This window comes from Grampus griseus, assembly GCF_964374135.1.
Source record: "Grampus griseus genome assembly, chromosome: 16".
Lineage (NCBI taxonomy): Eukaryota > Metazoa > Chordata > Mammalia > Artiodactyla > Delphinidae > Grampus > Grampus griseus.
In genome coordinates, this window is record NC_139010.1 from 58300747 (window position 1) to 58423279 (window position 122533).

The 122533-nt window shown below is 41.0% G+C and overlaps 2 protein-coding genes across 3 annotated transcripts; one reads left to right on the forward strand and one right to left on the reverse strand.

Moving 5' to 3' along the window:
* Positions 1-12462: 12462 nt before the first annotated feature.
* On the reverse strand, positions 12463-88723 carry DNMBP (dynamin binding protein; the record flags this gene model as incomplete). Of its 2 annotated transcripts, XM_082673605.1 has the most annotated exons (16): positions 12463-14121; positions 15401-15942; positions 18009-18207; positions 19698-19877; positions 20243-20575; positions 24815-24943; positions 27513-27617; positions 28533-28663; positions 30247-30446; positions 30813-30830; positions 31425-31572; positions 37923-38022; positions 38870-39063; positions 77012-79015; positions 86584-86706; positions 88579-88723. In XM_082673605.1, the coding sequence occupies 16 exons, from the start codon at positions 88721-88723 to the stop codon at positions 13936-13938; spliced, it is 4737 nt and encodes a 1578-aa protein (XP_082529731.1). In that variant the 3' UTR covers positions 12463-13935. The 2 variants fall into 2 exon arrangements, with proteins under 2 accessions (XP_082529731.1, XP_082529732.1); XM_082673606.1 differs by lacking the exons at positions 77012-79015; positions 86584-86706; positions 88579-88723 and adding an exon at positions 60227-61394.
* Positions 21834-22409, forward strand: LOC309834644 (ORM1-like protein 1). The gene has a single exon (XM_082673633.1). It carries the CDS (start codon positions 21849-21851, stop codon positions 22311-22313), a length of 465 nt encoding a protein of 154 aa, XP_082529759.1. The 5' UTR covers positions 21834-21848; the 3' UTR covers positions 22314-22409.
* Positions 88724-122533: the final 33810 nt, after the last annotated feature.

Sequence of the window (122533 nt, forward strand, 5' to 3'; positions counted from 1 at the left end):
TGACATAAATCACAGCAAGATCCTTTTGAGCCACCTCCTAGAGAAATGGAAATAAAAACAAGAATAAACAAATGGGACCTAATGAAACTTCAAAGCTTTTTCACAGCAAAGGAAACCATAAAGAAGACCAAAGACAACCCTCAGAATGGGAAAAAATATTTGCTAATGAAGCAACTGACAAAGGATTAATCTCCAAAATTTATAAGCAGCTCATGCAGCTCAATAACAAAAAAACAAACAACCCCATCCAAAAATGGGCAGAAGACCTAAATAGACATTTTTCCAAAGAAGATATACAGACTGCCAACAAACACATGAAAGAATGCTCAACATCATTAATAATTAGAGAAATGCAAATGAAAACTACAATGAGGTATCATCTCACACCAGTCAGAATGGCCATCATCAAAAAATTTAGAAACAATAAATGCTCGAGAGGGTGTGGCAACAGGGAACACTCTTGCACTGCTGGTGGGAATGTGAATTGGTACAGCGACTATGGAGAACACTATGGAGGTTCCTTTAAAAACTACAAATAGAACTACCATAGGACCCAGCAATCCCACTACTGGGCATATACCCTGAGAAAACCATAATTCAAAAAGAGTCATGTACCAAAATGTTCATTGCAGCTCTATTTACAATAGCCAGGAGATGGAAGCAACCTAAGTGTCCATCATTGGATGAATGGATAAAGAAGATGTGGCCCATATATACAATGGAACATTACTGAGCCATAAAAAGAAACGAAATTGAGCTATTTGTAATGAGGTGGATAGACCTAGAGTCTGTCATACAGAGTGAAGTAAGTCAGAAAGAGAAAGACAAATACCGTGTGCTAACACATATATATGGAATTTAAGAAAAAAAAAGTCATGAAGAACCTAGGGGTAAGACAGGAATAAAGACACAGACCTACTAGAGAATGGACTTGAGGATATGGGGAGGGGGAAGGGTAAGCTGTGACAAAGCAAGAGAGGGGCATGGATATATATACACTACCAAATGTAAGGTAGACAGCTAGAGGGAAGCAGCCACGTAGCACAGGGAGATTAGCTCGGTGCTTTGTGACTGCCTGGAGGGGTGGGATAGGGAGGGTGGGAGGGAGGGAGACGCAAGAGGGAAGAGATATGGGAACATATGTATATGTATAACTGATTCACTTTGTTATAAAGCAGAAACTAACATACCATTGTAAAGCAATTATACTCTAATAAAGATGTAAAAAAAAAAAAGTCAAGGCCCTGGTTAACACACTGGTAATCTCTTGATTTGTCACCTTGGTCCTCATCATGATAGCCATCTGGCTATTCTGCCTCAGATAACCACTGTCACTGATTTCAGATCCACTTGTCCTGTGGATGACGGGCTCTGTCGGAGCAGCAGGCTTTGGAATGTTTATTTGCTGCTCAAGCCCATAGTCACTTGTTCTCACTGGGAAACAACCCTGTTGGTATCCATCTGTAAAGACTATCGAGTTGAGAGGGGAGAGAGCAGAAGTAAGAACTACAATTCTGCAGCCTGTGGAACAAAAACCACATTCACAGAAAGACAAAATGAAAAGGCAGAGGACTATGTACCAGATGAAGGAACAAGATAAAACCCCAGCAAAACAACTAAATGAAGTGGAGATAGGCAACCTTCTAGAAAAAGAATTCAGAATAATGATAGTGAAGATGATCCAGGACCTCAGAAAAAGAACGGAGGCAAAGATTGGGAAGATGCAAGAAATGCTTTAACAAAGACCTAGAAGAATTAAAGAACAAACAGAGATGAACAATACAATAACTGAAATGAAAAATACACTACAAGGAATCAATAGCAGAGTAGCTGAGGCAGAAGAACGGATAAGTGACCTGGAAGAATGGTGGAACTCACTGCCATGGAACACAATAAAGAAAAAAGAATGAAAAGAAATGAAAACAGCCTAAGAGACCTCTGAGACAACATCAAAGGCAACAACATTCGCATTATAGGGGCCCCAGAAGGAGATGAGAGAGGGAAAGGACCTGAGAAAATATTTGAAGAGATTATAATTGAAAACTTTGCTAACATGGGAAAGGAAATAGCCACCTAAGTCCAGGAAGCAGAGAGTCCCAGCAGGATAAACCCAAGGAGAAACAGGCCGAGACATATACTAATAAAATTGCAAAAATTAAAGACAAAGAAGAATTATTAAAAGCAACAAGGGAAAAATGACAACATACAAGGGAACTCCTGTAAGGTTAACAGCTGATTTCTCAGCAGAAACTCTACAAGCCAGAAGGGAGTGGCATGATATACTTAAAGTGATAAAAGGGAAGACCTGGCAAGGATCTCATTCAGATTCAACAGAGAAATCAAAAGCTTTACAGACAAGCAAAAACTAAGAGAATTCAGCACCACCAAACCAGCTGTACAACAAATGCCAAAGGAACTTCTCTAAGTGGGAAACACAAGAGAAGAAAAGGACCTACAAAAACAAACCCATAACAATTAAGAAAATGGTAATAGGAACATACATATCGATAATACCTTAAATGTGAATGGATTAAATGCTCTAACCAAAAGACACAGGTTTGCTGAATGGATACAAAAACAAGACCCATATATATTCTGTCTACAAGAGACCCACTTCAGACCTAGGAACACATACAGACTGAAAGTGAGGGGATAGAAAAAGATAGTCTATGCAAATGGAAATCAGAAGAAAGCTGGAGTAGCAATACTCGTATCAGACAAAATAGACTTTACAATAATATTACAAAACATAAGGAAGGACACTACATAATGATCAGGAGATCAATCCAAGAAGATATAACAATTATAAATATATATGCACCGAACATAGGAGTACCTCAATACATAAGGCAAGTAGTAACATCTATAAAAAAGGAAATCAAGAGTAACACAGTAATAGTGGGGGACTTTAACATCTCACTTACACCAATGGACAGGTCATCCAGACAGAAAATTAATAAGGAAACACAAGCTTTCAATGACACATTAGACCAGAAAGATTTAATTGATATTTATAGAACATTGCACCCGGAAGTGGCAGAATACACTTTCTTCTCAAGTGGACATGAAACATTCTCCAGGATAGATCACATCTTGGGTCACAAATCAAGCCTCAGAAAATTTAAGTAAATTGCAGTCGTATCAAGCATCTCTTCTGACCACAACACTATGAGATTGTAAATCAATTACAGGGAAACAACTGTAAAACAAAACAAAACAAAACACATAAATGGAGGCTAAACAGTGAGCTACTAAATAACCAAGAGATAACTGAAGAAGTGAAAGGAAATCAAAAAATACCTACAGACAGGGCTTCCCTGGTGGCACAGTGGTTGAGAGTCCACCTGCTGATACAGGGGACATGGGTTCGTGCCCCGGTCTGGGAAGATTCCACATGCCGCAGAGCGGCTAGGCCCGTGAGCCATGGCTGCTGAGCCTGTGCTCCATAACGGGAGAGGCCACACAGTGAGAGGCCTGCGTACCGCAAAAAAACAAACAAAAAAAACCCTACAGACAAAGGGCAACAAACCATGATGCTCCAAAACCTATGGGATGCAGCAAAAGCAGCTCTAAGAGGGAAGTTTAGAGCAATACAATCCTACCTCAAGATATAAGAAAAATCTCAAATAAACAATCTAAACTTACACCTAAAGGAAGTACAGAAACAAGAACAAACAAAACCCAAAGTTAGTAGAAGGAAAGAAAAAGATCAGAGCAGAAATAAATGAAATAGAAACAAAACAATAACAAGATCAATAAAACTAAAAGCTGGTTGTCTGAGAAGGTAAAGAAAATTGATAAACCCTTAGCCAGACTCATCAAGAAAAAGAGGGAGAGGACTCAAATCAATAAAATTAGAAATGAAAAAGAAGTTACAATGACAGCACAGAAATACAAAGCATCATAAGAGACTACTACAAGCAACTCTATGCCAATAAAATGAGCAACCTGGAAGAAAGGGACAAGTTCTTAGAAAGGTATAACCTTCCAAGACTGAACCTGGAAGAAACAGAAAATATGAACAGACCAATCACAAGTAATGAAATTGAAACTGTGATTAAAAATCTTCCAACAAAAGTCCAGGACCAGATGGCTTCACAGGTGAATTCTATCAAACATTTAGAGAAGAGCTAACACCCATCCTTCTCAAACTCTTCCAAAATACTGTGGAGAAAGGAACACTCCGAAACTCATTCTACGAGGCCACTATCACCCTGATACCAAAACCAGACAAAGATACTCTAAAAAAAGAAAATTACAGACCAATATCACTGATGAATATAGATGCAAAAATCCTCAACAAAATACTAGCAAACAGAATCCAACAACACATTAAAAGGATCATATACCATGACCAAGTAGGATTTATCCCAGGGATGCAAGGATTCTTCAATATACATAAATCAATCAATGTGATAAACCATATTAACAAATTGAAGAATAAAAACCATATGATCATGTCAACAGATGCAGAAAAAGCTTTTGACAAAATTCAACACCCATTTATGATAAAAACTCTCCAGAAAGTGGGCATAGAGGGAACCTACCTCAACATAATAAAGGCCTCATACGACAAAACCACAGCAAACATCATTCTCCATGGTGAAAAATCAAAAGCATTTCCTCCAAGATCAGGAACAAGACGAGGATGTCCACACTCACCACTATTGTTCAACATAGTTTTGGAAGTCCTAGCCACAGCAATCAGAGAAGACAAAGAAATAAAAGGAATACAAATTGGAAAAGAAGAAGTAAAACTGTCACTGTTTGCAGGTGACATGGTACTATACACAGAGAATCCTAAAGATGCCAGCAGAAAACTACTAGAGCTAATCAATGAATTTGGTAAAGTTGCAGGATACAAAATTAATGCACAGAAATCTCTTGCATTCATATACACTAATGATGAAAGATCAGAAAGAGAAATTAAGGAAATAATCCCATACACTATTGCAACAAAAATAATAAAATACCTAGGAATAAACCTACCTAAGGAGGAAAAAGACCTGTACTCAGAAAACTATAAGACACTGATGAAAGAAATCAAAGATGACACAAACAGATGGAGAGATATACCATGTTCTTGGATGGGAAGAATCAATATTGTGAAAATGACTATACTACCCAAAGGAATCTACAGATTCAATGCAATCCCTATCAAATTACCAATGGCATTTTTTACAGAACTAGAACAAAAAAATCTTAAAATTTGTATGGAGACACGAAAGACCCCAAATAGCCAAAGCAATCTTTTTCTTTTTAACATCTTTATTGGAGTATAATTGCTTTACATTGTTGTGTTAGTTTCTGCCGTATATCAAAGTGAATCAGCTATATGTATACATATATCCCCATATCCCCTCCCTCTTGCGTCTCCCTCCCACCTTCCCTATCCCACCCCTCTAGGTGGTCACAAAGCACTGAGCTGGTCTCTGTGTGCTATGCTAGCCAAGCAATCTTGAGGGGAAAAAAATGGAGCTGGAGGAATCAGACTCTCTGACTTCAGACTATACTACAAAGCTACAGTAATCAAGACAATATGGGACTGGCAGAAAAACAGAAATATAGATCAGTGGAACAGGATAGAAAGCCCAGAGATAAACCCATGCACATATGGTCACCTTATTTCTGATAAAGGAGGCAAGAATATACAATGGAGAAGAGACATCCTCTTCAATAAGTGGTGCTCGGAAAACTGGACAGCTACATGTAAAAGAATGAAATTAGAACACTCCCTAACACCATACACAAAAATAAACTCAAAATGGATTAAAGACCTAAATGTTAAGACTGGACACTATAAAACTCGTAGAGGAAAACATAGGAAGAACACTCTTTGACATAAATCACAGCAAGATCTTTTTGGACCCACCTCCTAGCATAATGGAAATAAAAACAAAAATAAAGGGGACCTAATGAAACTTAAAAGCTTTTGCACAGCAAAGGAAACTATAAACAACACGAAATACCAACCCTCAGAATGGGAGAAAATATTTGCAAACAAATCAACAAAGGATTAATCTCCAAATATATAAACAGCTCATGCAGCTCAATATTAAATAAAACAAACAACCCAATCCAAAAATGGGCAGAAGACCTAAATAGACATTTCTCCAAAGAAGACATACAGACGGCCAAGAGGCACATGAAAAGCTGCTCAACATCACTAATTATTAGAGAAATGCAAATCAAAACTACAATGAGGTATCACCTCACACCAGTTAGAATGGGCATCATCAGAAAATCTACAAACAACAAATGCTAGAGAGGGTGTGGAGAAGAGGGAAGCCTCTTGCACTGTTGGTGGGAATATAAATTGATAAGAGCCACTATGGAGAATAGTATGGAGGTTCCTTAAAAAACTAAAAATAGAATACCATATGACCCAGCAATCCCACTACTGGGCAGACACCCAGAGAAAACCATAATTCAAAAAGATACACGCACCCCAATGTTCATTGCAGCACTGTTTACAATAGCTAGGTCATGGAAGCAACCTAAATGCCCATCGACAGACGAATGGATAAAGAAGATGTGGTACATATGTACAATGGAATATTCCTTGGCCATAAAAAGGAACAAAGTTGGGTCATTTGTAGAGACGTGGATGGACCTAGAGACTGATAGTGAAGTTAAGTCAGAAAGAGAAAAACAAATATCATATATTAACACATGTATGTGGTATCTAGAAAAATGGTACAGATTAACCGGTTTGCAAGGCACAGATGTAGAGAGCAAACATATGGACACCAAGGGGGGAAGTAGAGGGTGGGTGGTGGTGGGATGAATTGGGAGATTGGGATTGGCATACATACACTAATATAGATGTATAAAATATATATTTTTATACCTAATATGTATAAAATAGATAACTAATATAAGAACCTGCTGTATAAAAAAATAAAAGGGGCTTCCCTGGTGGCTCAGTGGTTGAGAGTCTGCCTGCCAATGCGGGGGACATGGGTTCGTGCCCTGGTCCGGGAAGATCCCACATGCCGTGGAGCGGCTGGGCCCGTGAGCCATGGCCACTGAGCCTGCGCGTCCAAGGCCTGTGCTCCGCAACGGGAGAGGCCACAGCAGTGAGACGCCCGTGTACCACAAGGAAATAAAAAAAATTCAAAGATAAAATTTAAAAAAGGCCTGTTGAGTTGTCCTCTGGTTGTACCTCTGAGCACAGATATCTCCCCTGGTACTTGGTGCTAACATTCTTGCCTGCTGGCTCCTCTGTTAGTCTGCAGGTACACTGTGATCTGGTTTGTTAGGGTTTACATTCTGGCATCATAAAGATCTCTCATAGTTCCATAAATATCTGCTAGACTGATACATTAGTTCAAATCTGTAAACCAATTCCACTTTGGCTAGCTTTTCATTTTCTTTCATCAAAGCATCTAATTTTTCACATACGTGGCTTCAATGTTAATGGTGGCACAGAGCCCTTTTGTTTTAGCGGGACGTAGTTAGGGTTATAGCATAAGAGCAAAATATGGCCTGCTGTTTATAAATAAAGTTTTTTTGAAACACAACCATGCTCACTTATTTCTGTATTATCTATACCTGCTTTCATGTCACAATGGCAGAGTTGAGTTGTGACAGAGTGTATGGCCTAAAAAGCCTGAAGCAGGGGTCCCTAAGCCCCAGGCCGTGGACCCATACCAGTCCTCGGCCTGTTAGGAACCAGGCCGCCCAGGAGGAGGTGAGCAGCAGGCAAGCTTGCAAAGCTTCAACTGCTGCTCTCAATTGCTCGCGTTACTGCCTGAACTATCCCCGCCCCGTCCGTGGAAAAACTGTCTTCCATGAAACCAGTCCCTGGTGCCAAAAAGGTTGGGGACCGCTGGCCTAAGGTATTTATTATCTGGCCTTTTATGGAAAAGGTTTGCCAATTCCTGCTCCAGAATCAACAGTGTAGTCTGGACTGGATCATGTTTCCATTCTCAGAAAGACAATTTGCCTCAAAAATGTCATGTGGCTCCATACCTGCAGTAGATAGAATAATGGTCCCCAAAGATGTCCATGTCTGAATCCCCAAAACCCTGGGGATTTACCTTACATGGCCAAAGGGACTTCGCAGATGTGATTAAGGATATTGAGATGGGAGATTATGCAAAGTGGGCCCAGTGTAATTACAAGGATCCTTAATAAGAGTCAGGAGGGTCAGAGTTAAAATGAAGATGATGTGATGACAGAAACAGAGACATCTGAAGATGCTATGCTGCTGGCTTTGAAGATGGAGGAAGGGAACACAAGCCAAGAAACACAGGCAGCTTCCAGAAGTTGGAAAAGGCAAGGAGACAGATTCTCCCCTGAAGTCTCTGTAAATAACCAGCCCTACCAACCTTGACTTTAGCCCAGTGAGACTGATTTCAAACTGCTGACCTCCAGAACCGTAAGACAATAAATTTCTGTTGTTTTAGGCTACTAAATTAGCAGTAATTTGTTAAAGCAGCAATAGCCAGCTAATACAATACCATAAGCCCAAGCAGCTCTGATTAAAATTGCCAACATTCTCCAACTGAAGTCAGTTTAGCAATTCATTGATCTTCACTGAATCCCACTGCAGTGTGAATTTGTAGAGGATTATGTTATCTTTAAAGCCCAGCTAGAAATGGTCTCAGTGCTCAAGGCTATCACCCCTTCTATCAAATTGCAAAGATCTTATTCAGCTTAATCCTACTTGGAGGCAATCTTTTGATCTCACCTGAGAGGCTGCAGGAAGGTCCTTTGTTCAAATTAGTCACAGTGATTCTGACGACAGGAGGCGGCCATGACAGATCGGTAATCTTTCACTCTCAGCTTCCCTGATTCTGGAGCTGGGGAAGGGCTGCCACGGGGAAGGATTAGAGCTTGACTCCTCTTGAAGTTCCAGGGGACACCCAGGCGGGTGGTGCACAGGCAGTGCCTTGTGACATGGTCCTGCTGAGTCTGCAGACCCCCACGGCCTGCTGCTGAGTCCCACGCACCTGCCCGCTACCAATAGATCTTCCCGAATGAACACATTGCCCGCTCCTACCACCACATCACAACTTACCTCTGGGAAAGCACTACCTGCTCCTTCAGGGTCACCTCTGAGTGGTACTAAGGAATAGATATTCCCATGCAGCTTGCAAAGCCTGCAATTTGTTGTAGAAAACTCCCTTATTGATACTCACAAAACACTACTATTGATCTTCACTAACAATCACAGTGGGCTGGATGAAACAAAGCAGCGCCAACTGGAGATTGGAGATGATCATCCCTGCTCTGTGGCACTGAATGTCTGCCACACCCAGCCCAGGTGAAACAGTACAAACTTCATCAATATGATGTACTAACAGATGGGAGAGTTTAAAATCCTGAGTTGTGTGTAGCGACCAGAGAGAGGATTTAGAATTAAGTATATGATGCTCAAGGTTTCTCGGTCCTCAGGCCTAAGGTTCTGCAAATGAAACACAACTCAGAGCACACTACTCCTGACCCTGAAACAAAATGCACAGAGTTCCAGCTTCACAACTAAGTAAAAGGCTGACATAAAATTCAATCGTTACTAAAACCATGTATTTCTAGAACTCACAGTTCACAAAAAGTTGCAGAATCATCTTATTTGTTCTCACAACAATCTTGAGAGAGAGGTCAGAAATCTACATGTTTCAGATGATGATAGACTCCCACCACCACTCCCTATTCTCCGAGGACACTTGGGAGAAAGCATAATTGAAGAGCTACTTCCAGGCAGGAAAGGGAGCAAATTCATGACAGGAAGTAAGCAGGCAAACCGGATTTGGAAATTTTCTTCAACATTTCCTTCTGTTGTGCAGGAAACATCTGACACCCTTTCCTTCCTTGGTTTTTGTAATTCCTACTTTTCCAACAGTAGAAAGTTCTACTAAAAATAACTGCCTACACAGGTGCTTCTCAAATTTAACATGCACACAAATCACCTGGTAACTTGATGCCGTAGGCCTGGGGTGGGGCCTGCATTTCCAGTGAGCTCCCAGGGTACACGGATGGTGATGCTGCTGGTCTGAAGACCACACTTAAAAAATCACCTAGGGACTTCCCTGGTGGTCCAGTGGGTAAGACTCCATGCTCCCAATGCAGGGGGCCTGGGTTTGATCCCTGATCGGGGAACTAGATCCCACATGCATGCCACAACTAGGGAGTCCGCATGCCGCAACTAAGGAGTCCATATGCCACAACTAAGAGCCCACATGCCACAACTAAACATGTCACAACAAAGATCCCATGTGCTGCAACTAAGAGCTGGTGCAGCCTAAATAAACAAATATTAAAAAAAAAAAAAAGCATCTAGCAACCACTGTGGAGAACGGTATGGAGAGTTCCTTAAAAAAACTAAAAATAAAGCTACCATATGATCCAGCAATCCCACTCCTGGGCACATATCTGGAAAAGACAAAAACTCTAATTAGAAAAGATACAGGCACCCCAATGTTCACAGCTGCACTATTTACAATAGCCAAGACATGGAAGCAACCTAAGTGTCCACCAACAGATGAATGCATAAAGAAGATGTGGTAAATATATACAATGGAATACTACTCAGCCATAATAAAAGGAATGAAATAATGCCATTTGCAGCAACATGGATGCAACTAGAGATTATCATACTAAGTGAAGTCAAAGACAAATATTGTATGATATCACTTATGTGTGGAATCTAAAAAAATGATACAAATGAACTTATTTACAAAACAGAAATAGACTCAAAGACATAGAAAACAACTTATGGTATACCAAAGGGGAAAATGTAGGAGGGATAAATTGGGAATTTGGAATTAACAAATACACATCACTATATATAAAATAAACAACAGGGACCTACTGTATAGCACAGGGAACTAGAGTCCATATCTTGTAATAACCTATAATGGAAAAGAATCTGAAAAAGAATATATATGTATAACTGAATCACTTTTCTGTATAACCTGAAACTGTAAATTAACTATGCTTCAATAAAAAATAAATTAAAAATAAAGAAAAAGCAAGACCTAGCAGACATCTAGTGTTTATAACAATACTCATCTTTTCATAAACTTGCTACCATCCCAATGACCTCCCCTTTGTTACGGATTCATCATTTCTTCAATTTCATATTCTTTATAGGATGTTGCTGCTTTTTTCCATTCTCAAGCAATCTTAAGCCCCATCAGTTAACTCTTAATTAGATTTTTCTGGCCTTCGATCTGTCCTCCCTCCAAATCATCCTGCTATCATTTAGCTTTCCTACAACAAGGAATCCACCTAGGTAAGGAGTTTCTCTTGAAATCTAAATTCCTTGACTTGGACCTCGGGGCTCTCCAGTTTATTGTTCACTATGTGCCAGCGTTCTAGCACTCTCCATGTATTAACTCATTCCATCCGTACCACAACCCTGTAAGGCGGACAGTAGTATTTTCTCTACTTTAGATGAGGAAGCTGAAGCACAGGTTAGGTAAGTTGCCAAGGTCACAAAGCTCTTAAGTGTCTGAAGTCAGTCTGGCTCCAGAACAAGGTGGAAAGGCTCAGCCTGAGGCATAAGTTTAAATTCAGGATCCATCAAACATTGATGTGAGACTTGGGCAAGTCACAATGTCACTGGACCCCATCTTCCTACCTCATAAAATGAAAGAGTTGGCCTCACTGGCCTGTTTCTTTCCCACGGAGTCTGTCTATTCACCTACGTTTCCTATTCCTTAACAGTATCAGGTGATACTTCCGTCACCCACTGTCCTCAGTGCCACCTCCGCTAGTGCTCCTGCCACTTCTCCCCCTCCCACCCCCTATCTGGCTTGAACTGCTGTGTGGACTTGTTAGTTCATCACTAGTGCATCAGTTTCCACATCTGTCATGGCTGGGAAATACTTACCTCTTCAAGATCCCAGCTTTTGTGTTTTGCTAGGATTTTATCATAGGAAATGGCTTAATGAAGAGGCCTGCAACATAAACATATTTTGAATATACAGTGATTCTGCTGAAATTATATTTGACAAAATGAATTTTTAAAAAATAATTATTTTATTTATTTATCTCTGGCTGCGTCTTCATTGCTGCACGCAGGCTCTCTCTAGTTGCGGCGAGCGGGGGCTACTCTTTGTTGCGGTGTGCAGGCTTCTCATTGTGGTGGCTTCTCGTTGCAGAGCACAGGCTCTAGGCGTGCAGGCTTCAGTAGTTGTGGCATACGTGCTCAGTAGTTGTGGCTTGCGGGCTCTAGAGTTCGGGCTCAGTAGTTGTGGCACACGGGCTTAACTGTTCCGCTGCATGTGGAATCTCCTGGACCAGGGCTCGAACCTGTATTCTCTGCATTGGCAGGTGGATTCTTAACGCGCCACCTGGGAAGTCCCGACAAAATGAGTTTTTGACCTGAGTTTCTTCAGTTAGTCTCTCCCATCTCTTGGGATCTGAGCATCACTGGATTGTCAAGAAGTTACCCCCAGAAACGTGAGAAGGTTCAGGCTAAACATGGAGGGAAATCAAGAAAACATACTCATGGCCCTTAGAAATGCTTTTATTTATAAAATAACTACTCAAATATAAACATCTCTAGATACAAACACTATTCACAAGAGACTCTTGCCTTGCTTCCTTCTGACCAACCAGCAGACTCAGGGGGGCCAAGGAGTTCACAGGTGTCTCCCAATTCATCATACCTTTAAGGCAAAGGTGCATTTGGAGGAGCAAGGGCTGTAAGGCTGTTCTTAATTCCCTTTCTTAAAAGACAAAATTCACGGTTTCCTGTTCCAAGGTAGGCTTTCTTGTCTGGGGCAGACCTTAAGAATCAGAGCCCTGCTCAAATAGAAACTTCAGGGGGAGATTCTTAGTGTTAGGATTAGTAAATATCTTCCTGAGGTGGAGGGAGGCACAATCAGGCACTTTAGATTCTGTTTGGCTTAGACCATGGTCTCTGAAGCACGGGGGCTGATGAAACAGGAAATGCTTATTTCCAAGTCTAGGATAAGCTACTTCTGGGACTGCTTATCCGAATTCAAATAAGACACACGCGTTATGTTTTCTGCATCTGTGGACAGTAGTGTGCTTGGATGAAGAGGAGAGGCATCCAGTCTCCCAGCAGGCTAGACTGGCTTCAGCCCATCGCAGAATGAGTCCCTCTAATGAAATGGCGGGAGCTCTGATCCTGTTCTCCTAGGAGAGTCTATCAGATATTGAGCTTCAGGAGAGAGACCAGGAGACATTATCACGCACAGACCATATAAAGTAGGATCACTGTCAGCAAGGTGTGGAGGATAGCACCTAATGGGAAGAGAACCTTTCAGATGAAGGTTCAAGGAAAAGAAAGACCCTAAGCATTTTTTAAAAGGAGAAAGAAAGTCGCTGAATTTTGCCCAAGCAATCTGGAAGTGCAGTGAAATAAATAAGAAAAAGATTACAGGTGGTAGCGTTTTAGGGACTTTTAGAAATAAGGGGTGTGTGTGTGAATGTGTGCCAGACACTGAGGTTTTAAAACACCAGATTTGGTACAAGGTCGACAAACTCCTTGCCACATGCAGAGGCGCAGCCTGAAAGGGCTCCCAGAGAATTCTTTTCATCCAAGTCGGTTTCCGGTCAGTCGATCATGGCGCGTGGGGCCACCCCAAACTCAGTATGGCACAACCAACGCCAACTTCTTCTAATGCTATAGCACAGCTTCCAGCATATATTGGATACTGGTCTTCTGACTGGAAATTTCTCGTTTCCAAAAGCTGACCCCAGGATTGGCCTCTCTTCTCACGGTCACTGAATCACTTGCAAGCCCCAGGGTCCATTTCAAATTCTAGAAATTCTAGCAAGCATCAAGGTTGACAACCCAATCAAAGAGAGCAAGACTTATCTTGTGCCCCACTGTGCCATGGTTAAGCCATGCAGGCAGGGCCAGTGTCTCAAGAGCAGGCGCCCTCTCAGTGGACACCAGGACCCTTCAGCAGAAGGAAGCAAAGGCAGCAAGGTTGAATGGGAGGCAGAACAGGTTCAGGTGTACTCAGTTTTGCAGATATAATTGGATGGAACATAGCCCTTCTTCCCATTAACTTCGGCTAACCACCATTCTGTATTTCCTGTAACATCTTTAAACTCCAGGATCTTGAGTCTCTGATTGGCTGACACACTCAGCTCATTTGGGTTCCGTGCCTTGAAGGTATAGACAGCAAAATAGACCTGTGTGAGGAAGAGAAAGTGAGTTAGGAAATGGGAAACAGCTTAGAGCAAAGCTGCCCAACAGAACTTCCTGTGGTGATGGGGACCATCTGTATCTGCACCATGCAATATGGCAGCCCTTAGCCACATGGCCATTGAACACTTGAAATATGCCTAGTGAAATGAAAGAACTTAATTTTAAATTTTGTTTAATTTTACCTAACTTAAATAGCTACATACGGCTTGTGGCTACCCTAATGAACAGGTCAGATTTAAAGAAAACCAAAATTCACATATTTTTACTTTCAGAGTTGCCTTAAAGAGTGAAAGAAGCTGCAGTCAGCATGGAAGATGGATGAGACACGAGGATGCCCTTCCATACCCCTAACACAGAAATTCTGAATTTAAAAAACTTAAAAAAAAACCCAAAACACAACTAACCTCAAAGTAAGAAAGGATGCTCTCTAGATGCCCATAACAAAGCTATCATGCAAAGCAAGGGTGGTATTCAGTGATCAGAAGGAGAAGTCAGGAGGCCCGCAGGGGCACAGGGATGAATACACACCCGAAGGCTGGGGTTTAGGACCTGCTCAGGAACTGGAGTTTATGAGGCTAGAAGTGAGCTCCTTGCACAAAGTCAGAATCTAAGAAAGGGCCATTTCCTCTCTTATCACGTCTAGAAAAACTGCCTGCTGGTGGGTCCAGAGCTGGCTGTGGTTTGTAACAGAACCACAGAGAGCTCACAGACGAAGGTAAGACACACACAGAGACTCACTGCTGCAAGTGAGCAAAGGCAAGAGGCAGGTGGCCAGGGATTCCTCAGCTGTGGATGTGAAAGTGGCTTTAAAATATGTAGGTTTAAAATGTTTAAGATACAAAGACAAGAGCAGGCCATTATGAAAAGAACAGGAAAAACTGAAACAGAGCCAGACTTTTATTTCTGAATTCTAGAAATAAACATATAGTTATTTGAATAAAAAACTAAGTGGACGAGTTAAACAGCAGACTTTATACAATGGAAAAATCAGCACACTGGAAGAGTGGGAAAAGCTTCATGGTAAAACCCTGTAAATGCTCCAAGACACAACAGCCTGTGAAGTCAGCCAGGGAAGGGCCCAGAAGGGGTGGAGCTGCCCACTCCTACAGCAGCGAGTTTCCACAAATGCTTTAAGCATTTGTCTGCGAGCCCATCTCCAGGTCACCCCCAGGCCCTGGGTAAGCCTCTGACTCACCCACTCCTGGGAGGGCATCACCTGCATCTGCTCAGGCGCAGTAACCACAGTACCCAGCCCGCACTCACCTGGTTGCCTTCCGCCTTGCTGTTTTCCAGCTGTCCGTTTCTGTCATCCAGAGACAGGGCTGTTCTTGCACATCCTTTTACGAGGTCTCTACCCTGCCCGTTTCGCCCTGGCACCGAGTAACCAGCCATTTCTGGATGCCTGGGGTTTCGGGAGCTCCTCAGAGTGGGAGCAGGCTGCTGAAGGTCTCTGGCAGCGTCTACCGAATCCCAGGGCCCATGCTGGGAGGGGGAGTCTGGGTCCGAGGGGCATCTGGAAGGGCTGCTCTCTGAGTTCAAAGATGCGCTGAGAGTTCCTTGGTCAAATTCCGTCAGTGAAGATGTGTCTGGAGGCTGTTTCTGGGTAGGCCCTGAGCTAAAGGACACGGCCACACTGCTGGGGTTGAAGGTCAAGGTGCCGCCGCTGTTCTGCCGCCGGGGGAACCTGGGGGAGGAGCTGCCGTGCTCCGACTCGGTGGAGGAGTGGCTGCCCACGGAGGCGTCAGAGTGGCTGCGGCGTGCATTGTAGGGCTTCAGGAAGGAGCTGTACACAAAGCCTTTGGTGACTGCGGGCAGGAAAAACAAACACGAAGAGCTTTTCGTGGGAGGAGGAGGGTGGAGGAAATCAGGAGAGAAGAAACTATGGTTTAAGGTCAATAGTGAGACAAAATAAGATTCCTAGAGACAAACAGAACAGACACCATCCCAGGGCATAACGTGGGTGGTAGAGACAAGATGCTGTGGCCTCCTGCCAGTTCACGCCTATTACAACCGCACAACAGGTGAGTGACAAGGGGCTTTGCTGAGAATTAAGAAACAGTAACAGAAACAACCACAGACCACATGTCTGAGTGAGCATGAGTAGATGAAGAAAACAGAAGGGCCAGACCATGGGAACAAAGGCTAATGGGAAGACAACTAAGGATGTGTTCAATTGTCCATTGAGTGTGGTAAAAAGGGATTTTAAAAACCATCCTCAGCATGACAGAGCCCCTCGGATACACCTCCCTGCCCTCTCCAACCACACACTTGAATCTCTGTCCCTGGTTTAGGAATGAGGTGGGAATACTGTGAGAACTAGCTGCTTATATTAGTTAGAATACACATCTAACACATATCATATCAATATCATATCAATTCATATCAATAAATTGCCTAAGATGAGGACAGAGAGGGCCCTCAGCTAAAACTTTTAAGCATAGATTAGGGATTGAGATCCCTAATCCATAGGAAAAATTGTTATATTTATTAGGAAAGAATTATCTGTTAAGGCAGGGACCCAGAGTATGTAACCTCGACTTGAGCAAGGGCCATCTCTGTCTTGATCTTTAGAGTGTTTCCTGGACCTAAAAAAAAGGCCGGCTTGCACTTGTTCTATCTGCTGGGCAATAGGGAGGAGTCCCCTGAGCAGATGCCAAGGGGTGGAGGGTCTAAGAGCTGATGCTATGAGCTTCTGGCTACCACTTTACTCACCAGGATTTAGTAGATAAGGAAGAACCCCAAGGACAGGGGGGGCTCAAACAGCCTGGATCTTCACTAGGAGTTCATCTGTCTATCAGTGGCTCTCACCTGTCATCACCCTGGGGGCCCCATCCTTCGTCCTTCCTTTCCCACTTCAATCTTTATTATTTTGGGTAAGCAGAGCAGGGGGCTGGGGGAGGAGAAAAAAATCCACACAACACTTTTAAAGAAACTGAGAAATGTTAAAATTTTCAGTTCTTGTGGTATGAACACAGATGTTTATTATAGAGGCCCACAATCCTTTTCTAAAACACTCGGGACCAGATGTGTTTTGGAATTCAGATTTGGGGATTTAGGAAAGGTAATCAAGTATACTATAGATTTCATGATATACCCAGCAGGGTCTGGGTCAACACCCCATAGTCAAACCCATTCATGTTTCTGTAGCAAAACGTATGCGACTAGTCCCACCAAAAGGGAAGAGTAATGATCATAAACAGCCTCACATCATTTGTTCAGGTTTTGTCACCAAATGAGTTCAGATCAGGGCAGGTTTTGGCAAATTAGTTCTGAAAAAAAAAGCTCTGATATTTCAAAGCTTTTCAGATTTTGGAATTGTTATTCTTTATTATTCTTTGTACGTTGAAAAAAAAATTCTGTATGCCTTCCCCACCCCCACTCCCAACAGAAAAAAAAGCTGTAAGCTGTTTTTAAAGTCATTCCCTAAATAGTCATGAAGTAAAATTGTTTGTTGGTTGGGAGCAGGGGTAACTCAAAAAGCAAACAACCCCTTCTTAAAGGTTTTAAACTCATATGCTCACAAAACACACCTACAGAACTTGTGTTTCACTCAGGTTAGGATCGAGAGGGCAAAGGACCCTTCAGGCAGGATTCACTGCCTGTAAAGGTAAAGCAAGGCAAGATCTTGCAAGGTAAGTAATGGAGTCTCCTCTGGAATTTTTAAAAGAACAAAAACAAAATCAAAGACTGGTTTTGTTTCAGTAATGACTTGAGCATTACACTCTCTAGAGACGGAGAGAACTTTTAAGGTTGCTTTTCCCTTTAACCGAACACTCTCATATTTTTCTCTGGCCTACCCAGGATTCAGGCACAGTCCAAATCACTCTTTCCTCATTTAGAGTTACAGTAATCTGTCGCCTACTGTTCTTACCTCCATTGTCAATCAGCCAGCGGTTCTGGCTGCCCATGGGGTCCTTTTTCTTAATCACGCCCACCAGGTCACCTTCCAGAAGTGAGACGTCCAGGTCCTGGGCAGCATTGAAGTTCCGTTCTGCTTGGAAGAGCTTTTCAGGGGGATACCTTACCAAGAGGGAGGCCCGGAGTTCTTCTGACTGAAGCATGTAACTTGGCTGAAAGGCAATATAAGAAATACAATCATCAGGCTTCCCTGGTGGCGCAGTGGTTGAGAGTCCGCCTGCCGATGCAGGGGACACGGGTTCGTGCCCCGGTCCGGGAAGATCCCACATGCCGCGGAGCAGCTAGGCCCGTTAGCCATGGCCGCTGAGCCTGCGCGTCCGGAGCCTGTGCTCCACAACGGGAGAGGCCACAACAGTGAGAGGCCCGCATAACGCAAAAAAAAAAAAAAAAAAAAGAAATATAATCATCAAAACCCCTTCCGGGCCGTTATCCCAGCAGCTCTATTTAATCCCATATGCTGTCAGTCTCAGAAGTGGAGGCAATGACAGCCAGCTCCCTACTCCCATCAGACGCCTTTGCGCCTGAGTCAGTCCATGTGGCTACAGGTAAAAATTGTAATCTCTTGGGTCACGTTTTGGTGCCTTTGTAGTAAGAAAATTTAACACACCCTTAGTTTTATATCTGTTATCCTGTGACAAAAATATGTGATTAAAGTGCCACCTAAAGAATCAAAATATCTAAGTAACATGAGTAGGTCTGCTTTTATTTTACTGTATGAATCTAAACAACTGAGACTTTCCTTATCTAGACTTCATATCTATAAAAACAATATTCATAAAAATAAGAAAAAGTAAACGTGATTAAAAAAATCTGATTCCCTCTTTTAGATCATATAAATTAATGTCTATGGGATTACATGGGGCAAAAATATTGTAAGCACAGATAAATCAGCAGTCTTTTAGGTTTTTACCCCATATAATCTGGTATATCTTACCGTACTTTTCAGAATATGCAAGAATCGAGTTCAAAAAGAAAATAACTCCAGGTTAAAAAGTGGTCAGCCATTAACTGTTCGGCAGTGTATCAGATAACCACCTTTTCCAATACATGATCAAAAATAGGGAGCCTGGCAGAATTAACATACCCTTAAGCCAGTTCCTTTCACTGATCAAAGGACTAATATTAATCCTTTACTAACTCCTTTCATTGTATAGGATAGGATCCAAGAATGCTTTTCAGAGGGCATTTTGAAGTCTATACCAGGAGGCACACTAGTGGTGCCTAGTGATAGTGAGTGAAGGAATGAATGAGAGCATGATAGATTTGAACTCAATAACCTTTATTCTCCAATTATTATAAAATATTTAAACTCCTATTAAATTGCTCATCTGTAGAGACAGAGCTGAGTCCATCAATATTAATAATAATAATGATGATGATAATAGCTTACTTGAATAATGCTAATAATGGTGTCAGGCAACGTCCAAGTGTTTTACATATTTTAACTCATTTGAATCTCAAAACAACTCTATGATGTAGGTATAACTATTATCTGTGTTTTAGACATGAGGAAACCGATGAAGCACTTGCTCAAGGACACAGAGTGAGTCATTGTCAGAATTGGGATCTGAACCCAGGCGGTCTTACTCAGGAGTTCACACCTTAACCACCAGGCCATATGAGCCTCTCCAGTTCCACTCACCAGGCCCAGGAGTGGCTTTCGGGTGGACTGGCGGTCCATAGTTTTCCTGTCAAATGACCTCTTGGTGGCAGGAAGAGACTCTGGGAAGAAGGTGAAAACCTGGAGTTGCTGCAGGACCCTGCTGTGCTCCTCATGGAAGACGGCAATCAAGTTCCCTTCCCTGCCGGTGACTTTGAGTAACTGGAGTCCATGCACAGGGAGAGCAGAGACAGAGGAAAGAAGAGAACACACGTGAACGATCCCAGGACTGGCACAGTCTCCTTAAAACTCCTCAAGTGTAAGCCACCAACACCGCAGCCCAGTGCCCGCAGCCCGAGCTGGCTGGCTCCTCCGGGATCTCTCAGGGTGGAAAGAGAGCCATTTAAAGGCCACAGGTTCCCCGGCTCCATCAAGGGATCAAGAATTCTGATTCCTGACAGGCCTGACCCAGTGACATACTTAATCTACCTAGTTTAATAATGTCTCTGACAACCTGGCTGTGTATTCCCAGAAAAACTCCAGGAGAACTTGGGATTCTACCTCTCCATGGGGAGGGCGGGCCTCACCGAGAGCAACGGCTTCAGCTGCTCCAGCGCCTGGCGCACGAAGTCACAGTGGGCCTCGGCGTAGCCATGCACACAGTTGCTGAAGAGGCCCTGCGCGTACTGATGGAACTTGGGCAGCTCGTCCAGCAGCTGGGCGTTCAGGGCCTCGTAGTTGTTCCGGGCCGACTGCAGCTCCTCCAGGGTCTTCTTGTCCTTCAGCTTCTCTGCCCGTTCTGTACAGTTATAGAAGTCCAGAAGCTTGTCAAAGCGTTTCTGCACTAGCTTGTGGGGCCCCGTGAACATGTTCAGTAACTGATTCAGGGGAGAGATGACCAGCCGCTCTGTCCTCTCTTTCTGTGGGGAGAGAAAGGCACGGTGTTCAGTGTCCCGAATTTGTTATTCTCAAAACTATCTTCAGGTGGATTTTGTTATGTCCTGTACCACCTGCTTTGCTCCTAGTGCACGAGCTAAACCCATGCAGATCCGACACCAGATGTACGCACATATTCTACAAAGCTTCTCAGCTTATAACTCTTCACCCAACTATTTGCTCATGCCAAAGAGTGTGCAAAATAGCTGCATAGTTGATAACAAATGCTAAACTACATACATGAACATGATGTTTGCATTACAACCCATTTGTGACCATCTGTCTGGTATCACTTACGTGTACGTGTCTATATATAACTTGAATTTAACTTAATGTTTAGTTGTTAAAAATAGAATTACCATATGACCCAACAATCCCACTCCTGGGCATATACCCAAACAAAGATACATGCACCTCTATGTTCACAGCAGCACTATTCACCATAGCCAAGACATGGAAACAACCTAAATGTCTGTTGACAGGTGAATTGATAAAGAAGATGAGGTACATATATACAATGGAATACTACTCAGCCATAAAAAAGAACAAAATAATACCATCTGCAACAACATGGATGCAACCAGAGATTATCATACTAAGTGAAGTAAGTCAGAAAGAAAAAGCAAATAACACATGATACCACTTACACGTGGAATCTAAAATATGACACAGGACTTCCCTGGTGGCGTAGTGGTTAACAATCTGCCTGCCAATGCAGGGGACACGGGTTCGAGCCCTGGTCCGGGAAGATCCCACATGCCGCGGAGCTACTAAGCCTGCGTGCCACAACTACTGAAGCCCATGCACCTAGAGGCTGTGCTCCACAACAAGAGAAGCCACCCAATGAGAAGCCCATGAACTGCAACAAAGGGTAGCCCCCGCTCTCTGCAACTACAGAAAGCACGCGTGCAGCAACAAAGACCCAATGCAGCCAAAAATAAATAAATAAATAAAATATGACACAGATGAACCTATCTATGAAACAGAAACAAAATCAGTGACATAGAGAATACACTGGTGGCTGCCATGGGGGAAGGAGGTGGGAGAGGCTTGGATTGGGATTGGGGATTAGCAGATGCAAACTGGTATACAGAGAATGGACAAACAATAAGGTCCCACTGTGTAGCACAGGGAACTATATTCAATATCCTGCAATAAACCATAATAGAGGAGATGCCGCCATTAGCCCTGCAGCCACCGCGGAGCTGATACTGCTCTGAGCCAGCCAGCCGCCGGGAGTGGGGTGGCAGTGCAAACATGAATGTTGGAGCTGCCCACAGTGAGGTGAATCCAAATACCCATGTAACGAACAGCCGGGGTATGTGGCTGACATATGCTTTGGGAGTTGGCTTGCTTCATATCGTTTTACTCAGTGTTTTACCCTTCTTCAGTGTTCCTGTTGCTTGGACCTTAACAAATGTTATACATAATCTGGGCATGTATGTATTTCTGCATGCAGTAAAAGGAACACCATTTGAAACTCCTGACCAGGGTAAAGCGAGGCTCCTAACTCATTGGGAACAACTGGACTATGGAGTACAGTTTACATCTTCAAGGAAGTTTTTCACAATTTCTCCAATAATTCTATATTTTCTGGCAAGTTTCTATATGAAGTATGATCCAACTCACTTCATCTTAAACACAGCTTGTCTCCTGAGCGTGCTAATTCCCAAAATGCCACAGCTACATGGTGTTCGGATCTTTGGAATTAATAAGTATTGAAATGTGTTCTGAAATGAACAAAAATTTTTTACAGCTACTGAGTTTTCTGTAAGGAAGGAGTGGTTAGTAAACTGCACTGTTTCTGTGATAATGTGAAATGAGAGGTAGCTACATTGGAGAGCCAACTGCTGGTTCTTCATATGCTGTTTTGAAGCGCAGATTCTTACGAGAAGATGCCTCTCTTTAATGAATCTGGTATCCTTCTGACGAGGGGCTTTAGTTAAATGGCTATAAAGTAAGGGTGTAGTAGATAAATCCAAGGAAATAAGAGATTTATAAGAAACTAAGTCCAGCTTAGCTTATAATGAATGGGCATTATGTTAGGAGAAGAAAATGTTTAATCATTCAGTCATGGTCAGTTTAAGCAGAGTTACATGTAAACCAGAATCATTTCTTTACAAGTTTATTATAGATTGTTTTTATTACCATGCATGTTCCTCTTGTGTTATATAAGAGGATATATACCCTCTTGTTTTATACAAACCAATTCCTACCTTATGAATGTACTTTTTTGGTTTTGCAGTCTCAACATTGTGTTGATAGATGAGTTCATTTTTACATTTATTAAGTTACTGAGTTCATGAAGGTCCACCTTCATGACTGATTGATGATAGAAGATAGTTAGGCATCTTAGAAGCAGCCTCTGAGTCAGCCTTCTAATTTTGGAACAAAGTGGGTTTTGCTGCCTTTCCAGGTACAAGGCTGCTAAACCAATTAAGAAAATAATTTATTTCTTGTAATTAAAGTATATGGTAACTTAAAGTTCTGCTTATTTGGTTGAGCAATCTAATTGTTGAAGTCTGCCATTCTTTAGCGTTGGAAATTTAAAATGGACAACTACATAGCCAACCTGCGATCTGGCAGAAACTGCTTCTCTAGCAATACTATCAGAGTGAATAATGGAGTCTTTTTTTAGCAGGTCTGCAGTAAAAGGTATATTTCCTTAGTCCTCCTGCTCTCAGTCTCCATACTTTGCCCATTAATATTTTGCCTGTCGATGCACGAGTCTTAGTATAGATAACTCAGAATGGTTAACTATTTCCAAAGCAGCAACCATATTGAATCCTTGTGACTTAAGAGAAGCTTTCTATAGTTGCTGACATTAATTGCAAGAAATAACTATATTCTACTTTGAGAAGTAAACATGTCAAAAGAAAGTTCTGATATGTGACGAAACTGAAAAACCTAGAACATTTGTAAGCAAAACTGAGTGAAAAGAATTATAATACTAACTTAAAAGTCAATTTGTTTCAAACTGACTTTTGGAGGTAATGATCATTGTTTTGTATTTCAAAAGTATTGAGTTTAGAAATCAGTTGTATGATAATGCCTTTGTATGTTTGTCTTTTCTCATGTATTTTTAAATAACCAGTAATCTATACTTTAATAAATTTTTCTTTGGTGTAAAAAAAAAAACATAATGGAAAAGAATATAAAAAAGAATGCATATATATGTGTAACTGAGTCACTCTGCTGTACAGAAGTAATTAACATAACATCGTAATTTATACATCAATAAGAAATAAATTTTAAAAAGATTTAGTTGTTACATAATCTGGGGTAGAGAAACTTTCACACACCCATCATACCTCTTCTACTCATAACTACTTAGTAATACTCTGTTTTCACTTTTCAAAAGTTTTTGTCTAATTCTTTCTAGAGGGATAGACATAGAGGGCACAATATTGACACAAAAGAACATAAATAGGTGCTTAGTAAATTACTTTTAATAAGATGCTACTGTTAGAATAACCGTATGTTCCCCCAATGTTTTCTAAAGATGCTTCAAGCATCCAGAGATCTCCAAGAAGCTATCAAAGCCCACCCATTTCTACTCAGGAGATATATATAGAACATATATTTAGAATTTCCCAAGCAATTTGGCATTTTATAGTCTTTACAAAACAGTTTTTGCCATTTCAAAAATCTATTTGTTAATCTCTTAACTATGCAAAAATATTCCGTTTTAAGTTATTAGTTCTTTAGTTGTTTTCTTTTGATCAGTTATCCAGTAGTGATACCAGATTAAATTTCCTGGTTTTCCTTTATCCCCTGAAACTGGGCTGATCACAATTATAAAAAAATCTATTTGCAGGGCTTCCCTCGTGGCGCAGTGGTTGAGAGTCCGCCTGCCGATGCAGGGGACATGGGTTCGTGCGCCGCTCCGGGAAGATCCCACATGCTGTGGAGCAGCTCGGCCCGTGAGCCATGGCCGCTGAGCCTGCGCTCCGCAGCAGGAGAGGCCACAACAGTGAAAGTCCCGCGTACCGCAAAAAAAAAAAAAAATCTGTTTGCATACATGCAGGTCCTATCTGTCCTTTCAGCTGATTGAAAGTCAGGTTCTGAATATAAAATTCTGATATGAACTTAGCTAAAGAACACTAGGATTCCTGGTCCATGGAAGCGTGTCTCTATGGAATTAACTTTTCCATGAGCTGGATGTTACAGAGAACCCTGGGAAGAGGCCCAGCCTGAAAAAAGTGGGCTGAAGAGTCACTTACAAAATTTGTGAAGAGCTGGTCACTGATGTAGCGATGCACCTTCTCGAACTGTTCCAAGTCTCTGTGTCCCTTCTCCATGCACACATCCCACATGCTCACGGCGGCCACCACCTTCACACATGCGGATTCCTGCAGCCAGTTACAAACACAGGTAAGACCAGACAGAACTTCTAGCCTCCATCATTCATCCTAGATAGCAGTTAGCAGTCAGAACCAAAGCGACCTGCCCGTCCAAGGGCTGTCACCCATTGCTAGGGAGACAAGGCTTTTTAAGAGTTGGGTGCTCAGGTGTATACTTGCTACACATTTAGATAACATGGGGAGAAAATAGCCAATAGGGAGATATCAAAATTAGAGGAATTGTAGGCTAAAGTCCTGAGGCAAGGGAACCATACTTGGTCAAATCTCTCACTTTAAGCCAATGTGTTCCTGGAAAGTCTTATAAGCCCTCAATTTTACTTATCACATTTTCAAAACATGAATGGAGAGAGTTTGCTATTTAAAAGAAGTGTCGGAAGCACTTCAAATCAGTGGGTATTACTCAATAAATGATAATGACAGATAACTAGATAAAAAACAAAAAGTTGGATTCCTATATACTAATATAAATTCCAGCTAGATTGACTAATATAAAAAAATAAAATGATAAAAGTACTGGAACATAGGACATCTTTTTAAAATTATCTTGGAATGGGAAAGACCTTTTAAAGTATGACACAGAACTAAGAAACCATAAAAGTTGAGTTAGACTACACAAAAATAAAACTCTTCTACACAGAGAAAACATTTTAAGCAAATTCAAAAGTCAACAAACTGGGGCAGGGGGTATTTGTAAGCCAGCATCTCAGAAGAAGGGCTCTTTTCTCCAACATATACAAAGGTACTACCAGTCAATAAGAAAAAGAACAATAAATCAATAAATAAGTGCCCCCAAATACAGACAAATCACAGAAAAAGAAATATAATGATTTAAACATACAAAACTATCCTCAACTTCATTCATAATATAAGAAATGTAAATTCAAACTATATTAAAATAGCAATTTTTACCTTTCTTGCCGGCAAAGATAAGACATTTTGATTTTGATAACACTGTATGTTAGCAAGGGATGGGGAAACTGTTTCATACATTGCTGGTGGGGAGTTTTCACGGGTATGATATCTATGAAATTTGCATTGCTTTATGATTTGGCTCAGAAAATCTAGTACTCTGGCCTTCAGATATACTCACATAGATCAGAAAAATGATCTACATGCAAAGATATTTCTCGTGCCAATGTTTCTAACTTTTTGCAACAACTTAAACATCCATCGATGGGGACTAGTCAAATTTATTATGGCATGTCCATAACAATTAAATACTATACAGTTGTAAAAAAGAACAAGGCAGCTCTGTGTGTGCAAATATGGAACGATTTCCAAAATGCAAAACCCAAGGTGCTCAACAGTGCGTGTGTGTCTCTCTCTCTCTCCCTCACACACGTTATCTCTGACAGAAGAATCTGATAGATGTGTCCGCCTCTATAGATGACTAGGAGACAGGGGAGGGGGAGGAGTTATTTTTACTTTATACTTATCCCTTTGGTAGTTTTTGAATTTTGTACCATTTTACTTAAAAAAAAAAATAATAACAATAATGATTTTTAAAAAGCAAAGGATCTCTTTTAAAGGAAATTATTTGTTTCATGGGATGAGATTTTCCTGTGTGAGGGACAGGGGTACATGGTATACTTATATAAACACTATTCTATTAAATCAACAGAGAAATTACAGGTTTTAAGAGAAAGGATTCTAGTCCTGGTTCTGATTTCATGAAGGAAGCACTGCCTGAGGGAAGGAAGACCAGGGCCCGCCTGATCTCCCAAGTTCTTGCAACTCTCTAGACCTATTCGTGGCTCTAACAACCTTAGAGGCCTATGTACAGTTGTAAATAAATATTATTATTAGGAAGCACACCCCACAGGAACCATTCTCTTACTATTTGATCTTCAAAATGACTTTGACAAAATGAACTGTCACAAGTGCTTCTTCTATAACTGGGTACAGGAGACAGGGGGAAAAAAGGGTGATGAAGCTCGAAAGAGAGGGAGGAAAGAGCTAGGTCCCTTTACTATGAATACAACAGTGCTGATCTTCTGACATTGTTTAACTTTTAAATAACCTGTAAGAGGGCCTTCCCTGGTGGCACAGTGGGGTTAAGACTCCACGCTCCCAACGCACGGGGCCCAGGTTTGATCCCTGGTCAGGGAGCTAGATCCCACACTCATGCAACAACTAAGAGTTCGTGAGCCACAACTAAGGAGCCCACGTGTCGCAACTAAGGAGCTGACGAACCAAAACTTGCTCACCTGCTGCACCTAAGACCTGCTGCAACCAAATAAATAAACAAAACAATAACAGGAGGATATTCGTTCAGTAGTTATATCTGTAAGAATCCCAATAAAAAGTCTGTCATGGCATACTGGTCATTTGAGTCCAGGTTATTCCACATTCATTAAGCAATATGCTGGATGAACAGGAGAGCGGATGGAATTATACCATATGTGATTCCTTATTTTTTTTTTTGGCTGGGATCTTAGTTCCCTGACCAGGGATTGAACCCAGCCCCATAGCAGTGAAAGCACCGAGTCCTAACCACTGAACCACCAGGGAATTCCCCACTGTACATGATTCTAATGAGAGTGATGTCTTTACTCACCCGGATATGCTGGAGGTAGAGAGACAGGTCTCGGATAAAAGATTTGATCAATCTTTCTTGCATTCGGAAGTTTTTCTCTGTTTCTTCAAATACTTCATCTTTAATCTGTTCAAAATAAAAAAGTGCTGTTAGCAAATTGGGACTTTCCCTCAATAGATCTTATTGGCAAAAGCATCTTTCTTAAAGCATCTTTTGTTTAAATTTTAAGCCTTTGATGTTTCCCTCAATCATACTGAATTGGATTTGACAGAGCTCCTAAGTACACACAGGCCCTCCTGGCTCTAACTGACCCCGTCTGTTCCTGATGGAAACCCTTTGCTGGTCAGGCTGTTTGCTTCACCAGTATTGTTGCCTTGCCTGGTTTGCCCTCCTCTCTCCCTATGCCAAACCTGCCCCTCTCCTTTAAGACTCAGATTAAATCTCTTGCCAACATGAAGCACACTCTCACGGAGCTCTAGTTTTTTTAAGTACCACAGCGTGTAGAGAACAAACTACAAAGCTTAGCAACTGATTCTTTAGCTGGTATTTTCCACTGACTGTATCACATACACATGGTTCAGTGCATGAAGTCTGGAGACTGGATCTACTCTGTTGATAACTGTTTTACAAATCACTCAAACCTTAGACTTTACATTTCCTCATGTGTGACATATGGTGTTGAACAAGGTGATCTCTGAAATCCCTTCTAGCTTAACATGTCTACAATTTTCATTTTGTCTCCCCAAATAGCTTATAAGCTCCTTATGGGTGTCTAAAACCATGATAACTATTACATGGTGACCGATTTGGCCTCCTGATTTGCCTTCATACACACTGTAAGCAGCTCACCAAGGCTCGGATGGAGGGTTGGGTGGATGGATTTAAATGAACAGTAGCTGCAGGGTCCTGTATCCACCAGCTAGCAAACACCAGGGGAGGTACTAAGAGGGGAATCTTGCCAATTCACACCATGCAGGCTGCCCCGTGGAGCCCTGAAAAGCAGCCAAAGACAGGCTGAACCTTCAAGCGCAGGAACCTCACCTGTGGGGCAAAGCCAGTGAGGTGCTTCAGGTGACTGCTAACCCGGTTGGATTTCTTGATGATGGAGTGGATGTTCAGTTTAGAAATTTTCTCCATGAGGCTATCTTCATCACCCTTTCGGTACTTGAGGACTGGGGAGTGAGTCAAATTGGTGAGTGAAGAAAGCCCTCTTCTGAGCATGGACAGACTACAAATGAGACTAACAGCCCAAACTAGAGCTAGTGCTTGTTTTCAATGAGCTTATAACTGAGTACACAAAACGTTAATCCAAATCACCATTTATGGACAGATCGGATACCTGGAGAACAGCAGAGACTGTGAGCAGACTGGAGAAGGTTAGAGATGAGGAAGGAAGGTCGCAGAGGTGTAAGGGACAGAGCCTAAGATTTGGAGTCAAGGAAACCTGAGTTCAGTGCCTGGGTCTGTCATTTCATCAAGGTGTGGCCTTAGGGAATTCCCTGGTGGTACAGTGGTTAGGACTCTGCACTTGCACTGCCAGGGCCTGGGTTCAATTCCTGGTCAGGGAACTAAGGTCCTGCAAGCCATGGGGTACGGCCAAAAAAAAAAAAAAAAAAAAAAGGTGGGGCCTTAAATAAGCCACTTAACTTCTCTGAGCCCCATTTTCCTTTCCAATAAGATGTAGAAAGTAATAGTACCTGACTTATAAGACCACCTTAAATGGTCTCATATACAAACGAGATATTTATATACAATCGTCTCATAGTGAAATGCTATGCAGGAGTTTTTGATTAATCTATGTGTCATGCATCAGGCACAGTCTGCAGAAAAGCCTGGAAATAAGAGTAAAAGGGTAGCAAGGGAAGGCTGGGTGGTAGCAAAAAGGCACACTTTACTGTTGTAGGAGATGAAGATGACATTACATGAGGAGATATGAACCAGGACAAAGGGCCAGATGGCCAGAGAGCTTTAACATCCACAGTCAACATTAAACACGGGTGTCATGGCTGAAGCAGAAGGGGAAAATGATTTTAGATAAATATGGAGAATAGTCGAGAGACAGGCAAAGAGGCTATATTATAGATTCTTTGAGGATATGAATAATAAATCAGTTTAGCATGGTCACCATGCTATACTCATTGAGTGTTCAAAATCAAAGCCTCAACAAGAGATTTGATAAGACAAAAGAAATGGTTCAGTTTGTTCTATATTATAAAGAAAGAGAGGGTGTTTGGCAACTGACTGCACAGTTCTGTGGGGGAGGGGAGGGGCACAGACCAGAGGCAGGACTGATGGGACCAGGGAGGTGGGCAAACCCGGGTCTTCTGAAAGAACACAAAAAAGTTCTAGCTTCAGTGGAAACACTGAAATATCCAACCAGACGTGCGGAGCAAACACATATAAGCATGGACTGGAGAGGACTGCCTTCAATGAGTTGAGAAGGCAATCACTCATGCTTGAAGGAACTCTCCTGATCAGCCATTCTCTAATAGGTCTTTTTATCTCTTAGGAAAGACTCATTGCTATAAGCTTTATCACAGGTGCCTTATTTCCAACATGCATGGTTGTGCTTTTATTATGATCACTGTCTTTTTTCTTTCATTATCTCATTTTCCCCAAATTCTATTACCATTTCTTCATCACAGCCCTATTACCTACCATCTGCTTATCCACCTCTGGTGAAGTAATTAATTCTTTTGAGAAGGAGAACATTCTCATGGGTATACCTCCTTTTCAGCAAGTATGCTTTTCTTACCCAGGTCCTTTCGACGTTTATATTCATTAATGTTAACGTTGATTTCCTTGACTGCAAGGACTGCACTGGTTAAAGGCACTTTATCTGGGTGGGACTCGGGGGTGGAATTCAGCAACTCCATCAGCAGCAGTGGGTAGCGCATTACTCTCTGCACTGGTTTGATGAGGAAGGAGCCCAGGTTAATATAATTTGTGCATCCCCTTCAAGAAAAGGAAAAACAGAGACGTCAGTCAACTGTCAGTAACACAGGGCCTACAGGTAGTATTTGTTATTCCTAACATAGCTCCGTTCTTTCACCCTACTTCCCAACTTAATTCATTCACATTTACTGGGCACCTAATAAACACCAGGCAGTGTTCTAGGTGCTGCGGATTTAGTAGTGACCCAAAAAAGTCCCTGCCCTAGTGGAAAGAGGCAGACAATAATCAAACAAACATTATATGAAGTGTCATTAGGTGGTAAGTGCTACGGAGGAAAGTACAGCAAGGCAGGTCTACTTCTAGGTTTCTGTCTATAAAGGAAGAAAATAATGAAATGAGCTTCTGCATCAAGTGGCAAGAACTTACCATTCATTGTACAGGCTCCTACAGGGCAGCGAGCATGAAAAGAAGAAACAACTGATTAAAGAAAATACTGATGCTGATTTTCACATTCCTCTCAGAACATATTAGTCCAACTAATGCCTATTAGCTGGGCAGACAAAAACCACATGGGACAGAAGGGGAATTGTGAATGTCTATGGTGGCATATCTAGTCTATTAAAAAAAGTCAATAAGCCCTTAACTTCACTTTGACCTACTTAGACATATATTATATCCTTATAGCCTGCCTCCCTAAGACAGGAGACTCTCACCTGATGGTCAAGAATAACTGACTTTATCTTCTTACCTTTTCTCTCATTTGGACCAAACTATCTTCCTGGCAGCTTCTTACCTGAAAATGCTAACTTAATACTTTGTGTGTATAGATAAAAGTGATTTTAATGGATAAAACTACAAGCAGGAAGCTACTTAAGATTTCCATGATATAGAATGGGAAACGGCAAGTTACATAATAGGACCTACGATAATGTATCACTTATGTTTAAAATATGATAGATCCATAACATAGACATGGGAGTGACTTCCAAAAGGCAGAACTGAAGAGCTATGATGGAATGAAGTGCTCAAAACTCCTACTTAAGATCTGCCAAGGAGTCCTGAAGATGCTTCTGGATCTTCTCATCCTTCTCATATATTTCCAGCAATGAGATGGCCTCATCATGATTCTGGCAATAAACCTTGTATGTTCCTTCAAGCTCATCTCGGTGATCAAGAAACACCGGTCCTTTGGAATATACACAAACATACAGTGTTTTTTAGTAACTTTCTTCTCAGCGTACTAAATGGAAGGTATATAACCAAACTTTAATACCAGATAATCCTATCACAAGAAATGAGAATAAGACTATCCTTCAAATTAATATGATATTTCCATGTAACAGCTTAAAATTCTACTTATTTAAAGCAAAATTTAAGAGAACTATCTCATCCATGTATTTATTTTTCAGAACGCATACACATGCACACGTGCATGCACACACACACAGCTGGTCCCTGAAACAGAGTCCAGTCCCTTTTCCGTCAGGCAGAGTAAGGCATTTGCAAGTACTCTCCATATAGGCATGTGATCAGAACCTGTAAAGACCCCTCAGCTCTCTAAGCCCCAAATCTCCACAGGGGTGAAGAGATCCTTCTACGGCAGCAGCTTCCAACCTTTTCTTTGCACGTAAATACACAAGACTATGAAGTTTATCATATTAATAAATATATTAATTTATAATATAAATTATATATAAATATATTAATACTATATTATATAAATATAAACCCTCTGAATCTATAATAATATATGTACTTCTTTATAAAGCACTGAATAGCAAAACACAGCAATGAATCTAATAATCACCATAATTTCAAAGTATGATGAGTGACACAAGAAACTGGTGTAACGTGTTGTTTCTGGTCATTGATGGAATTTCAAGATACTGCATGCAACAACTTAAATGTGATACGAGCAGGTGACTTCAGTTGGTGACAAAGTCACTGTTCCCTACAGTCATACCTTAAATCAATGCTAAATTTCTGTTATAAATAAAGAAACTTCTATACAAGTTGGTGGAGTACTTGAAATCTACTCATGGACCCCTGGTCTACACCATTTGGGCATAGGAATAATTCCTAAGCAAACTTCCCCGGAGCAATTTCATTTAGATCAGCTGCCTGAATGTGCCGATTCCCTGAATTGTTAAAACTGCTCTTCCTCTTGCCCCTCTTCCCTCTGTGTACCTGGTCCTTCCTTCTTCAGCTTGCACTGCTCCCCAAAAGACAACGTCCTCTCATCCTTGAGCTCCTCCCTCAAAATATGACCCTACTTACTGCTTCCCCTATAACTATTTCTCCCAGCCGCTGTGGGCATAAACCCCTTCCCTCAGGGAACCCCATCCCTTTCTCTACAAGGTCACCTCTGTTCCCTCCATGTTGTGTCCTATGGAATTCCCTATTCTCGTGCAGAGCACTTTCTATTTAAATGAAATGTATTTCCTTGATTATAGCTCCTTCCAAAAGAGAGCCGTGACTGTGTCCATACAAACCACACTCGTGCTGCCGTCCAACTGGCAGCCTTTCTTTGTCTAATCCTGTGACTCAACAGGCACAGGAGTTAAGAGTGGGGCTGCTTCCTTTTGACGTTCAGGGCCCCTTTGGAATCCCTGAGCCACCAACGTCTTTATCCAGTTTCACCAGCCGGTATTTGCCTGTCTTCTCCCCTACGTCTCCATTCCCCACCAGCACTCCCAGAACCTTCACTCTCACACCGGTTACACTGTACGTCCTCCATTCATGGGTTTTACCCTCCCTAATGGTGACTCTTCTACATCAACTACAAACTAACAAAGCTACAACTTAATTTACAGTGTCTTTCAAATTTGGGTCAAAACCCATGAATGGGTCATGGAATCTACTTTATGGGTATGATCAACACATTTTTGAGGAAATAAAATGGAATAGAAAAGAACAGAAAACATTGAACACAGTAAAAGTAAGCACAGACACACACACAAACATGTATCCTGGTCATTAGGTAAAATGTATTTCTTTCTGTGGGACATGTTTAAAATAATAAAAAAGCCAGTTCCTTAGATACTACTACATATCCAGAGTCTCCTGGTACTTCTTCCTCATCTCAACCTCCTCGTCTTCTAAATCATCCAAGCCCTGAACACCTACCATTCTCTCCTTCCCTGTGGACCCTGTTCTGGCTGTAACTAGAATCCTTCTCCAATCAGGCTTATAAGTTAATTCAATGATGCTTTTTCCAGCATCCTGGTTTACCCTGGATTTTCACCAAGTTATCCGCTCACTGTATACTTTTCCATTTTTATTCCTGGATCATAAAAACTGCTTGGAAGGCATACTTTTATTAAAAGGGGAGTTAAGGCGTAGTGCAGAACAGTTTGAATAGTATGCTACTGTTTATATAAATTTTTAAAGTGGGGATGGGGGACCAGGGTAGAGAAATACATATGTAATTGCTGTTATGATAAACTATCTCTGGAAGGAGATGTAAGAAAACTGGTAACATTAGTCGCTTCTGGTTGAGAAGAGCTGGGTGGCAGGGGACAGATAGAAGAGTTTTCATTAAGCAGTTCTTGGTACCTTTCAAATTTTGTGCCATGTGAATGTATTAAAAATAAGTTACATTTAAAATATACTCAGGGTTTCCTGGTGACGCAGTGGTTGAGAGTCCGCCTGCCGATGCAGGGGACATGGGTTCGTGCCCTGGTCCGGGAAGATCCCACATGCCGCGGAGCAGCTGGGCCCGTGAGCCATGGCCGCTGAGCCTGCGCGTCCGGAGCCTGTGCTCCGCAACGGGAGAGGTCACAACAGTGAGAGGCCCGCGTACCGCAAAAAAAAAAAAAAAAAAAAAAAAATATATATATATATATATATATAAAATATGTATCATATATTAAAATAAACTTAAGCAAAATAAAACATTGCTTATGCAATTCATGTCAATCTGCCCTTTGCTAGTGGCTCAGCGAAGCTTTAATTTGCCTTCCCTGACTTCTCAGAACCTTCCCTTATCAGACATTCAAAACCTTGTCCTTTATTAATTCTCCACTGAATGCACTGCTTGGCCTCCTGGTGGACCAAGACTGGAGCTCCCAGGCTGGTGCTCTCATCCAACCTCGGCTTCGCCTATTGCATACCACGGTCACTGCACACTGTCCCTCCTTGTAAAGCTCTGAGCCAGGCGGTTCCTAGGCCCTCTCCTCCCCCATCCCCCGCACGCCTTCAGCTCATCTCAGTCGGCTACCTAAATCCTCGGTTGTCTTGGGACAAGAAGGGGAAGGGAAAAACAAAAATAAACAGCTGATATTGTATTGGGGTGAGATTATGGATATTCTGTTTTCATTTCCTCTTTTATTGTTGTCATAATACACAGGTAATAAAATAAATTGAAAAAATGTTTGATTAATAATTAATTCCTTTCAGATACCAGTTTCTCTCATTTCTTTCATAATTCAAATTAATAACCTACAGATACTTATTTCAAGTGCCTTATGAAATCTTATAAATTGGCTTTTATGCTTTATAGGGTGACCTCTATAAAAATGGGGTCACCATGGCTACCTCTAATCAATGTGTGCTTCTTCTTCCTCAACCCCCCTGACCTCTGACCTCTCCAATTAAACTGAGAGCAGGACCCCAGGCTTCAGTTTCTCTTGCAGCTGTTCTGTACAGAATTTAACAGCCTATGCAGAGATGACAGAAAAGACCTGAGTCTGAATGTCAGTCCCATCAAGTACTAGCCATGTGACCCTGAGCAAATTACTTCCTGCTGTAAGTCTCAGTTTCCAATCTGTAAAGTAAGATTAATAGCAGCTAAACCTCATAGGGTTGTTGTAGGCAACAAGTGTGATAAAGCTTGACATACCTTGAAAGGGTGTGTGGAGTACAATAAATACCAGAGAAATGTAAGTTGCACTATCACCTAACATCCCACAGCCATTCCTGCAGGAGGGCAGAGCCGTGACTGTTCTTATGTCCATTTCTCTCCCAGGTAAGTCAGGTCAATACCACCTAGCCTAAGTCAACATCATGAGCCTACTCCCCTCTCTAGTGATCTGTGTAGGCATATGCATGTGACCCAGCTCTGGCCAATGAGAAACAAAGAGGATTCTGGTGAGGGGGCTCTGGAAAGGCTGCTTACTATTAAATGACACAGGGTCAATTTTTCCTTCTGCTAGACGTTGTGATGTGTGTAGTGGAATGGCTAGAACTGTGGTAGCAACTTGTCACTATGATTCCAATAATATAGCAAAGTGATAAGATGACCCCTCCCACAAGGCACCAGAGCTGGTCTGTATGACCAACAGAATATGGCAGAAGTGATGGTATGTAGTATCTGAGATCAGGTTATAGAAGACACTGGGGGGACTTCCCTGGTGGCACAGTGGTTAAAAATCCTCCTGCCAATGCAGGGGACACGGGTTCAAGCCCTGGTCCAGGAAGATCCCACATGCTGGGGAGCAACTAAGCCTGTGCACCACAACTACTGAGCCTGCGCTCTAGAGCCCGCGAGCCACAACTACTGAAGCCCGTAAGCCTAGAGCCCATGCTCTGCAACAAAAGACACTGCAATGAGAAGCACCCCAACTAAGAGTAGCCCCCGCTCGCCACAACTAGAGAAAGCCCGCGCACAGCAATGAAGACCCAACGCAGCCAAAAATAAAGATAAATTAAAAAAAAAAAAGAAGACGCTGGCTCCCATCTTGAGCTTCCTCTTCCTCCTGGATCACTCACTTTGAGGAAAGCCTGAGGTCATGAAGATGGTGAAGAGGCTCACATGACAAGGAACCGAGGCTTGATGAGCTGAGTGAGCTTTTGGAACTGGATCACTGATGGAGCCCCAGATGACAGCAGCCCAGGTAACAGTTCGACTCCAACCTCATGAGAGACCCTGAGCCAGAATCACCTAGCTAAGCCACTCCCAGATTGCTGAACCACAGGAAAGTGATCTAACGTGTTTCTAGTTTTAAGGCACTAAATTTTAGTATAATTTATTACACAGCAATAGATAACTAACACAATTCCCTTGTTTATAAGAAATAATTGTTTTTCAAACATTTTGACAATGACCCACATGAATAAATACATTTAAAATCATGACTCAGGGCTTCCCTGGTGGCACAGTGGTTGAGAATCTGCCTGCCAATGCGGGGGACACGGGTTCGAGCCCTGGTCCGGGAAGATCCCACATGTCGCGGAGCAACTAAGCCTGTGCGCCACAACTGCTGAGCTCTAGACCCGTGCACTCTAGAGCCCACAAGCCACAACTGCTGAGCCCACATGCCACAGCTACTGAAGCTCACGAGCCTAGAGCCTGTGCTCCACAAGAGAAGCCACCGCAATGAGAAGCTTCCGCACCGCAACGAAGAGTAGCCCCTGCTCGCAGCAACTAGAGAAAGCCCGTGTGCAGCAATGAAGACTCAACGCAGCCAAAAATAAAGTAAATTAATAAAAAAAAAAATCGTGACTCAGTATACATATACAAAGAATTGGAAAAAAGTTTCAAAAAACTATAGTTATTATTTACAGTACATTCTGATATCTTCTATTTTATTGGAAAAATATATATTGGGTGCTAATTTTTTTTAGAGACCATTCAGTAGTTTTTTTTTTTATTAATAAGACTATAAATAAAGAAAGGCATCCTTTTTTTTTTTTGGCCACATGGCTTGCGGGATTCTTAGTTCCCTGACCAGAGATCGAACCCAGGTGCCCTGAAGTGGAAGCTCAGAGTCCTAACCACTGGACTGCTAGGGAATTCCCAAGAAAGGCAACTTTTCTTTTTTTTTTTTTTTTTTTTGCAGTACGCGGGCCTCTCACTGTTGTGGCCTCTCCCGTTGCGGAGCACAGGCTCCGGACGCACAGGCTCAGTGGCCATGGCTCACGGGCCTAGCCGCTCCGCGGCATGTGGGATCTTCCCGGACTGGGGCACGAACCCGTGTCCCCTGCATCGGCAGGCGGACTCTCAACAACTGCGCCACCAGGGAAGCCTGAAAGGCAACTTTTTGAAGATCAATTCTCCACGGCATTTCTACATGACTTGGGACAGCTCTTGTCCCAGATTATATTTCCAAGCGTGTTAATATAAACAGAAAGCCTTGGAAAATAGAGATAGATTCTCCTTCCTGGACAGACGGCAGGTTTGTTCCTGACCAGAATAACAATGTCTTCTTCCTGTACAAAGTTGGACGAATCTGCCAGCAGCCTGCTATAATACTGCGGTTTATCTAAGTGTGATTGGTTCCTTAGCTGTAAGATAAACCCACTGTGTTACTGGGTTCTAAACTGATCTCATGACCCACTAACAGGCTGCAACTGTTGGTCTGAAAAACATCATATCATGTGACAACAAAAATTTCTTCTATTGCAAGCATCCTCTATCACCTCAAGGTATATAAAAGGAGAAGCAGGGGCCAAATAACCTTCGAACTAAGTAATTAACACTTAATTTTCCTAACAAAACTACCAGCTGGGCCCTTCTTCCCCTGCCTCCTACCTATGAAATTAAACAAACAAACAAACAAAAAAACCTGCCTCTGAAACAATGGCAGGGGCTCATACCTACGGCATCGCTGATTTCCAGATCAGCCAATAATTGCTTTGAGACCTTAATCACCATCTGCATATTTCCAAAAAGTCCCTCAAAATCAATGTTTGGTATCTGAGAAAGGAAAACAAAACAAAGATGCAGAGAAATAAAATTAACGGCATATCATTCACATTAGGAACATCTCTTCAAAGGATGATACAAAAGCTGCTCAAGGTTATCTTCACTCACTCTCACGAAGTTTCCAGAGTGGGAACATCTAACATCGCCTTTAGTGTCACCATCTGTCCTTGATCCAACTACTTTCTGCTCCCCCCTCCCCCACTACCATAGTAAAATGACCGTAGAACCAATTTCTATAATTGTACTGGGACACAAATTCCACCCAGTACCCAAAATCGGATGGCACCGTCCACATCCTAGAGAAGTTCTGTGAGTGACTGCTCCAGGAGTCCACACTCAAGCTGAGCCCAGTGGTCAAGTAACAAGCAATAGGATTGTAAATCCCTGGGATACCAATAACGTTTTTTCCCTGTCTTCGGCATCTAAGAGAGTGTCTAGCATACACATATTAGTAAGACTTTCTGGAATAAACCTTATACAATCAGGTGCTACAGCCAGGTAACCCACCATCCCCAGACTTCATTATATTATTGCACAACCTCCCAGTAAAGTGACAATCCCAGACTCACTGGAACTGTTTTCAGGAGCCACAGAAACAGGAAATGTCCTAGGAATTATTGCAGTAACTTAAGTTAATAATGGACTTGATAAGTGACAGGATGGTGAACGCTTAAGTTGATGACAAATGTAAACTGGGGCCCTTGAATTAAGAGCAGCAAACCCAATAAATTTTATTTCAAACCCAATAAATCTTTGTGGTGAAAGCTTCCATACCCTAATGCATCAGGCTTGGAGAACCACGTTCAAGGCAAAGCTAACTTTCTCCCACAGTTCCCACCTGTGCCTGCTGCAGGGGTACCATGATCCGCTCCAGACACATTTCCAGATCCCGAATGTAGTCTCTCTCCGTCTGAAGAAGTTCCTCTATCACCTTGGCTCTCTTCTCCAGCATCCTCTGCTCTGGGCTTTCAGTGGACACAGACCCAGAAGGGGCCACTAGTGCTGAAGACTGGGAGGAGAGGAGTGTCATTTCTAGAAAGGAAAAGAGAACTGGTCAGTAGCTCTGGGTGTAAAAGCAGACCTCTGCAATAGTTTCAGTTGAAAAGAACACATTCTTTGAGAACCAAAGGTCTCGCAATTGTCAATCATCAGGAAATCTGATCCTCAAGTCAGTTCTAATCACGAAGATGAAGAGCTTAGAAAGCCATCCCTGCAGAAAGAACTTCTCCCATCTGCGATACCATTTCTAGAATCTGTCCTAAAAACAAGTAGCTGGCCCATTTTATGAGGACAAATCAGCGTCTACAACCTCCTTGGGAAAGAGGTGGAAAGAGGTGCTGTTCTTAAAAAGAACTGCTTGGTTAAGAATCTGCCAGCCAATGCAGAGGACACAGGTTTGAGCCCTGGTCCAGGAAGATCCCACATGCTGTGGAGCAACTAAGCCCGTGCACCACAACTACTGAGCCTGTGCTCTAAAGCCTGCAAGCCACAACTACCGAGCCCGCGCACCACAACTACTGAAGCCTGTGTACCGCAACAAGAGAAGCCACCACAGTGAGAAGCCCGCACACTGCAATGAAGAGTAGCCCCTTGCCACAACTAGAGAAAGCCCGCGTGCAGCAACGAAGACCCAATGCAGCCATAAATAAATAAATAAATAAAAAGAACTGCTTTCACTTAGTTAGGTATAAAACCCGTTTCATGAACTTAGCAGCAGAAATACCAAGCTGGAAGTTACAAATACTGATACAGCACATTAAAAATAATATTATGGGGAACATAATAATGCCAACTAAGGGAAAGACAAAAATTAGGTAGGAATTATCTGTCTGAGATCTGGGTGACTGTAGGGCCCACCTTATTCCAGTTACTGTGATGGTGGATTAATATTAGCATGTAATAAAATATGTAAAAACTGTTTAGATTCTCCCTATCAAAACATTAATGAAGGGGACTTCCTTGGTGGCTCAGTGGTTAAGAATCCGCCTGCCAATGCAGGGAACACAGGTTTGAGCCCTGGTCCGAGAAGATCCCATATGCCACGGAGCAACTAAGCCTATGGGTCACAACTACTGAGCCTGCACTCTAGAGCCCACAAGCCACAACTACTGAGCCCACCTGCCTAGAGCCTGTGCTCCCTAACAAGAGAAGCCACCGCAATGAGAAGCCCGCGCACCGCAACAAATACCCAACGCAGCCAAAAATAAAAAAATAAAATAAATTTATAAAACAACAACAACAACAACCAAAAAAACATTAATGAAGACTCACAAGCAAGTTTTGCTACTTCAAATGTCCTGGAAGATATAAATGTCCTATAAGTAGGAAGTTCTTTAATAGTATTTTCAATGAAAAAAACCTCTATAAAACCACACCACATGATCTAAGAATGAAAACAAATATGTATTTTGTCATTAGCTTTTACAAATACCTGTTACTTAGATACATATGAGGAGAGAACTATTATGCATGAGATGGCATTTGTTCATTTAAAATGAAAGTTAAATGCTAAAATAAACAACTGAGAAAATTTCAACAGTGAAGCAATCTCTGCTGTTTACTTCAAATTCCTTAAGATCCACTTTAAAAAATGACAAATTTGGTAAGTAAACATACTAGCAAGTCTGAGTATGATTACAAGAATGTTTTTACCCAGATCTAAGAAGCAAAAACACAAGTGTTCAAACTACTTACGGAAAACTAGGCTTTCACAGCAGATTATAGTCTCCAAAAACCTTCCCCACTGCTCCTTCTCTAAGAATTTAGGAATTCCAATGTTTAAAAAGTGTAACCCAGATTCTGGTTTCTAAAAACCACTCTTCAGTAAAAGGAACCAGAATTCTTCATGTGGAAAGGGCATGGAGCCAACTTGAAGTAGCTCCCACTGGCCAAATCTGTACAATTTGAGTATCAAAATAACTAAGCACAGCAAAGCATTGTAATCCATTGACTAAAATAAGAATCCACGAGCTCTTATTGATAGTATATAAGTATATAAATAAATGGAGGAGAAGAGAAAGCTCTTTCTTATGGTAGAATGTCAGCTAATAAATACAGAACAATGGAATTAGAAAAATCAGTATTTTGCAATCATCGGAATAAAATTTGGTTCAGGAACAAACCATCAGTGAATGATTCTGGTGTTGGTGGTAGGGTTTTGATGATGATCGGGATATCTACATAGTTTTGAACTAGTTATTAAAAATTATTTATTACAAAAATGAAAAAGTGACTCTAGAGTGGAGAAGTGGGTTACACCATAACCTAGTAATCAAAATTAACACGACCAATTAGGGACAAATAGACATCATGTGCTACCAAATGTCAGGTCTAGAAATAACACAATATCCCTATATAGAAAGACAGTCAAAGATGCATAATCTGAAATGAATCTTGAGGAAACATCAGACAAACCTAGGGGTTTGCATCCTTCAAAATGTCATGTCATAAAAGACAGAGGAAGCCTGAGGAGCAATTCCCAATTAAAGGTAACTGAAGGACTTCCCTGGTAGTCCAGTGGTTAAGACTCCAAGCTTTCACTGCAGGGGGTGTGGATTCCATCCCTGGTTGGGGAACTAAGATCCCACATGCACATGGTGCAGCCAGGAAAAAAAAAAAAGGAAGAAAGAAAGAAGGAAGAAAAGATAACTGAAGAGATGACAAATAAATGCAATGTGTGATCCTGAACTGAATCCTGATCTGGGGAAAAAATTGCTACAAAGGACATTAATAGGACAAGCTGATGAAACTGGAATATAGACTATAGATTGGGTGTATGATTAAACCAATTAAAAATTTCCTGAAATGGACAGCTACATGTAGAAGGATGAAATTCGAACATTCTCTAACACCATATACAAAAATAACTCAAAATGGATTAAAGACCTAAATGTAAGACCAGATATTATAAAACTCTTAGAGGAAAACACAGGCAGAACACTCTTTGACATAAATTGCAGCAAAATATTTTGGATCCATCTCCTAAAGTAAAGGAAATAAAAGCAAAAATAAACGGGACCTAATTAAACTTAAAAGCTTTCTCACAGCAAAGGAAATCACTGATAAAATGAAAAGACAACCTACTGAAAGGAGAAAATATTTGCAAATGATATGACCGATAAGGGATTAATATCCAATATATATAAACAGTTCATACAACTATACATCAAAAAAACAAACAACGCAGGACTTCCCCGGTGACGCAGTGGAGAAGACTCTGCGCTCCCAATGCAGGGGGCCCGGGTTCGATCCCTGGTCAGGGAACTAGATCCCACATGCATGCCACAACAAAGAGTTTGCATGCCACAGCTAAGGAGCCCGCTGGTGCAACCAAATAAATTAATAAATATTAAAAAAAAAAACAAAACGCTATTTCAAAATGGGCAGAAGAACTGAATAGACATTTTTCCAAAGAGGAAATGCAGACGGCATATGAAAAGATGCTTAACATCACTAATCACAGGGAAATGCAAATCAAAACCACAATGAGATATTAACTCACACCTGTCAGAATCGTTATGATCAAAAAGAACACAAATAACAAACGTTGGCAAAGATGTGGAGAAAAGGGAACCCTCCTACACTGTTGGTGGGAATGTAAACTGGTGTACCCACTGTATAAAACGGTATGGAGGTTTCTCAAAAAACTAAAAACAGAACTACCATATGACCCACCAATTCCACTCCTGGGTATATATCTGAAAAAAACAAAAACACTAATTCAAAAAGATATATGCACCCCAGTGCTCATAGCAGCATTATTTACAATAGCCAAGACATGGAAGCAACCTAAGTGTCCATCAACAGATGAATGGATAAAGAAGATGTGGTGTGTATACATATACACACACACAATGGAATACTACTCAGCCATAAAAAAAGAACAAACCGTTGCTACTTGCAGTAACACTGATAGACTTGGAGGGCATCATGCAAAGTGAAATAAATCAGACAAAGACAAATACTGTATAATATCATTTATATGTGGAATCTTTTTCTTTGGCTGCTCCAGGCAGCACATGGGAGCTTAGCTCCCTGACAAGGGATTGAACCTGCGCTCCCTGCACTGGAATCTCCGAGTCTTAACCACTGGACTGCCAGGGAAGTCCCTTATATGTGGAATCTAAACAATACAACAAACTAGTGAATATAACAAAAAAGAAGCAGACTCACAGATACAGAGAACAAACTAGTGGTTACCAGTGTGGGCGGGGAGGGGCAATAAAAGGGTGCGGGAGTGGGAGGCACAAACTACTGGGTATAGGATAGGCTCAAGGATGTACTGTACAACACGGAGAATACAGCCAATATTTTCGAATTACTGTAAATAGAAAGTAACCTTTAAAAATTGTATTAAAAATTTTTTTAATAAAAAAATTCCTGACATGGCACATCTATGGTGGTCATGTATGAAAATATCCATATTACACACTGACACTTACTAAGGGGCATAATATATGCAACCTAGTCTCAAACAGTAAAGAAAAAAAAGTGTGTGTGTGTGTGTGTGTGTGTAGAGAGAGAGGGAGAAAGTGAGCGAGAGAGAAAATGAAAACAAAAATATGGCATAATGTTAAATACTGGCAAATGTGAATAAAGGAGGATCTGTGTACCACTGCAATTTTCTATAAATTTGATATTATTCAAAATAAAACTTAAAAAGACATAATTAGAAAATTTCTCTTTTTTGGTAGAATGACAAAATTTCAAGCATAACTCTTATTTCATCAGAAATTAAGTAAATCATGATTAAATTAATTGTAGTGTACAAAAAATTGATTTTCAATGGCCTTATTTTAAATTTTCTTCGTGATTTCAAAGCTACAGAATTTCAGACCCAAATATGGTTTCAGAAGCTGTAAGTTGAGAAGAGAAATTCACCTTAAACACAGGACTAAAAAGCTCTGGAAAGGGAGAACACTCACTGAATTCCTACCACGTGCTAGGTGCTTTACGAGTTATGTCCCTGAACTCATTTAATATTCACATCAAAACTCTAAAGTAGTATTACTATTCCCATTTAACAGATAAGAAAACCTAGCCTTTGAGAGACTGACCAACTTGTCCCAGCCTATGTGATGAGTAAATGGCAGTTCTGGAATTTGAATCTAAATATATTTAAATCCAAATCCTGTATTTAAATCCACTTAATCCTGCACCATTCTGCCTCTCTAGCCTGGAATCTCAATTTAAAAAGGTCAGGGCCGGGGCTTCCCTCGTGGCTCAGTGGTTGAGAGTCCGCCTGCCGATGCAGGGGACACGGGTTCGTGCCCCGGTCCGGGAAGATCCCACATGCCGTGGAGTGGCTGGGCCCGTGAGCCATGGCCGCTGAGCCTGCGCGTCCGGAGCCTGTGCTCCACAGCGGGAGAGGCCACAACAGTGAGAGGCCCGTGTACCGAAAAAAAAAAAAAAAGGTCAGGGCCTATTTGCTTCAAATCTTAAAAATTCCCTGGAAACTATTATCTCTCAGGAATCAAAGTTCTATTAATTATAATACTTGAAAGCATAAAATACCAGCAAGCACTCATCAATTAGAAGTCAGCAACTTACAACCTAAGAGACACAATTAGATTTTCATTTATATTTAAAAAGAGAAAAAGAAATGGTAACAATTCTTCTAAAATATCAGCATGCTATTTTTTCCCTGCAGGTAGATTTATAAATTCTGGAACAGATTTTAAAAAACAAAAAGGAAAACAGTTTAGCTCGATCAAAAATCCCTGTGGGGTGTTTTTGGTAAATTGTGTTTCCTGGGCATCACCCCTGAGATTGATTCAGCAAATCTGGGTGGATCTGCAGTTTTAACAAAATGCTAGGTGCTTCTGAAGATGCAGGTGACCTCCAGGCTCCACACACACATGAATTAATACTAAAGGATTAAATCAAACTAGGAATACCTAGCTTGAAATAGCTGCAAATGTAAAATTGTTTTTCCATTATTCCAAATATACCCTAGGGGGGAAAAATGATCAACAATTTTACTATCTGGGACACCAAAGTGAGAGAGGGGGCCCCTCACCCTGAAAGCCTTTGAATCGCGCACTCCCCCACTCTTTAACTGGGGGAACCCTGAGAAAGTCCATTTTCACCTCTGGGCCTCAACGTCCTCATACGTACAATGAGGATAATAATACCTGTTTTGCAGAACTGTTGAGCAAATTAAACAAGGTAATTACTCAACACAAGTTAGTTCTCCCACAACGGGCCAGAAAGTGCTACCTGTACCAGGTTAAGGTAAAATGCACCGAGGAGAAATGGTTCAGATACCATAAAGTTCCACTTTTCTATAAGAACAATAAAATCTGGGGATGCGGAAGCACATGGAGGAAACTGAGGCCCAGTACCAGCCTAACAATAAAAGTTGCAGACTAGCCCCACTTTCTTCCTAGGGCGGCCCGGGAGGCGTTAGGAGCTGGGGCTGACTGCACAAACTTACTACTGTGATAAAGCAATTAGGGATGGGTTGTTTTTTTTCTTTTGTCCCACCCCATCCCCTCCCCCGCAAAGTCCCCATTCCATTCCTTCTCAAGATATCCTCACCCCCTCAGGTTAGTGCATGGTCCCAGGCTCATACCTCAGTGTTCCTAGGAAGCGATTCAGTTAACCTGCAGCTTCCCACAACTCTACCAACCACATTCCAAAGCAGAGTTAAAGAGAAAAGCCGCTCACTCTTCCCTTGCCTCTGAAAGCTGGCTCCGTCTTTGCTGGGGAGAATCTTTGAACCCCGGCGAGGTCCCAAGCGGCACTTGAATGAGGCGGCTAACTGTTCTACCTGCTTTTGTGAGGCTCCAGCAACCCCGGAACGTACCTGCAGCGCCAAAATTCTGGTGCAAATGTTCCCACGGGTGGAAGGGCTGGCAGCCAGAGCAGAATCTTCCCAGAGCTCTGGAATGCTCCACAACCCCCTAAAATCCTTTGAATAGGGTAGGCATTTCCCCCAGGCTTTCCCATATTTACATATGAATCGTCCCGAGTCCTCCAGGCTATCACAACAGGGCCTGTTCTAAAGGACGGAGCTGGAATTCTCCAATTCCTGGACTGAGATGCAGAAGAGCGGGCCCAGCTCTGCTCAGACTCAATGCCTTTTCCCTATTAGCTTTCCTTTCCTAGTCCTAAAACAGCCAAAACTCCACTTCAGGAGTTGTTTTTTTTTAGGTTTGTTTTTTTTTAATGTATTTATTTTTGGCTGCGTTGGGTCTTTGTTGCTGCGTGCGGGCTTTCTCTAGTGGCAGTGAGCAGGGGCTCACTCTTCCTTGCAGTGCATGGGCTTCCACTTCCACTGCTCTTGTTGCAGAGCACGGGCTCTAGGCACATGGGCTTCAGTAGTTGTGGCACGTGGGCTCAGTATTTGTGGCTCATGGGCTGTCGAGCGCAGGCAGGCTCAGTAGTTGTGGCACACGGGCTTAGTTGCTCCGCTGCACGTGGGATCTTCCCAGACCAGGGCTCGAACCCGTGTCCCCTGCATTGGCAGGTGGATTCTTAACCACTGCGCCACCATGGAAGCCCACTTCAGGAGCTTTTAATCACGAGTTTTATCTCTTTTTCCTACCCCTTGCTACATATTGTGTTTTTTTGGATACTCTTTTCAGGGAAGCAGTCTTATGATAAGAGGCAAGGATGTAAAGGGGGCAGCATTTGTCTACTTTTCTGCCCTTAGGACCTCTCATTCGGCAGGCAGTCCCTCTCCCTGGCCAGGCACAGGTCTCACTTCCCCCCCCCCCAGGTCTTGGTACTCTAGGTACCTTACCCTAAAGCCATCAGAATGCAGATCTTACCAGGCTGGTCCCAGGACAGCAAGAACAGCACAGAGTAATTCACTGGAATTGGGAGCCATGCTCACAGCTCACATTTACATTTTAAAAGAAAGTGAGGAAAAGAAAGTTGCCGAACAACATGTCATTTTTGTTTAAAAAAAGAAGGTGGAAGAAGAGGAGGAGAGAGAAAAAAAAGAGAGAGAAAACATGCAAAAACCTCTACATATTTCCATATACACACATATAATATGTAAGTGCACAGAGAAAGGTCTGGGAAGAGAATACACTAGACTTCTCAGCGAGTTTTGCCTCAGAGAGGGAACTGGGATTTGGGATAGAAGGATCAATGGGGACTTGAGCTGAATCAGTACTTTTTAATCTCACAAGAATCTATTAATGTATTGCCAGTAATTTAAGACAAACTGTCATGCTAGCCAAGATTCATCTCTACTAGTGAAATTTTAAGCAATCTGAGAGAAGAACTTTTGGTAAAGAGCCATCCCACTGCTACTAGGATGGCACCATTGACTCCTGAGGCGTTACTGGATGGTGCCTAACTCCCGGGTTGTTGCTTCCCTCCACCATTGAATGGAGCTCTTTTTAACTTTAAATTTTACCACATATTTATATGGCACTTACTCTATGTGTCAAGCATTGTTCAGGCACTTTACAAATACTGGCTTATTTAACCCTCATCACAATCCTACTATCGTCCCCATCTCACTACTGATGAATGAAGAGAAATTCAGTAACTGGCCAAGTATGTGGAAGATGTGAGCCCACACTGGCTCCAGAGCCTGCAATTGCTACTCTGCCTCTAGTGCTTTTTCCAGGCAGGCAAATCTTGAGAACTGTGACCTGGAAATCTACTTGTGGGTTTTGGTGACCACCTGGTAGCTAATGATAAAATGATGTGATTTTAAAGCACACTTAACCTCTGTGTAGCCACAGGTCACCCACCATTAAGACTGTGAACAATTATGTATCTAATCACATATACATATGTTCACATCATTATAGCTGTAAAACCCTACTCAGTATAACGTAAATAATTCCCCAGACAGAATCAAATCTAGCAGTGTCATACACAGTAAATATTCAATAGTATTCCAGACAATTTATGGCAGAAATTATGTGCAAGTGAAGGGATGTTTACCAGCACATAAAGAAAATTTAGAAACCACCAAAATTTCTCCCAAAATGGGCCTGTTAAATAAATTGCTGTGTATCTGCATAACAGAATGCTATTACAGCCACTGAGATACAGATTTATATTCATTAATACAGAACATTGTCTCATGTGTGTCGTTAAATGGAAAAAGATTACAAAAGAGCTTGTGAAAGAACTGCAATTTTGTTAAAAAGGGAAAAATATTTTCAATGCACATATCTGAAAATGAAAAAGTCTTGGTGACAAAATTCTGATTTTTTTCTTTTCTTTTCAACTTACTGTATTTTCTAGTTTTCCTCTAGTGAACATATAATATTGACATGACAAATAATAAGGTGGAAAAAAACATTTGCTATACAACAAGAATACTCAGTCCTCTCTCAATTACCCTGTTAAATCCCTTTCAAATTCTTTCCTCACTTTTTTATAATCTGAGACTTCTTTCCTGACCTAATCCCTTCAAATTGCTGAAGAAAATGGGTAATAAAACACTTGAAATAACAATTTGCTAGTCTAATAAGAAAAGCAAAAAAAAAACCCCACCTGCTTAGCAATCTGTCTAGAAAACTCTGAGAGGAAGCGATCTTTGTAAATTTGTTCATATTCCCACCAGGCCAAGTAGGGGATCATTAAGTCCTGGTTTTCCATGTGACCACATCACTCCAGCCGGCCCACCTAGCCCCACCACTTCTTTTCCTTCAGCACCTATGTTACTTGTATTTGGAGAAAGTTTATCCTGCTCAATGTTAAACTTTCAGCACTGTGGTCCCTGGCTTTTCTGTAGGACTCATAGCAGACTCTTCCCGGATCACCAGACTTCAGGGAAGAATCTATTATATTTTGGTCCTAAATCTCAACAGTAACTGAAAAAACTTTCCCTGTGCCTTTTGCTCAGTGACTGCCTTGCCTATTTTGGCAAGTAGCCTCCATCCAGCACAATCCCTGCTGGGAGGGTTTCCACCTCGGGAAACCCATTTCCCCCTTCTTCTACCAGGGCCTACCCTGGCCTCTAAAAGAAGAGCAAACAAGAGTCAAGTGCCCAGAGTACAAGAGTCTGCAACTTCTTATGCTGCCAGGATAGCGAAATTAACACTAGATCCTCTGAAACACCATTTTTGAACACTCACCAAATCCTAGAAAGGTGTGCTGTTAGGGTGCTTAAAACTATGAGGTTATTATTATTGTTGAATCTTTAGGCAGCAGAAGTGAAATAACCAAGAAGGCAAAGATAGTTTTTGTAAAATAATAATTAGAAATAAACCATCACTGTTTAATAAGCAAATTTTGATTACAATCAGCCAATAAAACTTTACATGAAAACTTTATTTTCAGACACACATCTGATGTTTTATTTACCAGGTCTCTTGAAGGAAGGTATTATTGCTCTCATTTTTCAAATGAGAGCAAAAAGCAATGAAATGACTTGCCTGAGACCACGCAGCTAATAACTATTCAAAACTAGCATCTCAAGCCGGTGCTTTCCATCAAATGTCAAGGCCTGTTCTGGGTTGCATGGCTTTTTGATATGAGTGTGGCTGTTTCCTGCACTGTATTTCCATTTTTGATAATAACATTACAGTGATGTCTCAAATTTTGCTCATTAACAGGACCCTCTGGTTATTTTTCTATCCTACTCTAGAAAACCAGATTTTCTTCAGCTTCTATTAGTTTACTTTTATTCCTTCCACTTGTTCTCACATTTTATGTATCTTTTAGAACTGTGTACAAAACAAAACAAAAACCAGTTGATCTGAGTTATAATCCCGTTCAAAGTTTTAATTACAAAAATATATGAAAATATTGAATAGAGAGCTACCAAGCAGACTGCTAGGAGATGGGGCAAAGTACAGAAAGCTGAAAAGTCCTTTAAAGTTTTCTTCCGTCTCAGGCAAGTCATTTCATCTGTCTGGTCCTCAGGAACAGCAAACCAAGTGGCGTGAAACTAGGTGGTGTTAGACATAAATTCATGAAACAAAACAATAATACAAAATAGAATGAACTTAAGCATTACGTATTTTGGTTACATTAATTTAAAAGGGTGAACCCAGTCTTTCAAAATAAGGATTCTTTCCAAGTGTGATCCAATATTTTTATGGTAAAACCTGATTAAGCCTAGGATATCAGTTAGTACTATCTTATTTTCTAGCTGAAACCTGGGGAAAAAAACAAAACCTCAATATGAGGGAACATAAATTGGGTTTTCCCCGGAACCCCAGTCATTCATGCTGTACAGGCTTCAATGAGCTCTCGGCATTCCAATAGTCACTCTGTTCCCTTATATCTCCCCAGGCTTCCACTTCTAGGGACACATGTGGAGCTGCTTCTAGATCTTGAGAGGGCAGCAGGCTCAGTGAATTAAGGTACTCAGACTACAAGTCAGAAGATCTGGGGTCTAGCCCTGCCCCCACCTTACCTGAAATGTTACACAGCCTCTCTGGGCTGTTGTTCCCAGGTGTGTATAACAGAGCAGTTGAGCCTCTTTGATTACTTCCAGGCTCTAAAATCTTATGTACTTTCCTACTCTGTTACTTCACTTACTCCTCTTGGTTTGGTATAACTACACTAGTCTCTAACTAGCTCCACAAGGAGTGTCACTTAGCGTGTCACTTAGTGACTAACCTGGGCAGTTAGTCGCTTCCCCTCCCCGAGGTCTGTGCTATTACGGAACATAGCACAACATATTTTAAGTATTTGTTTCCTTATTATTCCTTGAACATAGCAAGCTCAGCTTGTCTCTGTGCTTTTCTGCTTACCTACTGTCCTTTTAGCCCAGTTAGATGAAGGCTTCTCTAGTCCTTGGATTACTCTTTTCTCTAAACTTTACTTCTTGAGTAACAACACAAAATAATACTTACTATTTATCTTTTGATGTACATGTTCTGTGCCCTCAAATAGAATATTTCACTGGATAACAAATATTCATTGAGTACCTACTGTATGCTATGTAAGGGTCTGGAAACACCACCTTCACTGCCATCATGGAGATTAGAGTCTACTGAACTTTTCTGCATACCTAATCTGTACCTAATTTACAGCAGGTAGCACAGCAACCAGCACTTAAGAGAAGGCACCAATTATTATTATTATTTAGAGTGCCCTACACATTGTTCTGCATGATTGTAATGAAAAACACTATGCAAAGATTTTAAAAAATCATTAAATATCCTAATTTTTGTTTGTCTTAAGTACTTAGCTGCCATACCTATGACACTGGGGTAAATAAGGTTTCAATCTTCCCCTGAGGGGCAGAGGGTGGAGAGCAGAGGAAACTGAATTCCATATCTCCAAATCACTGAGGAAAGGACTAGAGGAATTCTACAATAATTTTTATCTAAGTATTGCTGTGAGGTCAATGGTAAGTGGAAGCATCTCCATATTTCAGTAGATGCTAAGATGCGCACTTTTTCATATTTTAACATTTCAGAAATGGAAGTGTCTTTTCCAATCAATAGCATGTTAATTAAAGTCTTCTAGGGACTTCCCTGGTGGTCGAGTGGATAAGACTCCACGCTCCCAATGCAGCGGGCCAGGGTTCGATCCCTGTTTGGGGAACTAGATCCTGCATGCATGCCGCAACTAAGAGCCCACATGACGCAACTAAGGGCCCACATGCTGCAAGTAAAAATCCTGCATGCCACAACGAAGATCCCGTGTGCCACAACTAAGAAGCCCACGTGCTGCAACTAAGACCTGGGGCAGCCAAAAATAAAAATTAATTAATTAATTAATTTTTAAAAGGAACTAGTTTAAAAAAAAAAGGCTTCTAATTAGAAGTCTTTCTTTTTAAAAATTTATTTATTTTTATTAAAAAAAATTTTTTTTTTCATTTTTGGCCATGCCACTCTGCTTGTGGGATCTTAGTTCCCCAACCACGGACCAGGGATTGAACCCGGGCCCTTGGCAGTGAGAGCACTGAGTCCTAACCACTGGACCACTGGGGAATTTCCTCTTCTTTCTTTCTAATGCTACATAAATTATTCAGTGTCTTACAATAGATGGTGTTTTAGAGTCAACGAAATGCAATATATTTCATCTGTTTGCCTCCTCTCAGCTTATGATTTGAAGGGGTTTCTTGATACCATAGAATGAGGTCCGTGATCTAGAATCTAGCCCAGCTCCCTGCTGTGTGGCCATGTACACAAATGTGTATCTTCCCACCAGAAATGACTTGCATTGCACTGTCACACCCCTGTGACTTGACAGCCTGATGTTTACACAGTTCGGGCACTTTCTGGTTTCTCAGGAAATATCAAATTGGACAACTCTGTGTTAGGGTGGGAGTGTCAAGTTTCTGAGCTCCCAGCCCAACACTCCTTTGAAGGCTGGGCCTGCCGTGGCACTGCAAGTTAGCTGCTTGAATTCACCCCCCTCCCACTGCCCCCGCTTCAACATCCTCAGGTCCACAGGAATGACAATGCCCTAGAATACTGCCTCTTCCTATCCTACCTCAATTTCTTGCCTTTCCTGGTTATCTTTTTGCTTTTACAGAGACCTGGGATCTTCCCAGAGCAATATTCCTTTATCGATGATGAAACATTACATAAAAATAATGTAGGTAACAGCTTGTGGAGAAAGCAGACAGTCTAGCTTACTGAGACTACCACACATGATCCCAGTAGGCAGGACCGCCTTACTTTCTCTAAAGCTTCGATTATCTCCCAACTCTTGACAAAATAGGGCCCTTCATTTATTCCCTTTTGCCTCCACATATTTTCTCATTCCCTCTCCTTTGCTTCCTACCTACTCATCTATCTTCAAACAAGCACTGACATCTGATTTTAAAAAGTAAATACACGAAAACTTTGTTCAACTCTGTGCCCCCCTCAGCCACAGTCACACCTCTTTGATGCTTTCTATGCAAGGCCTTGAAAGAGTGGTCTTCATGCCCTCCCTCTATGACCTCCCTCCCCCATCTAAATCCTTTGCAATTAATTGTGTCATCACTATATTCCAATAATATTGCCTTTTTAGTCAACCGATAACCTCAACAAACCCACGGCATCATCCTTGACTTCCCTGCAGCATCTGAAAGTGTTGGCCATTCTCTCCTACTCTATGTCCTCTGGTTTTCTTCTGCCCTCCCCTAGTGTTCCTGCCATCTCTCCTCCTCCTGTCCCACGCTGTGGGCGTCCCCTAAGCCCAGTTCTCAGACGCTTGTGCTTTCCCCAGCCATTCCCATCCTCAGAGAAGTCATCCACTCACAGTGTCAGTGATCACGTCTCAGAGGGTGAATCACCACGTGCAGGTCCAGCTCTGACTCCTTCCTCAGGTTCTGGTCCAAACTCCCATCTGGTTTGTAAGATTTCAATACGCTAGTTCTTCCCCACACCGTGTTCCTCTTTGTCACCACAACTCTGCATCTTTGCTCATAGGCTTTCCCCAGCTGGGAATTTTCTCCTTGCTTCTCTCTTCCTATCTCAACCCCACTACTCCTTTAAGCTTTAGCTCAAATTCAAACATCTTCCTAAAATCTTTTCCATTAACCCAAGTAAAAACTGAGCTATTCCTCTTCTGATTGTCCATAGCATTAACTGTCTATGCTAGATACTTCTCTACTTTATTTAATTATTCATATTTTTACATTTTGTCTCTTCAACTGATCTATAAACTCCCGTGATGGGGAGGGGTCAGGGGGAGGTATCCTTCCCTGGATACCCCAATGCTTGGTACAGTGCTAAGTACAAACACTAGTTAATAAACACCTGTTGAACTGCATTCAAAGGGGATATGGGATCTATGTGCTGGTATAGTATGATTCATGATGATGATAGCAGCTCATGTTTATTTAGCATTTACTATGTGCCAGGCTCTGTTGCACTATTCTGAATATTTGCACATCTATAAACTCACCTATTCCTCATAATACTATCATGTACGTACATTATCTGGTTTTGTTGATGAGGAAACTGCAGCATAGAGACAATAAATAATTTATACAAAGTTACACAGGTAGCAGGGCCAAGGTGGGGGAAGGTAACTAATAGTTCTTCTTATTGCAGTTATAAAATTGTATTTGAATCATTTGCTTATATGCTGCTTTCTGTTTAAAACTGTGAGTTCCTGAAGGCAGGCACAAGTCTTATTCATCTTACCCAATGTCTCATTAGAGACACGGCTTGCATTTGGGGCAGAACAATTCTTCCCTGTGTAGGATGGTCCTACACCCTGAAGACATTTAGTGTCCCTGGTCCTTGCCTCATAAGTGCAAGTAGTCCCCTGCACCCTGCCATTGTGACAACCAAAAGATATCTCCACCCATTTCCAAATGCTGGGGCTGAGCTCGCCAAGCCTCAGAAAGCCTGCCGCCTCCAGAGCCCTCTACATACCAAATCGACACCTCAACAGTCCCTAGAGCTCTGATTTAAGCTAGGTGATTCCCCATCCCAGCCTTCACTACTGCCATTGGACCACGGCTGGATACCTAATCAATGAACGGTTAATTCATATGATGAGGCCTAACTAAAAAACTCAAGCTGAGTCAATTATACTCTCTCCTGGGAATTTGAATTAAGAACCACCAGGCAGGGCTTCCCTGGTGGCGTAGTGGTTGAGAGTCCGCCTGCCAATGCAGGGGACACGGGTTCGCGCCCCAGTCCGGGAAGATCCCATATACCACGGAGCGGCTAGGCCCGTGAGCCATGGCCGCTGAGCCTGCACGTCCGGAGTCTGTGCTCCGCAACGGGAGAGGCCACAACAGTGAGAGGCCCACGTACCGCAAAAAAAAAAAAGAACTACCAGGCAGATTAGATAGAACAGAGGCAGAAGCTGCAAGAATGCCCCAGAGAGTGTTGGGACAACTATGGTTATGTGCAATCTAGTGAAGGAGTAGAAAATATAAGTGGAAGGTGTTGGTCTGTGGTTAGAGAAGACCAAGGCAGAGGCTCAGAGAACAGCAAAAACATCTTGAGGAAAGATGGCCTGTGAGAGAGGGATACAGAGAAAGCGAACAGCTGGTCCACGGGGTACCTGGCGTCAGTCCACTTGTACTACAACAGCAGCCTTAGCCCTCCTCAGGGTCTTAAGGTCGTTTCTGTCTAACCAGAACATAGTACAGTGTTTGGTACTCAGTAAATTTGTTAGATAAAGATACATGAATGGCTCATGTTTGTTAAAACAGAACCAAATTAGAATAAAAGCTGCAAAAAGGGCTCTGAAAACTGTAAAGCATGTAAAATTAAAGTGGTACCACTATTACTACTGCTGATGATGAAATGCCACAGTTCATTCTGCTGAACTTTTGTTACTGCCCAGTTAATTCCTAGAAGCAGGCCCCTGGTCTCTGGAGGGGCAGAGACCTCTTGGCACCTGCTGTACTCATGGCTTGTAAGCAGCCTATGAAATTAAGAAGGATACAAAGCTAATGCCTTGGGGACTTCCCTTGTGGCCCAGTGGTTAAGAATCTGCCTTCCAATGCAGGGGATGTGGTTCAATCCCTGGTCAGGGAACTAAGATCCCACATGCTGTGAGGCAACTAAGCCCCCATGCTCTGGAGCCCACATGCCACAACTAGAGAGAAGCCTGCGTGCCACAATGAAAGATCCCGCATGCCACAATGAAGACCCCGTGTGCCACATGTAAGACCCAATGCAACCAAATAAATAGTAAATAAATATTAAAAGAAAAAAAGTTAATGTCTTGGATTGACTGGCAGATATTTTATTCCAATAGTCTGAATACAGACTGTAGCTATAGAGATATATTCACATACTCGCAATGAAAAGAAACCTTGACTCTGAGAGTCTTAAAAACTTTGAACTATCTGTGTAACACTGGGAAAAGTGCCTTCAAATCTGCGCAGGTTTTTATCTTGGGAGAAAAACAAAACAAGATTTTCTTGCTCCACTGCAATTACTGTCCAAACTTTTAAGGAACCGCTTTTACAGTAGGCCCTCTGTATCCACAGGCTCTGCCTCTGCCAATTCAACCAACTGCAGAGAGAAAATATTTTTAAAATCCAGAAAGTTCCAAAGCAAAACTTGAATTTGCTACACTGGCAACTGTTTAAACAGCATTTACACTGCATTTACAACCATTTATAGAGTATTAGGTATTATAAGTAACTGAGATGATTTAAAGTATATGGGAGGATGTGCATTAGGTTACCTGTAAATACTATGCCATTTTATCGAAGGGACTTGAGCATCTGTGGATTTTGGTATCTGCAAGGCTGTGAAGGTGGGGGTAGGGTGTTGGTCTTGGAACCAACCCCTCGCAGATACAGATACCAAGAGATGACTATATATCCCTCATCACCACTTCCCTCCTAAACTCCCTGTAATATGCCTTGTGTCTCTGTTGCTCCTATTCCTCACCTCATGTCCCAATGGTCTTTACTTAGAACACATCCTCTCATAGCTTTGCCGCATGTAACACAGTTGAACCCACCCCATTCGAAGCCCTTCTCTGGCTCCCATAACACAATACTTTTCTGCTCTTCTATGTTCATTTATTTGAAATGAACCTAAACCTGCACTTCTGGCTTTAACTGTGGTGCTGTAGTAAAAGCACTGGTCTGGGCATCAAGAGACCCAGTTTCTATTCCTGGTCTAAGGATCGACCAGTTACCTTGGCCACACGGTTCAACTTCTCTGAGCTCTGTCTCTTCATTTATAAACTGAGTGAGTTGGATTTAAGTATTTTTTCACAGTGTGACTCACATTTTACATTGTGCTTCAGTAGATACATACATACATTTATCTAATCCATGTATGTATGTCATATACACACACTCAGAAGTATTACATGCTTACTTTTACTACATGAGATGTACTTGAAACTTTCTATTCATTTCTATTTTATTTTTCAAAAAATGCTAGTTGTAACCCACTAAATAGACTTCAAAACCCAATCACGGGTGGTTACCCACAAGTATAAAATACTAGACTTGTTGAAATGTCAGGTTCCTTCTAGTAATAATATAAGAGGATTTTGTGTTGTAGCCTTCCAACCTTGAACCATTAGCCTTAACTCACATCTGGATTCCAGCTTTCTATTTCTCTCTGTAAGAGTTCTTCATTTAGATATCATAATATCACTTAAATTAACCTAGTTAACATGGAATTTGAAGCACCAGGTCCCCTTCCCATCAAAACTATTTATGTTATTAGCAAGTGTAAAATCCTAGTGTTGACTTTTGGTCTAGTAATGGTAGAGTAACCTACATTGTACTAACCTCCCTACTGAAAATTATTAGCAACTCTGGACAAGATTTTTTTTTTTTTTTTTTTTTTTGCCATACGCGGGCCTCTCACTGTTGTGGCCTCTCCCGTTGCGGAGCACAGGCTCCGGACGCGCAGGCTCAGCGGCCATGGCTCACAGGCCCAGCCGCTCCGCGGCATGTGGGATCTTCCTGGACCGGGGCATGAACCTGTGTCCCCTGCATCGGCAGGCAGACTCTCAACCACTGCGCCACCAGGGAAGCCCCCCGGACAAGATTTTTTTTAAAAAAATAACTGTGTGAAGACACTAGAAAGCCACCAAAAGCAGCCAGACACTGGAGGGGATACGACTCGAAACATGGCTGGAAAACTAGGTAAGATCCCTATTTACCTGATACCTCCTCCCCCTACCCCAAGGCAATCCCTAGTCTTTCAGCATGCTGGAGAATAAAGCAAAAACTGAGAGCCAGCAAGTGGTAATCTTACTGGGCTGCCGAGTCAAAAAGGTTCTGGGGCTCTGAAGTGGCTTGATGTTAAGGGAGAAATCCTGCAAAAGAGTACGCTGCAGAGAGGACAGCCCCAAAATCTATGCAGAAATTCCCTTCAAATCCTTGAACTGTGCATGCAGTGATGAGACTCCAGGGAACCCAGCAGAAAGCAATAACAGCTGGAGGCTAAAGAGCCCGGCAGATATTCAGAACTCTCTGCAGCTGGGAAGACAGTTTGAAATCTGAGTCCCTTCAAATCAGGAAGTTCAATAAATATGTCCAGTGTTCCACTTAGAAACCTCTGCAGAGCCGCACCTTAGGAGTAAGGCCCACCTCCCAGGAGCCATACCCTAGGACTAAGGGCAAAACCGTAACAAACCTGCCCTAACAAAAATCTAAGCTTGAGGCCTTCACAGGAGAAACTGATAAGAAAGGTGAGGAGAAGGAAAAACCCTGGCAGACCAACTTGGTTTCTAGCCTGGAAGATGGTCCAGGAGCAGGCACTGAACAGTGCTTTGTCTCTCAGATGCAGCAGGTGGAGGGTGGGGAAGAGTGGGGGAGAGGAAGGCACGGGCATTCCACTTGGGTAATTACACCTGCAAACACAGGGTGCGAGGGCAGATGTCTGTCCAGTTGGGGGAGGGGGGTCAGTCTGGATCTCAGCAGGGCGGGGACCATGCAGTGACAATTGGGGTAGCGGAAGGATTTGTAAGGGGGATGAGAGGTGGGTAGATAAAAGATGAAGAAATCATAACTTATGAGCACCTACTATGTCCCAGATATGTGATTGTTTTATTTATATTATCTTACTATGAGACAGGTATGATCATCTTCATTTTACAAATAAGAAATCCAAAGCTCAGAGAAGCTAAGTAATTCCTCTAAAGTTACACTATTAGTAAATGGTGGAGCTGAGATGTGCATTCAAGGCAGAAGACCAGCTCCAAAGCTTGTTTCCTTTCTGTAATTAACTGTTGTAACTGTGTAACTTTCAGGAAGGGCAGTGGCACATGTGCTGTAAAACAGCTAGCAAAGAACATTAGAAAACAAAAAGATCTCTGGGACAGACTAAGATTTTGTTACAAGTCAAGGAGGATATTAGTGGTATAAAAAGGGGTGTCAATATGAATATACTATCAAAAGTTAGTTAAGTCCTCAAGTAGAGAGAGAGTTGTAGAAATGGAAATGGTATAAAGTGGAACTGAGCTGATTTCAGAGAGCTCATAGGGCATATTACAACACTCCAGAGAGAAGGGTTTGACTGCTAAGTCAAACAGAATAAACACAATTAGGAGGCTTAATACAATAAGGAACTAAAGATAGGAAACAAAGTTCATCTAAGGAACGGCTGTGGGGGAAGGGAAAAAGAACGATGTAAAAACTAACCTAAGGAATCACAGAATCAGATTTTTTTTTGAGCTGGAAGGAATTTAGAAGTCATCCAATCCCTATCATTTCAGAGCAAAAATGCACCTAGGAAAAAACACCTAGCTGCTAAATATCTCAGCCTCCCAACTAAAGCCGGGTTTCATTTTTATCTTTATAAATACAGGTAGAAAGCCTGCTTTGTCCAAAATGGTGCCCTGGAAATTCAAGTTAAGTCAAGCCTGTGTTGAAAGACCACTGGATAAACCACTGGCAGTTCCAGGATCACACCAGGGACTTATGTTTTCAGTGGCCCCCACCACAAATCTAACCGGTGGGCCTATTCTGAAGGAGACCTGGATGAGAAAGCTTCACTTGGGAGGAAGGTGTGACATGGATTTTCCAGATTGTTCACATTTTCTGACTCTAATCCTTCTCCTCTCATCATATGCTGGACTCCCCCCAAACTGGCCAAAACCAGAAAGTCTGTTTGGCATGAGTATAACACATATTAAAAAAAAAAAAAAATTCAAGACTTAACAGGAACAACAAAATAAAATAAACATAGTTCATTTGAGACCTGGAGAAGAGAAGACAAACTGGCAAGAAAGAAAGAACCTCTAATGATAAAAGACTCTTAATATCCCCATTTTACAGATACCTTAGTTAAAGCTCAGTGAGATGAAGCCATCTGAATACCTAACATGTACAAAGCACCATGAAGAATATAAATAATCTTCTCATTTCCACAAGGGTTTTAGTGCTCACCATTCACTTAAGATTCCTGAATGTCAAGGAATGAACAAACTATAAAACAAGTTAAGTCTTCTAACCCCCTAATGTCTAAAGTGCAGGGATTGAGAGAAAGAACACACCAGGAAAATAAATTTTCACTTGGTGCCCTGGTAAAGGACTTGCCGTCTCCATAAGACAAACAAAAGATATTAAAGTAAAAAGGGAAAGATACCTGGGATTAGAGACCCTGACAAAAACCAAGAAAGGTAAAGGAGAGTTCCCATGACAACAGTCTGATTTTCAAAGCCATGTCACAAATTTACAGTACTATGCACACTCTCGCTCTGTGATGTCCCACCCAGAAGAATTAAATCTCTAAGGCTGTTCTCACTCAAGATACACTTAATAAGAATTTTGGGGGCCAGGTTCCTTAAGTATACAAATGTACCCGGTGCCTGGTAGAACCATCACCCCTTTTATCTATGTCCAGGTCTTATCCTCTAAGAAGGCTGGCTGAGTTCATACCTTGGGCTCTCTTCCTGTTTTGCACAAATTCTGAGCATCTCAGGGTGCTGGGTGCTGTGCTGCGGAAGCGGCTATTCCTTTTCCAAGTCTCCGGGCCATTTAATTTTCTCTCTTCCTCTAAATGCCAGCTATTCTTCTCTAATGAATTGCCCCAAGGAATGCCACAATGATGTTCTCCTTGGTTGCCCCCGGTCCACTGATTCCGCAGACCCTCCGGGATGACCCCTCTGCTCCCAGGTGCCATCATTCCTTGTCTGTCAATGCCATTACACTCCAAAGTCTTCATTTGGTGGAGAGAATCTGTTCCTCTGTAATTCTGAAATTTATACTCACAGTTTGCAAATAGAGTATCAGAGCCTCTATTCTCCATATCAAAATTACTCTGATCCCCGGCATGAGTCTTCACTTTGAGATCGATTTTATCATTTTGATAAACATTCCTGTCCCTGTCACAGTATTTGACAAATTCATTACCTTCATTGACACCATTCAAGTCTGGGAAGTCCACAGACTGACCATTAGTATAATTCCCAGGAACATGATATAAATCATTGAGGTCTCTATAATAAAAAATAGTTTCTTTACAATCCTCAAGATTGTAATTAAAATTCCTGCGGTCTATATGCCGGTTTTGAGGTTGACCAAAATTCTCCACAGAATCATCCAGACCCCTGTAGCCAGTCCACTGTCCAGTTTCTTTAGAGTCCTCAGGATTATGATTCCGATTCTTACGATTTACACAGCCATTCGTCTCCCCACATCCTCCAGCTTTCCAGGTTACATCTGGGCTTCCTGCAAACCAATCATCCTTAGTCGCAGGGTTCAGATTCCCATAATCTACGTTTTCTGAATTCTTATAATCATTACAGCCTGGAGTCACACTTCCGTGGCGCATACAGTCCTTTCTACTTTCCTTTGATTCCTCATTGTCCATATAGCTTGGTTCACTCTGCTCAAAATCCCAGTATCCACAATGCCTTTTTCTGTAAGGTCGATTCTGCCCTGTGGCCTGGTATCTGGAATCCAAGTCATCTTCTCTGTAAAGTCCATCCAGCGCTGTAAGGTTCCTTTTCTGTAGACTTCTGCAATCTTCATACTCCCAGCTGGAGCTCCAGTGCCCTTTCTCCTCCAGTTCTCTTTCTTTCCTCATCTCATGGGTTTCACACATATTCACTGTGCTCAAAGACACACGCTTTATCACTCTCTTCCATGGACCTGGGTTGAACGGAGATGTGGACAGGTGCAGTGTAGCCTAAGCCTGAATCTGTCCTTCTTAAAGTGTCTTAAAATGTCTCCCAAAGCCCTTTAAACGTTCTTCTTCCTACTTCAGTTGGAGCACGGGGAGATGTGAGGTTATTTCAACCTCAGGATCCAATCAGTGGGCTGCTCTATCTTTCCCCAGGGAGCCCAGAAGGTAATTAGTAACTAGCGTTCATGTGATTGGAGTTGGCAGCTTTGTTTGGTGTTTCCCTCAAGCTGGTCAAACTGGCTTGGCTGCTTTATGAGCTGAAGGTAAGAAGCATTTTTTTTTTGCAGAAAACGCAGAGTGAAAGAGAAAGAGCCCCCTTTAAAAGCCCGAGGTAAGATCATGTAACAGTCTCATCTGCCTCTTTAATCCTTTAGTAATCAATCAGGGGTACGAATAAATGTTTTCATGTGCAGCTCAAACGGGACCTCCACTACCTGTCCTCCCAGTCTGGCTTTCTACTCTCCTTGGACATCTGAAACTCTTCGGGATTCCCCTTCCCTTTAGTCAGCGGCAGGACTCTTCCGCCTTTGAGAGCTTTGCTTTTATGGGATTCAGGTTACCCATTAGTGTATACTCAAATCACAAGCTGTTCCAGCTCCTGTCTGCAGACACACTGGCTTATCCCACTCAGGAAAGAAAAAGTACGTCTTTTATTCTGATCTGGTGTATGGAATTTTATAGTGTAAAGACTCTTTCCCAGAGGAATACAGTTATATATGCTTTCACACTTTCCTTGATACTTGTCATGCCAGAGAAGCATCAAAACCATTCATCTCCTAAATCTCTTTCCTATCTAATTCATATAGCATATTTAGGAACTGGAGAATGAGGTTGGAAATCAGAAAGGTGGGTATAAAAATACCATTATGAATTCATCAAACATTAGATTATTTTATGTGAAGCACTGTGGAAGAGAAAAGGATGAAGTTGGTCTCTGTCTCTTACCATGCAGGAGCAACACACTATAAAGTAAGATTGCATGTGAAAAGTGCTTTGACAAACACAAATGGCAATGGCAACAAAGCAGAAGTCCCTGGTAGGACAACTGGAGGTTTCATGGAAGTGGTAGCATTTGAGCTGTGCCTTCAAGCATAAGCAGGGTTTCCAAAGACTTTCCACATATGGAGAACTAGGTAATGGGGAACACTCTGAAGAATAAGTAACAGGGATCATGCTGGAGGGGTAGGTTGCAGCAGATCCCAAGGGACTCGAATGCCACTTATTTTATTCAATGGATAATAAAGAGTCACTGAAGGTTTCTGAATAGGGGAGTGACATGCTAAGAGAGTCTTTAGTAAGATTACTCTTTTAGCTATCTGGTCATCTATCAAGTATCCTTGAACTTTTATCTAATCCTTATTTGTGAAACAATGTAAGTACCCTAAGGAGACCAGGGTTATATGCTTTATCAATAATGAGATGTTGGTCTTCCCTGGTGGCGCAGTGGTTGGGAGTCTGCCTGCCAATGCAGGGGACGCGGGTTCGAGCCCTGGTCCGGGAGGTTTCCACATGCCGCCGAATGACTAGCCCGTGTGCCACAACTGCTGAGCCTGCGTGCCACAACTAATGAAGCCCGCGCAGCTGGAGCCCGTGCTCCGCAACGGGAGAGGCCACCATAGTGAGAGGCCCGCACGCTGCAGCGAGGAGTAGCCCCTGCTCGCTGCAACTAGAGGAAGCCCGTGCACAGCAACGAAGACCCAATGCAGCCAAAAATAATAATAATAATAATAATGAGATGTTTACTCTTGGGTAAACCACTTATTCTCTCTGGGACTCAACCAACCCATCTATAAAATGAGGCAGCTGGCCTCAATGACATCATTGATTCCTCCAGTTTTAAAAATCCATGCTTCTATTTTCCTCGCAACTCCTTTTTCCTTTCCTCAAATACCTAATGTGCTGTTACACACCTTTTAGGTTCTACACTAATAGTTACTGAATGAACCTCTAGATTGTTAAATCTGATTTTCATGCAAAGGTTTTTGTTCCATAGTTCTGTTGCAGTAGTAGCAACAGCCCTGGCAGCTGCCGTGTTGTCAAGTGTGTATTAAGTGCCAGGATCAGGATGAGGGGCTAGGAAGTTGATATAAATGCTTTTTGATCTTCACTAACTGTAAGGAGGATATTATGTTATCTTTATTTTACCACAGATAAAGAATCTCTGAGACTTTGAAAAACCTGTCCAAGATCACATAAACTAGTACAAGGAGGGGCCATAATTTGAACCCAGATCTGTCTGACTTCACAGCACTAGGCTCAGAGGAGTATCTCAAAAACATAGGAAAGCCTTAATTTCCCTCAAACCAAGTAAACAAACAAGTACACACTATCATGGTCTAATTCAGGGGTGGACCACTGCCGAGGCAAGTGTGCACACACCTCGCCCCACACTGCCATTCCCTCTTTGTCTCCAGTCCTGGCCTACTTCCACCCTGCCCCAGTGCTGAACCTCACCACCCAACCGCGATGAGCACTTGTACCAGCACATTACAGAAAGACTGTCCAGTATCGGCCAGCTCAATAATCTAAAACCTACTGCCTAAACCCAATAAAGACTGTGGTCTGGTTCACAAACCAACAGGATGACAACATAATTTGGGAGGACAGCTTTGACTATGAGTTATACAGAGGAACAGCGTAAAAGAGGGCACATAGGAGGGGGAATTAGGACAGCTAGCTTCTAGAAGTTCAATTTCTGCTAATAACCAGTTTGTAGCTATGCTTAACCTCTGGCTGTCAGTTTTCTTAGTGTAAAATGAAGAAGTTAATAGTTTCTCTGCCACTTTAAATCTAAAATTCTATGATCTTACTTATTTCTAAGTTAAAAATAAAGATTTATCTTTCCCTAACTGTTATGGAAAACAGAGTTTCCTTTGGCAACTTAAAGTCTTTGATAAAGCTAGCATGATAAGAAACACACCTAGTAAATCGACCAAGAGAACAGATAAAAAGAGGATAAATTACAGGTAAGAAGGATACTAGTTATAAAAATAATCCAGTAGTAAAAGTTACACAAAGGTAAAAAGAAATGATCTTTGGATGAGTGGAGAGTGAAGAGCTGGTTATAATATGGAGCTCCCCTCTCCCCACCTCACCCCCTCTTCTCTTTTTCTAAGCCCTACTGCCTGTGGGACTTTAAAGATATAGTCTGTATAAAAATGTAAACTGCCTCAGGTTTGCCTCATTACTGAGACCCAGAACTAATCAAAAGCTGTGAATGGGTTGCACTTTTCATGTGATAAATCTGTGTGCAAAGAAATGTGGCCCAAGGGAATGAGGAGATAACAGAGAAATAACTTTCTTATTTTTCTCAGTCCTAGTCCTACTGGTGAAATACAACTTTGTAGATAGTTATCTTCCCTTTCACTTGAAACAACAGTCACATTCCACAGGCCCTCTTCAAAAGCCCTGAGCAGTACTCTGCCATGATGTTTGTTACTGGTTACTATAGGGTGGGTGATCAGCTACAATGACCATCCCTGGATAGAAATTCTCCGAACATAATGCTAGAAGCGAAGGTGGGGCAGCAGGATTTGAAGGATGAGAGAAAAGAGGCAGAAAGTAGAGGAAAGGTAAAGGAACAAAAGGGAGGAGACAGTAAAAATAAATAAATCAATCTAGTAAGAACAGGTAATTACCTAAACTTTTCACAGTATCTCTGTAACTGCCCACGTGGTTCCTCCAGCCTGATGATCAATTCCTCCTCACTTTCTAAGACTCTGCCCCAGTGACGCTCTCTGATTCCCATAGTTCTTGCTATTTTCCAGAGCACCATGCAAATATCCCTCTCACCTGTTACTTTATTATACTTGTTTACCTCCTTTTATTACACTGAAAGCTTGAGGGCAAGGACCAAGTCCAATCTCCAGCACAGCTCTGTACGTGGGGCACAAGAGGTACTCCCATGTTTAATGAGTTGATGGTGGTCATATTTATTGGGCACATGCTAGATGCGAGGCAGAGGGCAGGAGAGCTTACAAGTTAAAAGCACAGGCTGTGCTTTTTTTTTGAATCCTGACTCTGCCACTAACTAGCTGTATAATCTTGGGAAAGTTCTTAAGCTCTCTAAGCCTGTTTCTTCATCTTTTCACCATCAAATCTACCATCCTACCTACATCTGTACCCATCTGCTCTGCTTTCCCTCTTGTTAGAATGGAAGAACTGTCTCTGCTCTGATAACAGGCCAATCTCTCTCTCTGTTGGTTCACTGATCCACTCCCTCCTGACCCCTCAAAGACTTTGTTTCGGCAATTAGGCCCTCCCTCTCCTGCACTTCAGTGTGCCCCCTCTAACCATCAGTCTCATGAGCCTATGAATGTTTCCTATCTTTTTAAAAATTTTATTATTTATGGCTGCATTGGGTCTTCGTTGCTACACACAGGCTTTCTCTAGTTGCAGTGAGCGGGGGCTACTCTTTGTTGCGGTGCGCGGGCTTCTCATTGTGGTGGCTTCTCTTGCTGTGGAGCACGGGCTCTAGGAACGCGGGCTTCAGTAGTTGTGGCACGCGGGCTCAGTAGTTGTGGCTTGCGGGCTCTAGAGCACAGGCTCAGTAGTTGTGGCGCACGGGTTTAGTTGTTCCGCGGCACGTGGGATCTTCCCAGACCAGGGCTCAAACCCGTGTCCCCAGCACTGGCAGGCGGATTCTTAACCACTGTGCCACCAGGGAAGTCCTGTTTCCCATCTTACAAAGAACTTCTGCTTTGAAAGACTTGAGCAAGCCAAATACTCAATGCCTCTATTTCCTTACCTCTCACTCTATCTTTAATCCATTCCAATAAGGCTTTTACCCCTTTGTTATCACTTTACTGAAACTGCCCTTGACAAGGTCATCCAATCCAATGGTCACTTCTGAGACTTCATCTTACTTGGCTTCTCAGTAGCTTTTGGACAGAGTCACTTCCTCTTTCCTGAAGCTCTTCCTTCACTTAACTGGCTGCTCCTTTTCCTTTGCTAGTTCATCTCCCTTGTCTTCCACATTCCCAACATTGGCTGCCCCAGGTCTTTTCCTTTGTACCCAGTTACCTAGCACACAGAAGGAATTCAAGAAATTCCTTGACTAGGAATGTGGTTTCCACTCTTAGTGCAGCTGCCTCTCAGCCTAAGGGTTAATTAGGAGGAGCTGTAAAGAAGACCCTATCATTAAGGTTAAAGTAACTTGAGGGATCTCAATACAGCAACAGCCTCCAGCTAAGTGGGAAGAGGGTCTGGAAATGAGGGAGAAGACAGATACTTAAGATCAAAAAGTAAGTTCCCCAGTAAAGGAAGAGACTGTGGACTAATGAAAAGACAACTGACTGGGACAGGGGAAGGCAGAAACAGAGGAAAGAGTCTGAGAGCACTGTAAAAAGAAAAATAAAGACTGCAATACAGGAAAATAAGAGGTGTTGGGGGGATCTGATATACTTTGAAGGATGTTCTAAATGGACAGGGCTGTGAGAAGCATTCAAGATGTTTTAGAGTTTAAACCTTATGATGCACTTAAAGGTGAGTTAGGTGAGGGTTCAAATAGAGAAACTGGAAACCGTGAGCAGCTTGGGGATGTTACTAGTATGAATGAGTAAACACTTTGGAAACTTAAGTAACTTCATGATAAGCCAACAGTCAGAAGTATATCTGGGGCTTCCCTGGTGGCGCAGCGGTTGAGAGTCCACCTGCCGATGCAGGGGACACGAGTTCGTGCCCCGGTCCGGGAAGATCCCACATGCCACGGAGCGGCTGGGCCTGTGAGCCATGCCTGCTGAGCCTGCGTGTCCGGAGCCTGTGCTCGGCAACGGGAGAGGCCACAACAGTGAGAGGGGCCCACGTACCACAAAAAAAGTATATCTGTGAGGAAGGATTAAATATTTTAAAAATATATATGTCAATACATACATATATGCTCTTAAATCCACAGATATATGTAATTTAGCAAATAGTTTTCAACCAATCAGAGTACTAAAAATGTTACTGTTGGCATAAATTATTTTGGAAGTAAGTTGGCAAGAGTCAGTTGGGATCCTTCCACCTTGAGCACTTGTAGATCTGAGTTTTCCAACTGTTGCTTCCTACCACCCACTCTCAGAGGTCAAGCAATCCCTCCTTACGTCAAAACACGCTGCCACTTCGCTGTGGCACAGTGAGAATGTACATAAAGCTGTACAGTGAAACCCACCTGAATCTGAATCTGGCTCTCCCACTTACCAACTGTGAGACTTTCGGCAAACCTCAGTTTTCTCATCTGTCAGCTGTGGACAATTTGGGGAACTGGAAAAAGTGTATAAAAGCACCTAGCACATTGTTTGACAAAGTATAAGCACTCAATTATTTATAATTGCTGTCATCATCCTACTCTTTCCGTTCCTATCTTCCAGACAGCTCACTCCCTGGGCCTCTTCTCTTTTTCTCTATCTATACTTTTTTTGTTTTTTTAAGTAATCTCATTAAATGTCATGACTTTAAATAATGTCTATGTGCTGAAAGAATTTGTCTATGTGCTGTCAAAATTCATTTGTCCCAAATTTATGTCTCCAGGCCTAACTCCTCTGAACTCTGGCCTGTGTATCAAATTGTTCGGTTGACCTCTGCCTTGTCCCACCTCCCCCACCAACCAGCGTCTCCTGCACTCTTCACTATTAATTGAGAAATTACTGGCAACTCCAGTCCTTCCAGTTGCTCAATCTCAGGGTCATCCTCATCTCTTTCACCTCACATCCAATCCACCAGCAAGTCCTACTGGCTCCAACTCAAATATACCTTATATATGATGCTCAAAATAACTGAGCACTTCTCCTCAACCCCACTCTGCCATCCTGGTGCAAGCTACCATCACCTCTTGCCTGGATCATTACAGTAGCCTCCTAACTGGTCTCTCTGCCTCTGCACTTCTGTATTTTCTCAACGCCACAGACAGAGTGACTCTGTAAAGTTCTAAGATCATGTTGCTCCCCTGCTCAGAACCTTCCTGGGGCTTCTCGTCTTACTCCGAATGATGGGCTACAAAGCCCATGCCTTTGCTCTAGTTGAACTGGCCTCCTTGCTATTCCTCAAACAACAGGCACACTCTTATACTTGCTGTTCTAGCTGCCTGAAATAATCTCCCCCACCCCCAAAATGGTTTGGCTGGCTTCCTACAATCATTCAGATCTTCACTCAAAAGTCACTTTCCTGATTCCATAGGTTCTTTTGCCTCCTAATAATACGCATATTTTTACTTATTGTTTGTCTCTCCCCATGGGGGCAGAGATCGCGGCTATAACTCTAGAACGCTGCCTGGAATACAGCAGGAGCTCAACAGTATTTATTGAATAAATGACTGCCCCAGAGTTTTTCATCTTTGGGGTCTTGCTACATCTGGTAAAGTGAACAGTAGTAGTCAACACGCTCAGGTAGCCAGTGGCAGCAGGAATGCCTGTGGCTGAGGCAGGAGGCTAGCACTAAGTGCTGCAAAGCCTGGGTGAAATCTGAAACCCATACTTGAAGTCCCTGGAGCTATTCCAGTTTCTCCACCCCTCTGCCTGGAGCTGAGGTGAAGAAATGTTCACAAAGCCACACTACAAACTGCAAAGACTAGTGCATCACGGGCTAATTATAAGTTAACCATTCCTAGCTACGGTTCTTGACATACATTAAACCCTGTCTGCTAAAAGGAAAACTAGCTTCTGTCCTGAATCATCATGGACTCTGAATGGCTTCTGACTATGGTTGCTGTTTTATGGATTTATATACCAAGATAAAATCCATTACAAGTAACTGAGCTAATTTTTACTGAGCCAACACCCTGAACTAGATGTTACAAAAGCCGAGGATATTGGGTTTTTTCTTATGTACTGAGAAACTAGAAAGAAAAATCATTATTTCTTTTACATGAACTTTTATATCTTAAAAGACCACGAAACGTTTTACCTTTTAAACTCTATTACCTTTTACTAGTTTGGGAAAGAATTCTTATACCTGAGGCATTCCAAGGAGTCTTCAGAATAATAAATTGCTTCTGTATGTAGAAAAACCATACCTTCAATTTTAAAAAATCTGTCTGGAATATTATGTATCACTTCAGTGTAAAGATGTTATTATTCCATATCAGTCATTCTCCAACTGGTTAACCTAATGGCTCTCTTTAGTGGACCTTAGATCTCACCCAATATCTTGGTTACTTTCATTTCATTACTAACATTTCAGGAAAATGTTACTTTCCTGAAAAACATTCTGATTTGATGTGCAACAGTCATTTAAAATTCAAATTAAAAATTACCCCGAGTGTCTCTGGCCAAACTTCTTCCTGGCATTACCTTAAGGGGAGACGTTTAGGAGCAAGGTTCCTGATGCGGAAGAGGCTGACTCTACAATTTACCAACCACTGCACTGATTTAGAACAACAGGGTCTTGGCCCACACAGAAATTAACTATGGCCATAATTCAAAGGCAGCAAGACAGAGAGACAGTGTGATTAAATACAGAGGTCAATATCAGTATGATCACTAGAGTTTCAAAGATACACAAATATGAATGATACTATGACTATATCCTTTTTATTCATCAGTGTATAGCCAGTGCCTGGGTCATACTATATGCTGAAGAAATGTTTGCTGAGTAAAGAAATGAATGTACAACCCTGACTGTCCAATTCAGGCATGTGAACCTCTCCTCGAGGTAGAAAAGGACTATGATATGCTAAAATGAGATTCTCTCAGGGCCACAGGATGTAGTTCTAATAAGGGCTTCTAAAAGTAACTTGTACTGGTAAATCTGAAAAGTCTGTGGACTAACGCTGAATGTTTCTACTGCTTCAGAAGCCAAACTATTTATCAGATTTGAAGGTATCATTTTTGGTTTTGTTTTTGTTTTGTCCATGCCCCGCAGCTTGCGGGATCTCAGTTCCCCGACCAGGGATTAAACCCAGGCCATGGCGGTGAAAGCCCGGAATCCTAACCGCTAGGCCACCAGGGAACTCAATTATTATTATATGCTTAAATTATTAAGCAATTTATTATTCTGAAGACTCCTTGGAATGCCTCAGGTATAAGAATTCTTTCCCAAACTAGTAAGGTACTGTGTTTTAGATATGGACTTCTACTTGTTAATTAGCAACTCATCTGACCAGAAGCTCCTGGAAGGCAGACAACACATCTATGTTTATTACTATATACGCTGCCCTTAACACAGTGCCTGGCACATGGTAAAAACTTAACCAACATTTGCTGGATGAATGAGTGACTGACTCGATAGCATCCTGAAGCCTACAATGACATATCATCCCCAACACACTATATTCACAAATGCCTCCTAGCATTCTACCCTGACTCTACATGATAATTCCAGACTTAAAACTCCTAATTCTCAGACACAGCCAAACACTAGCTTATCTAAAACTACTAATAAAGGACTTTCTATTTCCAATAATTGACGTTTAGGCCAACCATCTCACAGAAAGAAAGCTTAAAAAGTTAGACGAACTATTTAAAAATCTTAAAACTATCATCAATGACAAGACGGCAGAGTACAGGCCAAAACCAAAAGGAAAACTAGAATCCAGAGGGGTAAATAACCACAGAAACTACAATGCCCTGGGGCATCTACCAGTCCCAGAAAACTCAGCTTTTGTTCCAATGGCCCTCTGAGGAGAAGAGGTTGATAACCCAAAGCCCAAGGCAAGGTAAGGAGTCTAAAAGGAGACCTTTTCTATAAATAAGCTAAGATTCCAGAGGCTCCTGAGAGAGAATCAGAACTGGACCAGCCCTCCTGCAAAATTACATCTCGGGCTCTAATACCTTCACTCTAATACCTTCACCGTCCAAGGTACTTTAAGCCTTGAAATTAGTTTAAGGTGGAGGTGGACTCAGAATGATATCGTTTCCACGTGGGAATTCCTCCTCAGCATTGCTTAGGGAATTTATATTACGATAATATTTATATAATTTATATTACGATCTTACGATTTCTGAATCGTAAGAAAAAATCAGCGGAGAAATCTGGAAAAAAAGGAGAAAATACTATAACTCTCTGTGAGAATAAAGCTTAACAATAAATGTAGAGACATTACTGGTCTCATTACTGGTAGAAAGAATCTACCAGTGTCAAGTTGAAAGCAAGAGCAGAAAATACTGACCCACAGAGTAAAGATTAAGGTTGACCGGGACAAAAGTACATAGGAGAAAAGTGACTAGGACCTAATCAGTTAGTATTGCTTGTAACTGTTGCTATGTTATGAATGTGTTTATAAAGCACGTGTGTTCATGGCCCTGTGCGCTAACAGTGAGTCACTCTTGCAAATAAAATAAATACTAATAAGGGGCTTCCCTGGTGGCGCAGTGGTTGAGAGTCCGCCTGCCGATGCAGGGGACAAGGGTTCATGGCCCGGTCCGGGAAGATCCCACATGCCGTGGAGCGGCTGGGCCCGTGAGCTACGGCCGCTAAGCCTGCGCGTCCGGAGCAACGGGAGAGGCCACACAGTGCGAGGCCCGCGTACAGCAAAAATAAATAAAAATAAAAAATAAATAAATACTAATAAGCGTATTTGCACAGTATATTTTATATAAACCTTGGAAGTGATGGTCCAAGAAATATCAAATTTTAGAAGTAAAATAAGTCCTTAAATTGGCAATTCTGACACATGATTCTGTGTAGCACTGAATCTTGCTCAGAGGCAAATGTTCCATTATTTTAATACTACTCAAAAATGTTTGCTCAGTGTTTTCCAGTGTTTGTATTTGCTATAGGCTATAGTTCTTTGTAAGTATTTTAACAAGAGAAATGCAGAGAAGATGTGAATATTAAATATTGAATCATTATGTTGTATTACCTGAAATTAACATCATATTGTATGTTAATTATTTCAATTAAAAAAATTTTCAAAGATGTGAATGTTGTCATAAATTTATTGTCTAAAATTTGAATTAGCAAAACAATATTGATTCCAATGGCAAAGTCAAAATCAGGGCAAGTAGACAAAATATTTTCACTGTTAAAAAAGAATATAAGCACACATATGTATAACTGAATCACTTTGCTGTACGGCAGAAATTAACACAACACTGTAAATCACCTACACTTCATTAAAATTTTAAAAAAAGAAATATTCAATGCAAATAGTTGCTAGAAAATAAAAAAAGAAAACCTGTCTGTAAAAAAAAAAAAAAGAAAGATTATGAGCTTATGCAAAGCAACATGTACCCTAATGGCCCCACCTGAAGATGTTTTTGGATATATTCTTAACACTCAACCAACATCAAAGGAAACTTTTTTCTATGTCTGGAATATTAGTCACAAAACAAAGATCAATCCCATCAGACAGGGCAACTAATACTTTGTGTATTTAAAATTTTGTTTTAAAAATCACTTTAAATACTAAATATTTGTGGTATGATTTTACAGTTTTTAAATTATTTTTATTTAACATTTATTTTGTGTTAATATTCCCTTATTTTAATGTTTTATATTATCAGATGTCTAGTATCATGTTAATTTTCTAATTTTGATAAATATTTTTGAGTTATGTAAGATATTAGGGTTAAGGGAACTCTACTATTTCTGCAACTTCTCTATAAATCCAAAATTATTTTAAAGTAAAAAGTAAAAAATAGGGACTTCCCTGGTGGTGCAGTGGTTAAGAATTCGCCTGCCAATGCAGGGGACACGGGTTCGAGCCCTGGGCAGGGAAGATCCCATGTGCCACAGAGCAACTAAGCCTGTGCGCCACAACTACTGAGCCTGCGCTCTGGAGCCCACGAGCCACAACTACTGAAGCCTGCGGCGCCTAGAGCCCATGCTCTGCAACAAGAGAAGCCACTGCAATGAGAAGCCCGCGCACCGCAACGAAGAGTAGCCCCCGCTCGCTGAAACTATAGAAAGCCCTCGCGCAGCAACGAAGACCCAACGCAGCCAAAAATAAATAAATAAAATTTTTTTAAAAAAGTAAAAAAGATTTCAAAGTTAATTATCAGGTAGAGAATAATTTTACATGTCATTAAAATATATAATCTCATAATATTTTGGTTCATAATAATAAAAAATTATGCATTTATTTCATATATATGTGTATATATACACAAAATCTCTGAAACTTTTAGTATAATCCTAACACAGGAAAATTGCTCACTGTTGATTATTACATACATTACTGTTATTACTTAAGAACACGTAAATAACAGTTTTTTTAAAAATACAGAATAATTTATAATTTCAGGAATTACAATTTCTTGTTCCTGAATCTCAAAGATTACTATCCTTCAGGAATTGGGAAACATTAGCTGACCAGAAGCAGCTGACAGAAAGAAGTGCAAATCCTCTCTGGAGACAGGTGCCTTCATCTCCGGTCTTAATGTTTTCTAAATACTATGACTAGCACACAGTAAAAGGTAACCAGACACACAAGGAGTCTAGACCACATGAATGAGAACCATGTGACACCAAAAACAGTCCCACTAAGACTTAATATCTTGGAATTATCATATGCAGACTATAAAATAACTATTCTTACCATAGGTAAAGAAAATAAAAAACAAGCTGAAAGACACCTACAGGAAACAGAAAACTATAAAAGGTAACATATCAGATTTGAAAAAAAATACAGCTTCTAGGAAATGAGTCCTCATGACGTAATAATTCCAGAGTTTTAAGGAGCAATATGAAGAACAGTATAAAGGCTACATATATTTACGTGTGAGCTATATGTAAATCTATATACCATCCTATACTTAAATTGAATCCATTCAATGTATTCCCTGTTGATCTAACTAGATTCACACTTATATGCATAAGGTGGAGCTGAATGTAAACCAAACCGTCAAGTGTATCCTGCTCTAAAACCACCAAGCACAAACCAGAGCCCTCAGTTGACTACAGTTCAAATAAATAAAGCCATACCCTTTCTTCTTATACTTAAGTCTTGCAATTAGAAGTGCTTCTTAATTATATTTCTTCTAATTTCTCAAACCCCTATTAAATGCCTATCACATGATAAGCATAGCTAGGCATTTGTCCATACATTTTCTTATTTAAAAAAAGAAGAAGAAAAAAAAGAAGAGGAAGGAGGAGCAATAGCTACAATAAAGAACCTAATTTTGGGTCTGGCACAGGACTGGACTATTTTGCTACCATTGACTGTGTCTGACAAGGGGACCAGCATCTCAGCACTGACAGTCCTTAGCTCTCCAGTAGTCCAAGTTCAAAGTAACAATGGAGGAAGGAGATCTTTGAAAGTTCTGGAAGGTAGAGCAGAAACTTCAACTTCATTCAGTTAAACTAAATTCACCAAGTATTTACTGAGTCTACTACCTGTTGGACACTATACCAGGTGTGTGGGAAATGACAAACCAACTAATGTACAGTATCTGTCTTTTCATTAGGCTTAAAATTTTCATCGAGAGGCATATAAACAACTAAATATAATATCAATCAGGATTAGATAAATACTGTATCAAAAGTTCTTTAAATCTTATGCCTTAAATTTCAAGGTTAGAGATTGTATGGGACTGGATTGGAGGGGTAAAGCCTGGTGCTCAAACTGATTAATTCTGCCTCTTTCAAGGGACTTCTTGTATTGCTGGATACACTTTTTATGAAGACAGAAAAAGATGACCTTAAGAGGAACTGTCAGTGATTGCAAGAAGTAAGTAATTTCATCATACTAGCAATTGATACAAATAATACACCTATTGAAAAGCAATCAAGTCAATATTAATACAGCCAATGCTGTATTTGGTGAATGCAAATAAAGAACAGTTTCCTGATTAAGACTATACCCACCTACTGCAGGTCTTTCACAGCATTAAACTTTTAGAACTTAAAAAAAAAACAAAAACATAGTAAGAACACCAGCTGAATTATTAGTCCTGAAGAAGAAGGTCAATTGAATAAAAAAGAATACCAATTTCATCCCTCAGTACCAGTCCATTACTCCATATAGTCCTTTAAAAACACTGCACACTGTTTTTATGCATAGAAGACATAATATTTCTCTGGAACACTACTAATTCTAATAAGTATCATTATTGAGAAATTTTTGCTACCTGGAATTTGGGAGAGTTTTGTTCTGTCACCTGTATGTCTAATGCAAGAACAGTTTACAAGTATATCTCAAAACTTGTATGTATGGAAGGTGATGGAGAATCTGGGGCTTGCTATGTCTTTGAGGATGTAGCGCTGAGCCAAAGTTCCCTCAGGATTCCTTTTCAGGCACTCTGAAATCGTCAAGGCATCTGGCATTCCCCAAGAGTTCAGATACTCATATTAAATGAACACCCTCTTGAGGACATGTCTAGGTGCTCACCCTCGTGCTTTACCTTGAGAGCAAATGTCACCACTGTCCTGTTGAGCACAAATGACCCAGGGGCCCAGTGATCTGGCTGGTCCCTAATTCATCACCCTGCATGTGCTCCAGGACATCCTCCCAGGCCATGCCTCTGAGTTTGGAGTTCCCGCAGAACTGTGTCCACTTGCACAGCAATTCTTGCCTGAGCATATTTTAGACAGAGGTTTCCTCTCTTTCTGTAATCCGTCTGCTTTCCATCTTTCAGAAAGTTACTCGACTTCTGGCCTTCTGATAATACTCTTTCTTCTTGGAATTTATTATTTTTTTTTTCATTCACTTTTAGAGATCTAAAGGACAAGGGGAAGTTGGTATGTGTACGTGGTCTGCCATCTTGATTTAGTCTCTCTGGGCCACCATTATCTTGTTTTTATTTATTAGGATCCTGCAACTCCTAGATCCACAGAGTGCTTTTTATTATTGACTTTCCTAAGGACATGTAGGTTCAGAGCTCTCTGGCACGCATGCCAAAGGGCATGCAGTCATGCTCTCCTCAGGCTCTAGACCAGTTGCTATTATCTCACTCTTTTCTTCTTCCTACTTTATAAATTATTTCTCTTGATAGGCTGGTGAATACAAATGAAGTCTCCAGAGCCTGGTCACCCCCAAGTTAAGAGACAGCATTTCAATTTTTGAATATGCAAGGTGGGAAACAGTAAACCATAGTAGTTAAAGACATGGGCTCGATTCCCGGTTCCCTTAGCAAGCTACTTAATCTCTGCAAGTCTTGGTTTCCTCATCTATAAAGTAGCCAAATGAATTAACCCAGTACCTTCAAGGTAGCTGTGAAGATTCTTTGTGACAAATGCTTATTAATGCATTAATAAATGTTTGTTATTATTATTGAAACTTAGTCCCTGGACCACAAAGATACAACATACTGTTTTCTCATGAGTCTTAGCCTGGAAGTCTTCAGTCCTGAGCAGAGTCTGGTTAAAGAAAGTTATATCTGGGGACTTCCATCTGCACAACTGCTATGGATGTCACAGAGGTATAGGAGGTATAAATGTCACTGAGGTCTGAGCTTTTTTACCTGAGCAGCAAATGGAGTTAGGAGGCTATAGTGGTCATAGGATACATTCAGACAGAGCCATCTAATTGTGGTGACAGAGTGAGAAATTAGGTAATAAAAAGCAAACCATTCCTTAATTGTCCATCATAGATGATAACACATCGCTAAAAGCCTGGGTAGGCTGTTACTTGGACTTGTGGGTGTCAAGAAACAAGTATATACTATCTCCTCATCACTTACCTCTAAGTTGCTGGAGTTCCATGTCCAAACTCTCAATGTTACTCTCGTAGAACTCAAGATTCTCAGGGGTCTCTGCCCTTAGTGATTCCTCTTGCTTCTCCTCCAGCGGTAAGTTCAGCTCTTCTTGAGCCCTGCAGCACACATCCAAGTCCTGTTCCATCTCCTGAATCCTCACCAAGACTAAGGGACACTGGGAAGTCTGGTCCAAAGTTTTCTCCATGTTCTCAGGGCCCTCCTTTTCTAGGCTCTCCCAGCCAGGACGGTTACAGGTTAGGAGCTTGGGGGGTACTGCATTCGTTCTTTGCTGGGCCGAGGGAGGCAGGGGAGCGGGGCGAGAAGGTCGCATTGCCAAGGGTGGTTCCGGTCTCAGGCTCTGGTCCACTGGCAAATGGGGAGGAGTGGATGCTGGAGTACAGGGACGGGGTGGCGGTGGCCTTAGAGCCTTTCTCCTCTCAGGCAGCTCCTGCTGGATGATCAGCTTCGAGGAACCTCGGAAAATATCCTTTTCGGAGTTAAAGTCCATGATTGAAAAGTGGCGCAAAATTTTATCTGGTTCTGTGCCGGGCCCTGACAAGCTCTTCTCAAACTCTATCAGTTGTTGTGTCAACTTAGAATCCAGGTCCGTGTTGCCGTCTCCCTGTGAAAGTGCCACTGCTTCCACAGCAGGTGTCTCGTCTTGCAGACCAGGCTTCATCTCTGATTTCTCTGACGTAGAGCAAAAGCTGGAAGCATTTTCTTTGGGTGTGAGGTGCTTTTTCACACACCTCGCCATGCCCTGGAGCTGAGGGCTCAACTGGCTGGGTCTGACTGCCCTGGAGGCTAAACGGGAAAAGGTGCTATGAAGAGGTGTCACTGGCTTCTGAAGGGTTTTCGGCTGGGAGTATGTTCTTCTGGGAGGTAGGCTGGAGTAGTCTCTAGTCCTTGCTTCTAGAGGAAGAGGGTCAGAGTACTGGTGGGGGCGGGGGTTGCTTCCTCCTCCTATAGAATAATACTGGTTTTTCTGCAATTCGGGATGAAAAGGTACTGGAGTTTGGGACGTAACACCATTTACCACCTCTGAAGGATCCTTTGTGGAAGAGTATTTGGTAAGAAGCTGTTCGTGCCCTGAACCTGTGCTTCTTGGGGGCCCTTCTGAGGTGCCCACGTCCCAGTGAGAGTTTTTGTCTTCTTCATACTCAGAAGTCAGATGCTCCAGTGGGGAAGTGGATGTTTCAGAAATAACTGAGTTGGACTTCTCTGCTTTATACTCATGAGATTCATGTCCTTTTCCTTCCACTTCTAAGAAGTCCTCTGAACAATCCAAAGATGTGTCAGGGATGTTGGTGAGGCTGCTTTCCTGTGGCAGATCCACGGTTTCCTCCACCCTTGTTTGAGGACATAACTTTACAAAGCGGTAAGGAAAGATGCCTGTCCTGCCCTTCAGTGATCCTTCTAGCCAGCCATCTTCCAGGGTCCCCAGGATTCGGATTTTATCGCCTACTTCGAAATCCAGCTCATTTGGCTCCAGGGCTTGGAATCTGTAGAGGGCAATCCCGTAGGTGCCTGGCTGCTCGCCTTCCTCTTCTGGCTGTCTCTCTTCTCCTGTGTTGGTATCTACTTCACCATTAGTAATGCAGTCATCGCAATTTCCAGAACTTACTGACTCATCCACAGTCCTCAGGGGCCCCAAAAGCTCTACAAAACCTTCCGGAAAAATGCCTCTTCGACCCTCTAACTCCCCTTCAAACCAGCCTGGTTCAGGAACTCCAATAATGGTAATCACATCCCCTTCTCTGAAGTCCAGCTCCTCATCCAGCTGCGCAGAGAGCCCCATCAGTGCCCGGGCCTGTCCCATTGAATACTCGGGAATCTGGAGAAGGGCACTCTGTGAGTGCCACTGCCGACTCTGTGAGGAGAGGCAGAGCTCCCTAACACATGAGGATGGGAAGAAGCCCCGGGCACCCCAGCAGCTCCGGCCCTGCAGCCAGCCGGCAGTGGGAGTGCCATCGAGAACCACTAGGTCACCTGAAGAAAGAGAAGAGAAGCAAAGATAATGACCTCGGTTATCACCTCAGCAGGATACTGGTATAACTAATAGTGCAACTCATCATCTTAAATAGCTACCAAATTCAAGGGAATATAAACCTAGAGTTTTAAGTGCATGAACACTTTTTGACACTTAGGGTGGATCCCTAAGATCCTTTCAGAGGGTCTGTGAGGTCAAAACTATCATATTTTCTTCATACACTTCATATACTTCAGTCAAAACAATGTAACGTGGCAAACTGAATATAGATTCAAGAATCTAGATTTCTTCTATTAAACCAAGTATTAAAGACATCTGCAAAAAATGCAAACCAATGTTACTCTTCTCACTAAATTTTTTTTGTTTAGGAAACTAGTTATTTTTCATAAACTGTTATTTATGTTATTAATGCTAATATGAGTTTTTAAAAATAAATTGATAATTTAAAAAATTTCTCAGCTTTAACAGCTAATATGGTAAATATCAATAGACTCACACAAGCAAGTGCTCTTTAGGGTCTCAAAAACTTCTAAGAATGTAAAGGCATCCTAAGATCAAAAAGTTAGAGAAATGCTACTACCAGCAATAGTCTGTACCACTGGATTCATTTATAAATGATGAAGAATATAGTCATGGCCACTACAGTCCTTTGAATAGATGGATCTAATTTCTCACACTAAATTATATTCAATATCAAAAATCGAACAAAGAAAGAATCTTCAGGAATGGGTTGGAAGTGTAGGGTGTGGACAACAAACTGTTCATTTATTTTCTCCAGAGCCCTTCTTTTTTTCTTTTTTTAAACACCTTTATTGGAGTATAATTGCTTTACAATGGTGTGTTAGTTTCTGCTTTATAACAAAGTGAATTAGTTATACATATACATATATCCCCATATCTCTTCCCTCTTGCCTCTCCCTCCCTCCCACCCTCCCTATCCCACCCCTCTAGGTGGTCACAAAGCACCAAGCTGATCTCCCTGTGCTATGTGGCTGCTTCCCACTAGCTCAGTTTTACATTTGGTAGTGTATATATGTCCATGCCACTCTCTCACTTGGTTAGAGCCCTTCTTGAACTATCCTTATCCTGAAAATACATCATAATGAAATCTTAGAAGAATGTTCTAGTAATCAGCAGTTTGTTTTTGAAAATAACCAGTAGCTCCAATATTGTTGTTTCAGGCTATCTTCACAAAATATAAGCTAAACAGTTAGCATCTGCCTTATTATTGAAGAAGGTGAGGAAAGGATTTGTCCCAGTTAAAAAATTACCCTATAGTTTTGCAGCAAATTGTTTTGCAGCAAATTGTTTTGCAGCAAACTTTTAATTACCTGATTATGAACTATTCATTTTGTAGATCATCAGTTTTAACTTTTTTAACTAGCTCCATGCTTCTAACTTCCTTTTGTCCTCTAATTTCTTCTCTCAAAATATTTATTCCATTCGTCACTTACTCTTTGCTACCTTATCCAACTCCCATCATATCTCACTCTTTTAAACCTCGCCCCAGACACTGTCTCTTCCAGTCTACCAAATGATTCATGCCAAACTAAGATTACAAATGTACCCATTTTATCATATCCCTCCCCTGCTCAAACGTTTACCATGAGGCATGAAGGCTTCTTCCTACCGCCTAAGGCTTCTACCCTAATTATCCTATTCTTACTACGGGAAATATATTTAAAAAAATAAGTTTGCTGTGGACACTCTCCAAAGAGGTTTAGTTAACTAAGCTACCAAAAGGCTACTCTTATGTTTTCACCTCAGTGCAAACTGGTATTCACATCCAGTCACAACCTCCCCTTGCCCCATCCCCAGCTATCCAATATTATCTCACCTCTGAGACCCTATTCCACACAAGGGGACTTTTCATTGTCTCCTACAGAAGCCTCTCCTCTCCATCTGAAACCTTAGCATGCTTCCCTGAGAAACCTTAGAAGCCTACACACATCTTGGCCATCTGTAGCCTACTAAAGAAATTATCACTTATATCAACAATTTTGACACTTGTATTTTTATATACTACACAGCTTCTAATGTAAGATTTTGCATTTACTGGTAGGCACCCAATACATTTTCACTGATTTCATGCTGTTTTGCTTAGATGTCCCTGAAAATAGGGTCTTGGTCCTGTATTTCTATTTTCCTTTAATTCCTGATTCAATATCCATTGGTCAGAGTTTGGGGTCCTGAGAATTACAAGTGACTTTTTCCCCCACTAGTTCTAAGGCCATTCCATCAGGACCACAGAGGGAATTCACTGGAGACATGGCTACTGTTCAGACACAGTAGGTCTTTTGGTGATTAAGAATAAAAGCGTGGGTTTCCCTGGTGGCACAGTGGTTAAGAATCTGCCTGCCAGTGCAGGAGACGCGGGTTTGAGCCCTGGTCCAGGAAGATCCCACATGCCGCAGAGCAACTAAGTCCATGTGCCACAACTACTGAGCCTACGCTCTAAAGCCCACGTGACACAACTACTGAGCCCGCGTGACACAACTACTGAAGCCCACGCGCCTAGAGCCCATGCTCCGCAAGAAGAGAAGCCACCGCAATGAGAAGCCCGCGTACCACAACAAAGAGTAGTCCCCACTCGCCAAAACTAGAGGAAGCCAGCGTGCAGCAACGAAGACCCAACGCAGCCAAAAAAAAAAAAAAAAAAAAGAATAAAAGCGTGCCAAAACTCCCACTCTCCTGGCTTTGAAATGAACTGGCTTTCTTTCCTTCCTTCTGTCCTTCTTTCCTTCCTTCCTTCCCTCCTCCCTCCCTCCCTTCCTTCCTTTCGGCTGTATTGGGTCTTTGTTGCTGCGTGCGGGCTTTCTCTAGTTGTGGCGAGCAGGGGCTACTCTTCATTGAGGTGTGTGGGCTTCTCATTGCGGTGGCTTCTCTCGTTGTGGAGCACGGGCTCTAGGCATGCAGGCTCGGTAGCTGTGGCTCGCGGGCTCCAGAGTGCAGGCTCAGCAGTTGTGGCGCACGGGCTTAGTTGCTCCACAGCATGTGGGATCTTCCCAGACCAGAGATCGAACTCTTGTCCCCTGCATTGGCAGGCGGGGTCTTAACCACTGTGCCACCAGGGAGGTCCCTGAACTGGCTTTTTGCTTGTTTGTTTGTTTTGTTTTGTTTTTGGTTTTTTTTTGCGGTACGTGGGCCTCTTACTGCCGTGGCCTCTCCCGTTGCGGAGCACAGGCTCCGGATGCGCAGGCTCAGTGGCCATGGCCCATTGGCCCAGCCACTCCGTGGCATGGGGGATCTTCCCCGACCGGGGCACGAACCCGCGTCCCCTGCATCGGCAGGTGGACTGCCAACCACTGCGCCACCAGGGAAGCCCTGAACTGGCTTTTTTAAACCTGCAGAATTAGAATATTTTCTTGTTTTACCAAATCTTCATGAAACCCTTATAATAGGGTTTGTTTTCCTATTTTCAGTTGTTTTTTTCAGACTGTTTTTTCCCTTTCCTTCTTTCTTTTTTTTTCTTTTGGCCATGCGGCACGACTTAGTTCCCTGACCAGGAATCAAACCCATGTCCCCTGCAGTGGAAGCACAGAGTCTTAACCACTGGACTGCCAGGGAAGTCCGAAAACAATTTTGTTTGTTTTTATTTTGGCCATGCCATGCGGCTTGCAGGATCTCAGTTCCTCAACCAGGGATCGAACCCGATCCATGGCAATGAAAGGCTGGAATCCTAACCACTAGGCCACCAGGGAACTCCCTGGGTGACTGTTTTGATAAGCTTTGTTACCTGGCAGATTGTCATTCTGTTGATTATTTCTATATAATAAAGGTTTTGTTTGTTTGTTTTAAGTCACAATTTAGGCCCTGAAAAGCACTTTAGAGATAATTTTGGTGAACACTTTTATTTTACAGCCCTGTTACTGAGTTTTTTGCATTCCTATGCCTTAGGAATAGAGGCTGCTTAGTGATCATTTCTAAACTTCAAAAACAACAATATGAGGAACTCCTGGAATAGAGTGAACAAAAAAATAGGAAGTGGGGTGACTCTTAGGGTCAGCCTGAGCCTTTTGCTTATGCACGATTAATCCCAGCCACCACACTGCTTGTTTCTTCTGGTTAGATTTTTTTATTCAAACAAGAAATGCATTAAGAATAAGATGATAAGAAAGAATGAACGTCCTAGAATCTGAATATAAGTAGTTTGACCCTGCAGGATAAAGTCCCTCACTGAAATCTACTGCCCAGGGACTCTGTACTCTATGCAGACCTACCACTCTTTACCTGGGTTTCCACACGAGCCATATCAGAACCTAAATCCTGATATCTCACACACATGGCACCACAGACTTATGACACAAGTGCTTTAACTGATAATTATCATTTATCTATTTATTTGTAAATAAGTTTATCAATTTTCATTGGTCTTTTCTGGGGGTTGAGAGGTGGCCTAGAAGCATGAGCTTATAGGCAAGGGATAAGCATTCTGTGTTGTGTCAGGCAATTAAATATTTCATCGCTCTCACTAATTTTTTTTCTCTCCTCTTTCTCTGTCTTTTCCTTGTTGTTTTGTTTTTGTCTTTTGTTTTTTCTCTCTTTTTTCCCCTCTTTATTTTCTAGGACAGCACCTACATTGATCTAAGAGACAAACTTGTTTCTGAATTTAAATATAACTCAAAATACAGGGAACAGACCAAAACAAATAGAAAGCTTCGGGAAAAGGAGAAAGGGTGACACCTGCTGGAAGAACTACTGGTGGTCTGGATTCGAAATAGAATCTCCCAGGGAAAATGTACATACACACAAAACTTCACATAATCATCAGAAAATAAGGTCCCCCGAAGCACATCCATGAACCCCAAGAATCCTAGGTTGAGAATAATAAAATAGCTAATCTTTATTGAGTGCTTACCCTCTGCCAGATGTGTTACATGTATAACCTCATTTAATCCTCACAACTACCCTGATGTAGGTATTATTATTTGTAGACAAGGAAACTGAGGCCAAAAGAACTTAAGTAATTAGTACAGAATCACAGTTATTGAGTTGTGAAGTTGGATTTAAATCTAGGGCCATCAGAATTCTTATCCCCTAAACTATACTGCCTGCCCTAAATACATATATATTTTTAATAATATAATTTTATAGTTAAAATATATAATTTTTTCTCTTATAACTCTCGATACTTCTGAAAGGTAAGTAAATAACAACTAAAGGCAGCATGGTAAAACAAAACAGATCTCAAACATTATCCCACATGCTCTTAAAGGTTTCCAAATCCCTCCTGACATATATTAAATCACAGAAGAGGAGAAGCTTCACTGCTACACTGAAGGACCAAAGGAAAGGCAAAGAAACAACAGGGAACTGGATTAATAGTACTAGAGGACAGGGATAAAGGAATGTATATACTCATGAGCGGAGACGCTGATCTAATGGAAAAAGCAGAAGGGCCATTTTCAGTCTAAGAAGTAGAAGGGCCATTCCAAGCAGTAGACTTAGATTCAAGTCATAAACTATATATAGTATAAAACAATATTTTCATTTTTTTTAGTGATTTTGTTTCTAACTAGTAAAATATCTGTTATATATATAGAAAACAAGAGGAATTAAAATCATTTCTGTGTCTCAAGCTAAACTTCCCAGAAAAAGACAAATTGTATAGATACACCTACTATCCCCATCCTCAAAGGCTATTATTATGTTCAAATCGGAAGACATACAGAGCTAAAATACGTGAACAGCATAGAAGGAAAGAGAGCTGAATAGTCAGTGTGTTTACTGGCAGCACAATATCACAGAAGATAAAACCACTAATAATTAGTACATCTCTTTCTATTCTCTCTTTTCCTATGTATTCCCCCTGCCCTGCATCCTCTTCTTTTGAGCTCTGCTTATGTTTTTCAGCTCCACAGCCTTAACTTGTTAAAAGATAGTCAAGATAAGATCTACAGACTCCAGGACCCAGCCTGACCTTGAGTCAGTCTTGGTAGAGGTGACTTGTGGCTGAAAGGTCCACACCAGGGTTTTCCTGAGAATCTCAGGTGGCTCTGGGATTCCTGAGGTGGATTTTAACTTCAAATCAAGTTCAGAACACATCAGTCCAGTCTTCCCAGGAGAGGCATTCAGCAGAAAATCTGTTTAGTACCTAAGACTTGACTATGCAAGATATATTATGAAGCAAAAAAACTAATTCCAGAAGCCACTTCCTCAAATTCCTCAAATGTTGTAGACATACTGTATATTCCCACATAGTACATTGTTATACACAGTATTTGCTCCAGGAACCAGGTGTAGGAAAAAACAATGCCAGGCCACCCACATCCTCTGCACAGCTCTGGTGGAAGCCACTGTGCCTTGGCTTCCACCAGACCCTCTGACTGGTCTGACATGGACTCAGCCCCCCTATGGGAGAGATGTGAGTAGGGACATATGAGGCTCCCTCCTATAACATCTTCATCTATTTCTGTCTGTCTTCCCAACGTGGATTAGCAAAAAAGCACACAGAACAGAGGTAGAGGCTTAGTGTAAAGTGAAGGCAAGAAACTCTGAAAGCTGATTTTGAGGATTAAGGTCAAAGCCCAATATTCCTTTCTTCTCACTGACTAAGGGTTAGGGACTTTGCTAGGTCTCTCTCCCCACCTCTGCACTCTCTCTCCCATATGTGTACACAGTTTAAGAAATTAAGCCTATCCCTTTAGTGCCATACTCAAAAGAGTAAGTAACAACAGTAATAACATACCTAATAAATTATACAATTTTGATGACTGTTGTGAGTCATCATAAAATTGCACTGATCATAAGCTTCAGTTTGTGGAACACTACTGGCTTCTGTGCTTATGCAGAAATGTATGGACTTAATCAAGTACATGTGCCGAAACTGTTAGTCACTCTTTAGACGTTCATATGTCTATCAGAGTGTAAGAAGTGAGAAATACTTGGAATATCACTGAGACATGGCTATGACCATCCGTTTTAAACCACTTCCCTTTAAACTGGTTCTGATGAGAACTTTAATAACATTACCTAACAGTTGAATAGCAATGGGGCTGTTTTGCATCTCTCTCTTAATTTGCATACTGTAATTCCTGCTCTACTATTATGCATTAATAAATAGTATGTTGTTAGCAAAGTCATATCAATTTTTACGGGAAAAAAGATAACTGTAGTCTGAAGTGTAGCTACAACCTGGGGCAGTAGAAAGAGAATACCGGGCTTACAAATAATCAGGTGATGTAACTTCACATTCTGAGGCCAAAACTTCTCAACTGCAGGGAACATTCTTTGAATCTCATTCTCATTATTATTATCATTTTTTTTTTATGGTAAGTGGAGGAAGTCATTTTCATTATTTTTTAAATGCAGTTAATAATACCCACTTTGCTACCTGCCAGGTCTGTGCTGAGAATGAAATGAGAATGTATTTGTGAGAGAAAATGCTGTGGAAATTATGAAATGCTACTCAAATATAAGGCATTATTATTGTCAGCACTATCTTGGTATTATTGAAGACTCTCTAGAGGTTAGTCACATAAAAATTCAAAAAAAAGATCTAGTTGTCAAAATGGACTGACTCCACCAATCTTATTTTGAACAGTCTACTCTTGGATGATCAACTTACCTCGATGGAGGGAAAGGCTGTTCAATTCTAGGGATGTAAATTCACAGATACAGACAAACAGTCTCTCGCCCTCTTTTAGACTGGGAATGGTAACAACTTCCACAAAACTGCTGGGGAACTGTCCTGAAAATAAAAGCAAACATTTCCAATATTAAAATTCCTTTTTTCTGTCTGTGTACCAGGACAAAAACCTTTTTTGTGATCCCATTTATAAACCCTGAATTGAAAACTCACTGAGTACTCATCACTGGAGAATATAGTGTAGAAAACATGCAGTGCACAAAATTAGGTGCATGCAGAACACAGAGAGTGCAATTCAATTCAATGAGCATTTACTGGGTGTCACTCTGTCAAAGGCACACTGCAGAGGGGAAAATGAGTAAGACAGTCTTGGCCCTGAAAAATCTTAAAATTTGATTCAGACATAAAATCTAATTCAGACATAAACAATAATTCAGTTTGAAATCCAGTGTCACATCCTAGGTACACAAATTGCTATGGAAGTTCAGAGAAGGTAGGAAATGGGTCAGGAAGAAAATGAAAAATTTTATGAAAAAGACTACAGTTGAATCTGAAGATTGGCAGGGTTTTAACAAGTAATAATAGACAAACAGGGCCTGTCAGTTGGAACACATCGGAAAGTTTAGTTGATTCCACCTTCTAACTATCTCTTGCATATGTCCACTTATCTCCAGATTCACCACCTCGGTCCAAGCCATCAGCACCTCTCACCTGGATTACTGCAACCACTTCCCATCCCACCTCCCTGCCTTTGGCTTTGCCCTTTCCTATCATTCTTCAATCTGCAGCATCGAGCTTTCTAAAAGACAAATCTGATTGTGCTTAAAGCACGTTTACAGTATCCTGTTTCCACAACTCCTTTCCATGGCATGCGCTGTCCTCCATGATCTAGCTTCTGCTCATCTCCCCATGCCATCTCCCCCCGCTCCACCATTCACACTCCATATGCCAGAATGAACTTTCTCAGTCCTTCCATGTTCTTTCTCTCTCATTCCAGGGCCTCTGAATAATTCTCTCTGCCTATCCTCTTTGCCTTGCTAACTCCTACTCACCATTTTTATCTCAGCTGAGATGTCACTTCTACTGGGAAATAATCTATCATCTCCCAAATGTGGCTTAAGTAACAATAAGAGTCTGTTCTAAGGACTGTATGATATACTCCAGCCCAGACTTCCATAAATATATATAAGTTAAAGATTGGATTTAACATAGATGCATAGTGTGGGGGAAAAACTTCCAGCCTTCCCTTGGCAAATTCATAAAAGAAACTGGTGCTAACATTTTTCAAGAATAGAAAAAAGGAAACCAGGTGCATGGAAAGTGGGAGTTAAGTGCATCTAGGGTAGAGGGCAGATTTAATAAATTTAGGACACCCACGAATCTAGGAGGGCACCTGGTACCTAACCATGTCAACCTTTTAAAGGAACCAGTAAGGAGAGAGGCAGTGATAACAGACATTCTCTCCTTGCTGGCAGAAACCACAGTAAACACACACAGAAAACACAAAAGGATCTGAAGTGTATTTATTGGGCTTCCCCTTAAACCTTTATTTTTTATTTTTTTATTATTATACGGGCCTCTTATTTTTATTTTTATTATTATTATTTTTAATATAATTATTTTATTATTATTATTATTATTTTATTATTTTATTATTATTATTTTATTATTATTATTTATTTTTATTTTTATTATTACACGGGCCTCTCACTGTTGTGGCCTCTCCCATTGCGGAGCACACGCTCCAGACGCGCAGGCTCCAGACGCGCAGGCTCAGGGGCCATGGCTCACGGGCCCAGCCGCTCCGTGGCATGTGGGATCTTCCCGAACCGGGGCACGAACCCGTGTCCTCTGCATCGGCAGGCGGACTCTTAACCACTGCGCCACCAGGGAAGCCCAAACCTTTATTTTTAATATGGAAAGAAGGGAGGGTCTGTGGTCTATTTTGTATGTGAGGAATTATGAACCTCTTACCTGTCACATCCTCTTTCTTTCCTAGAAGCCAAAATTCATCCACCACTGCCAACACCTCAATAACATCTCCCACAAAGAGCGGCAGTTCTTCTGATACGCTAGGGCAGAAGTCAAAGATGGCTCGAACCACTGAGCCAGCCTCCATCTTTCATAACCTGGAAAGAAAGGTCAAAAGAAATGGGAAAGCATAAGTATTTAAGACACTGTAATATAGATTGGTATCTTGAGAATTATCATTAAGATATAAAGTATCTTATTAATAATAAATTATTACTAAGATATAAAGTATATATAAGACTACTTATAATGAAGTCAAAGCTAAGCAAATAAGAAGTTTGTACTTTCAAAATACTGTCTCATTTCTTTAAAAACAATAATTTCCTCATATGTTTTCATTTAATTCTCCAAGTCATTCTGGAATTGAAAAAAAAAAGTGACTTATAGCTATGTGGAATAGAAAACATGCAACTTGGAAATGCAGACTTTCCAATATGCTTGAAGAAGGCAACATGGGAATTAACATTTTTAAGGTACCAGGCAAGAGGGTGCTCTTAAAATATGGTATTTAAAAAGCAGGGATTTTAAATATGGCATTTCATCTATTCCCCATAACTATCTTTTTTGCTTATCTTTTTCCCTTTGTATTTCCACATGTATTTTATTTTATTTTTTCTTCAAGTTTTATTGCGATATAATTGGCATATAGCTCTGCATAAGTTTAAGGTACAAAGCATAATGATTTGACTTACATACAACATGAAGTGATGATCACAATAAGTGTAGTGAATGTCCATCACCCCATACAGATACAAAATGAAAAAGAAAAAAATGTATTTTTCCTTATGAGGATGGCTCTTAGGATTTACTCTCTTAACAACTTTCATACATAACATATAGCTGTGTTAATTATATTGATCGTGCTGTACATGACATCTCTAGTACTTATTTACCTTATAACTGGGAGTTTATACCTTTTGACTGTCTTTGACCAATTCCCGCCCCTCCGCCCGCCCAGCCTCTGGTCCCCACAAATCTGATCTTTTTTTCCATGAGTTTGTTTGTTTACTTTTGAAGTATAGTTGACCTACAACACTGTCAGTTCCTGTTACACAACTTAGCGATTCAATATTTCTATGCATTTCAAAATGATCACCACGATAAGTCTAGTCATATGTCACCATACAAAGATACTAGTTATTAACTATATTCCCCACACTATACCATGACTCATTTATTTTACAACTGGAGGTTACTTCTTAAACTCTCTTACCTGTTTCTTTCCTCCCCTCACCCCCCTCCCTTCTGGCAACCACCTGTTTGTTCTTCGTATCTATGACTTTTTTTGTTTTATGTTTGTTCATTTGTTTTTTAGATTCCACATATAAGTGAAATCATACAGTATTTGTCTTTCTCTGACTTATTCATTTAGCAGAACACCCTCTAGGTCCATCCATGTTATTGAAAATGACAAGATTCCATTCTTTTTTTATGAATAATATTCCACTGTCATGGAATATTCCATTCTATCTTCTTCATCCATTCATCTGTTAATGGGCACTAAGCTTGCTTCCATAGCTTTTGTAAATAATGCTGCAATGAACACAGGCGTACATATATCTTTCTGAATTAGCTTTCTTCAGATAAATACCCAGGAGTGGAATTGCTGGATCATACGGTAGTCCTATTTTTAATTTTTTGAGGAAACTCCATACTGTTTTCCATAGTGTTTGTACCCATTTACATTCCCACCAACACTGCATAAGGTTTGCCTTTTCTCCACATCCTCGCCCACACTTGTTATTTATTATCTTTAACAGCCAATCTGACAGGTGTGAGATGACATCTCATTGTAGTTTTTCTTTGCATTTCCTTCATGTGCCTGTTGGCCACCTGTATGCCTTCTCTGGAAAAATGTCTAGATCCTCTGCCTGTTTTTTAATTGGGTTGCTTGTTTTTTTGATGTTGAGTTGGATGTATCATTTGCAAATATCTTCTCCCATTCAGTACGTGGCGTTTTCGTTTTGCTGATAGTTAGTTTCCTTTGCTGTACAAAAGCTTTTTTTTAATATAAATTTATTTATTTTTGGCTGCCATGGGTCTTGTTACTGTGCGTGGGCTTTCTCTAGTTGCGGCGAGTGGAGGCTGCTCTTTGCTGCAGTGCACGGGCTTCTCATTGCGGTGGCTTCTCTTGTTGCAGAGCATGGGCTCTAGGCGTGCGGGCTTCAGTAGCTGTGGCACACAGGCTCAGTAGTTGTGACTCGTGGGCTCTAGAGCGCAGGCTCAGTCCTTGTGGCGCACAGGCTTAGTTGCTCCACGGCATGTAGGAGCCTCCTGGACCAGGGCTCGAACCCGTGTCCCCTGCATTGGCAGATGGACTCTCAACCACTGGGGGAAGTGACTGAGAGCTTTTTAATTTGGTGTAGTCCCTCCCCACAGCTATCTTAAAGATGAGGGTACTGAGGCTCAGCAAGTTAGAAAATTTGTTCAAGATCACAGAGCTTACAGCAGCAGGGCCAGGATTCAGACTGAGTGCATTCCGGCCTCTACCTACTGAGACCGTGCCTGTAAAAAAAACCGATTTGACCTGAAGAACAGCAGCAGGACCATACCTCAGTGGCCCAGATTTAAAATGCATTGAAAAAGACAAATCCATAAGAAGAATAAGAAAGGGCTATGTAGATGGCGCCTCCAGACAAGCTTTAGTACACTATACCAGATCAAGAATGTGTTTTCGGTTCAAGGACGCCTACGGCCCAAACTTGCATACTATCTTATGGTGTCTGTGCTGTAATAAGACAATGCGTCTGTTACTTTGTGTCAAGGGAGCCTAAGGACATGTTAAGCAATAGAAAGGGAGGCAATAAATAGAGGGCATATGCCATCAGCCATGATTACCTTCAGCCATGATTACCTTACACTTCTCCAAGGTCTTTTGCAAGGAGCGGCAGAAGATCTCCAGAGTGTCCAGGCCCCAAGCCTATTTTTCTTTATTTGCCTCAAGTATCATTTGGTGTTGGCAGAGATGAGGATTCTAACTTTCATCTCACATATAACAATAAACAACATCAAAAAGCACTAAGTGCCTAATTACAAAAAAGGATAGTTATAGCTCTAAGTTTACAGTCTACAAATGATGTGGACAAACATTTAGGCACATAAGAAACTGTTCAGTCCGTTAATGTGAAGGGCCTATAAGATTTTAATGGCACATGCAACACACATATTACATATTTAATTTGAACTGTTGAGTAAAAAGAGCTTATCTTTGAGTTACTGAAACTTTTTTTCCTATAATGAGATGACTTGGGTACACAATGGAGAAGAGAAGTAGCTAGTACCATTCCCCACATCCTCTCCCACCACATATTTTCTTTAAGTATTAAAAATATATAGAATTAAAATCACACACTGAGGAGGCAGCATAATGTGAATGCAAAGTACGAGGCTCCTTGAGTCAGAGAAATCAAGGTTCAAATCCCAGCTCCATTAGTTATTAGCTTTTTCACCTTGGATATATTACTTAAACTCTTTGGGCTTCAGCTTCCTTTTTCAGAAAAATGGAGATAATCATACTTTCATAATAATCATCAAGAGGATGATCATAATGATAAAAATAATTATACTAATGCCTAACATTTATTGAGCACTTACTATGTGCCATGCATTGTACTATGAATTCCCTCATTGAGTTCTCACAACAACCTTATTGTATATAATTGATTCCCATTTTGCTAGTGAGGATACGAGGTCAGAGAGCTTATATAACCTGTCCAGGTCACAAAGTCAGTCAGACATGGAATAGGAACCCAGATCTGCCTGTCTCCAAAGCCTTAACCAGTATGCTAATAGTATGAAAGGACCTAAGCCAGCACCTAGGTGCTCAATAAATGTTAGCAGTTATTACTAAACATCATTCCCATAATCAGCTACAAGATCAAATGTGTGCCACCAATACAGCATCGCCAGAATGTGATATTTCAAGTATATAAACTACAGAATTTACCATTTCAACACGTCAAAACGTGGTTAACTTTGACCATGTTTTAAAATAGGCACATTATATACACCCTTGCCTTCTTCAGTAGAAGAAAAGACACTGAACATGAACTTAGTAAGTTCATTATTAAGACCATACCTTACTGTACTCTGCTGTAATACAAAATACCAGTACTATGTAACTTTTAGGTCTTTCTCTTTTAATGTCAGCTTTCCCTTTGCTATCACTTTATTTCCTCTGTCAACTTTTCTACCTCTTTCTAGATTGTTGTTTATAATCTGTTAGGGGGTGGGAGGACCACACACACCCCACCAAAATTATTTAAAGTTTCCAGATAAATAAAAAGTAAACATGCGTCAAATGAGAGGCTAACAAACTCTTCTGCAGTGGTAAAGTACATGTGGTAGTGCTAGAGTCCTTCAACAGTTATTTTTTATGTGCTCTGAGGCCCCTTTCTTACTTTCTGGCTGTCTTCCAGATGTCAAATTTCCACATAAGGGTGGTGCCATAAATAGTTTTTCCCTAAAACAAACAATACTTTTCAAAACCCTTAGCCATCTATAAGTTATTAAAACAATTCCTCAAGGCTGAGCCAGGTAGATATTATTTTCCTTCTACTACTGTATTTTCTCAAATTCCATCTCACTATCAGACTAAATATATACCTCATTATCTAAAGTATCAAGTAAAGAATTAGCATAAGCCCCACAGGATAACTTAGAGACCTACCCTGTTACACGGAGGAGTAACTTTTGTTATTTGAAAGAGTTAAAGCTTCTCCCTGAGAACCTTCCTTCCAGAATATGACTCAGAAGCAGAGGAGGGTCTGGCTCAATAAATACTTTTACTGACTGACCTCCCACCCTATTGGAAGGAGTGTGTAATCGCTGAGGAATACACACCCTGGAAGGGTGATGAAATCAGAGCCTGGCTAAACTACATGATTTGTGGGTGAGACCAGAGAGGAGATCTTTATGTCCTCTGTTTTATGTGGAATATCATGAATTTCATCTGTCTTCCCTGTATACACTATAAAAAGCAACAATTATTGTTTTTGTCTGGGCCATTTTAGAAACCGGGACTGGGAATTCCCTGGCAGTCCAGTGGTTAGGAGTCAGTGCTTTCACTGCCGTGACCCGGGTTCAATCCCTGGTCAGGGAACTAAGATCCTGCAAGCCACACAGTGCAGCCAAAACAAAAAACAAAAAGGAAGAAAAAACAAAACAAAAAACCACCCCAGAACATATGTTTTGAAACTCAATCATAACTAGCTTATATATGAACTGTTCCACCAACTTCAGATGGAAGTAAAAAGAACTACATTGGAAATCAGAAAGCAGATGGGCTTGAGAGAAAGCAGAGGAAATAAATGCCTGTATGGCATAAAGTCTGGGATATCAGAAAGTTTGCTATGAAAACAACACTTCTTCTCTTGCTGGTGAATGCCAGCCCTTCCACCTTTGCAGAGTCACTGCATTTGAGGTGTAAAGATTCTTCATTCTTCAAACACTTACAGGATGTAAAACTCTGTGAGGGAGGAGATTTTTGTCTGTTTTGTTCACTGGTCTGGAGTAATGCTCAATGAGTAATTTTTGGTGAGCAAATGATTTATTGAACTTTAGGAAAACACATGGAACTGTTCATATCAAAATCTCTTCTTCCACTTACCTGAAACTAAAGTAACCATCTCTTCTCCACAGTTTTACCTTCCAGCTTCAGTAACAGTGTCATATAAATCTTTCAGATCAAACATTAAAATCTTGCACTTCATCTTCTACAGCCCACAGACAGTAGGCTCAGCTCTCTGGCAAAGAGCTAAACCAGAACCAGAGTTCAGGTCTGTTTGACTCCAATGCCCATGTTCTTTTTACTATAAATGTTACTTCTCTTAAATCTCACTGGTTCTTCCTCCAAAATCTCTAGATTTCCTTTTTCCTCTCCTTAGTACTCTGATATTGTATTACAAAAATCTTCAAACAGCCAAGTTGAAAGAATTTTACACCCACCACCTAAAGTCTACCATTAAGAGGTTACTGCAGCCACTTTATCACATACCATCTCTCTCTTTATCCATTTATCAGCCCATGTTATTTTTTGATGCATTTCAAATATATTTTATTTTATCTTTGATGCATTTCAAAATAAAGCACAGACATTTCCCCCAGTACTTCAGCATATGTCTTAACTAGAGTTTATTATTTGTTTACAGTTTGTCTGTTTTCTTTTTGGGAAGTACCATTTTCCTCTCTTCTTGGCTAAAGATACAATTCTTTTCTCCCCACTCATCTGTCAGTGAACCTGGTTAATCTTTTAAACTGTCAATCTTTACATATTACACAGTTGCTAAGAATTTACAAGGTTTTCCTACTCCCTATAATTCATTCACATATTCAACAAATATTAATCAAGCCAAACAGAGTCAATCAAATTCCCACGCAGGCTAAAAATTTGGCTCTGCTGGGTAGACTAATCATTTGATGACTCTTTAACCCCATATTCTTTAAATATTTATTCTCTAATTCTGTTGGTGACTGACAGGAGCATTTAAACCCTCCTCTATTGTCCTAAGCAACTCAACTCCTATCCCAAGGTATCCACCCTACACAGGACAAAATAAGACCCTGCAGATAACCTGACCACTCTCTTAGAAGGAGATACTCAGGCTTATCTTTCAATGAGGGAGAGATCTAAAGAGCAGAAACTGTTTGGGTTTTTTTGTTTGTTTGTTTGTTTTTGCTGTGTTTGGTCTTTATTGCTGCTTGCGGGCTTTCTCTAGTTGCAGCAAGCAGGGGCTACTCTTCATTGCGGTGTGTGGGCTTCTCATTGCAGTGGCTTCTCTTGCTGCAGAGCATGTGCTCTAGGCGCACAGGCTTCAGTAGTTGTGGCTCACGGGCTCTAGAGCGCAGGCTCAGTAGTTGTGGCGCGTGGACTTAGTTGCTCGGCAGCATGTGGGGTCTTCCCGGACCAGGAATCGAATCCGTGTCCCCTGCATTGGCAGGCGGATTCTTTTTTTTTTTTTTAACACCTTTATTGGAGTATAACTGCTTTACAATGGTGTATTAGTTTCTGCTTTATAACAAAGTGAATCAGCTATACATATACATATATCCCCATATCTCTTCTCCCTTGCCTCTCCCTCCCTCCCACCCTCCCTATCCCACTCCTCTAGGTCGTCACAAAGCACCAAGCTAATCTCCCTGTGCTATGCGGCTGCTTCCCACTAGCTATAGGTTTTACATTTGGTAGTGTATATATGTCCATGCCACTCTCTCACTTTGTCCCAGCTTTCCTTTCCCCCTCCCCGTGTCCTCAAGTCCATTCTCTACGTCTGCGTCTTTATTCCTGTCCTGCCCCTAGGTTCTTCATGACCATTTGTTTTTTCTTAGATTCCATAATATGTGTTAGCATACGGTATTTGTTTTTCTCTCTCTGACTTACTTCACTCTGTATGACAGACTCTAGGTCCAACCACCTCACTACAAATAACTCAATTTCATTTCTTTTTATGGCTGAGTAATATTCCATTGTATATATGTGCCACATCTTCTTTATCCATTCATCTGCTGATGGACAGTTAGGTTGCTTCCATGTCCTAGCTATTGTAAATAGAGCTGCAGTGAACACTGTGGTACATGACTCTTTTTGAATTATGGTGTTCTCAGGGTATATGCCCAGTAGTGGGATCGCTGGGTCGTATGGTAGTTCTATTTTTAGTTTTTTAAGGAACCTCCATACTGTTCTCCATAGTGGCTGTATCAATTTACATTCCCACCATCAGTGCAAGAGGGTTCCGTTTTCTCCACACCCTCTCCAGCATTTACTGTTTCTAGATTTTTTGATGATGGCCATTCTGACCGGTGTGAGATGATATCTCATTGTAGTTTTGATTTGCATTTCTCTAATGATTAATGATGTTGAGCATTCTTTCATGTGTTTGTTAGCAATCTGTATATCTTCTTTGAAGAAATGTCTATTTAGGTCTTTTGCCCATTTCTGGATTGGGCTGTTTGTTTTTTTGATATTGAGCTGCATGAGCTGCTTGTAAGTTTTGGAGATTAATCTTTTGTCAGTTGCTTCATTTGCAAATATTTTCTCCCATTCTGAGGGTTGTCTTTTCGTCTTGTTTATGGTTTCCTTTGCTATGCAAAAACTTTTAAGTTTCATTAGGTCCCATTTGTTTATTTTTGTTTTTATTTCCATTTCTCTAGGAGGTGGGTCAAAAAGGATCTTGCTGTGATTTATGTCATAGAGTGTTCAGCAGGCAGATTCTTAATCACTGCACCACCAGGGAAGTTCCCTGATTCTTAAATCTGCAGTGATTTTTTTTTTAGTGCCGCAAGGATACTTTAACACTTTCTATGGACTGAAGACCTTGGCAGCTACCTCTTAATCCATTTTTGCTCCCCTGATGTACCAAGGAATACTCAAGATGATATAAGCTGTAGTTCCTGCCCCCAAGAAGCTTAGCTTAGTCTCCACCACTTCCCCAAAATATGTTCTGAGGACACTAATCATATTGCACCCAAATACAAGAGCTCTATGGTCATTATAAACCTGGGAAAGGCTATAAGCCATATTTCTCTCTTGGAGGGGCATAAAAAATAAATACTGAGTCAATCCAGGCAAGAATCACTTTTTAATCCAGCTTTCCTAAATTTATCTGGCAAAGCACACTTTTTTCAAGTCAAACTTTAAATTTTTTAAATTGTTTCTCACCCCACTTATTCATAAATAGTCCTTGTGCAGTTCTAGCCAATCGAAATGCTCTCTGCTCCCATAAAGCACTTTCTGTCCAGAACTTGTTCTTTGTTTACATGCTGTTTCTTTTTTCCATGGGGGGTTCCACTGTCTGTCCACACATTTAAACTCTCCCCACTCTCTACTGCTTCCAGATGATGCCCTTCTCTCTTGCTCAAGCCCACCTCCACCTTTCATGTCTCAGCTCCCTTGCTCTTATTCACCTTGTAGATTTGTGAGACATCAGACTGGACATGTAAAAGTTACAGCCATGAGACAGAATGTATTAATGAAAACAATCTCAGAAATTGGGCTTCCCTGGTGGCGCAGTGGTTGAGAATCTGCCTGCTGGTGCAGGGGACACGGCTTCGAGCCCTGGTCTGGGAGGATCCCACATGCCGCGGAGCAACTGGGCCTGTGAGCCACAACTGCTGAGCCTGCGCATCTGGAGCCCGTGCTCCGCAACAAGAGAGCCTGTGATAGTGAGAGGCCCGTGCACTGCGATGAAGAGTGGCCCCCGCTTGCCACAACTAGAGAAAGCCCTCGCACAGAAACGAAGACCCAACACATCAAAAATAAATAATAAATTAATAAACTCCTACCCCCAACATCTTAAAAAAAAATACTCAGAAATAAAAATAACACTTAAAAAAGTATATCATGCAACCCAAGTGTCCATCAAAAGATTAATAGGTAAACAAAATGTGGCATATACATACAATGGAATATTATTCAGCCTTAAAAAGGAAGAGCATTCTGACACATTCCACAACATAGATGAACCTTGAGCATATTATGCTAAGTCACAAAAAGACAAAAACTGTGTGATTTCACTTATATGATGTATCAAGAGTAGTAAAACCCATAGAAACAGAAAGTAGAAAGGTGGTTACCAGGGGATGATGGGGAGGAAAATGGGTACAGTGTTTCAGTTTGTGACAATGGAAAAGTTCTGAAGATGGATGGTGGTGATTGGTTGCACAAAAATGTGAATGTACTTAATGCCACAGAACTGTACACGTAAAAATGGTAAATTCTATGTTTTATATATATATATATATATATATATATTTACCAAAAGAAAAAAGATTTTAAAAATCTATGTCATAAAATGTGAGAGAATGTGAAAGAAGGCCTGGTAAACTTCAATAATTTTTGATAAGAAACATATATGCAAGTCTGGACAGACTTTACTACAAAAATCTCCTGAGATAACAAACTAAACTTTTCCCCTGATAGACACAGATATCAGACCTGGGATAGACTGAGAACACTGACCAATAAGCCAGTGCTGGGTGTCTTCCATTTCCCCTTCCAGGTCTGTCCTCCACCCTTCTGCTCTGCTCTGTGCTCCACAAGGCTAACCCCCAAGAACTGCATCAAGGCGCTCTTCTACCTCTGGCTTCCAGCTGGGTTCAGCCAATGGGTGGCACCAGCAGGAGATCTGAAGGCAGAGGGATGGTGAGGTTGGGTATTTTATTCCCATGTGTCCCTCCCTGCTGGGCTGTGGGTTGGCTATATTGTTCTACTAAAGGCCACAGCCACCATCAGAAAGCCCCCTCAAAACAGCTCTTTCTCTTGGGTTAGGTAACCATCCGGTTTCTTGCCCCTGAGGTCTGGGTGGCTCACCTGCTATCCCTGGGGTACAGTACAATTCTCTGTTATTTTCCCTAAACCTGTCCATTCCAAGTGGGACCTCCTCAAATTATCCAATTTGAGTGTGCCTTCTATGTTCTGCTGAGCCCTTGACAGATACATGCCCAAAAGGATTTTCTGAATTTATGAGAACTATGCATAAAAAAAGAGACAGGGCTTCCCTGGTGGCGCAGTGGTTGAGAGTCCACCTGCCGATGCAGGGGACACGGGTTCATGCCCCGGAAAGATCCCACATGCCGCGGAGCGGCTAGGCCCGTGAGCCATGGCTGCTGAGCCTGCACGTCCGGAGCCTGTGCTCCGCAACGGGAGAGGCCACAACAGTGAGAGGTCCGCGTACCGCAAAAAAAAAAAAAAAAAAAAAAAAGACAGAAAATATAGGAAACTATATAAAGTTAGTTTCCTAAATCTACCATTCTAAATCTAGGTGAGAGATAAGAGGTAAATATATAAATTTTGAAAGCTTAAAACATGTTTAGAAAAATATTGATGCCTGGGGTCCTGTGCACCCACCCTTCAAAAAAATCTCCACTTTTTTGACAGATTTGGTGCATCAGACCCAGACTCTAAATTGTTTTGAAATTCTGAGTGACCTATTTTACTACTAGGAAAGTAGGACACAATGTGTGAGAGCTTTGAAAATTTACTATATTCTTTCAAATAGCACTGATGATACCTTGCACATTCTTCCTAATATTGCCCAATTCATAGTATAAGTCTAAATTCTGGACTTTCAGAAGAAAATTTCTGAAGGAGTTTCCTTAACTAAAAGACAGTTTCTCCTTTCTTGTTTGTGCCTACAAAGTGGGAGGTACATCTTTGTCAACCTGAGAAGAGATGCAAGAGGGTCCTCTTCGTAGGGACTCTCCAGTATAGGTTCCTTCAAAGGAATATGCTTTCACGAGCATCTGGAAATTTCCTTATATCTTGAAACTGAACTCTCCATAAAACATTTTGGGGAATGGAAATCCATTTAAAAAATTTCAAGTCCAAGCAATGAAAAGTAATATTTAACCTCAAAAGCAATTGCACAGTTCTCTTATTCTTGGCAATATAGGACTAAAAAGAATGAGCTCTTTCCTCTGGGTGAAAGGATAAGAGGTGTCAGAAAATGAAGTCTAAATCTGTTTCCGGAAGGAAATGAGAGAAGCTAGGAAAACATTATTTCCTCCTCTGGTTTATGTCACTAGAGTTCATTTTGGACAGAAGGTCAGCAGTCACTGCCAGGTGATTACTCAGAGAACTAGCAACAGATGAAGAGGAAAAGTAGAACCCATCTAGATCATGGTGGCCCCCATGAAGCTGAGCAGCATGGCCTGGGCTAGCTGTCCTCCAACAAGTATCTTCTTCCAACCCACTGTGCTCTCCTGATGACAGCAGCACTGACTCACATGTACTTTGCTAAACAGGTTACGGAATGTTGGACTGTAAGAAAAAATAAAAAGCCTGTTCTGACTTAGGTGGGATGATCAGAGAAATGAGGTAGAAAAGGAATCTGCTATTGTAAACTGTCTTACAGTTTATATTATATTTTGCTTATTTCAAACTTGTCTCAAGTTGGAAGGCAACAACCTCAAGCGATGGAACAGGACATAGATCAGAGTTTCTGCCAATCATGGAAGGGCCCTTCAGTCCTCTTCAGGATTTAAACGGAACACCTCTCATCTAAAACAACTAATTTTTTTTTTTTTTTTTTTACAAAAGACAATTTAAATTAAGAAAGCTTCAGGATTGACTCTTATGGAATAGCTGTTTCAAGTAACTCGAAGGATTCCACCCTCCTCTCTCCCCCACATTAAGCTGATATTTTTCTCCCTTTTCAGTTATTTTAAAAATTTCTTATATATCTCTACATCAATTTTGTCTTTTTTGGCAAATTGCACTGGTGGAGGAAGGTTCCAAGACTAATATTTTAGGACTACCAAATTTGAGGACATTTACATTAAAGAAACATTTTTCAAATGGGTCAACCTAAGAGTTCCTTAAGTACTTGCTCGGGTTCCCATTTCTTAAATCCTGCATGAATCTCAATTATGAAATTTAAGCATCACTGACTCCTAAGTAAATACATTGGACATGTCTGAGCTAAGGAGCTTTATTAAAATTAACAGCTGTGATACGTTTTGTATACAATAAATGCCCAGATAATACAACTGACAGCAGCTGCAGAAGTGCAGATTAACTTGAAACTATAAAGTGAAACTTCAGGGTGAAGCTGCAGTTAACAAGGAACAAAACAAACATGTGATAACAGGCAGTTTTTAGGACAGTTTCCAGGAGATGCCAAGAACATTTATTAACCCAAGCTATGAGGATTAATAGTACAGAGATCTGCAAGGTAAGCATCTTTTTTCTTTTCCTTATCTCTTTCAAGCACAGGCTATTTTTTTGGCTAAAGAAGATTTAAAAGACAAGGAGTTTCTCTACCCTTCAGGTTTTTTACAGTATAAAATATTCTTGATATTTTGTAAGAAAGAATCAGAAAAGGAATTTAGAAAACTAAAGATTCTGAGAAAGAAAAATAGGGAGGAAAGAAACTGTGCAGTTGGAGTTAAAAATAATTGAGACCATTCTCAGGGTGAGTGATTCTAGATCATTCTACGCAGTACCAACTTCCAAGGACCGTGGAAGAGAGGGACCAGCAGCTCTATACAAATAAGTAAAAACTAACACTTCTAGTTATAGAAACTAGAGTCACTATACTTGAAGGAAAATGTATATATGGATCTTCTGGTTCTTTCTATCCAAGATGAACCAGAGAGTTACGCCAAGACACAGCAAACTTGGTGAATGGTGGATTCCTTAGATGGTATCAATGGGGATTAAATGTCCTAAGTCAGGATGTTCAAACCTAAAATTCAACAATGGAAAGGTTCACTTGATTTAAAAGAGATATCTCACAGGAAAGGAAGGGCAATGGTATGATATGTAAAGAAACTAATGTATCTACATGGAAACATGTGAATCTAGGAGTGAAACATTAGGAACTGCAGCTAGGATAAGAAAAAAGGAGAAACAAACAGGTGGGAGATTTATATTACAGGCTGCCATGAGAGATGAAGAACAAAGATGATATATTAATAATAAGATTACAAAATCGATACAGAAACTAACCAAAAGTAGTGTCTGGTAGTTGATATGAGCTAGAATACTAATTCCTTAACAAACAGCAAATACATACAAATCACAATCCAATTAATTAGCTACATCCTAGAGATTTCAGAGTCCTTTGCTGGGCTATCCAGGCAGCTAGCATGTCAGATCATGGTGATTCCTAGCAAGAGGAATGAAGGAAATAGTTCAGGACTTTGCTCTAGTTCTGCATACTATTTTGTTTTGGCTTTTTTTCTCTAAACCATGAATAGGTGTTAAATTTTATTAAATGCTTTTTCTGCATCTACTGAGATGATCATTTTTCCCCCTCTATTCTGTCGATGTGGCAAATTACATTGATTTTCAAATACTAAGTCAACCTGCCATTTCTGGAATAAACCCTACTTGCTCGTGATGTATTACTCTTTTTATATAGTGCAAATTTACTTTGTTGGAGATTTTACACCTATGTTTCCCAAAGGATATTAGACTGTAATATTCTTTTAAGTGTCCTTGTCAGATTTGCCAGTAAGGGTTAGGCTAGCCACATAAAGAACTGGAAAATGTTCCTTCATCCTCTAATTTCTGAAAAAGTCTGTGTAAGATTGGTATTATTTCATCCTTAAATATTTAATAGAATTTGTTACTGTAATAATCTGGGCCTGGAGAACTTCAAGGAAAGATTTTTCATTAAAAATTCAATAGCTTTATCACATATGGGGTTACCCAAATTTTTCATTTCTTCTTGTACTGATTCTGTTAAGTTGTATTTTTCCAAGAAATTTGTCCATTTAATCCAAGCTGTCAAATTTGCTGCATGAAGTTGTTCAAAATATTCCTATATTAAGATTTTAATATCTGTATGATCTATAATGATATTGGAAATTTTGTTTTCTCTTTTTTCTTAGTTGTGCTAGGGGTGTATCAGTTTTGTTCATCTTTTCAAAGAACCAACTTTTGACTCTGCTAAATGTCTCTATTGTTTGTTTTCTAGTTCATTGATTTCTTCCTCTATTATTGTATCTTTGTTATTTCCCTCTTTCAACTTTAGGTTTACTCTGTTCTTCTCATTCCTGTGAAAACTTAGATAACAGATTTTCAACCCCTCTTCTTTTCTAATATAAGCATCAAAAGCTATGAATTTCCCTTTAAACACTGCTTTAGCTACACAGATTCTGATACAGTGCTTTCACTTTCATTCAGCTAAAAATTTCCTAATTTCCCATTGATTTCTTCTTTTAACTATGGGTTATTTAGAAGGGTGACATTTACTTTCCAAATATTTCAAATACCCAGAGATCTTTCTGTTATTAATTTCCAGTTTAGTTCTGCTGTGGTCAGAAAGCATGCTCTATATTATTTTAAATTTATTGAGATACTTTATGGCCTGGCATATATGGTCTATATTAGTGAGCGCTCTATGTGCACTTGAAAAGAATGCAGTTGTTGAGAATGGTGTTCTATTAACGTCAGTTAGGTTGAGAAGATTGATGGTGTTATTTCATCTCATATATACCCTTGCTGATTTTTTATCTACTTACTCTATTAATATTGAGAAAAGAATGTTAAATCCCTAACTTATTGGGATTTGTTTTTCTCTTTAATTCTGTCAGTTTTGCTTCATGTATTTTGAAGATCTGTTACTAGGTAAATGCACATTTTGAGTTTTTCTATCATCCTGATAAACTGACCTTGTTATCATAACAAAATGTCCCTCTTTATCTCCTTACCTTAAAGTCTACTTTCTCTGACATTAATATAGCCATGCCAGCTTTTCATGCTTACTGTTTACTTGGTATACATTTTTCTTTTTATTTATTTTTTTATTATTATTTTTTACTTTCAACATGCCTATGCCTTTATATTTAAGGTACATCTCTCTTTCCTCCCAGCTTTATGGAGACATAATTGACATATAATATTGTTCAAGTTTAACATGTACAATGTGATGATTTGATACACATATATATTGTAAAATGATTACCACAATAAGGTTAGTTAACACATCACGCACCTCAAATAATTACAATTTCTTTTCTTGTGGTGAGAACATTTAAAATCTACTCTCTTAGCAATTTTCAAGTATATAATACAGTATTGTTAATTATAGTTACAATGCTGTATATTAGATCCCCAGAACTTATTCATTTTATAAGTGGAAATTTGTTCTCTTTGACCAACATTTCCCCATTTCCCCCACCCCCCAGCCCCGGAAACTACCACTCTACTCTTTTTCTATGCATTTGGCTTTTTTTAAGATTCCACATACAAGTGACATCACATAGTTATTTGTCTTTCTCTGAATTTCTAAAGTGCATCTCTTTTAGACAGTTGTTAAGTCGGATCATTTATACTTTTAAATTAAAATATTTGGACCATTTAATGTAATTACTGATCTTGCATTTGTTTCTATTTGTCCTATTTTTTAATTCCTTCTTTACTGCCTTCTTTGGGTTAATCAAATATTTTTTAGTATTTCATTTTAGTTCCTCTAGTGGCTTTTATTTATACCACTGGATTTTTCAAGTGGTTGTTTTAGGGATTGCAATATGCATCATTAACTTATCACAGTCTACTTACATTTACTATTATACCATTGTACATACAATGTATGAGATACATAACTGTATAATTCCATTTACCACACCATCCTGTCCGTTGTGTTATTGTTGCCATATATATTATTTCTACATATTTGTGGTAGCTTTAAAGTAGATGCAAAAATGTTTTGATACTACTCCCTATCTCCTCTTCTCCTGAGTGTGGGCCATACTAGTGACTCATTTCTAACCTACAGAATGAGGTGGTAGCGACAGTGTGTGATTTCCAAGACTAGGTTGTGAGGACACTCAGGCAGTCTTATGGAGAAGCCCACATGGTAAAAAAACTGAGGCCTCCTGCCAACAAGCATGTGAGCAAGCATCTTGCAAGGAGATTCTAGGGTCCCAGACAAGCCTTCAGATGAATGCAGCCCCCACCAACATCTTGATGGCAACTTGTGACACACCCTGAGCCAGAACCACCCAGCTAAGCCACTCCTGAATTCCCAACCCACGGAAACTGTAAGATAATAAATATTTAGTGTTTTAAGCCATTAATTTTGGAGAAAATTTGTTATAGAGTAATAGATAATTAATGCAATATATTATAAATCCCATAATACAATGCCATTTTTGTTATAAACAATCAGTTGTCCTTTAAATAAATTAAGAAAAGAAAAGAAGTCTTTCACTTTTGCCTGTACAATTACCATTTCTAGTGCTCTTCATTCCTTTCTATAGATCTGAGTTTCCTCCCGGTATCATTTCCTTCAGCATTTCTTGCAGTATAAGTCTGCTGACAACAAATCTGCTCAAATTTGAAAATATTTTAATTTTACTCTCATTTTGCAAGGATTTTTTGCTTAGTATAGTATTTTGAATTCATGGTTTTATTTTTCTTCTTTCAAACTTTAGAGATGTTGTCCTATTGTCTTCTGCCTATTTCAAATGAGATGTCAGCTGTCATTCTTTGTTGTATGTAATATCTTTTTTCTCTGGCTACTTTTAAGAATTTTTTTTTTACCTTTGGTTTTCAGCAGCTGACTACAAAGTGTTTAGGTGTAGTTTTCTTCATATTTACCATATTTGAGGTTCACTAAGAGTTTGGGATCTATGGGTTGATGTTTTTGACTAAATTTGGGGAAATCTTGGTCATTATTTCTTCAAATATTTCTTCATCTTTCCTCCTCTGTTTATGTGATTCCAATTAGACATGCTAAATTACTTGATACTGTCTCACTGTCACTACAGCTCTGTTCTCCCCGTCCCCAATCTTTCTTCTTTTCAGCTTGTATAACTTCTATTTATCTGTCTTATAGTTCATTGGCCCCTTTCTTCTGCAGTATCCTTCCTGCTCTTTTAAGTCTATCCAGTTAATCTTTATTTTAGCTGTTGTACTTTTCAATTCCAGAATTTCCATTTGGCTCTTTTTAATAGTTCCATTTCTCTGGTGATGGTCCCTATCTATTCATTCATTATGGCCATCTCTTCTTTTAAATATCTGAACATATTTACATTAGCTGTTTTAAATTCCTCATGAGCTAAATCTATTATCTCAGTCATCACACAATGAGTTATATTTTTTCCTCTACAGTATGTGTCACATTTTTGCTTGTCATATTTTCACTTCTTTGTATTCTAGTAATTTTTATTGTATTATATACATTGTGTATGATATGTTATAGATGGTCTGGATTATACTGTTCCTTTAATGTGTGTTGAATTTTGTTTTGACATTCAGTTAAACTACAGGAAGATCCTCTTGATCCTATTAGGCTTGGTTTTATATCATGTAGGTTGGGTTTTGTCCTGAGTCTTAAGGTATGGCATTTATTGTAGGTATTATTCTTACTCCTAAAGTTGTCCTAGCTGGGGTCTCAAAGGAATGCCTGTAGTGCTCATCAAGGTCTCTCTACTCTGGCCGGACTATAAATCCAATATTTCTGAGCACTGTGCACCCTCAGGTATCTCTGCTCAGCTCTCGGCCCCACAGAAGCAACTCTGACTCAGGCCTCAAAGAAGCTTGCCCTGTGCATGCCCAGCCCAGCCCTTGGCCAAAGACCTGAGATAAATCCCCAAGAAGATTCCTGCCCCTATATCCATTTGCTGCTGTCTATCCTCCTTTACTCTGACCTACAAATCTCAGCCCTCTCAAACCTATGAAAACGAAAGCAGATGGTTGTTGTAATAAGCCATTGAGATTTTGAAGTTATCTGTTGCACAGCCAAAAAAAAAAAAGGATACAGTGTGATATTAGCTGTTTTGACTGGATCAGCTGAGCACTTCACTTTTCCATCAAACATGCATAACCCTTATTATCTGGGTAAACTATTATCTTCTAAGACCCAACTCATGATACCTCCTCTATGAAGCCTACAGAATTAGTCCCTATCTCCTACATGCTCTACAGGGCAGGGATTCTTTTCGTCTATTTTATGTACCGATGTATATCAAGCACCTAGAGCACTGCTTGGTATGTAGCAGGCCCTCCATAAATAGTTGCAGAATTAATGAGTTAACACACTGAACTACTTTAAGTTATATATCAAAATATATATTCATATTCCCAATGATCATGCTCCTCTTTCACACAGAGCTATACAGGATCTCACAGGATTCATTTCCACATTAGGAAGGTTGGGCTTTGATTTTAGGTACTTGGGAGCACCTGAAATATTCAAATAAGCAAGTATATTTGTTAGAATTAGAACTGGTTCTAAGTAACTGAGCACCCCCAAATACAAGGGGGAAAAGTGTGTTTGTGTGTGTGTGTGTGTGTGTGTGTGTGTGTGTGTGTGTGTATACACACAATTTTTTTTCCAGATGAAGACAAAAAGGTATTCCAAGGTAAATCATCCTGGTCACTTATCGTCATATCATTTTTTTTTTGGAGGGGGGTACGTTGGGTCTTCGTTGCTGCACACAGGCTTTCTCTAGTTGCAGTGAGCGGGGGCTACTCTTCGTTGCAGCGCATGGGCTTCTCATTGCGGTGGCTTCTTTTGTTGCAGAGCATGGGCTCTAGGCGAGCAGGCTTCAGTAGTTGTGGCTCACGGGCTCTAGAGTGCAGGCCCAGTAGTTGTGGCGCACAGGCTTAGTTGCTCCATGGCAAGTGGGATCTTCCCAGACAAGGGCTTGAATCCGTGTCCCCTGCATTGGCAGGTGGATTCTTAACCACTGTGCCACCAGGGAAGTCCGTCATATCATTTTTGAAAAACAGGTTTACTGAGTTATAATTGACATACTATATAATTAATCCATTCAAAGTGTACAATCCAATAGGTTTTAGTAAAGTCCCAGAGTTGTGCAATCTGCACCACTATCAATTCTAAAACATTTTCATCATTTCAAAAATAAACTCAATACCCACTAGCAGTCACTTCCCATTTCCCTCCATAAAATCTCCCCATCCATCCCATCCCTAGACAACCTGTAATCTACTTTCCGTCTCTATAGACAGAAAGATTTGCCTATTCCATATAAATGGAATCATACAATATGTGATCTTTTGTGACAGGCTTCTTTCACTTAGCATGGTATTTTCAAGGTCTTCATATAATTTTCAAATACAAATATAATCAGCTTAAAACACAAAGAATAATCAAGAGCACAGATTACAAAGCCAGACTATCTGGATTTATCTTCTATCTCCACCCCATATTAAAGTTATGTGGGCTTCCCTGGTGGCGCCGTGGTCAAGAATCCACCTGCCACAAAAAAAACAAACAAACAAAAGAATCCACCTGCCAATGCAGCGTACATGGGTTCAAGCCCTGGTCTGGGAAGATCCCACATGCCACGGAACAACTAAGCCTGTGCACCACAACTGCTGAGCCTGTGCTCTAGAGCCCACATGCCACAATTACTGAGCCCGTGTGCCACAACTACTGAAGCCGGCATACCTAGAGCCCGTGCTCCACAACAAGAGAAGCCATCACAGTGAAAAGCCCGTGCACCACAATGAAGAGTAGCCCCCGCTCGCCTCAACTAGAGAAAGCCCACGCGCAGCAACAAAGACCCAATTCAGCCAAAAAAAAAAAAGGAATAAAATAAATTAATTTTTAAAAAATTACATGATTTGGCTTCCCTGGTGGCGCAGTGGTTAAGAATCCGCCTGCCAATGCAGGGGACATGGGTTTGAGCCCTGGTCCAGGAAGATCCCACATGCCGTGGAGCAACTAAGCCCGTGCGCCACGACTACTGAGCCTGCGCTCTAGAGCCCGCGTGCCACAACCACTGAGCCCACGCGCCTAGAGCCCGTGCTCCACAACAAGAGAAGCCACCTCAATGAGAAGCCCACACGCAGCAATGAAGACCCAGCACAGCCAAAAATAGAATAAATAATTTTTTTAAAAAAATTACGTGATTTGAGGCAAGTTACTTAACTTCTCTGTGCCTTAATTTCCTCACCTATAAAATGGGTTTAGTAATAGAACCTGCCTCACAGGATCACAGTGAAATTTATATTTGTTAGTATACATAAAGCACTTAGAATAGTACCTTACATATAGTAAGCACTACACAGGAGTTAGCTGTTATTATTATTACTGTTGTTATCATCATCATCTGCGTTAAAGAGGAGATTATGGATAGATAGTCTCAAAATCTTTTTCATAGGTGGGGAATGACTGCTAATGAATACAAGGTTCTTTTTCAGGGTGATGAAAATGTTCTGGAACTAGACAGTGGTGATGACTGCACACCTTTGTAACAGACCCAAAAAACCCCACTCAATCGCATACTTTAAAAGGGTGAATTTCATGGTTTGCGACTTATATCTCAATTTTAAAAACTGAGTGGCTCTCTTGTTTCAGAAACTGCTGTACTTCAAGCAAAAAATAGTGAAGGCATACATGGATATCCTGCCTTGAAAAAAGCTAGAAATTTAAATAGCCTCCCTATTTCTGCCCCGCCCCATCCCCAAGATTTTCCTGTACTTATGTTTTAAAAATGTGTCCTCGCTATTAGCTGCAAATGGAGGGTAGGTAATACAGTGTTTGATTATGTGGACTTTCACTGGGCATGGCTACATAAAGGAGTAAATTTAAGATGAGAAATCATTTTTGCTACTAAATTGTATTAAGTAATAACTACATTCATAACAGTTAAGAGCTCAGAATTAAGTCAGAGAGAATTAGGTTCAGTTCTTGGCTCTGCCAGTTGTCAAGCTATGTGACCTTGGGTAAGTCACTTAAACCATTCTGAACTTTTGTTTCCTCATATGTAAACTGAAGATAACAATAGTAATTTATTTCATGGTGTGTTATGAGGATTAAGTTTGATCATATAGGTAAAACATTTAATACACTTCCTGGTAAATAGTAAGCACTCAGGTATTTTGTAAATGTCACCTATGAGGATTGTGCTGCTGCTGCTGCTGCTGATGATGATGAAGGGGGAGGAGAAGGAGAACTGTCATCGTCCTGCAGACTGATTGTAACAATAATACAGATGAGGCAGCAACTTCTGGGTGGGGTTAACTGCTCAAAACTGTTACTGTCTTTTTGAGAGGAAGGGGGAGTAATGTGACTGTTGTTACTGGTCACAAGGACATAGCAATTGGCATCCCCTTCTACGCTAAGCTCTAAATGAACTGTGTATTCCCACAAGGATTCGGCAGCAGTTTCACTTACAAGATCCTTGCCTATGGGTCTAAGAAAACCTTTGCCAAATGCCTTCCAGTGATAGAAGAGGAATATGAAATTAATTTATTTACTCTTCTAAAAAAACCCTCTACTTCTAGGAAAAACATTAACACTATCGTTCAGTCCTTCAAACTCATCTACCTTTGAAAAATTGTTCTTTGGCTTGACATTTACAATTTAAGATGGCCACTGCCCTACTTTAGACTCTCACCGTCTTTTCTTTGGGACCATGGCAATAGCTTCCTAATTGGTTCCCTACCAGTCTTATCTCCCTCTGTTCTATTTTCCACACTGCAACTAGGATTACTGTTTTTTAATACAAAATCTCATAATTCTTTACTGCTTGGAGTTCACAAGAGCTTCCCATCCATCACTGGTAGGAAGTATCTAAAACTCCTATGCAGATCGTACAAAACTCTTCATGATCTGGTCCCCATGCATAAGTTTGGCCTCATTTCTGGACATTCCCCACCCACCATACACCCTAAACTCTAGCCTCATCAAAATACTGGCAGTTCTCTGCAAGGCAGTACAGCTTTGTAACACATATTATTAGAACACAATACATCTACAGACTGCTTTTCAAACATATTATCTCATGTGTGTGCTGTTGCTTCCTGTGATCAGGGTGAATATGAAGTGCTTATTTTTGTTAACTGATCACTGCAAGGAAGAGCAATCAATAACTAGCAAATCACTGATATTTTTGCCAGTGTCTGACTGACACTTTTATTGTGAATAATAATTATATTTTACTTTTTAAGTATTTGGAGTAACGAGAAGAGAATGTTGACCAAGCCTAATTCCCACCTATGGAATATAAGAATAAAGTTTGAGGGACTTCCCCAGTGGTCCAGTGGCTAAGGCTCCACACTCTCAATGCAGGGGGCCCAGGTTTGATCCCTAGTCAGGGAACTAGATCCCACATGCTACAACTAAGAGTTCGCATGTTGCAACTAAAGATCCTGCATGCAGCAGTGAAGATCCTGCGTGCCCCAACTAAGAGCCAGTGCAGCCAAACAAATAAATATTAAAAAAAAAAAAAGAATAAAGTTTGAACATACTGGTAAAATTCAACACAAAGATTTCCAGTAATTTACTGTTATTAATTAAAGCAAACCTCTTACTTAAGATAACCAGTTAATTTCAAAATAAAAGTATAAGCAGGGCTGTAACAAATGTATTAAATGTCCTTCTCGTTCTATGTTAGATTTTTAGCCTTGGTTTATTAACTGTTCGGCTTTAAAACTAGATGAAAATACTGACATTGAGATACTTTATTCTTACAATCGTCAAGTCACTAAATAAAGCTAAATATAGCGTCACATTTCAACAACTTTCATTCTTTTTACTTTAATATTGACTGATTACCCTGCAGAATTATCACAGTTGACTAGCAGGTCAAGGCAGCAAGACTACAAGAGAAACAAAACAAAAACTGGACTTCTTCATGTCTACAGTGGTCCAGATATCATAATTACTGAACAACATCTAGACAGTGGCAGCAAAAAGACCAGGTAATGTACACTATAGGTCTGAAGACCATACGTATTAGTATTATGCTCCACAGTCTGGCTACATGCTCAAGAATACAATACAGGACCCCCAACAGGAACTGACAAAGGTCTGGTTTTAATGTAAACTCACTCTCCTCTTACCTGATCCTCCAGGGGTTCTGTTTCCTGATAAGCAGATCTAAACTGTAAGACGATAATATCCCAAGGAGGTTCTGGCACTGAGCCCCAGAAATCCTTAAAGCAACAGACACGTCTAAAAGAAGAAAACCAGACCACTCACTCGCTTCTCTATTCTCTTCTCTGACTCTAGGGAACACGAAAATGCCTTGCCAAAGAGAAGATATAAAATTCCTTCTGAGGCAAAATGTTTTTAAATAGAGATGGTCTGCTGTTGATTATGTCATTCCCTGTCACCTGGAACATTTTGGAAGACTCCTTGGAAATGACCTCTGGGCCAGACCAAGCTATATGTGGGCTGGTGAATCCTTTCTATTTATGGAGGCTGAATAACTTGGAATCTCCTAGAGTGACTAACAAAAATGTAAATTAACTCACAACAGGACAATAAGGTTGCATCACAAACCATTTTTAAAAATCCAGAATGTGGGAAACTATATGACAAAATTCTTTAATAAAATAAACTATAATCAAAAATTAAAATGAAGGGCTTCCCTGGTGGCGAAGCGGTTAAGAATCCACCTGCCAATGCAGGGGACACGGGTTCGAGCCCTGGTCCGGGAAGATCCCACATGCCGAGAAGCAACTAAGCCCGTGCGCCACAACTACTGAGCCTGCGCTCTAGAGCCTGTGAGCCACAACTACTGAAGCCCTTGCGCCTAGAGCCCGTGCTCCGCAACAAGAGAAGCCACCACAACGAGAAGCCTGCACACCGCAATGAAGAGCAGCCCCCGCTCGCCGCAACTAGAAAAAGCCCACGGGCAGCAACGAAGACCTAACACAGCCAAAAATAAATTAATTAATTTTTAAAAATTCAAATGGAAATGGAAGGAAAGGCAACTTATCAATTAAAAGCTACTTAAGAAACATATTAGCTGAATGCAATGGGTGCCGTTTCTTGGATCCTGATTCAAACAAATCAATTGTTTAAGAAATTGAGACAAATGGCAGAAATTTTGAACACTGACTAGTTTCTTGATTATATTAAGGAACTACTGCTGCTTTTTTTTAGGTGACAGTAATGGTACTGTTGTCATATATAAATAAAAGGGAATCCTTTTTGTTTTCTAAGTCGCTAGAACCAGAGGATCTACAAAACGGCAAAGGGAGGTGGAACGCAGGAACCAACTTAGCTTTCTACATCTTTTTTTTTTTTTTTTAACTTTATTTATTTTTGGCTGTACTGGGTCTCCGTTGAGGTGCGCGGGCTTCTCATTGCGGTGGCTTCTCTTGTTGCGGTGCATGGGCTTTCAGTAGTTGTGGCATACGAGCTCAGTAGTTGTGGCTCGCAGGCTCAGTAGTTGTGGCCCACGGGCTTAGTTGCTCCGCGGCATGTGGGATCTTCCCGGACCAGGGCTCGAACCCATGTCCCCTGCACTGGCAGGCAGATTCTTAACCACTGCGCCATCAGTGAAGCCCAGCTTTCTACATCTTAAATTGAGTGTTGGATACATGGACATTTATTGTATTGTTCTTTATTCATTTTTGCAAATCTTAAATACATTATTAGGAAAAGGTCAAAAAGCCAAAGAATGCTACCTGGATTTGTAGTTTCAGAGCCTTTCCTGTTTTGAGGTGCCACCCATTTCTGACTGTAGAGTCGACGTCACATAGGATCCAGGGAGGAGCTCCCTGAGCAGTCCCAGCTGCAGACAAAATCCTCCCAGCCCCTTCACATCTCACAGAGCACTGGTGAGTAGTGCGGCGAACATGAAAAAAGCACAACTACCAATAACCATGTGACCATATAAGTCACTCCTGTTCTTCAGTCACCTGCTTACCTGAGGCCTGCTATGGCACACTGGTTAAGAGGGTGGGCTTTGGAGAAAAATAGATGTGAGTTTGATTTCCTGTTCTATCACTTAACAGCAACATAAACTTTAGGGCAAGTTTCTTAACCAGTTTGTACCTTAGTTTCTCCATATGCAAAATGAGGATTACAACAGCACCTTCTTTATAAAATTGTTCTGAAGATTAAATAGGAATGCATTTAGTACTATGACTGGCTAAAATATTAGCTGCTGTTATTATATTATTGTTGTTGTTTTATATTCCTTTCCCTTCATTTGAATTCAGACTGCTAGTGAAACCAAAGACATATAATTATAATTAATAATATACTTAATGCTATCATATTGTTGTAGGAAAGAAAAAGAGACATATCTGATTAGAGTAGAAAATAGGGACATGGAAGTAAATTAGAATATATATGGACAGTCTGGATCAGATTCGAGGGCCAGGTAACAAGTGTCAAGCAGTAGAATAATATAAGCAAAATAATAGTAAAGTAGTATTTCAGGGCCATGACTCAGACAATGGTCTACACAAGATAGACTGGGTCTATGGCACTGGGCTCCAGGACAGCATTTTGGTGCATTTGTGGCAACCCAGTTTTTTTTTCTTTAGCACCCTACAGAGTGCTATTTCATATGACTGAGCCTTGCTTTACAATAAAGTGACCAGGTATATGCAGCATGACTATTCATCATGACAATTCTGAACCAGATCCAGAAATGAGACAGAAATGCCAAAGGTTTCTGCATGGCTGGGGATGGGAGGAAAGAATAAACTAGAAAGCGGGAGGACACGGGGTGTGAGGCTGGGAGTTCAGCACAACTCGGCACATTCACTGCAACTTTTTCTGCTGATGGGACAGATCATTTATCGTAAGAGAATCAATCACCTCATGAAAACAATGCAGAGTGTGTGCTGGGCCCAGAACCCACGGCTAGAACGTCAGCAGTGACTATTCTCTCTGGGGCCCTACTCCCACCATGTGCTTGTCAGCAACACAGACACTCACACGCCACTTTCAGAAACCACAGACCCCACAGGAGCGGCTAAAACAGATGTAGAGAAATTAGCTCTGTGGCTGGGTTGACAGTTACGCTTACAAGGTGAAGGAAGAAATGAGGACTCTACTAGTTTATTGAACCCATGCATTTAAAGGAGGCTAAGAGAATTTTCTTCCCTTATCCCTCCCTTAAGAGTTCCCCTCTCTGTATCACAGAGCTGCCTCCTTACAGACTGACTCATTTTGTGGGTTCCATCTGTTGAGGGCATGCTATGTACCAGGCAAGGCTAAAAGGTGCTTGGGATTTATCAGTGAATGAAACAAAGGTTCCTGCCCTTGAAGAACTTCCTCCGTGAGGGATGGGGAAGGCAGACAACAGCATTTTAGGAAGTGACAGGTGTTTTGGCAAAATGAAAAAGCAGGGTGAAGGGATGAGGAGTGAGGAGGAGAGGGCAGTTGGATATTGAATCTACCAGCTGATAAGAATGTTACCTTAAAAATTCTGTCACTTCCTGCAATTTATTACGACACTCCCTCACCAGTCATCACACTAGCAGAAGGTGATGAGGGAAACAAGACAACAGCATTGGGTTTATTTCAGGGTCAAAAGAAAATAAATACAACTATTTTCTTCATACTTTTTATTATCTGAAAGATGAATGCAAATGTGGTCTAAAGAAGGAAGGTGCTAACTGAACTGAAGCAAAGTGACATCAAATAGACTTCTCCCCTTCCTCTCCTCCGAGCTAGTCTTCGGTCTGCTGGCATGTGGCCTATGACTTCTGCATACTCTGAGGCCGGGCTGCCTGGGCACTCCCACACAGCCTGTTCGAAATGTCCAAGTCATCAGCAAACTGTAACCCCAGCCCTATAAGCTAATCATATCTTTCTTATTGCTTTTTTTTGGAAGATCAATCAAAGCAAGACAAACAAGAGTTGATGGCCTAAGGCTGAAAAAGGAGGGGTGATACACAATTATATAGCCCAATGTTAGGTGCATTCTCCTCCTCCACAAAGTAGCCCCTCTATTCCCACCCCCCCAAAAAAAGATCAGAGAGAGAGAAATAAACACTTTAACAGGGGTTGATGCTAAAAGGTAGGATTAAAGATTTGCATTTCTACTTGCAAATTTTCTACAATTAAGAGGTATAATTTTTATAATTCGGGGAAAATAGTTAAAAAAAAAAAAAAAAAAAAAAACCCAATCATGAACCAAAAGAGATAGCCCTGAGACTACTGCACAACACCCTAGCAGTTATGGCTGCTAAAGAGCTACCTGCTGAACCATGTCAATATTTTGTGAGATATACTTAGGTGAGATTTATACCCGGAGCAGAGAGTGATCCACAGAGTAAGGAAACTATAATTTTACATATCTTATATTTACAATCATGCTGACGACTACAGTTATGCTGAATATGGCACTCTCATTCTTCACAACAGCTTTTTAAATTCTGACTCAAAGCAGGAGGGAAAAGCTGATCTAACGGTGAAATAAGCTTATATTGGAATTGTGAGATGTTTACCATAAATTTATATACATAGGGTTCAAAAATATTGAAGACTTTTATTAATCTTCTTATGCTTGAAGCTTAAGCTTAGCTTAGGATTTTGGGTTGCAGCCTCCTGATGCCATCTTATTTCTTTGGAGACAAATCCTGAAAGAGTATTTGACAAGGCTTAATACCCATTTATGATGAAAATGCTCAGTAAACTAGGAATACATAGAGGAGAACACCCTAACCTGACAAAGGTACACCTAAAACCTAAAACAAACATTACATGAAATGGAGAAACTTTAGACTCATTCTCTTTAAGACTGAGAACAAGACAAAGATGTTCACTAGCATAGCAACTGTTTTGACACTGTCCTGGAAGTTCTGGTCAATGCTGTAAAGGAAAGATAAATAAGAAGTATAAGGATGAGAAAGGAACAACAAAACTATCACTATTTTCAAAGGATATGATTAACTATGGGGGAAAAGAAACAACAGAAAACAGGAGACTATTTGAATAAGACAGTGAAGCCAGGCTGTGAAATACAAGATCAGCTTACAATAATCAATACCTTTTCTCTTAAACTACCAATAGCTAACTAGAAAACAACAGTAATAGAAATAGACATGATTCACAATAGCAACAAAACTATCAAGTAGTAGAAATTAATTCAACCAAGAATATACTCTTAGACCTTTATGGAGAAAACTTTGAAGTTCTAATAAAGGACTTAGAAATGAACTGATGAAGTATTTAGGGGTAAAGGGTCATGATGTCTGCAACTAATAACTCAAATGAGTCAGCAAAATGCACAGAACTGAAGAGAGGGAGTAATGAAGCAAATATGGCAAGATGCTAACATCTGGTGACTCTAGGTAAGGGATATACAGGAGCTCTTTGTACTAATCTTAGAACTCTTCTGTTAGTTTTAAATTATTTCCAAATAAAACAAAAATTCTGAAAAAAATAAGCTGAGTAAATGAAGAAACACATTACATACTCTTGAATGAAGTAAGTTAATATCAAAAAGATGTCAAGCCTCTCCCAAATAATTGATAAATTCAACGTAATCCCAATAAAAATTCCTCAAAAAATTTGAGGAACTTGATAAACATATTCCAAATGTTATATGGAAAAATAATGGCACAGAAGTAGCTAAGAAAATTTAAAAATGAAGAACAGAGATGGGGCACTTGTGCCAGTCATGAGGATGTATTACCAAATCACTGTAATAAAATCAGAGCAATAAAAAACAGAGCAAAGGGCTTCCCTGGTGGCGCAGTGGTTGAGAGTCCGCCTGCCGATGCAGGGGACACGGGTTCGTGCCCCGGTGCGGGAAGATCCCACATGCCACGGAGCGGCTGGGCCCGTGAGCCATGGCCGCTGAGCCTGCGCGTCCGGAGCCTGTGCTCCGCAACGGGAGAGGCCACAGCAGTGAGAGGTCTGCGTACCGCAAAAAAACAAAAAAACAGAGCAAGAACTGACGTGTATCCATGGGAACCATATAGGAGAAAGAGGGTACCACAATGTAATGGAGGAAAGCATGGGGTTTGGGGATATGTTATTGGAAAAACCGGCTCATTAAATGGAGAATAATAGGGCTGGATTCCTATCTAACACCACGTGCAATGTGGGCTCTAGATGAATTAAAGAAATGACCTACGGACTGGGAGGGCCTTCTTAAACAAAACTTGAAAAACTCTAAGCCAAAGAATTTATTTACCTGATTACATTGAAATTAAGAATTTTTCTTGATGAAAGGACAACAAAGACAAAATTAACATATGAGAAGATATCTGCAAAGTTACTATAAGTGAACATCTATAAACTGTCTTCCACAAGTCAACAGCAACACAGATAGTAACTCCAATAGAAGAAGACAGGAATAAGTAATTTACAGATGAAACTATATGCATAAGAGATGCTCACAATCATCAGTAACCAAAGAAATACAAATAAAAATGACAAGGTATCACTTTGCACCTATGAGATTATAAAAGGTGGAGAGCTAGAGAAAGCTGAGTGCTGGTTGGGACATGAGGATACAGGACCCCTCAAACACTTCTGGCAGGAGAGAGAGTGGTGCAGCCATTGTGGGGAGGAATCTGGCACAGTTTGATCAAATTCAGGACATGCAAGCCTATGACGCAGTGATTCCCTTCAAAGTGTATATCCCACAAGTATATTACACAGCTTTATAAGTGGACCGGTATGAAGATGCTCACTGCAGCAATGTTTGTGGTGGTAGGAAGTAGAGACAACCTGAGTATCTATCACACAGAGAGGAGATAAGTAAAACTGTGGTTCACACACAGCATGGAATATAATGCAGCATTTGGAAGCAAAGAATTAGATGTACATGTAGAAACACAGGTGTATCTTAAAAACAGTACTCAGAGAAAAAAGAAGCAAAATGAAATACATTACAAATTAAAATACATATGAAACAAATATCCCCACTTTGCAAGATCCTATACAGACAAAAAGAAACGTTACATGTGTTCAAATGAGCATCTGTGAAGCATGAGGTGAATGGGAGGAGAAGGGAATTAAAAACAAAAGAAATCTTTTAGGCTCCTTGCATGTTAAAAAAGAATTCAAATGACCTATGATAAAAATAAAATTAGAATTGTTTCCTTCCCCTAAGTTTCCAACTTTCCTAACAACAAAAGCAACTTTGGTTGCCAGCTCTGTTGATGAGTAACAGCTTTTCATCCTTTTTCAAGCAGGAAGGGAAAAATTCAGGGATCAGCAGAGTACTAAAGGGATCAGTGGAAAATAGTCACGAATCAGTGTTTTTGTTCTCATGACCTGACAACCTGACTGAAAAGACCCCATTACCTCTTGATTAGGAGTGATTCAGCTCAAGACACGTTGCTGGCGTCAAGTTTTCATGTCCTTTGAAACTATTTACTTTCAGAACCTCTTCATATACAATCCTTTGGCCTCCTCACAGTGATTCCACACTATTTAAAATCTAAAAATTCTAGAGCTAGAGAGCACCTGGTTATTCTACAGATGAGGAAACACAGGCCAGAGGAGGATTGCGGTTGAGGCTCACACAGCTGGTAGGAAAGGCAAGCTCTTACTGACTGTGCCCTTGTCCCCCTTCTGTCTCTCTGGCCCAGCAGCCAGAGTGATCCTGTTAAAACATTAAGTCATCAGAAGCTTCTCTGTTCAAAACCCTCTACTGGCTCCCCCCTCACTCAGAGGAAAGGCCAAAATCCTTACAAAACGGCCTACACGGCTGTGCCCCTCCCCACTCCCACCACCTCTCATCTGCTGCACTTTCCCCTCGCCCACGTGGGGACCGCCTGGCCACTGTGACCTCATCATCCCTCACACATGCCAAACATGCTCCTACATCAGGGCTTGGAACTTGCTCATCCCTCCGCCTCCTGCTCACTCTCTCATTCCTCTCAAGTCTTAGATCAAAAGTGATTACAGTAGAGGCCTTCTCTGACCACTGTGCACTTTGTGCGTACTCCCCCCGCCCCACTTTTTTCCTCACTTACGCCTCCTTCAGGTTCTCCACAGCACTTACGATCGTGTGACCATGATCCGTTCACATATTTATTTCCTGTTTGCTTCCACACCACCAGAATACCTACTGCATGAGGGCAGGGCTTCGTCTGCTTTGTTCACAGCTGTATCCCCAGCACCAAGAACAGATACAGGTGCTCCATGACTATTTGTTGAGCCTTGGTTTAACAGCTCTTTCATCACAGAGCTGATCTGTGATCTGATTTCATGACTGCTACTTTAGACCTTTCTGCCTTTCCAGGCAAGAGACTGATATAATTAGCTCCTGGCCAACGAGACTAAACGAGACTAAGTTATCCAATCTTGAAGATTAGTTTATTCAGATGTTTTCCTAAGCAAGGCATAATAAGAAACTATTTAATATTAATTGAATTTATGTTTAAAACTTTTCATAAGTATTTTGAATGAATTTTAAGGATGCTTTAGCTGAAGATCAAGAACAATTGAGAATTTCAAAGCAGATAATCTTGTAATAATGCTGTGGGGTAGGTAATACATTAACCGACTTCAGAAACGACAGAATAATAAACCCAGAAAAAATTCAAGCCTTATACCTGGCAGTGGGTATGCAAGCCTCCATTTGCATTGTAGTTTAATTGCTTTTATCATTTAAAAAAGTTCCCCAAATTTAAAAAGTACCTGTAAGCTGAACAATCACTGAAGTGTCTGAAATTTGAGAAATCACTGTTTGCTTATTTAGCCCAACCTTGATAAAGTGAATGGGAGGGTTGAGAAGAATAATGCATTTGAAGATTCACTATGCATTCTGCAGAAAGGGTTTCCTTCTGAGGCAGAGAGAAATGAGTTTACTGGCTCTGGAGGCTTCGTAAATTGCAGTCTCCAAGTTTAGGGAAAATAAAAATCTAAACACATTCCATTTAACCCTTTTTCAGAACGAGAGCCTCATGGAGTCTTGCACTATGTTCTAAAAACGAACACCCACTCTTAGTTTTTAGGAGATCTAAATGACAATTCAAGAATTATGATTTATCATGTGCTTTAAGAGGAGAAAAAGTAGTGTAAGTTCAATCAGTGCTTGAGAGAGGCTCTGAATTGCCTCTTTCATGTGGATGAAAAAGGAATGTGAAAGGGTCTCTCGAGGTAAGAGGGACCCTAAGAAGAAAGGACCCAGAAAAGAAGAAACAAGAGATGGGAAAGGCTCTGCTTTGGGGCTGCAAGACAAAATAACTTGAACATATTTGGACAGATTGTCTATGAAGATTATTGTATCTCAGTTGAAAATTCACACAATATGAACACTGTATAAAAAACATCTTATCACATTTTCTGAGGCAGAATGTTCTCGGCTTATTGCAAGAGTTATCTGTGTGCTGCACAGACGCCATCCCCAGGCCAAATTTTAGCTATTCTCCACCATACACAAAGCACTCTATTCCAGTCTCTGACTTTAGTGAATTTAACACTGAGGTAATTTGAAAAATCTCTTTTCACTTATGTTAGCTCAATAATGATAAAGTGACCGGGAGTGTTGAGAACAACAGTGAATTTGAAGATTCACTATGCATCACGCAGAATTTTTTAAAAACATGTTTTCTCAAAACTTTGTGTCGTTGACACAATGAGTGACATATGTTTCAAATTAACACGTAAAAATCAGGGAACTTTGGAGATGGAAGGTAGTCTTAGAGATCCTTTGATTCAATAATTTAGAGAAAAACAGGTGCTGGGGATAAACTAACTTGCTCATCACCTGGAATCTGTTCTATGCTACGAAAGTAATAAACGCAGCACCAACTCTAAGAAACCACACCTGTATGCTGGCAGGTACTTCACTTTTCAGTATACAACTACAGATTAATCAGTTCTGTAACTTCAGCTATACAAACACGTGAAGCTAAACTATGCTCAAACGCTAAATATTAGTGCTACCACTGGCTTGCCACATACCACAGCATCGGTGATTATGAAAGTGTTTAAACACAAGACGTTCATATGACTATAAAAGAATTACTGTAAAAATAGACCTAAAGGCAAGTTATCAATTACAGAATAATGTTGTGAGTGCCCTTCATTATTATATCAATATAAATGACATAGACAATAAAGGATAATGAGATTCCATTTAAAGTGGGTTTTTTTTCATTTAAAATTTAACTCTATACACCATGCATTCCCCACAGCACCTAATTTGCAGCAGACCTGGCCTGTTTGTAACCCCAATATTCCTTTATTCAACTGACAGCACTGACATCCTTTTCAAGGTTAAATACTCTGAGAAATTGATGCCTGGTGGACATTAGTACCTGCGGCAGGAATGCAGGTGTACAAAACTCCACCATAACCAAACCTGCATCTCTAGCCAAACAGGTCTTACTCTTGCTTCGGTAAGCCATTCCCCCCTTGTCTCCCTGACACAGAATCACGGACTCCTATTCCGACTGAATGTGACTCTGTGCAAGCCTGAAGAATCTCTTCATCTGTTAAATAAGGGGGCTGGACTAATGCTGGATTCTTTTCCAGCTTTCAAATTCCGCCTCATTGCCGGAGTGGCAGGGTGGTGCAGTGAAAAGAGCCCTGGGCTTGCCTGACACCATTTAAAAAGCCCACGTCTGCATCCCTCTGACTGCCGGCCCCCCGGCCTCCAACTCCCCGGCACCTCCCTGGGCCCGACTGACCTGGACCGGAGAACTCCGACGAGGGCCCGGCGCCCTGCTGCCCCTCGGGGGCTCCCGGCCGGGGCAGCGGCCGTGGCGGGGCAGGGGCGGCGCAGGCCTGGCCGCCCGGCGCGTTCCTCAGGGCGCGGG

Excerpts from the sequence above, each read along its gene's own strand:
- LOC309834644 (XM_082673633.1), top strand. The coding sequence starts at position 21,849 with ATGAATGTTGGAGCTGCCCACAGTGAGGTGAATCCAAATACCCATGTA.